The sequence below is a fragment of the Lotus japonicus genome, chromosome 2 (assembly GCF_012489685.1).
Source record: "Lotus japonicus ecotype B-129 chromosome 2, LjGifu_v1.2".
NCBI classification, from domain to species: Eukaryota; Viridiplantae; Streptophyta; class Magnoliopsida; order Fabales; family Fabaceae; genus Lotus; species Lotus japonicus.
The window spans coordinates 93,045,022-93,182,444 of NC_080042.1; the positions used below are offsets into that span (position 1 = coordinate 93,045,022).

At 35.3% G+C, this 137,423-nt stretch overlaps 13 protein-coding genes and 1 non-coding gene across 24 annotated transcripts; 5 read left to right on the forward strand and 9 right to left on the reverse strand.

Annotated features, from left to right (window-relative positions):
- Positions 1 to 1,313: 1,313 nt before the first annotated feature.
- LOC130741173 (lysine-specific demethylase JMJ17) lies at positions 1,314 to 16,502 on the reverse strand. Its single transcript, XM_057593987.1, has 33 exons — positions 14,918 to 16,502; positions 14,113 to 14,170; positions 13,086 to 13,208; positions 12,464 to 12,521; positions 12,231 to 12,367; positions 11,080 to 11,241; positions 10,910 to 10,996; positions 10,281 to 10,454; positions 9,672 to 9,824; positions 9,374 to 9,577; positions 9,225 to 9,290; positions 8,760 to 8,855; positions 8,573 to 8,659; positions 8,306 to 8,422; positions 8,016 to 8,223; positions 7,833 to 7,897; positions 7,592 to 7,650; positions 7,370 to 7,501; positions 7,129 to 7,276; positions 6,704 to 7,039; positions 6,126 to 6,299; positions 5,746 to 5,807; positions 5,342 to 5,420; positions 4,805 to 4,954; positions 4,591 to 4,724; positions 3,994 to 4,111; positions 3,831 to 3,904; positions 3,239 to 3,383; positions 2,880 to 3,029; positions 2,620 to 2,715; positions 2,439 to 2,534; positions 1,870 to 2,057; positions 1,314 to 1,656 (listed from the first exon to the last, which is right to left on the reverse strand). Exons 1-33 carry the CDS (start codon positions 16,252 to 16,254, stop codon positions 1,407 to 1,409), a joined length of 5,523 nt encoding a protein of 1,840 aa, XP_057449970.1. The 5' UTR covers positions 16,255 to 16,502; the 3' UTR covers positions 1,314 to 1,406.
- Positions 16,503 to 18,001: 1,499 nt separating this feature from the next.
- Positions 18,002 to 21,262, reverse strand: LOC130741176 (signal recognition particle 14 kDa protein-like). Its single transcript, XM_057593991.1, has 5 exons — positions 21,086 to 21,262; positions 20,058 to 20,134; positions 19,625 to 19,718; positions 19,413 to 19,522; positions 18,002 to 18,455 (listed from the first exon to the last, which is right to left on the reverse strand). Exons 2-5 carry the CDS (start codon positions 20,058 to 20,060, stop codon positions 18,291 to 18,293), a joined length of 372 nt encoding a protein of 123 aa, XP_057449974.1. The 5' UTR covers positions 20,061 to 20,134; positions 21,086 to 21,262; the 3' UTR covers positions 18,002 to 18,290.
- Positions 21,263 to 23,042: 1,780 nt separating this feature from the next.
- Positions 23,043 to 26,471, reverse strand: LOC130735881 (glutamate--cysteine ligase, chloroplastic-like). The gene is made up of 15 exons (XM_057587754.1): positions 26,126 to 26,471; positions 25,778 to 25,928; positions 25,539 to 25,646; positions 25,365 to 25,457; positions 25,182 to 25,268; positions 25,004 to 25,072; positions 24,857 to 24,927; positions 24,683 to 24,751; positions 24,500 to 24,593; positions 24,291 to 24,380; positions 24,112 to 24,192; positions 23,763 to 23,855; positions 23,581 to 23,661; positions 23,418 to 23,487; positions 23,043 to 23,284 (listed from the first exon to the last, which is right to left on the reverse strand). Exons 1-15 carry the CDS (start codon positions 26,419 to 26,421, stop codon positions 23,196 to 23,198), a joined length of 1,542 nt encoding a protein of 513 aa, XP_057443737.1. The 5' UTR covers positions 26,422 to 26,471; the 3' UTR covers positions 23,043 to 23,195.
- A 4,692-nt stretch (positions 26,472 to 31,163) lies between these two features.
- Positions 31,164 to 33,508, reverse strand: LOC130741178 (5-amino-6-(5-phospho-D-ribitylamino)uracil phosphatase, chloroplastic-like). 3 transcript variants are annotated; one of them, XM_057593994.1, is made up of 3 exons: positions 33,168 to 33,508; positions 31,619 to 32,801; positions 31,164 to 31,403 (listed from the first exon to the last, which is right to left on the reverse strand). In XM_057593994.1, exon 2 carries the CDS (start codon positions 32,792 to 32,794, stop codon positions 31,661 to 31,663), a length of 1,134 nt encoding a protein of 377 aa, XP_057449977.1. In that variant the 5' UTR covers positions 32,795 to 32,801; positions 33,168 to 33,508; the 3' UTR covers positions 31,164 to 31,403; positions 31,619 to 31,660. The 3 variants fall into 3 exon arrangements, with proteins under 3 accessions (XP_057449977.1, XP_057449975.1, XP_057449976.1); XM_057593992.1 differs by having other exon boundaries at positions 31,165 to 31,403; positions 31,619 to 32,825; positions 33,168 to 33,507; XM_057593993.1 differs by lacking the exon at positions 31,164 to 31,403 and having other exon boundaries at positions 31,566 to 32,825; positions 33,168 to 33,507.
- Positions 33,509 to 33,743: 235 nt separating this feature from the next.
- Positions 33,744 to 35,615, forward strand: LOC130741179 (uncharacterized). 2 transcript variants are annotated; one of them, XM_057593996.1, is made up of 3 exons: positions 33,744 to 33,875; positions 33,964 to 34,281; positions 34,884 to 35,615. In XM_057593996.1, exons 1-3 carry the CDS (start codon positions 33,775 to 33,777, stop codon positions 35,467 to 35,469), a joined length of 1,005 nt encoding a protein of 334 aa, XP_057449979.1. In that variant the 5' UTR covers positions 33,744 to 33,774; the 3' UTR covers positions 35,470 to 35,615. The 2 variants fall into 2 exon arrangements, with proteins under 2 accessions (XP_057449979.1, XP_057449980.1); XM_057593997.1 differs by having other exon boundaries at positions 33,767 to 33,880.
- Positions 35,616 to 37,008: 1,393 nt separating this feature from the next.
- LOC130741180 (uncharacterized) lies at positions 37,009 to 41,069 on the forward strand. The gene is made up of 8 exons (XM_057593998.1): positions 37,009 to 37,478; positions 37,556 to 37,618; positions 38,126 to 38,884; positions 39,005 to 39,139; positions 39,657 to 39,740; positions 40,207 to 40,266; positions 40,355 to 40,441; positions 40,551 to 41,069. Exons 1-8 carry the CDS (start codon positions 37,134 to 37,136, stop codon positions 40,833 to 40,835), a joined length of 1,818 nt encoding a protein of 605 aa, XP_057449981.1. The 5' UTR covers positions 37,009 to 37,133; the 3' UTR covers positions 40,836 to 41,069.
- A 2,378-nt stretch (positions 41,070 to 43,447) lies between these two features.
- LOC130741181 (probable aquaporin PIP1-2) lies at positions 43,448 to 45,302 on the forward strand. Its single transcript, XM_057593999.1, has 4 exons — positions 43,448 to 43,910; positions 44,340 to 44,638; positions 44,803 to 44,943; positions 45,058 to 45,302. The coding sequence occupies exons 1-4, from the start codon at positions 43,589 to 43,591 to the stop codon at positions 45,151 to 45,153; spliced, it is 858 nt and encodes a 285-aa protein (XP_057449982.1). The 5' UTR covers positions 43,448 to 43,588; the 3' UTR covers positions 45,154 to 45,302.
- A 5,735-nt stretch (positions 45,303 to 51,037) lies between these two features.
- LOC130741182 (uncharacterized) lies at positions 51,038 to 55,591 on the forward strand. Of its 2 annotated transcripts, none has more exons than XM_057594000.1 (3): positions 51,038 to 51,227; positions 51,513 to 51,585; positions 52,288 to 55,591. In XM_057594000.1, the coding sequence occupies exon 3, from the start codon at positions 52,370 to 52,372 to the stop codon at positions 55,310 to 55,312; it is 2,943 nt and encodes a 980-aa protein (XP_057449983.1). In that variant the 5' UTR covers positions 51,038 to 51,227; positions 51,513 to 51,585; positions 52,288 to 52,369; the 3' UTR covers positions 55,313 to 55,591. The 2 variants fall into 2 exon arrangements, with proteins under 2 accessions (XP_057449983.1, XP_057449984.1); XM_057594001.1 differs by lacking the exon at positions 51,038 to 51,227 and adding an exon at positions 51,263 to 51,418.
- Positions 55,592 to 56,694: 1,103 nt separating this feature from the next.
- Positions 56,695 to 56,766, reverse strand: TRNAT-UGU (transfer RNA threonine (anticodon UGU)). Its single transcript has one exon. It is a non-coding gene; the product is annotated as a tRNA-Thr (tRNA).
- Positions 56,767 to 59,002: 2,236 nt separating this feature from the next.
- On the reverse strand, positions 59,003 to 61,393 carry LOC130741183 (probable E3 ubiquitin-protein ligase RHB1A). The gene is made up of 5 exons (XM_057594002.1): positions 61,225 to 61,393; positions 60,872 to 60,965; positions 59,808 to 60,231; positions 59,583 to 59,692; positions 59,003 to 59,501 (listed from the first exon to the last, which is right to left on the reverse strand). Exons 2-5 carry the CDS (start codon positions 60,935 to 60,937, stop codon positions 59,472 to 59,474), a joined length of 630 nt encoding a protein of 209 aa, XP_057449985.1. The 5' UTR covers positions 60,938 to 60,965; positions 61,225 to 61,393; the 3' UTR covers positions 59,003 to 59,471.
- Positions 61,394 to 70,994: 9,601 nt separating this feature from the next.
- On the reverse strand, positions 70,995 to 73,112 carry LOC130741185 (zinc finger protein CONSTANS-LIKE 3-like). Its single transcript, XM_057594003.1, has 4 exons — positions 72,512 to 73,112; positions 72,264 to 72,416; positions 71,953 to 72,084; positions 70,995 to 71,837 (listed from the first exon to the last, which is right to left on the reverse strand). The coding sequence occupies exons 1-4, from the start codon at positions 73,022 to 73,024 to the stop codon at positions 71,784 to 71,786; spliced, it is 852 nt and encodes a 283-aa protein (XP_057449986.1). The 5' UTR covers positions 73,025 to 73,112; the 3' UTR covers positions 70,995 to 71,783.
- A 5,303-nt stretch (positions 73,113 to 78,415) lies between these two features.
- Positions 78,416 to 87,087, forward strand: LOC130741186 (peroxidase A2-like). Its single transcript, XM_057594004.1, has 4 exons — positions 78,416 to 78,728; positions 78,909 to 79,100; positions 86,163 to 86,331; positions 86,452 to 87,087. Exons 1-4 carry the CDS (start codon positions 78,426 to 78,428, stop codon positions 86,928 to 86,930), a joined length of 1,143 nt encoding a protein of 380 aa, XP_057449987.1. The 5' UTR covers positions 78,416 to 78,425; the 3' UTR covers positions 86,931 to 87,087.
- LOC130741187 (uncharacterized) lies at positions 80,571 to 85,503 on the reverse strand. 7 transcript variants are annotated; one of them, XR_009020336.1, is made up of 5 exons: positions 84,994 to 85,416; positions 84,503 to 84,639; positions 84,212 to 84,317; positions 82,278 to 82,473; positions 80,571 to 80,968 (listed from the first exon to the last, which is right to left on the reverse strand). XR_009020336.1 is itself a non-coding variant. In XM_057594007.1 (4 exons), the coding sequence occupies exons 1-4, from the start codon at positions 85,429 to 85,431 to the stop codon at positions 82,471 to 82,473; spliced, it is 255 nt and encodes an 84-aa protein (XP_057449990.1). In that variant the 5' UTR covers positions 85,432 to 85,503; the 3' UTR covers positions 80,571 to 82,470. The 7 variants fall into 7 exon arrangements, 2 of the variants coding, with proteins under 2 accessions (XP_057449990.1, XP_057449988.1); XR_009020334.1 differs by having other exon boundaries at positions 80,571 to 80,974; XR_009020335.1 differs by having other exon boundaries at positions 80,571 to 80,997.
- Positions 87,088 to 88,143: 1,056 nt separating the features above from the next.
- On the reverse strand, positions 88,144 to 89,117 carry LOC130735882 (brassinosteroid-responsive RING protein 1-like). The gene has a single exon (XM_057587755.1). The coding sequence runs from the start codon at positions 88,917 to 88,919 to the stop codon at positions 88,437 to 88,439; it is 483 nt and encodes a 160-aa protein (XP_057443738.1). The 5' UTR covers positions 88,920 to 89,117; the 3' UTR covers positions 88,144 to 88,436.
- Positions 89,118 to 137,423: the final 48,306 nt, after the last annotated feature.

Below are 137,423 nucleotides of genomic sequence, written 5' to 3' on the forward strand. Positions count from 1 at the left end.
TATAAAAATAAATGTGGAGTGATGAATGGAGAGACAGGGGAAGTGGAAGTATATGAACAAAAATGGCTGAAAATGGAAATGAAATAGAAATATGACAACAGGAGATAGGTGATTATTAATGAGAATTGAGAACGGAGATTGGGGGAGAATTCAGAACAGTGTGCCAAACCAAATGTTGATGTCAGATAGGGGAGTGTCCCCTTTGGCTTTACAGCATTGTTAATTGTCTATAAAATGTTTGCCTATTGTAAAACTTAAATGTAATTATAACATGATATTAAATGAATTCTAGGAAAAGGTTGCTAGGAAAAACAAGCAGCTCAAAGGGTATGGTGAAATCAAGAGAAGGATGTCATGTGTGAACCACTCTGACATTTTGAGATCTGCTAGGAATGCCTTGAATCATTTTCACCAAGTACCTCTGCCTCATCTCTTCCCATATCACACCACCACCACCGTATCTCCCATCCTCCCGGATCACGCCGCGCGACCACCACCTCTCCCTGACCTAATCGCGCCGCCACCTTCATCACCACGACCTTAATCGTGCTCAGCCACCTTTCTTCCCAAATCAATCCCCTTCATCACTGATTTGAAGCTTTTCTCACCAAACACTAAAACCCCAACAGATTGGGTGCGATGCTTTGGTTTTAACACATCTATTTCCTCTTCTGCTGATTAGGTGAGAGTGAGCTTCATAAAAGCATTGGTATGAGAATTTGGGATTTTCCCCCAATTTTTAGGGTTATTCATCATATACACGAATCAAGGACTAAATTGAAGTGTTTCAAACTTTTGTAACATTCAAATGCCACATAAGCTCAGCCTTTACAAAAAAAAAAAAAGACCATGTCACACTTCCGTTAACGTCCGTCTATTTTTTTAACCCAAGGATTGCTGATGAGGGAGATTTGCCACTTCCAGGGACCACGGGTGACATTTTTAAAGTTTAGGGACGAAGTTGAAGGCGGTGGGCACATTCAGGGACGTACTTGACTATTTACCCATTTATTAACCTAACAATTTTGATTTTCCGGTAATTTCCATCCAGTTTTTGATTAAAAAATCAATTATCCCAAAAAAATTACACGAAAGGACGGAATTAGGTGTGCATGCTTTATAACTAACATGGATGAACAATTCTTAGTTTTTTACCACTATTTTATCTAATATGTACCCATAAAATCAACTAATTTCCATCAAGTCCTACCTACTTTAAGCTGTATAGAACTAATCTTTTCTACATTAATTCACAACATATTTATCCCAAAAAAAATCAAATGGGATGAACGCATATAAATAACAATGACACGGAATGGAAATAAAATTTTACATTAAGATGGATTAAAAACGACAGAGCTGACACCATAAGAATCAATTTAATCAATTTAATGACCAATTATCATCTACTGTGCACAGTTATTGTTGTGCGCATAGAAAGGGGGAAGAGAAAGACTTTGAAGCTCAACACGTTTCCTTACTGCTCTTCTGAAAGGCTTTCGATTGTGCCACCTTAGACATTCTAACCCACTAGTATACCTAAAGCTCCTACTATCTTCATTCCTGGTCGCATGCACATCTCTTTTTTGTTTCTTTCTTGGGTTTGTATGCCTGGGAGATGGAGTTTTAGGCTCCTCAAATTTACCACTGGTTAATCTGCAAAGAAAGAAAGATAATCACTTAAAAATACCAAAAAATAAACAAATGAACACATAGATGGTAGAAATACAAGATATAACTCAACTAATATTCAAAACATGCTTGCTAAAAGGTAATATATGTTGTAAATCTAAAGCAAAATGCATTCCAAAAACCAAAACATTTAATAGCTAGTCTAAAACTAAATAGAGATGCATATAATAAACTGACCTGTCATGGTTAGTTGGCAATCCTGTACACGACGGGTTACATGCAGGACAAATGTAGACCTCGCTTGTGCACGGTAATTTCATGCAGTCAAAGTGATACCACTCATTACATTGATAACAAGCAATCATCCTTCCGGGATCAAAGGGCTTTCGACAAATGCAATAAAGCATGCATCGAACTCTTAGCATCTGTTGTGAACAAAGACCAATACTTAATTAGCATCATGCCAACATGATGAACGTGGCAATCTCTAAATTTCAATGCTACATAAATGAGTTCTAGGAGTGTAATTGGATCGGGTTGAGTTGGAGAGAAAAGTGAATTCAAACTCACTAAGAAACTTCAGTTCAAGTTGGGTATTTTCACATTTTAAAGGAAATTCCACTTTTAAAACTACTAAAAATAAAAGGCATTCATACATACACCGGTACCCAACCTAGTTTAGATTCATTCTCTTCTCACTTGTACTGAATAAACCGAACCAAACCCTTTTTTGACTTTGGCTCTAATCAGATTGGTCAGAATAATGTCAGACCCACTTAACACTGCCAGAGAAGATAACCTCTTACCTTGAGTTCCTCATTTACATCAACCGGCAACTTTTCACCTTCCCCTACAATCTCAAAAACTTTATCTAGGCTGAGTGCCCCACAATCAACCGCTACCTGTCCACAATGTATAAATATTAAAAACCAGAAAACAAGATCAAGAGAAAGAAAAGACATCGACGTATCAAAGAACTCTCAGAACCTTTTTGGCAAGTTCTACCCACTGCAAACCCAAGCAATTCACATTTGTAAGTTTCAGCATATAGTAATCTTCAGGTGATATTTTCATAGCCAGTCCCTGTCAAGTACTTAAACATTTCAGCAAGTTCAAAGTTGCATTTATCGGCCATAAATATTATAAAAGGAGAAACTTAAGTACTTGAAATAAATAAGGGGAGAGGCTATCCTGTTCTTGCAATGCAATGCCGGCGGGAAAACATGAACCTAGTCAACAGTAAATACCTTTTTCAGATGTTTCTGAATCCCTTGGAGAGTTGGCTTCTGTACTCCATTTAACAGCCTATTGACTTGAATTTTCCACAAGTTTTTTGCTAAGGCTAGCTCCAGGGCACAATTATCATGCTGATCATAGACACAAGCCACTTCACTAGCCTGTAAAAAAAATTCAATAAGAAAAACCAACCGAATTTTAACATCAACGTGCTCCAGTGAAATGAGAACATAATCATTTTCAATAGTAACAAGAAACAATAGAGGATACAGGTACAGACAATGCATATCCGAGAATATACATATTTTCTGCATTGATGATTGAAATTATATAGAAAAACAGACTATTAAGATAAAGTATAATAACATGCCTTTAAAGCAGTGGTCAACTTTTCAGAGATGACGCTAATATCTTCATCAACATTAGCTGATGCAAGGTTCACTATTTCTCTCAAGCAAGATTTACATGCAAGGGCTTTCTCAACAAGCTGGTTTAAAACATCTCTTTCACCAATCCTGCAAATACAATATGCAAAAAAAAAAATTACAATTTTACAAACAATCACAAATCTACAGTGAAAACGAAGCCCACAACTCTTTGAGAACACAAGCCCAATCCCACCCTCTCATATGCAGTATTTCCATTTTTTTACCAAATGCTCTATTAATTTTTTTGGTTGAAAAATGCTCTATTAATTTTTTTGGTTGAAAAATGCTCTATTAATTTTTTTGGTTGAAAAATGCTCTATTAATTTAATATGTAATTTACACCTCATATTTTAATAAAATAAATATTTTAAACATTCTCCACTGCAGCATTTTCACAGAACCTCTAACACCTCAGCTATTGAAAATCCTCAGTATTTTGGAGTGAGGTCTCAGTCTCATTTGATGACAAAATAAATCTTTCAGGAAAAAATTAAGGTCAATCACAAAATAAAGATTTGATGAGAATCTTATTACCACAGACAAAAATGTTCAGCATCAGATAGAAGTTCAACAAGAGCATTCAATTCAATACGCTTCTTCCCAAACCTCTGCACAAAGCAAAAGAAGTAGAGCAAATATAAAAATTTGAGGAAAAACAAAACTAGTCCAGTACTGTTTAAATGACACAATAACCTACCAGGAGGGAGCCTTCATTCGAAAATTGGGATTCACTCTTCAATTTTTTACAATAAGGGCACTTAAAGTTTCCAAGGCCTGCGTCTTTCGCTGTTAGTTCAATGCACCGCAAGTGATAGCTGTCCATATGAAAGATATACAGCACAGACCAAGGTCAGCTCTTAATTACCAAACAAATGTACAGAAACAACAATAAAAAATTTCAGATAACCTGTATGGTTATCATTTTCATTGTTTCGTTCCCTGTTTCCATTTTCAATTAAAAAATGCTATCTTGTTTTCAATGTGTTTTCATGCTTTCAAAGTTTCTTATGAAACAGAAAGATTAACTTTTTTATATTTTTCCTTTTTTTATAAAGTGAAAACAAAAAACGCAAACAGAAACCAAAAAGGATTGAAAATTATTTACTTAATCAGAAACAAAAATAGCAAAGCGTAGGATTCAATTTTTTTATTATTCTTTACAGCAAAACAACCAATGACCAAAATTAACTCCAATAAAACCATCCATTCAAGTGAAGATCAAATGTAATTGTCTGATTTACTTTTCAGAGCTAGGCAACTGCCATTATTAGAAACAAGATGACAAGTACTTTACCGGTCCATACAAGTGGAACAATTAAGAAAATCCTGATCTTCAGAATCATTGAAGCAGTAGAAGCATAGATTTCGTTCCTTCCAGTCTTGTGAGTTGTCATATATGAACAACGATCTATCTAGAGTCTGTTTTATCTGAAAAATATCACCCAAGGTCCTAAGTATATGTAAAATGCAAAGGGGTCATAGAAAGGAAAATATTTTAAAATCAAAACCTTCTCTAGCGCATGAAGAAGGGATTTCTCATTTTGGACTACAGATCCTATGTTATCCATGCATCTTTTCTTCCAATTTTCCACCATCTCAACTTCAGATAATATCAAATCTAGTTCAGAGCAACTAAAGGCAACCGTATCTCCAAGTTCCTGAATAAGCAAATAATGTCAGTGCTATGCTAATGCAAGTGAGCCAGTGATATATCATATGGTGTGTCAACTAAAATAAAAAAACATGCAGGTACAGGCTTCATGGCAACAGAGATCTTTCACCTTTTAAATCTGATCCTAACAACATATATTTAAATAAAAACAAGTTAATGAAATTTTTAAACAAAAAAAATGTTGTAAAATGAAAAGGACAAGTTGTAAACCAGAAAATGCTATCACATAGTGGGATAGTTGCTATGCTGATTTTTTTTTACAGTTTCCATAATTTAACTATATACACATATAATGCTAAAAAATGATAAACGTACTTAATTCACGGCACTCATATTTAACAATAAAAACTCATAGGTGTCTTAAACAATATACCTTGAGCTGCAATATCGATGACCAAGCTCGTTCTCTAGAACTTAAACCAAAAAAATTATGCACTTGCTCTTGCCACAACCTAAAGCAGAATTAAAATACATTACATAGGCATGTTAAATATTTCAAATACAAATAATTAGAAAAGCATAAGACCAAATCCATTAAATCAAAACTGCAGCACATGAGCAATATATTCTAGACAAAGACAACTAGGACAGGAAACTAAATGTAGCTCAGAAAGCAGTTTTAGAAGATACAGAATCAACTTGAGAATGGCCTCAATAATATATTTTAAGAAATAAAGAAGTGCAAAACCTAGTTATTCAAGAGTTCAGTTGAAAACATCAACGAAGAGTGAAGACCTTACAAGGATAGAAGATGTAAAACTAAAAAGAAAAACTTACTTATGTTTTCCAATGGCTTCTTCAAGCTGATAGTTCACTTCTGCAAAAGTCATCTTAATAGTCTGCAGATATAAGTTGTAGATGTAAGCAGTAGGTACCAAAACATTCTTATCAAGTACTATGTGTTCCCTAATTGTCCTCAATTATTCAACATGTTCATACTTCATACACTAAAACTAATTAAGATAGGATAACAACCACTTAATCTTCTCCAGATGAAGACATTTAATTACAATATGGAAAGTATAACTTGGCAGAGGACAAAACAAAACACGTGAAATAAGAAGTCAAAAACATGCTGGTGAGGTAAAAAAGGATGAAAGGAGAAGAGCCTGATAATTTTAGATCTAATATATGTGGAAAATTGCAGAATCTAGTACCTGATAATCTGTAAGAACAGCCTGAACATCAGTCAATTTGCATCTTCTTGAATTGCGAGGTCGAGATATCCCCTCTGTCGCTCTCCTAAGCCATTCAACCCCATTAACCAGTACTTTTAACAAAGCACCAGAAACAGAGGAATCAGATAGAGCTTCTGCAACCTCCAAAACATCCTACATAATTGGCAAGCACCTCTCACATTTAAGTATTAAGAAGGACCTTTTCAATTTTCTTCACGAGAAATTCAATAAGATGACAAGAAAAAAATACGAAGAGGATAAGGAGTCTTTCTACATAAAAATAAGAAAGCACTCAAGAAAAAAACGAGAAATTAAATGGAAAAAGCAGCCCAATCAATTCCTCAACATGTCTATTAAGGAAACCCATAAACAAAATATGTGCTTTGCACCAAATAGAGGCCAGTTGCATAATCTTATCACAATAAAATATTATGCGCTATATATTTTATAAGGGAGAAGGAAAGAAGTAATTGAAAAAAAAAAGACAGATATGATATGAGTGTAGAGCAAATGCAATACTTAGAAAGCATAAGTTGTGACTAAAGAGAAGTGGCAACCTCTAAAGAAGGAGAATAATTGCAGAAAGATAGGGCTCTTTTGCACCATCGCAGTGTAGAACAAGATGCTTCAAGTTTTGAAATATCACTGAAGTCAAAACCAAGTGATACACCGGATGCTATGGCAGATTGGATTCTTGTAATCAAATCTTCCACTCTAGACATTAAGTCACTGCTTATTTCATGTACAGTGTTGTCCAACTCAAAGAGGTGCCGAGCATCATCTAGAAGAGAACATGCTTCATACTCCCATATTTTGCAGTTATTCAGAACTAATTCAAGTGTCCTTCTTTCTTCCATAGATATTTTAAGACGCTTTGATTGAGAAACCAACATCTAAAAGAAGATAATCAAACTATCATATTAACAGTGTAAAGATTTTCAGCAAAGGTAAAAACATTAAATTGACAGGACAAAAAATGAACCTTCAATTCCTCAACAGTTCGCAAAGAACTTGACGCACAAGTAGAAACTAAATATGGCTTTGAACTTCTTAACCAGATATTAGCTTCTGATAATGCTTCTTTAACATAATTAAGTGAAGGAAGCATAGCAAATATGTTTTCTGAAGCTCTGTAAAACATCAAGAACCACATAAATTATCATCAGCCAAAATAAGCTTGTTAAAGTTGGTAAACACAACAAATATCTCAAGCATTATGGAACCTGATCATGTCCTCAAAGTCAGAAATAGAAGCCTCATGTGAAAGAATCTCTCTGGCCCTTTCCTCCCAAGGCAAGGCAACACCAAGCACAGAAGACAAATTGACAAACTCTTTCTCTCCCTTGATTTCTAGCCTGAAAAATCAATAACAAAATCTAGGATTTGAAATAAATATAAATTTAATGACATATTAGTTTTGCTGAGGAACATGCGTTAAAAATTACATTGTGGCCTCATCCAACAGTTCCTGAATGAATTCCAGAGACATCTTGGAATCAAGTGCCTGTAACAATTTAAAAAAATTAATCAATTCTCAATGTTGCATGAACTGTTTGACAATATAATATAACAAAGTTGATTATCCCTGTATACCAACCAAGAAACCTTTATCTTCGAACAATAAAAGATAAATAAAATAGACCGGGAGACATTAAAAACACAGCGTTAGAAAGAATAATAACTTACCTTAAAAGCTTTTTCTCGGCAATAAGCCTTCTTCAGCTCAATCTCAACCAATGGCAACTCATCAACTGCAAAATATAAATCAAACTTGGGGCACTGTAAATTAACAAGAAAATAAACAATTGCATGGACCTTCAAAATATCTCAAGTTCTTAACTATAATGAAGCTGCAAGAATCCACAGTACCTTGAATTTTCAAAGATAAACCTTCGTCAAAAATTCTCTTCAATTCATCAACCGCATTACATTGGTCTTCCTGCTCGTGAGCCCTCCCCAAAACATCATTAAAGCAGGAAACCCACGAAATAGCATCCGAGTAGTAATGCCTTAGAAGCTTCAACTCTGGTACATCAACTGTAAAGTTGTCCCAATCCTTAAGCAGCAAACCGACACTCTGCAGATTCCTTAGTCAATAAAGTTATGCCTTTTAACCATCACAAAAATGAAAAAAAGGTTAAGATGATACAAATGCAAACCTTGAGATTCATGGGGCTTTCTAACATATCACGACACTGAGCACTACAAGATTCAGCTTGACATAAGAGATTCTGCAGCTCATCTGTCTCTGGGAGTAGAACTTGAAGATCCGTAATCTGTTAAAACCATTGAATTTTATATTATAATTTCTATGTAAGTCACTGAATGCACAATATGCTGCGTATGAAGAATATTTATTGCATGTGATTTTAACAAGCCTTGCAAAATTAACAAAGCCAAGGTACTGTTTCTGGAGTTCTTATTACCTCTGATTTTAACTTGTAAAGAAAATCAACCTCCAATGCAGCAGGATCTTTGGCTGAGATGCACTTTCTAAATATATCCAGCCATGCCTGATCGGTCTCAAAGAAAGAAAAGACATTAGCAACACAGAGAATAAAAAAGTGCATAAATATAAATAGGCATCACACTATCATGTGTGGTAGCATCTACCTTAGTTGAAGAAATTTTTTCTTCTAATTTCTTACTCTCTTTCATGTAGATGGGTAAGCCACATGCTCGGGAGTATAAAAGTTCCAACTCAGACATCTGGAATAAATAACATTAATCAAATTGAATGGACTAGAAAGAAGAATCAAAATTTCATCAGATATAGATAAGTTCACAAGTCACAACCAATATAAAGGCCCTTTTCTTTGTTCTTTTTAAAAAGAAAAAGCTTTTTTAATTAAAAGTATGTTATAGAAAATGTACAATAACATTGTAAGTTTTCAGGGAGAGGGGGGGGGGGGGGGGCATCAACCTCAAAACAACTGTTTTAATACTTTTTCTCATACGCTAAGCCTGAAGAAAAAATTCTCTAAAACAGTAATCATTAAAACAATATCTGTAAAAGCTTTAACAAACAAGTCCTAAAGTTATGAGAGAAAGATATATGAAAAGTATACGAGAAAATACTTTGGAACACATTGACAAAGCAGTATCAATCTCCTGAATTAGCAGCCTTGCTTCTTCTGTGTATTCCTGTATCAACATAATTTGATTAAAAAATCTATTCATGTACAATTGCAACCACCAAAGGCACGAACAATCTGTTAAAAAAGCACCTTCAATTTATGATAATGAGGCTCATTGCATGGTACAGGATTAAATCTAAGCAACTCATCAACAAATTCAAATTGAATTGGGTTTTGAATTTGGTTTAAGCTAGAGTTCTGATAAGACAACCATAACTCAATTTTTGTCATACAATCTCGTATCCCTTCTGCCCATTTCTTTGCTTCAGTCAACTTCTTCACCATATCCCTAACCTATATCCAAGACAAAGCAGAACTTAGTTGAGACTTGAGAACAGTGCAGAATGTTTTTGCAGGAGTATATTCAAAAGCAACAACTGGAACTCACAGAATCCATCTCAGAACCAGCCCAAACAAATTGTTCAGCTTTCTTTAGTGCAATAACAAATGCATCAGTCAAAAATACATTCTGAAGAATAGTACTAGATTGCTGAAGCCATTTTGTAGCACGTTGACCATATGTAATGGAGCCGCCTTTAACCTAGCAAAACCAAGAGAGCACCACAAACATTATGTTAGATGATTTTGTACAATAAAAAAATAGCAAACACTATGGAGAGCAGCACAGTAAAATATAGAGGCAGGACAGCATTTAATCTTATGATTGCACAAAAAGATAAGCAAGTGTGTGCTTGAGTGAGCATTAGACAAATGTGGTTTTGAATGAACTTGATTTTGTAAAATAGGTTTTAAGCGAAGTGATTTACTTTTAATTTTCATCCAGTTGAACGTAAAAATTACATAGAGTAGCTTGCTTTAATCAAAATCACTTTTCAACCCCTAAGCCAAACAGAAAAATAAAGCAAAATATTTCAAAACAAACTTCAAAAATCAACAAACCATATTTTGCGCCTTCAAAACATGCCCGAATAAAATTTAAAATAATTTGGTAAATTTGAGGGATCAAATAAAATTTGTACATGAATATGTGTCTGACCTTTTTTGTCAAAGCGCTCAAACAAGAAGACTGCCTTCGAACACTTGTACACTCCACTTTGTCCTCAGAAGTAGATTTGTCCATAGAAAAGGCCAAGTCATACAATTCTGCAAGTGAGTGACGGTAGAGAAGACGAAGTTTTACAGTTTTGCACTCACAAAGGTGTTCCCAGTGCTGCACGAGAGATTTAAATTCAGTCAAAAAATAATAATAACTTGTGAGGGGACAACTGGCCAAGAATATTCGAATCCAAGATATCTGAATCTTCCAAAAGACTTCCAACCATTATAATAGCCAAAATTAAAACTTCTTTTGTCAGCATCCCACTGTAAAGTATATTTCCTCTTATAGATGGGATTGAACCCTATAATTACAAGATTAGATTAACAGGAAAAAGAGCCACTGGAGAAAACAAAACCAATTACGCCGGGTTCTCAATTCGATGGTGTATTGAGTTTGAATTGACCGCTAACACTGCAATTTCTAAAGCAAGAAGCGATAAATGGACATAAATACATTCTCAATGCTCATTAACTTTTCTCTATAACCCTAACGTTGATATAATGGTGGAAGATGAATGCCTGATGCCAATCAAATACATCATTTATACTTCAATCACTTTCATTTACCTCTAGACACACAAAAGATGATGGCCTGCAACTACACACAACAGCAGATAGATACAGATATTGCTGGCAAATAATGCACGCTGGATCCTATAAAAGACCAGAAAATATGATTAGAAAAGAATAACGAATTAACTTTTTATATATCATATAGTTTAGAAAACAAACCGTACCTCTTCAGTTCCCACATATTTGGGACATTTACGAGGAGCTAAGCGAGAAGATTTAATGATACCATTTTTCCAAAGTTTCGCTCTCCAAGATTTTTCTTTATCAGATATTCTCAACAATTCCTTTTTCAAATAAGGAGACACTTTGCTATCAACATCACCATACTGAAACCATTGAAAATCAACATGTAAGAGAAATCAAGACTAGTCAACAACTAAACTTTAATAATATTGTTTGTATTAGCGCACTCTTTTGAACTATAAGGAGGAGGATAATAAATCTTTGAAATAATGAAGTCAAGAAACAGGATTAACAAGTAAATCTACTAACAACTAAGAATGTTTTCCAGCAAACAGAAGTCCAGATTTTGCTGCTTCCTTATGGCTTGAGCAATGTTGTTAATCGCGGAAAGCCAAAAATCCGCTATATCAAGCCCTCGAAGCAGAAAATAGCAGATAGAGGTGAGTCCTCAGAGCACTATGCTATAGCGCTGCTATTTGACAATGCTGGGCTTGAGCAAAGTATGTGACCTTCTTGAATTGGGAGCCCATTACAGCTTACGAATACATAAGCCCCCCCCCCCCAAAAAAAAAACAGCAAAAAGCTCACGCACAAAGCATGTATAATACTATTCGCAGAATTTATGACTGTTATTCTTCTGTTAGAAAATATGACACAAAATCATTATGTTCCATCACTTAACAACTTACCTTTTGGGATAGTTGATTCATGACATTGTATTAAAGTCTCTATGACCAAGTGGTCTACAGTTCGATCCTTGTCACTTACATTCACATACAAGGTAGGACATGTGCGTTTCTCACTTAAAATCTAAAAAGCTATTGTGTGAGGAATATGTTACAGTTCAAGACAAAAAAGACTTTGGCCAACAGAAAACACTAAGGTCAACAGTAGTTTAGTTAGCTAGACTTGACTCACAAATTGCATACCTCAAATATTAGGGCTAGGGGATCGTTGGTATGTTTAGTTATTTTCAGTTCCAGTCGATATTTATTCATCACAATTATAATACAAAAAATGATACCACGTTCTCAAAATTGTGAAGGAAATGGAGAAACCAAAAAATTCCTTCACAAAAAATTGGAAATAGAAATAAAATAAACGATGGATTTTAGTAAGAACATCTGCAAACCTGGGCTACTACACAAAGAAGCTCCTCATGAGACAAGACAGCAGTTTTGTGATACCTCTGATAGAGATCAGCTCCAAATGCACCATGCGGTATCCAGTCAGCTGGAGCAAAATTGACAGCCTCGGCACAATTTAAACCTGCGAATACGAACAAATTATCATACAAAGATTGGCATACTTCAGATTGTATTTAAGCTGGCAATTTTGAATAAAGAAAAAATATAACTGGCATACCAAGATTGAAACCACCATGATAAGATCTAGGGAAGGTAATAACAAAATTTCCAGGCTCCTGGGGAACATCAACAATGAAAAGAAAAAGGCCAGATATTAAATACAAATAGAAGACAATGATAAGCAAAAGCAGCAACGCCGTATAGATTTCGTAGAAAACATGCAAATAAGATGTACAGTAAAAAGGAGCTACCAAAATTTCAGAGCACAAATGAACTTCAATATTAAACAAATGGCACCTATTTTAGACTCTTAATTGTAATTAATTGTAATTTCTATTATAATTAGGGCCCCCAAAACTAACTCAAGAAGCGAGGATTGCCTAAGCATTATAGGAAGCACTCTCACTCTAACCTTCTGGCCATATACCTAGTCAATGTGGGATCCTAACAATTTCAATATAAAATAACTTCCATAACAACCTATAATATTCCAGCAAACATATTATAAACATCAACAAACTGGGGAGTGCTTGTTTATATTCCATATAATACATTAATACTATTTACAACAATCTAACAGCATATATCTTCTAATTGCAAGTTTTTAAATGAAATACTAAATTTACAATAGCAAATTAAAAATTTCACCAATAATAAGGCTAGGTAATGGTATATGAAACCTGAAGTATGCTATAGACAGGAACTCCATTTTCTTGCAACACAGATGGGTTTAACATAGTAACAAGCTGAAAAAGAAGATCAGGTTGTGCATCGAAAAGGTCAGGAAGACTGCTTCTCATCACCTGCACGGAAATTGAATTGTCACGTTATCACCAAATTTTTGTCAACACAGGTAAGAACTTCAATTATCAACAAACCTTAAAACTGACAATTTAGAAAACCATCACATATGAGAGCTATACAAATAAATAGAGTTTCAAAGATAAATAATTTTTTTCATATTCTGGATCTTAAAATGGGAGATATAATGCATAATAACATGTAATAAAAAAATAAATTCACATAAAAAGAAATGTAGGTAGTACAACCAAAAACTTCAATCGAAACAAAATTATGATGACCTCATAATTTCCAGAAACAATAAAAGATTCATCTAATGAAAAAAATCATTTTCTCAAAACATATAAAGGTGATTAGGTGAAATAGCTTTACATTTTGCATAACTACATGGCACATTAGATAGAAATTGTTTTTGGTAATATAGCTCACCAAATTTAACAATCACAATTGATGTGTGGTTTGTTGTTTAATTGCAATTTCAATATCATTGTCAAAAATATGTTAGATGAAATTATTAAAACAAATCTCTCTACACTGAAAACGATACAATATGTTAGATTTCCATTCCTTCATTATTTTCCTCTTTTAAATTAAAAATAAAATGATCTTGATGAAGCAGTAGAATCCATTTCATAACAATGCCTTTCTATCTTAATTATTTTACTTTTTTATTTATGCACAGACACAGGTGTATCCTCCTCAACTACTGTGTGCCTAGCAAAGATGCATGGGTAAATAAACAGGGTTCTATAATAAAATAAATTTGGATGATTCCGATGGAAACCTTTAACACCAAAAGGGTAGGATTGGAAGAAGCAAAAGAATAAAAGTCAATCACATACATTTCAGAAAAGGAATTTACTTAGAAGTAAGGGTGTATAGATATAACAAGAACCCAAGACCTACCTTCTCAAACGCACTGGCTTGACTACCAGGAACACTGTACCAGCACTTTGGCTCTCCCCTAGAACAAAATAGAAAGAAAAACCAAAGTTACAACTAGAAAAAAAAAATGAAGTGAGCGCTCTAGATTCCAAAAAAAATTCAAAAAATTCAAGATCATAAAACACATTGCAAATTATCGCAGTTGAGGTTCCACACATGGCGCAATGATAAGCAAGGTAGTCAACATCGGCAGTATGCCTTATTGCCTTTTAATCAGGACAGCCGGTGTAAATCATGAATCACATAATTGTAAGATTTAGCAAAATTCCTGTATATGTACATATACATAATTACATATAGATTCAAATATATGCAAATAAATAACATTTCAGAGGAGCCAAATCCCAACTAACCAATGTTGTTAATGGCGAATGGAGGAGAGCCAAAAACCCCGCATATTTGACAAACAAGGATGGCGGATTATGGCTGAAAGCCAAAAAACCCCATGACGGATATTTGACAACACTACAACTAACACATTTAATACAGTTAAATGTTGCTGATACAACCAAATATTACTCTTACGACGATCATGTTACTATTAATTGAACACATTCACTTCATATATTGCTGGGATTCCAATGCTGCATCTGCTTAAATCATCCTACTTACATTCAATAACAAATAGGCACAAAATTTCTGGGTGAAAAGGTTTTAATTTTTAAAAAGGACAAACATGGATGCATTGATGATGTTGGTAAATAGTACATATTACATTATATATATATATATATGGACAACAGAAATAAATAAAATTAGAGCATACCAGTGTAGATAATTCATCGAATAAAAGCAGTGATCCTCAAAATGCCAGCAAAAGGATGAGAATAGCATCCCAATATAGAGCCAGGGTACCATAACACCAGTAATATTGTGATGAACAGCTTGAAGCATTGAACCTTTCAACTTAGGCAAGTTATTCAGGTTCCATGGGTTAGTAGAGTAGTCTAGCCATAACTTCTCATCAATAGACTGTGGTTTCTGATCAGCTACTCGCGGGAAACCGCTCCCATAGACAGATGTATCCAAGTCATTCCCATACATAACCTCAACCTCACCAACCGATCCTTCTACAATCTCCCAGAACTTTTTCTCTATTTGCACCCTTGAAACAGGTCCCTGTCCAAACCATCTCCTCGTTGACCGCTCAGCAATGCGTCTAAAAGCTTCCAGTGAATAATGCTTCCCAGGTACAAAACCAAAGCTGTCACTATCAGAATTCAAGCAATTGAAACAATACCAGTTTCCAGGAGGGATTTGCTTCAATGGCGGGGAAAGACAATAAATATGCCATCCTTTATCACACCTATCGCACAAGAGCATAACCTCCCCATGCAAACCACTCTTGCACTGCTCACAAATCTGATCATGCTCTTCTTCTTTCACTTTACAATTCTTAACTTCTGAGCCACCTATACTCTTGTGATGATGCCTCTTAGACAACGCTGAAGTCTGTACCCCATGATCACTCTTGCAGTCCTCCTTCACTTCTTTCTTACCACTCCGAGCCGTCCCTCGATTCATCAGTTTACAGAAATTCTCATAATCATACAAATGCTCTCTATACAACTGACACAGCACATGTTTAGCACAGTCCGAAACCTTCGCGCCAGACCTGACAAACCTAGCAACATCCCCCCATTTCTTCCCATCGACAACCTTATCATACCCGCCGAACCTTTTGACCGCATTAAAAAGCTTACACAAGTCCAAATCCTCCCCCTCGAAAACAACCCTTTTCCTCGACTTCCTACCGCCGCCGCCGCCATGATCCTTCAAAAACCTAGAGTAGTCCAAATCAAAAGTCTTGGAATCCGAGGCGGCAGGCCGCGACTGCAGCTTGTGGATGGCCTGTGTTTTGGTAGGGAAAGTGAAAGAGTCCAGATCCAATGCAAAAGGGGGTTTCCAACCCTTAGGAGGCACAATTCTACAAATCCCATAAGGCTCAGCCTCAGGCCTAATCTTGTAAATAAAGTCTAATGGATCCTTGAATTCATCATGAGTAGGGTAATACACAGGAGCCGCTGGTATAGCGGAGGATGCAACACTGGGAGTTGGCCCTACCACACCTTTCTCCACAGACCTAGGTTTACCCTTCCCCATCGCTAATCAACTAACAAGCCCAATTCATGATGATTGTTGCAAATTACAATGCAATATGATGATAAATGACTAACAGAGAAGAGAGGTTGCAGTATTTGAGTTACCTTTGGAGAATTAAAAATGACAAGTCAAGTCAAGTCGTGTGTGTGTGTGTGTGTGTGTGAGTCTTGGTGGTTTCATTTAGAAGGTTGGTTCGTTCTTGTTCCGTATCGCACTGAAAAAGTTTCGTGAGAAAGATAACAAAAAGCTGGGTGGTTTGGTTAGGTTTTATATTAGTAACTCTGAGTGAGTGAGTGAATGAAGCCCAGGTTCTGAAAATCACCCCATTTACGGTAATCTATTCTATACCTTCCTTCCTTCTTGTTGGGCCGAATCTAATGGACTCCTAGTTGTGCTTGTACTTGTACAGTTGTACGGCGAAACTAAATACTCCAACCCCACACCGAAATATATGGCTCACCTGGTGGAATAATAATTTGCTTTTATCTTTCACAATTTAGAGTGAGCTTGTAAGTCAATCTTTCCTAAAATATTTCAGTTAAGTTAAAGTTATTTGACTTATTTAAAAACTATTTTAAAGTGTTTAATAAAAGCACTTTTTTTTGAAAAATAATAAAAGCACTTATTAGAGCTTTTTTTAATGTTTTTTTGGTAGATAAGCTCTAATAAGCTAAGTAGTTAAAAGCTTATTGAAAATAATCTTTATCATTCTATCTCATTTTAATATATATATATATATATAAGTACTTTCAAAAATATATATATATATATATAATATATAAAAGTATGTCATTTTACAGTTTCAATTTGATCAACAACTAGTTTACCAAATATTTTTTTTACCATCACCTAGGCGTTGCCTAATAAAAATAAAATTTATTGGTCTAAAATAAATTATTATTTAGAAGTTCTTATAAAATTCATTAGTTGATTTGTGTTCGTCTAAAATGTGATTTCGACATTAATTGTCATATTATGTTCTTTAAAGGATATTTTTATTTTATAACTCCTCATTGTGTTTCAATTTTCGTTTTCTCTAGTCTATCACAATAACTTTTTTTTTCTATAAGCTAATCAGAGTAACTTTTCAAAATAATGACTTTTTCATTGATTTCATATTCTTTCAAAATAATGATTAAAAAAATCTTAAACAAACATCTTTAAAGTTGAAAAAAATTAAGTTTCTAAGTAGAAAAGGTGATTTAAAAAAAGATTAAAACAAACGAAGGACTCGAACTTCTTTAACACTAGTTAACTACCAATGCAGGAAACTCCAATCAAATCCATTTAGCCATTGCTAAACACTAAGCAAGCCAAATCCCAAATAACCAAAAAGCAAAGTTGCATAATTAATAGCGCTCCTCTATAACTGAAGAGCAAGATATTCAAATTCATAGAATGAAAATCTCACTCTCAAGATTTGAAGATTGAAGATCAGATTGTATGAGCTGTAATCCATTTATAGGTCAAACAAAATGAAAGTTCAAAATGCAAAGTGATCAAGGCTCTTAGCAGAAGGAAATTCATTCATAAAAACAAACATCACCTAGGGCACATAGAAGGCTTCTAATACTTACTTTGGTACTTAATGTTTCTTTTGCTAAACATATCAAATACTCACCATGGAACAAAATATAGGCACATTTAAATCAACTTTGCCCTATAACTCAGTATAGCTAACTTGCTTATATACCACATTTAACTCATGAATCAGTAGGATTTCTGGGGGCAGAAGAATAACTCAGAATGAATTTAATCATGCAACATATAAATTGGGAAAAGAAATCTATCCTAAAAGATTCACTTTATAACCTCCAAGTGAACTGAAGGAAAATTTTCACAGATTGCCAACTCTATGAAGTATGAACAGTAGTCTAAAGCATATATCTATTACATGCCCTTAATCTTGCTTTAAAATGCGAAAATTATCTCAAAATCCTTATCTTCTTTTTTATCCCCTTTCACTTCAGTTCTAAATTTGAATTTGAAAATGCAACCGACAAAAAAGCAGTGTGGAGCATCCTCCTGATGAAAAATCATACTTTTAAGGCTTTCTTTGGCCTCTTTGAACTCCCTTCTCTTTTATCAGCCTCTGCAGATTTCTTCTTGTCCTTCCTTTCTCTCTTTTTTAGAGCAGTCATGTGGGCCTTTAATATAGTTGCATAAGAAGCCTGAAAGCGCTGATGATCCTTTGGTCCAACCTTTCCAATGAAAAACCATAAACAATGTTTAGAAGTAGAAAAATATTATATGAACATGAACATAAGTGGAAAGCAGAAATAGACAAAAAGATATGGGGAAAATCGGGTGTCAAGTAACGCCCACTTTAAAGAATTTCTACAAAATTTAGGCTACAGACATGAATTCATCACTTTAGACATAATTCTCAACTTTTAACCTGTGCAAGCTAAGATAATTGGAAGATATTAGTACGACAAAGACAAACAACATGAAAGAGTTGATTCATAGACCATCCTTTCATTTTCATGCATTGATGATCTACAATAAGTATTGAAATGCTATAAAATAGTATTCACGATACTGAATGCAAAATAATACTCAACTAATATACTTGTTCTTCTTAATTAGTAACTTTGAAAACTTGCATCAATGAACTCTACTGATCCATGCTAAATACTTTTCTAGGCCTCAACCACATGCAAAATCAACTGGGGCAGACAGGGAACATTCAAGTGAAGTGCTGGTAATAGAGTGACCACTAGAGCATAAGCACAAACCAAAAGATCTAATAGTAAAATGTTTAGTAGCAAACTTCAATGCATGTTTTTAAATGTACAAGATAGGAATACAGCAGTGATATATTTTCAACTGTTACTTTTATTCATCATAGGCCACTTGATTACACGAGTATCCTGCTTCTTGATAGTAACATAGTGTTGCACAAAGAACCTAAGGAGTGACAGAATGAACAGATGATTAAACCCAAGAAACGAGTTTTCATTTCTTTCACTTTCACTAGTTCCCCTCAGGTTAAATCAGTCTACTCAAATCAGTGGCTCTTAAACATCACAGCTAAGATAGAGAACTAAGATTCGATGTGCCATATACTTAGAATCTTATAAATGTGCACTAGTCAAAATTTGCACGGGTTCATTTAACAGTTGAAAGAAGAAAGTGAAAATAATAAAGATACGTACTGAAGTAGAAATGGTCTTTTTCCCATCAGTGGCACGGATAAGGCATCTATACTCAATTGCTTCACCAGCAGTGGCCAATTTATTCCTCTGCACTTTGGATTTCAGGGATGCTAACAACAAGAGGCACACAAACAAACAAAAAAATCAGTTTCTAGGAAGCCAGAAGTTAAAGCCCAAAACCCTGAGAAAGAAGCCAACATTAACATACACACATCGTTTAAGGGTAACCCAAACAGAGCCCTTCTCAGTGCTGCGCTCAAACAAGCTGGTGAGCTCATTGAGAAATGGATCTAGCTGTAGAAGAACCTATCACAACCAGGAAATAGAAATTCATTGGGGTCAGACATTATAACTTTTAGCAGTACTCGCTCACTACCCATTATGCATACCATTGATGTAATGATAAATTATTATAGATCAAGATAATGTGATTTTGGAGATGAATCATTTCAACATTTGAAAAATGGAAATAACAGTGTGGTTCTCCTAATCAAAGAAGACGTTCAATTCTATTCTGGAAGCGAATGATTAAAGGTTCGGTTTGATTATTCCCTGCCATGTTCTGAATCTAAATTTGAAACACATAATAAGAGAATAAGAATGAAAGATGTAATTGAGATAAGAGTAAAGGAAAGTGAAGTTTACCATGGCTTGGCTGAGTGTGAGTCTGTGAGAGGGGTTTTAAACACAAGCGCTTGGCAGACTCTCTCTCTTCTGCTGAGCTGAAATGAAGTAAAGGGAGAACAGATGAAAAGAAAAATAAAAGTGATGGATAACAATTGAGAGCCCAAAACCTGCTTAAATTGGGCTCACCAACTAACTTTATGTCATCAATCACTTACTAATTGGTGAAGTTATAATTGTCCAAAAAAAATTGGCACCGTAATTTGATAATTTCAGGCGACTGCTTTTAACACGCCATTTGTATTCCAATTTACATGTCCTAACTTCACCCTGAAATTTTTAATTTTAAATAGATTGCGGTGTGTAAATAATAAAAACAGCTTGTAAAAAGAAATTCTCATTATTTAGTTTAAGACTAAGAAATCCATAACCTCCATTTCACAACCCAGCTCATCCCTAAGTCATAGTGTGTGGTTAAAAATTAGTGTTATTTGCTCAGGAAACAAAGGAAAAAATGCAAAACCTACCACAATTCTGAAGAAAAAGGAAGCAAAACTGATAAGTGAAACTTATAAAACTAATAATTAAAAAGGAAATTGGAAACAAGCTCATATTGATCACAATTCACATATATCACATTATTCTGGTTTTCAAAGAGTGTGGGAAAGAGTTTTCCAGTTGAAGATTTAGGAAATACAGGGACTGTTGACTATTATTCACAGCACATTCAACCATACAATTATTCACAGGGGAGTCACTCAATTCACATAGGATCTATTGGATGTAGAAAATATCAGAGAATTACTCCTATATTATCTTGTTAATCAGCCATCAAAAGATTCAAACAAAAAGCACACATATTCTGTGATACAGTACCATAACCAATTACCAATATCCTAAGCAATTTTTCGAATCATCGATCGAACAACAGGAAGAAGCCATTACATCTCATGAGATAATAACCAAAATTCTAAATGTGATGAATCGTGACCTAAGGTGTGTGGAAATCGAGAAGAAAAGGCGAATGAAAGAAGAGTAAATCGCATTACCTGAGCAAGAAGAGATGACGGTTGAATCGTTTGAAGCGGATAACCAGACGCTGAATCGCACGGAAGTGGAGAGATAGAATGTAACCGCGGAGGTGGAGAGGCGAATCACGACGGCGGAGAGGTGAATCACAACGGCGGAGAGGGTTTACGAGATTGTGAGTAGCTCAGTGTGATGTGCATTTCTGTGAGAGACTATAACTTCACCTTTATATGTGAAAGGGCAGTTTCGTAATCTCCATATCGGGCGGTTCGGGCTCAATATCAGAGATACCCACCCCAATATTAGTCATCCCTAACCAGGCCCAAACCCTAACCCAATCAAAGGTGAGTATTTGCACTTTGCAGATTCAATATATTGTTTGATTTGACCAAAAAAACAAATTGTTTGATTATAATATATTATCAAACAAAATCAAATATAATCAAAATGTTGTTTATTTTGATCAAAATATTTATTTTTTGATTGTTTCTTAATGTCTAGAGGTATTTTTTAAATTTCTAAAACGTTATAATTTCATTCAAAAGTTTCCAACAATATCCTCGAATGATAGCTCAAGTGGTAAGAGCTAGATGACATATGAGTCTAGAAGTAGAAGGTCCAAAGAATCAATTCCTAGGGCGTGTAATTTATGTTTCCAATGTACAAAAAAAGGTTTTCGATTGTGCGTTCGAAAGAAACGGGAAACAGAAGAGTGACCAACATATATCATTTAGAGGAAAACTTAGAAAAAATAAATTAATTGCCCTATTAGCATCTCTATTAATATAATTCAGCAAACTTTTAGCAAAAATTTGACCTTGTTTAATTACTGATTTAATAATCTGGCATGAATCTGATGTACGTTGAGACATAAACTCTAAAATTTACTACGATAGTCAGGAAAGCTCTGGTGGCTCTACAAAGGTATAAGGCAAGCGATGGAGAGTACGGAAGTTGGGTGAATAAGTCAGTGAGGTTGGGTGAATGATTGAGGTGAGAATAAAGAAATCGGGGTGAAAAGGCCTATTGTTTTTATAATTTAAAAGTGAATAAAATAAGTAATTGATATTTTTATATAAGGGTATTTGAAAAATTAAAAAAATTGAGATTCCTATAGGTGTATTTAAAAGTAATTCTATGGTACTAAAAAGAAAATACCCAAATATGAAAATGATATTTTTATAGGTTATCTTATGAAATTGATATTTTTATATGAAAATGTAGATAAATGTCCTTTTGATGAAATCATATATGGGCAAAAAAAAATTGAAACTATCAAAATATATATATATAGGCAAAAATTAAAAGATGTCACATTCATATTAGTTTTTCTTTATAACCTAATTAGGAATTGATTCATAACCTAATTAGGAATTGATTCATGAACCTCCCTCATCATATTAATTTTTTTTTACATCGAAAAAATAAATTGCACCCTCTATATATATCCTAGCTAGGGGATTGATCCCTGAACCTTTCTCACCAATCCACACGTTCCCTAGCTTAGGGACCATTCAGGACTCACATTCACATTAAACATCTTAAACATCTTGTTTGCGTTAGAAAAATGATATTTGTACATGAATTGTAATGTTATTAGCTAAGCTTTAAATGATTGCTACGCAGTTTCTAAAAATAAATTGGTAACAAAAAAATTTTCTAGGCGAAATAATGCTCCCTACTTTATAAAAAACTAATATTAATTTTAGGCTTGAGTTTATGGGAGGCTCAAATTTTAAAATTGTTGTAAACCTTAGACGACATGTGCCCTTAAGAGAAAATGTTATATAAGTTAACATATCAATTAACCAAAAGTGTCATCCTCAATGTCGGGCCACATATTGAGGACGGATTGAAGAAAATTTACACAAAAGGAAGAGGTTATTATATTTACTTGAATACACACATGGAGAAAAGTTTCAAACTCTTCCATTAATGTTCTTGACATTGACTCTTCTTAGTTTACTACTTCATGAATAGTATGAATAGTTGCACACCAAATGAGAGAGGAATACTATGCGCTAGTATATAAAATGGTTGACGTTATCACAAGAGATATATTACAAACACTCTGGTAGAAGATTGTTATGTAAATATTTACAACACTTTGCAATAAGCATCAAATTCAGCTTAGTAGCAGTTCTCTCTGAACAGAGAATCTATGTTGCTGCTCCACTTGTTATTATACATCTCCAAAAGCTTGTCAGCTGGTGTCAGACCTGCTCATAATAAATAATAATTATAATATATATGATATATAGGTAAGAGAGGTGCATAAGTCCTTTCTATTTTGCAGCATTTTGATATTTAATGCAAGATGAACAATTAAAATTAACTCCCCAACTTAGATACCTGTCCTAACCACTTCCATCAATGGATCAAGAAAATTGGATTCATTTAAGCGTCTTCTGTCCAAGCCATCCTGCAAAATAGTGTATATGCTTGAATCTTGATCTAGTTCCAAACTTCCAGATAAAAAAATGAGCAAAACAATTAGCATCAACATCAAAGACACCTTTGCCCACTTCAACACATCTTCAGCAACATCCTGCAGCAATCTACCTTGAAATGGAGTCCTCAAACCAGTCATAGGAACCTGAACAAATGGATCACTTAGTTAAGGGGCAAATAGTACAATTTCCTTCTTTTGATTTTTCCACAACATGATAAATGTTTGGCTGTGATATTTTTCATTACCTTATTCCTCAAATATTGTCTGTCTTCAGTGGTCCAATCAGCAATCATATCTAGAACATTATGAAGTGAAACTTCATCATATAGTAGGCCTACCTGACATAGGAAAACATAACCACAATAAAACAACGTTAGACTGAGATAATAGTTGGGGACTAGGGGTTGATTGCAACTTGCAAGTCAACATTGCTCAAGTTGATTAAGCATGAGAGAATCCAAGGCTATAGACTCAAATCATTGGACAATATATAGACATGATAAATGCATGTTTGATTCTTCTGCAAACTATACAAGTCAGTTAAATGCAATTCTTTTGTAAATCAAGTAAATGCTTCTTTTGTAAATGAATTACCCAAAAAGCTGGCAGAGCACATAACATGTTCAAAGGGCCACCATCAGCACCCCTCATTTCCATGTATTTCTTGAGCCTGACCTGCACAAAGTTTAATACTTGGCCAACATATATAGTGTACAGAATTCAGAGATATTAAAAATCCTTATTTGTTGTTAGTGATGATGCTAAGTCTCCACCTCAGGAAATATGGTTGTCAGATGATTTTCCCAGTCACTCAGTGTTGGCATTTGACCTGGCATGGCAGGGAGTTTACCAGCCATGAAGTCCTGCATATACAATAATGTATTAACTAAGCATTAACAAACATGCTGCACAAATCATCAAAATGTTGAGGTGATTTACAGTGTAACTAAACATGCATTGAGAAATAAGAATAGAAGATAACCCGGAATGACATGCCACCACAATCGATATACTTATTTTTTCGATAAACAAAGATCATTGGCACATCAAGAGCATAATCAACAAACTGCTCAAACCTGTAAGAAAAACACTTAATATCTTCACATTAATGTTTTACATTAAAAAGAACAATAAAATTAAAGTGAATTAGAAAAAGAAAACATACCCAAAAGTGTCATAAAAAACAAAGGGTAGCATGCCAGTGCGACGTTTGTCAACCTGATCCACTGTATGGCTGTTTCAAACATGCAAAAAAATTGAATCCAGAGAAGCAAAGAAGCAAGCAGTTAAGGTGCAGCATAATATAATAAAATTTCAGACAGATAATTTAACAGGATACCTTCTTATGGTGAGGTAACCATTTGGAACTCCTTCCATGAAAGGTGAGTTTGCCAATAATGCTGCTGCTAACTGCAATAATTGTAAGACAAGTTAGATACGACAACCAAGAAATTTTAAGCAACTTTGGATGAACAGAATTTCTCACAGGCTGCAAAGCAATACTGGCACGCATTTTGTTGACCATGTCTGATTCAGAACTGAAGTCCAGGTTCACCTAAACCCATAGTTAATTTTTATCTGTTATTTTTCATGGAATACAGATATTTCAAATGGGAAAATTCATTTGTTAAAGAACCTTGAATTGTAAGATTTAATTATCTCACCTGAACAGAACATGTTCTTAACAAGGAGTCATCAACTCTAGGTAAGCCAAATTTATGGAAGTAGTTTTGCAGAACTTTATACCGTACCTAGAAACAATTTAGAACAAATCAACAAGCTCTTAAGTGAAATTTTGCATAATTTCATAATGTTCAAAAGTTTGATACAGATGAATCTTACTCTACCTTTGGCACTCGAGGTATGTCTTCCTGTCTCCATTTAGGCTCAAAACCTAATCCCAAAAATCCAATTCCCATTTCCTCTGCTACAGTTTTAACCTACCAAACAACAACAAAATGAAACATTATAAAATATTTTGGGATTCATTACATAGATATCACAGAAAATTGCACACTGACCTGAAGGAGGTGTGAATTAATCTCATCATAAGTTTGATGCAATGTTTTGAGTGGCATACCACTAAGTTCAATTTGACCACCAGGCTCTAATGATATACTTTGCTTGCCCTGTAGTACAATTCTCAGATAATGTAAAATGTAACACATAACTCCAAATTCAAAACCCAGTGCGCAAGGCACAAAATTTGATATAGAAAACAAAAATTGAATACCAAAAGTATTATGATAGAAGGACCTACATTTTTTAGCCCTATGATGTTGTAACCTTCCATTATTTTATCCCAATCAAACCTTGCTGCAATGCCATTGAGCAAAGCTGATATTTGTTTGTATTTGATTGGACGCAGAGTTTCAAACTCAAAGCCAAATTTCTCATGCTCAGTGCCTATTCTGCAAAGATCATACACTTAAGCTAGGTAAACCATGTAGATAACATTTATGTCATGTTATATGAATGCCGATGAAAATCTTCTGTCTTCAAATGATGTCTCATTATGACTTCAAATGATGTCTCATTATGAGACACTGTTTGAGGACAGATGATCTATGATCTCGGTTGGTTTTGAGGAGGGTAGAATGTAGGTCACCTCCACTTTTCCTTGGGTTTGCAACCAGATACAAAGTAGTTAACAAGATCATCTTTTGTCAATGGTTCAGTGGCGATATATTGAGGAGCCTCTATGGCAGGCCCTGTTGCAACTATAAATCTTTTCCCTCTTCTGCATCTTACTCCTCCTGCTCTATCTTCATGCAAAAATTGATGATGAGCAGAGCTAGTGCACAGGGAAGACAAGTTAAAACCTGTACCACCATCCCTTCGGATTAAGTCTTTCTTCCCCAAAACCATGGATCCTGAAGTCCATTTCAGGTAATGAAGTTCCATAACGCCGCCACTGAAACAAAATTATTTACATATTCATATGATATATGCATAGTCAAATTCCTGAGCCATATGAAAAAGCAACTAGCAAGTTCAATCCAAGAGTGATTATATGTGTACTTAAAATTTCTAGTGGTCATTCAATCAACATATTGTTTAACAGAAAATTTTAACTGCCACAAAACATTAGCAGCGTTCAAAAACCCCACTAAAAAATATGACAATTGAATTGTACAAGTAATTGTCATGACTTATGAGAGAGCTACTACACATGTAAATTTGGTTGCTTACGAGCCCATGACATCTAATGTTGTATTATGCAAGTGGCAAGTTTTTGTCATTCAATCTTTTCACTAACTTGTTTTGGAAAAATGAATATATAGATTCAAATTCAATGCATTACTATAAGAATACAAAAAAAGAAAATTCAGCAGATTGCAACTAATCATCAATTACCACAAACGAAATGCAGTGGCTATTGGGTAGCCAAGAAAGTAGAGAAAATGATTAGTATGGATATGTTTGAAATATGGTGCTCTTTTTGTGACCAATATATACACATGTAAATTGTACGGTTGGTGTAGCCTCGGTTTGTGACACGTGTCATTCTAGTGACACGTCAGTTTGCTGATTCGGTTTATGTAACTATGGTGCCATCTTAACTTGACAAGTGGATATGTTCCTCATAAATTTTGGTGAAACCTTGCGGGTCGGCAATCGGTGACCAAAAGATAAGTTTAAAATGTGTACATACATATATAACTTCACATTTCGATGAAGTTCTAATTCTAGCACTATTAAGGGTTGTGTAAATGAGTCATGATAAAAGGTTAAATAATTTATCATCCAATTATATTGGAGATAGGTGAGTTGGAATTTTCATATTTTATTTATTAATTTATTTTTAACTCATTTATCTCTAATGTGATTGGATGATGAGTTATTTAACCCAAACTTTATCATGAGTCATTTAGACACCCCTCACTATTAAATATGCATCAATCTTTCGAAAAATAATTATTTATTGTTTTTATTAGATGTGGATCCCTTGTGATATACTTTCAACCCGAATCAACACATTTTTCATTGAAAATACACATTTTTTCAAATCAACAAAAGAGAATGTTAACGCACACAAGGTTCCAATCAAATATTCTCCGTAACCTAAGAACTACGAGCCTCAAAAGATTCCAATCAAGCACATAATTGAGCAAAGGCCCCTAACGGCTAACACACTAAAATTTGAATCAAATATTAATTTTAACTTTAACATAAATATTAAATAATTAAATAAATATAACAAATTTCTGGTTAAGAATAACCACTTGTTTTATGTAGAAGAAAGAAAATAAAAGAGTAAAATACACTTACCTCCTCAAGGTTTGTCAATATGACACTACACTTCATTTTTATCTTAAATTTAGACTCCACCCCACTTTTCTCTAATAAGTTAACATCATCTAAAAGATGCTAACGGAATATTCATTTTAACTTAATTAATTATTTTAAATTATTTAATAATAATTCAAGTGATCAAATATATTTATTTTAGACGTTTAATAACATAATCCACGTATTTTTTCATGAAATATAATAAACACACTTAAAACATTAATTAACACCATCATAGGAATATAACTAATTGTAACGATAAAAATCAACTACTAGTCCTTTATCGACTGTCAAAAAAAAAAAACTACTAGTCCTTTGTCGCCACAAGAGATGAAAAATATTAGCCCTAATTTACTTGATCTTTTTCTTTGGTCTCAATTGATTATCCTGAGCACATTTATTTTTCCGGCAGTTTACAGCCCTTAAATGCAAACGAGTATAGCATCTGCGGCAAATTATGTAGAATGAAAAATTCCCTCGAAGTGTCTAATCAAGTCCCTAAACCCACTAGAATGAAAAGTACGTAAATTTTGATTTATCGCCATTAGTAACAATTGTTGAAGCTCTCTCATTAACAAAAGAACCTAATAAAAATAATTGGAATTAAAGATTAATTAAAATTGAATAATAGTTAACAATATTTAGTTACAAAAGCTATAAAGTTTAGGATAGTTTCGTACATTTAGTCCTTAATTTAGGTAACAATAATTTTTTTTTTGCTTTTCTAATAAATGAAGTTTAATATATTTTAGAAATAAATTTACCATAAGTTAATTTTTTTTAAACAACCATATGTTAATTTGAATTTTTTTATATTTTTTTGTTCAAAATATATTTTGTAATTTTAATTATTATTCAATATTTAAAATAATTAATTGAGTTAAAAACAATATTCAACAACTTTTTAGATGGTATTAACTTGTTAGAGATAAGTAAGGTGAAGTGTAGATTTAAGATTTTTTTTTGAACTTGTAGAATTAAGATTAGAATGAGGTGGAGTGTCATTTTGACAAACTTTGAGGAGGTGAGTGTATTTATTAATAACCACCTTGAAATATTCTAATCAGGTTAGTTAACACGTATACAATATAATGCGCAGGGAGGGACGGGGCCGTTTGACTTGACTGGTTGTTGCTATTTCAAGTGGTGATGCTTTTGTTTCTGCTGTATTTGCGTGAGACTCTCTATATAATTGGTACCTGACCTACTTTCAATATTGGCTTACTAACAAACAAAGCTTCATCTATCTCTCTCGTCCAGTACAAATCAAGTACTTTTGATTTTCATTGATAAGTATGGCACCATTCATACAATCTGAATTGTGAAATATTACAATTTTCGTGTTTGGAAAATGTTACATTTTGTCATATGCATCATCATTATTGTTATGCATGTGTTCTTGACGTTGATTTTGATTTGGATATAATCTGTGTGTTAAATATTTATTTGAATAAGGATCGGAGGAAACAAATTTTCATGAACTTTTCAAGAACATGATTACCTGAATCCAATGTTGACATGTTTGGTAACTTTACCAACACCCCTTTACCTCTCTCATTTTTGTAAACATTTTGTCATGTTATTAATACTCATTCATATATTGTTTGAATCCAAGTGTTTATGATCATTAGAATATAAAGGAAACAATATTGTTATGCACGTGTGCTAGAGGTTGATTTTGAAGGACATAATGTAAGTGTTGAACATTTATCAATTTATCATGTTTAGTTTCACAATTTGCAAGAATTCAAGTTAGGAATATTCATTTTTTAAAAAAAAAGTTTGAAATATTCAAAAATTAAAACTTGTAGCATCTAAAATATAATTTTTTGTACCGTGAACCATAATGATATCATCTGAATAAAGAGGAAGAAACTTTTCATCATTGTTGTTGTTATTGTTAATGTGATGTATCCCGCCCTGAGGCGGGGCCCTGGCCTTCAGATGGGCCTTGACCTCGGAGGCCCAATTGGCCCAATAGGTAGTACCCATAGGAGGTAGTTATCAAGTGTAGGGGACTTTTGGGCTCATTTGATGAAATAACACTCGAAATTCAGCACTCTCTCTCACTCTCATTCTCTCTTGGCTCAATCCCTTTACCTCTAGGGATTACACCCTTTCTCAATGTTCTTACCCGGAACATTTGGCGCCGTCTGTGGGGACTGTAAACTTTCTACTCCCATTCACGTGGATTGATTGTGCATGAAGTTACCTCTGATTAGGATTAGGCAATTCTCTGGTTTTCTGATTTTGATTCTGTGACTAGTGATTGGTTTTCCGACATCGTTTCTGGTTTGGATGGAGACTCGGCGCAGGAGGCAACATCATTCACCAATGCGACAGCGGATTTCGCCGCCTCGGCGGCCTCATCGTGTGGTCCTGGATTCTCCGGTACGAACGACAGGAGTACAATCGCCTTCTCCTCCTCCATCACCTCCTGTACCACCACCTCCTCCATCGCCTTCACAGGTGGGATCTCTGGAGCGCTCACCAGAGAATTCACCTGCTCCGGAACAAACTTTCTTACATTCATTTAAAAGCTGAGGTTGGTACCTTCTAAGGAGGCTGATACCTTCTAAACATAACTCATTTCAAAGCTCTAAATGTTTGTGTGATGTTACAAATAACATGAGAGACTATAAAGATGAGGTCAGGCGCACGGTTCCTATAGCGGATGACCGTGCACTTCCATCCCTCACATTCAGGGTATTGCTTATAGGATTGATTTCATGTGTTGCCCTTTCATTTATAAACCAATTTTTTTACTACAATCACAACCATCAACGTGCTTCCGTCGTCGCTATCTTAGCCAATTGGAGTGTTTTTGGTTGAAAAACATCTCAATCGGGCAAGAGATAATCTGAGCTAAGAAGAGGAAGCACGTAGATGGCTGAATTTGTAGTCACAAAATTGGTTTAGAAATGAAAGGGTGACACATAAAATCAACCCTATAAGCAATACCCTGAATGTGAGGGATGGAAGTGTACGGTCATCCGTTGTAGGAACCGTGCGCCTGACCTCGTCTTTATAGTCTTCCATGTTATCTGTAACATCACACGGACATTTAGAGCTTTAAAATTAGTTATGTTTAGAAGGTGCCGACCTCATTAGAAGTGCCTCATCTTCTAAGTGAATGTAAGAAAGTTGTTTTATATTCACATTAACAATAACAACAAAAATGATAAAAGTTTCTTCATCTTTATTCAGATGATATCATTTTGGTTCACGGTACAAAAAAGATCATATTTAGAACCTATAAAGAACCTATAAGTCTTAATTTTTGAATATTCCTAACTTGAATCTTGTGACATTATTAGGCGAATTGAGAAAATTAATTTTTAAAATTGAAGGCGAATTGAATGTTACTTTATTTTTTAAATTAATTTTATATTGTTAAATTTGTCATTGACAAAATTCTTGAATGACACAGGGAATTCCATCAAAAAGAGAAGAGGGCTAAAGGAGGAAACACGCTATTCCATTTTTTTAAACAATATTTGTTGCTAGTTTCGTGTATCATATATGATCATCCCGGATTATTACTTCCTCGCAGTAACAACTCTCTCCTTTGTTTGCTGGTTCTGGAAGGACTCCTGTCACAATAAAATCTATAATTAACTATGGATGAAAGCATAAACTAATCAAATTTGAAAATTCTGTGATGCATGATGTACATAATACGTTGAAAGTGTTAAATGCAGACCCCTATCTTCTTTTTTTGCCCATTAATTTTGTATTTCATTCACACGAGTGACTGATGATGATATATAACTATTATTGACAAGAATGAGATCAAGTGGAACTGTACATTTATAGGTTTTATCAGAAACTATCCTCCACACATGAAGTGTTAAGAGAATTCTTCCTTCTCCATCTCCACCTCATGCTCCCCAAATTCAGCTGATTCAATGTCTGCTAGATTCTTCAAATCAACCACTGAAAGCTCATCCAGGCGCCTTACAACCAAGTCTGCAGCCCCCAGCTCATAAACAAGATGCTTGCTAGCAACAGCCACACACTTCATCCGCGCATCATGTGCAGCCTCCACGGTTAGATTCGAGTTTCCAAACACAATGCACCTCTCAGGAATATAGTTCAGAAGCTGGGCCGCGTACATGAACATTTCTGGATCAGGCTTCCCCCTGTAAACATCCTCCGCTGCTACAATCACACTGAAATTGTTTTCAATACCAACTGCCCCCATGGCATACTCAACAGATTTTCTCGGGCGCGAGGAAACCAATGCCATGGGTATCCCATAGTGCATCAAAACACTAGTAAACTCTTCGGAGCCAGGCCTAAGCCTATACATCCCACCCTGCAAAGCTTGGTGGATTTGTTCCTTTCTGTAAGCCAATCTTCTTACCTGTGCAGGGTCCCTGGACCAGCACAACACCTCGGAAACAGCGTGCTCGCTCTTCATGCCCTCGATTCTCTTAAGAATGAAAGCAGGGGGCGGGGATTTTCCTTCCTGTTGAGATAGAACCAGCCAAGCTTGGTTCTCAAGATCAAGGTTATCTTCAATGAGAACCCCTTCAAGTTCAAATATAGCAGCCAACGAGCCACATCCCATCCTTTGTTGTCTAAGCAAAGGGTTATGAAGTGATGGGTTATCTGCTTTATTTACTGGAGGCCACAACCAAGGCCTAGGATCAAACACCTCATGTGCATCTCCTTTATCAATATTGCTATTATTATTGTTATCCTTCTTTTTATGCAATTTATCTTCCCTGTATGAATACACCTCTCTTGTGAGTTCCACTGCTGAGGCCTTAATTGATGAGAGCAACAAGAAGCTATTATGAGCTTTGGGTTTTTTGCAAGGTAGAGAAAAAACGCTGATCCTTCTTCCACCTAGAAACTCTATCGCCGGGAACCGAATTTTAGTCGAAGATTTGCTTTTAATTGATAAACCCCTCATCAAATATCCTTCACAGACAGGACGGTGACTGAGAATGGAAGCTGCAGCAACAGATTCAACCATTTTGATCCTAGCCAAACCCAATCAAACCAACCTGATTAAGAATTAGAATTCAATCAATGCTGAAAGAACAATGAGAAACTCAAATCCCTAATTTGTAATCAAGAACCACCATTCAAATTTCTTCACCAAACACCAATCATAAGGTAACTCAATTACTCAAATAGCAAAATTAGCAAGGAAATCACTACGTGAACTGGAAGACAAAAATTAAGGAGTGAAAACAAAGTAAAAAAATACAACAGATTGGAGACACAAGCGGTTACATCTAGGATCAAAACTAATGCATAAATAAATAAGTATAAACAAAGAAAAAATAAAATATACAGAAATTGGCATGCATAGAAAAATAGAAAGAATGGATAAAGAAAAAAACCTGGAGAAGAATAGAAGATTTTTCTAATGTTCAATTGTGTGTGTTCTGGGGAAGATTGGATAGAGAAAGACAAGGTGCTATTCGTTGCTTGGTTTGAGTGTTTGTGGTGGGTGGGTGAGAGCTAGATTTGCCACCCCAACCATTAGATTTCACACCCCTAATTTTTGGATTTTCAAATTCCGAATTATTTCGGAATCTTAGATTCCGAAATTAATTCGTGATTTTTAGTTCAAAATACATCTAACACCACACTTTTGAGTAAAAAACCACACTTTTGAGTAAAAAAGTGCTTCGGAAACCTTATTTCCGAAATATTTCGAAAACTGAGTTTCCGTAAGTGGGGTGACATAATGGTTGGAGTGCCAAATCTAATGATGATCTGGGTGGGTGGCATGAGGAGGAAGAAGAACGAACGTTCAAGACGAAAAAGGGTCCACGCCGGCACTATTACACTAGCACACGTGTTCCTCAATGCTCCGTGATTTTTATTTTTTATTTTTTTCCGTTTAATTGGGCCTTGAGAGATGCAATTGGGCTCAGTGGCCCAAATTTCTATTAATCTTTCTTTTATCTCCCAAACCTAATTAACCAATTTGGCTCAGTGCCAATGACGTCTGAGAATCTTTCTTCCTTCTTCTTCCTCAATTTCTGTACAGAAACGAGAGCTTTCCCCATCCTCCAGCACTCCGTTTCCCCATTCCCGATCTGGTTTTGTATTCATCGATGCTTTCTTTTATTTATGTTTTTTATTTATCAGTACTATAATATAATATGTGAGTGTGTACGCGCATACCAGGTGTTCGACGAAATTCCCCATAAACAGAACAGCGTTCAATATGGGCAAGAGAGGAGGGGCGAAGAATTCCTCCCATTTGGGGTCTAGGTCTCAGAATAATCCGATATCATTGAGGGAAGAAGCCACCGGAAAAATACAAACAAAGCCAGCTTCAAACATCAAGTCGAACTTGAGAGTTGACCACTTGAAGAAGCTTGCAGTGTGGGCCACTAATGACACTCCCATACTGTCTCTCGGTGCCTTCTATGGCCAGCATTTGGCCACGGTAGCGGAGGCCGCGGGAGTACCGCCTGATTCTTCTTTAACTACTTGCCAAAGGTTTGCTCCAGTTTTTGTATTCTCTATGCTTTGCTAATTGCTATCCCTTGTTGGTGGTATTATTAGAAACTAACACTCAAGGAAATGTAGAATATGATAGGGTATGTCTACTTTATAATTTATCAGAAAATTAGACTAGAGCTTTAATATGATTGTTAATAATTGCTAGGGATTTAAAGCTTTAACAATTTCAGCTTGTTCAATAGCTAGTTTTGCCAAACAATTGTTTCTCAATCAATTAGCTAGTTACCTTTACATTGTTTAGCTATAAAGCAATCTTATATTCTGTGATACTAACAAATTACATTACTAATGATTGTTGAGTAATGTGCTGATATTAGTGGTTATTGTTATTAATGTTATTAACGTTTATTGGAGAGTAATGTATGTTTGGTTGTTGCTTGATTTCTTATGTTTCTTGGATTACCAATAGCGTGGAAATCTTGCAAGTTACTTTTAAAAGGCTAATAACATTAATCGCTTTTGTTGGATTTGTTTGAATATAAATCATCAGAGGCTCAATTCACTTCATCTTTAAGCAGATAGATTCGGTTCTTAAATTTATTTATCAGCCTTGATCATAATTTTTTACTGCTCTGCAGATGTGAAACCGTCCTTCATCCTGGATTTAATTCAACTGTACGAATTGAGAAGAGCAGATCAAAGGTCAGGCATAGGCACAAGTCTGGTAACATCAGTCAAAACAACATAGTGTACACGTGTAATTTCTGTTTACATAAGAATCTCAAGAAAGGGACCCCAAAGGGACATCTAAAAGGAATATGTCCATCAAAAGAAAAACCATCCTTAGAATTAACACCAAGGAGACCCATCACACACGAGTCTTCCAAATTTGAGAAAGGCATTGTAAGCAAGGATGAAGCTAATGAAATAGATGTGTTTGCTTCACGAGTTGCCGCGAAGGATGTTGCCCTTGTAGACGGTCTGCCAACTCCGTCGTGTTCAAGCACACCAACCTTGTCAGAAGGAAAGAAGAGGATGAGAAATAGTTCCACATCCAAGAAAGCAATTGAAACTGCAAGCTTGTCTGCAAAAGTAGAAGGAAAACCTCTGAGCACAGCAAGCAAAAGGCGAAGAAAATCTTGGATTAGTTTAAAAGATATTGCTAAGGGCAAGGAGCATGACAACAATCAAGTTGCTAATTTGACAATCCCATTCTTTTTATAGTTAGGGAGGTTTTTACATAGGTCATTTGTTTGTAGATTATGCTTGAAGAATGAAGACTTCGTGTGTCTCTACTGAACACACTTTCAATCAATTTGAATGTTTAAATTATTGCTTTTGAATCATTTTGAAAAAAATTGCTTGTAATATTCTCACGGCTTTTCACTTTTTAGTTTGTTCAAAATAGAAGCATTATGTGGTCCCTTTTTAGAGATAATAGTCCATGTTCCCTGGAGTTATTCAGTGTTGTTTTAGGATTCGAAGTCACAGTTATGATTACATGTAAGTTTTTTTTTTTTGGAATGGGTCTCTAGAATGTTTAGATTAGCTTCTCTTCCCTCTCTTTCAAATTGCCAATGAGATCAATGAGATCAAGGTGCGCAAAGCTTCTCAGTGCCGTTGAGGGTGAGGTCTGGGATGTTGGCGAGTTATGGGCTGTAAAAGTTTTTCCAAGTCCTCTGAGAGTTTTGGGTATTGCAAAGGGCTTTTGGTATTTGAGGTTGTTGCATTTGCGGCTTCTTGTTTTTGAGGCTATTGTTCTTATTTGCCGCTGTTTTGGGATTGTTTTTTGATCTTTTTGGGGTGGTCAGCCTTGACCATGTGGGTTTTTGATATCGTGTTGAGGTTGTTTGGGTGTATATCTTATCAGTTTCCTCATTATTATTATATATATATTCTCCTTTCAAAAAAAAAAATTAACTTTTCTTGGAATCAAATTTTCATTCCTGAAATTACTCAACTCCTCTAAACAATATCAGTCTTAGAATATTTGTTTAAGAACTTTCAAACATGCAATTAACAAATGGCTCACCCAGAGCCTCAGAAAGAGAGTGAGGTTAATATAGTTCATAATCAATAATTGTTACATAACTTTGTGACCAATGACATCCATAGGTATCCATTGTCTCCAATATTAGAGCTTGGTTGAATAAAGTCTCTAGAGTTCATGGTCAACATATCTTAAGAGCTTGGTAATCATAGGGTTGTTCGATTGCAAATGAAGATCTACCCAAGGTGGCGTACACGGAGGTTGTTTGTTGGGCAGTAGAGCATGTTTGTGTGCTTGTGGGGTTCTTTCTAAACGCTGTAGTGGTTGGATTTTTGCCAGTTTTTTTTGTTGAGAGGAGGAGATGTTTCTCAACTTCATATTAATATGTACACCCTCCGGTTACTATTATAAAAAAAAAACAAGTTTTTTAAATTCATTCAATAAATGATGTATGTAGTCTATAATAATGACTAGATACATCATTTATTCAATGAAATGTTTTTTTTTTTTCCTTATAATAGTGACGGATGGTGTGTATATATATATTTTTTTAAAAAAACTTAGGGTTTTCTCACGACTTACCCTATGGTTTACATGATTTTAAAGTACCTCGTGTAATAAGTTAATTAGAGCTGAGAGGAAATGAAATCTTAATGAATCCTAGTAGTACATTATGAATCCCACCCACCTAACGGCAGGTACAGTTACTAATTTACCCTTTGGGTACTGTCTGTGAGATATGCGTGACTCCAGCGGTATATAAATTGCGGGAGACAACGAGAAGAAGATGCTACTCATCGGCAATCTGTGTGAGAGAGAGAGAGAGCAATTCTGATTGAATAATTCAAAGCGCTGTCGTTTCGCTTCCGTCGTTGCGCGTTGATCGGGGAAGGAGAAAATGGTGAATCGACGGTTCACTCAGGTCGCCACCAGCGACGATGAAGAGGAAGAAACGCCACCTCAGCAATTGAAGCCGCGCAAAAGGAAGAGGATGAAGCTTCTGGAGGAAGACAACGAAGACAAAGATGGAGAGGATTACGAGGAGGAAGAGGAGAAGAAGAAGAAGAAAAAGTCCAGGAAGAAGAAGGAAGAGGAAGAAGAAGAAGAACAAGAGGAACCGGAATCGCCGCAGCCTCCGGAGGACGCTAAGCCCATTGGTGATCCGGTTAGGTTTTCAGGGAAAGGAAGGGGCAGGAAGAAGCATTTCAATTCCTTCGAGTTCGATGGAAGTCAATACACTCTTGTAATAAATCCCCATTTTCTTTCCAATTTCTTCCGAATTTCATTTCAATTTTATGATTCAATTCGAATTTTCTGCAGGAGGATCCTGTTCTTCTTGTGCCTGAGGATAAAGAACAGAAACCCTACGTCGCTATTATTAAGGTAAATTCTCAATTTGATTTCACTTCGCTATAGTTTTGGATTGTTATCTGATCTGTGAGAAAAAGTAAATACCTGATTGATTGTGATTATAAATTTGATCAGTGTTTGGTGGAGGTAGCTTATAGTATACAATCATAATCATGTTATTGTTATGTTTGTGATTGTGCTACTGCATTCATGTAATTTCATAACACTGAATTTATGAAGGGTCTTTTGCCCCCTTTTACTTTTTTATCCTCTTCATTGTCATGCTAGCCTAGGCCTAGGTTCATGGTTTAGTTTGGTTATGTAGTGCATGTTTAGTTTGACGTTAGCCAACGTGATTTCACATATCTCAATGCACCAACGGAGAAGCAGTATTTTGACATGTTGGATTCAACTAGGTTCCACGTCGAGTTCAACTGAAATACACACGCACACTTACTCATTTTCTTTATTGTTTACTACATAATTACCTCCTTTCAAGTTTCAGTATCCATACTCTGATGTTGTTGTTCGGCGTTTCAGGATATAACTCAGCCTTATAATGGCAACATCATGGTGACGGGGCAGTGGTTTTATCGTCCTGAAGAAGCTGAGAAAAAGGGTGGTGGAAGCTGGATATCACGTGATACGAGGGAGTTGTTTTATAGCTTCCACACGGATGACATCCCTGCAGAGTCTGTTATGCATAAGTGTGTGGTACATTTTATTCCCTTACACAAACAGCTTCCAAAAAGGAAGGAACATCCCGGATTTGTTGTACAGAAGGTGTACGACACTGTGGAAAGAAAACTCTGGATGCTGACTGATAAGGACTATGAGGATATTAAACAGCAAGAGATTGATGAGCTTGTTAAGAAAACTGTGGAACGTATCGGTGAACCACTCGACGTTGAGCCTGAAGATGCCCCTGATGATCAAGAAGACCTGGTGAAAAATAAAAGAAGTTTAAGGAGAAAGAGTGTTTCACCACCTGATGTTTCAAAGGAGGAGGAAGGAGTTCCTAAGAGTGACCAGCATCCAAAGCCTGAAACACCAGGGAGTTGTATAAATAATGCCTCAGAGCATTATCGCATATTAGTGAGTTTCAATGCTCTAACTGGAGATGTTCAGCGTGACAAATGGTTGGAGAGATCTCTTCAACACCTTCAGTACATGTGTAGTTCTGATGATAGTACAGAAAGGGACAACAAAGGATCAAATGTCAATTGTGATGAAATCAAGCATCAAAACAGTAATACAAGTTCAGAAATAGCAAATGACTGTCAAGACAAGGGTCAAAAGGTATGAAAATTCTGCATTAATAGGCGTTATCAACCATTTTTTTCTCATCTTGTTCTTTCTGTTTCCTATTTCCTTAAAGGGTATATAAATTCTGTCTTTATGTTATTTTTTTCTCTGCAGAGTTCCAAGCCTTTTAAATGGCCAGATGCTGCTGTTTCAGCCATAGTTGCTCTTGAAAAAGCTTCACATGATGCTTTCTCATCAGATTTTCAGAAGTATAACCAAAAGTTACGGCAATTAACTTTTAATCTCAAGGTAAGATGCTGGCCTTCTACATTGTACCTAATTATTGTATTTCGTAAAAAAAATACTGCATATTGCTTCTACGTCTAGAAGCCGGACTTTTGAACTTGTGATTTTTGTTCATATTTTCTAATTAAAGCTATGTCTAGAAGGTTAAAAGTCTGAAACAAAAGTATTGTCTCTATTCATAATGGATAGAAGATAAATCAGAATGTTGGAAGACCATGCTGTTGCATACTACGTAATTTATATGTGCACAAAACACACAACATGTATGTTCAGTTTAAGTGTAATGCCTATCATGGAATGAGAGGGAAAAACTGTCTTGCTGTAAATTTCCTCAATCTTTTATCTATATCTTCACTTCAGCACAACCAATCCTCTTGGGTGATTTTGGCGCGAGAAATCAATATAGCAGCATCATGGTGATAACTATATTGTTCTTAGCTTGAAAATTTAGATATGATTTTCTGCTGTGACAATGATGAATTGATTATATTATTCTATCTTTTTATTGTGTTCTTGGCAGAACAATGCATTCCTAGCTCGTCGTCTATTAAATGGAGAGCTGGAACCTTCCAAAATACTAAATATGACATACAGTGAATTAAAGGTATGCTTTCTATCTGGATTTCTTTTTTTAACCAAAAACTCAATGGAACTTTTGAGCTGTCAGCTTATGATGAAATGGTTGAACTTGTTTCGTAGATTTTCTACTGCTATTTTCTGGTTTAAGCTAGTGGCAATGTGGCCTCATTCTTTTCATTCATGTATTATTATTCAGCCTTCTACTTTAGTCTCTAGCATATTCTGCCCCTTTGACTTATCACTTTACCCTAATAAAAGATCTGGATACACTTCTCACTTGGATTTTATTGAGGTTATGTGGTAGTCTTTGTTTCTCAAAACTTACAAGCTGAAAGATTTAATTGTCGAAGGCTCTCTTTTTATTTGAGAATTAATTAGGTTAAAAGTTGGAGCATTTCTATCATCAGTTTTATAAGCTGTTTCTGAAATATTTAAACTGCTTGTTGGTTGTGTGGTTTCTTCTGGACATCTGCTAAATAAATGAACTTCAGGAGGGTTTGACTGCGGAGGAAAAAACCAAGAAGGAGCCGGATGAGTCAGAGCACATGCAAGTAAGTTTTCCCCTCTCAAATTCCATTATCTCTTATGTTGTGTGAAGAATGATATCTACTGACTTCAGCTTTCCCACCCATGAAACAGATGACAGATGCCCGCTGCTCAAGATGTATGGAGTTTAAGGTGGGATTGAGGGACATTATCCATGCTGGACATAATGACCGTTATCAGGTTTGCATTTTTCTATTTTACCCAAGTTCAGAATTCCAAAAGTACCTTAAATGTGTACTCTACTTTTATGACTTGGTTTGATTGTTTGGTGCTCTGCTTTTTTTTTCAGCTGGAATGTGTTTCCTGTGGTAATTCCTGGTATGCCTCCCGGGATGAGGTATCTTCGCTAACCATAGATGGATCAGATTCAAAGAAAAGCATAGGCACAGCGCCATGGGCCACTGCAAAATTTGAAGTTATTCAGAAGAAGCTGCTGAGCCCCCGCGAATCTGAAAACTCAGCCAATGATATATCTGGGAAAACAAATGAATTGGGTATCGCCGTTAATGACACCCAGAAACCAATTGGCATGCCCAAGAAAGATGAGAATGTTGAGGCTACACATGCAGACTAGTTCTGTCCAGTGTTTTAAAATGAGATTTTTGTTCCAGAAGATTGTTATGTATAGTTCTCTTCCTGCTTGATTAGAGTGCACATAACAAGCGGTTTGGTTTTGATGTTACCTCAAAACATCATAAGGGTAGTTTTAGTTACATCGCTGCAGTAAATTTATTAGCTTACTTTGACTCTAGATATAAACTTTTTATATCGTTATTATACAAATAAAAAATTCCAATTAGTAGTAAAACTTCGTTCCTTTTGTTTTGTATCTTTTTAGCTTCAAGTCATTTATCGCTGTGGAGTTGTCAAAATAGACAACTTTTGTGTTCATTCACTTCGAGTTGACCTTAAAATGCCAAGAAGGTAACATTAAGCTAATTGAAGAAACTGATGGTGCTACTCAAAGAATTTTGATGCATCTACAATTCAACGATGGGAATGAGGGTTATAGCAAGTTAGCAACTATCACGTTTGCACTGGGAGTAGTGTTTGACTGACATGATGATGCCTAGAAAATTATGAGGAGGAGAAAAAAAAAACTTCATGTCTTCTACTCCTTGTTTAATTTCTCCACGTATTCAGTTCTAGCTATTTACCAACGATTCTTTGGTTCAACTAGTACATGTTTAATTTTACTTTTACGTGGTCACTAGTTGAATATTGTGCATGAAAAATTTATCATGACAGAGCTAGTCTCATAAAATATGAATGTTCACTATTCGTTCGAACAAAATTACCTCAATGGTAAATGGTTGTGTCGGTCAAACCAAAAAATATATGCACCTATATCCATCATATAATGGTAGAAACTTTAATACTCCAATTTTAGCAAATACATGTATCTGAATCCAATATTCATGGATCATATCTTAGAACAGTGCATTTTGAAAGCAATTTAAATGAGAGCAAGATAAACAAATTTTCAATTCAACTTAGGAATACTAACCATAATACTTCATTATTTTTTTTAGTTATTATTATTATTATATAATAAAAGATGAGGGGTATTTTTGGTAAATTGTTCAAACTACTACCCCATTTGCATTTTCTATCCCGTTACAGGGGAGAATTTTTTCAGGTCCATCTTGATCTTGAAAGAGACTTTTCCCTACATCAATTCTATTTTCAAATCCTTCCCCTCTCTTTTCTTTCAACTATTTTCAACCTAAACAAATAGAGTGGTAAAGCAAACAAAGCAAAATAGTTTGTGATCAATGAGAGAAAACAGTTGAAATTTGATTTCCCATTTTTAACTACTAAGTGTATAAGTGTATGTTTGGGTTAGAGTTGAATATGTTTTCTTCTTCTAGTTGCATAAATTCCAAATCATTAAAAGTCAAAGCAATAATTTGTTAGATTGAAGTCGAGTGGAATTCTTAGCACTTTTTTTTCCCCAGCTGCTTTCAATATTTGGTTAGGCGTTAAATTCACAAATGTGATTTCACATATCTCAATGCATTAATGAAGAAATTGAAATTTGTCACATTAAGTTTGTTAGTTTAATGTGGATTGGAAAAGCAGGACTAGCCAACATCTCAAAATTATGTTTTTACCATTCAGGTTAAACTCAAAATGAAAAATTCTAACTTCTCCGTTGGTGCATTGTACTACGTGAAATCATGTTAGCATCGACTCTAATATCAAACCAAACATGCATGTGTTTTATTTTGAATTTTCTTTAAATTCAATGTTGATCTACATTAAAGTTAATGTATCAAAATCTTGCTCCTCCAAGCTATATAATGCATTACCATAGTGGCCAAAAAGCCAGTTACCTACACGCCCAGCTTGGTAGAGGCTGTGTGTCACTTTTCCAACGGTCACTAAATGGCCAATTCCTCTTGGCCATACGATTTCTTTCACCTAAACTTGCGGCTCTGCCTTTCGTACCGTTAAAATTCAACCCTCTCTCTATTTTATTGCTTTTCCCTCACTTTACTCTTGTGAGCAAACCGTTTTTAAATACAAGTAATTGAAATATTAATAAAATATCTCAAAATTTATGTTAAAATCATACTACTACTATTATAAATAAACTTTTCCGAAGACAGAATGATTGAGTAACTCTTTTTTTAAGAAAAGGAATCACAGGGTTTGGGCTCCTAATGGCTATGGCTAAAGTCCAAAACAAAATCATATTAACACTCTGTCTTTGGCGGATAAGGTAGAATCAACAGATAGGATACCAACCAGAACCTGTCATCATCCCTTCGACCTTTCCAGAATTTTAACAAGTTATCTATAAATATAATATTGTTTAACAATTTTAATCCTCCAATGTCTTGATTTTCACATTTAAGGGGCCCTGCCTAAAGTGAAAAAGTTGTAGCACTACAACAAAATTAAACTAAGAAAAAAAGAGAAGAAGAGGGAGCAAAATAAAAAAAAAATGAAAAGGTGAGAAATAAAATAAATAAAATTGTAATAAGAAAGAAATGAAAAAATGTAAAGAAATAAATTGTTTAACATGTTTCAAGTATTAAACAAGACAAATATATTATGAATTTTATTTTGTTTACTAGTAAAATGTTTATGAAAATTATTAGTTAATCCTTCAATAGCTTCTAAAAAAGTTGGGAAAGAAAAAAGAAAAGCTAATACTATTATTAGCCAGCAAAGCAATGAATAATGGACGTTAGCCTTTTACCAAATTTCCACTATATAATGGCTAACCTTGGAGGAAGAGACTCAAGACCAGTTTAGAAGCAGCTGGAAACCTAAAGAAAAAGGAGGAAACTGAGTGAGTGAGTAAGTGAGTAAGAAACAATGGCTTCTGAAGATGTGAAAGTTGGAGCAAACAAATTCTCAGAGAGGCATGCATTGGGCACAGAAGCTCAGGGTGACAAGGACTACAAGGAGCCACCTCCAGCACCCTTGTTTGAGCCAGGGGAGCTGAAGTCATGGTCATTTTACAGAGCTGGAATTGCTGAGTTTGTAGCCACCTTCTTGTTCCTCTACATCACTGTCTTAACTGTCATGGGTGTCAATAGGTCACCCAACAAGTGTTCCTCTGTTGGCATCCAAGGTATTGCTTGGGCTTTTGGTGGCATGATCTTTGCCCTTGTCTACTGCACAGCTGGAATATCAGGTATTTTACTGTTTCTCTCTTCAATTTTTATCTGTTTGTTTTTCTTATATTTTAAGTTGAAATTTCAAGTCCCAAATTGACTAGAAATATCATATTATCATGTAGCAAATAAGTTAGGGTTGAACTATTGTTTTAAGTTACTCTTTTATTTCTTTGAATTAACTCAGATCTTGTTGGTTGGTGACAGAAATATCAATATATCATATAGCAAACTAGTTAGGGTTGTGCAATTCCCAGTTAGGAACTATTTTTTTAAGTTACCCTTTTATTTCTTTGAATTAACTCAGATCTTGTTGGTTGGTGACAGAAATATCATAGAACAAACTAGTTACTTAGTTAGGGTGCAATTCCCAGTTAGGAACTTTTTTTTAAGTTACTCTTTTATTTCTTTGAATTAATCCTGATGTTGTTGTTGGTTGGTGACAACAGGTGGGCACATTAATCCGGCTGTGACGTTCGGTCTGTTTTTGGCGAGGAAGCTGTCGCTCACCCGAGCGCTGTTCTACATTGTGATGCAGTGCCTTGGAGCTATCTGCGGTGCTGGTGTGGTGAAGGGTTTTGAGGGCAATGCTCGCTTTGAGATGTTCAAAGGTGGAGCAAATGTTGTGAATCCTGGATATACCAAGGGTGATGGCCTTGGAGCTGAGATTGTCGGTACCTTTGTTCTTGTCTACACTGTCTTCTCTGCCACTGATGCCAAGAGAAATGCCAGAGACTCTCATGTTCCGGTTCGTATTCTTTGTTTCAAATTTGTGCTTTCTGAGTGTTCAATTTTGATGAAAATGGACTAGTTAGGTTTTTGGTACAATGAACAGAACTTGAAAATTTTCTTTAGCACATATGCTTTTAATGGAGTATGCAATAATGTGGTGTTTGTATGATAAAATTGCAGCTTTTGGCCCCCCTTCCCATTGGATTTGCTGTGTTCTTGGTCCACTTGGCTACCATTCCCATCACAGGAACTGGCATTAACCCAGCTAGGAGTCTTGGTGCTGCCATTATATACAACAGAGACCATGCTTGGGATGACCATGTATGATGATGTCCTTTCACTTTTTTTTTTTTTCTTTTTCTGATTATGTGGCTTGAAATTGGAAATTCTTTACTGTCCAGTTTGAAATTAATAGTTTAATTTTATGGCTTGCAGTGGATTTTCTGGGTTGGACCTTTCATTGGAGCTGCTCTTGCTGCTGTGTATCACCAGATAGTAATCCGAGCAATTCCTTTCAAGACAAGGGGTTAAATGAAGTATCCATATGTATTTGTTTTGAATCATTCTGTTTGTGTTGAACATCTATTTGTTTTTAATCCATCATTTGTGTGTAAATTATGACCTATAGTTATTTGCTTGTTGGTTGTGACCTAAACTGAAAACTGAAGATTATTCTTTCATGCTGTTTTTTGCCTTGTAGTATATCTTGCACTTCTTGTTATCCTCTTAACACATCAAAATTGGTGCGTGAAGGAACTAAGTGAGTGAGAGTTCCTCGGCATTGATCTAAGAAAATTTTATGGTGGTACCAAATTGTGTGCACTCACCAACTTAAAAAATCTCACAAGAGAGTAGCCTCAAACTAATTTTAATTAAGCAAATTAATTTTAAGTAATTCGTGTATTGGCAATGGTTTGAAAATACAGCTTGCCATCATGAGTCCCATGGTGCATTTGGACCCCGAATGTCGCAATGAATTAGATCAAAAGGAACATAAAATCAAAAGGTGGCACACATCACATGAACAAAGGGGTACACATCACATGAAGAAGGGTAACAAGAAGGAAAACTAAAGGGTAAGAACAGAATCACAAAGGTGGCCAACATTTTATGCCACAAATGTACACTTGAATATTGGAAATGAGAAAAAAAAAAAAAAAGAAGTTAGAACTATTATATCAATAATGAAGTAAAATGGCAATGCTATAAAGATAGTAAATTGAAATTAAACTCAGGAACTTGCACATCACCGTTGCAAAGAACTATTGATTTCAACACTGGGATTTTCCTCAGAGCTGGATTTAACATAGTGTTTGCATGTTTGGTTGGAAAGAGAACGGAGGGAAGGGTTTTTTTTCCTTAAAATTTATCTTCTTTTTTGTGAATGGAATATTGTTCGTTCATAAGCGGGCCAAAGACCAAAGCCCAAGAAAGGTTGATACATCAAACAAACCATTTCAAGGCCCAAAGCCTTACAAACAAACACTTTTGCCTTTTGGGCTTCGACCTTTTGAATGTATTCATCTTTAGCATAACAAAATTGAGTTTTAAAGTTCGACAAAAAAATATAAAAAATTGAGTTTTAAAAGAAATGTTATTTTTATTAGACCCAAAAAAAAAAAGTTTTTCAATTTTTTTATAAGTAAATGTTAGTTGTTAGTAATATTAGGAAATTAGTTCATGCTCAGAGTTCGAACCCTCGAGGACTTTTTGTAGCTATATATAGTTATATATTTTAAGCTCATCCAGGCCACACAACCCAAAATCAATTTAATGCTCTATTTGGTTTATAAGATGAATAGAGAAATATAGTAGAATTTAAATTAAAGTTTTTTTTATTTATTTAGTAAAAATGTATTTTTCATAAATAATCATTCTTTTCATTTTATATTATTTACATCACTCTTTGTCTTCTTTATCTCTTCTCTTTCTATTATACAAAAAATCTATAAATCTACTTTATTTCTAACATATTAATCTCTACTCATCTTCTCTCTTCTCTAATTTTATTATTTACCAGATAAAATGTTCTCTCTAGTGTAATTCAATCTATTCACAAAGTTACCTCAACATGCCTAGTGTAACTAAACACTTTCCAAGTGGGTTCCTACCCACGTACGGCTTTTGTTATGCCACCCACCCAACATGAACCTACAACAAACAACAAAACAAGTAGTAATCGTGGGACCTTATATTAATTAACAACTTAAGTCATATAGTTTTGAGTTGATTGATTCAACTTATGATGGTGACCACCTTATCCGAGAGGTCCCGCTTTTAAATAAAAAGCTGGTTAGATAATTTCTACTTGAATATCCATTTAAATAAGTATTTGATGCTCATAATTATAATTGTTCGAACATAAATTTGAAAAAGTTGATATATATTCATATTGAATACAGGGTGAATATTTCACTGAGAAACCTTTCTAGCTAATTTATATTTTCTCTTAACTCCGTTTTTTACTCTTTAATTAATTTCTCCCTCCTTTAATTTTTTTCCTGGTAGAACGCAAGAGACATGATTTTCAGTTGTTTGATTCAGTTCAAATCCAAAATAAGTTATTTTGTTGTTTTATACCTTATCAATTATCATAGTAGCAGGATGTGTCTTAATCAAAGTCTCTGGATTGGTGGTCTCACATGGGAGCATGTGCTCCCAGCCACTCAAACGATCCCTTCACACTAATGTCACTATATCAACCACTTGATTTAAGTCAGATTTAAGTCAACCAAAGTCTCAGTGTTATGTCCAAGATTATGTATGGTATTTATTTATTTCATAAGAAACAGACAATATACTTGAAAAGTTGAAACAAATCGAGTGTGTAGAATTCATATTTTTTCCTTTTTATAAATAATCCATACAAAATCAATTAAGAATACAGGTTTATAAAGCAAGGTTTTATTTCAAATAAATGAAAATTAATTTATAATATTCAGATTAAGGTAAGAGTTTTACTATCAGCAACTATATATCCTTTTAAACCCTAAACAAATATTTTTTTCTTCAAATTAGGGGGATCTAGATAATAATTTATTATATTGATAAAGTCGCTCATAAATTTGTTTACTATTGAAAAGAATTGATGAACAGTGCAGTAAAAGGATTTGAAGAAGAGCAATGCTATATAGTACGAGAGGGCACGTACGAAGAATGTACGAGAGTAATTTTGTGGCGGTTTTAAACCGCCACAAAATTACAACTGCAAAAAAAAAAAGCAAACCTACTATTTCTGGCGGTTCAAAACCGCCACAAAATTACAACTGTCAAAATAAAAAGAAAAGCTACTGTTTCTGGCGGTTTCTAACCGCCAGAAAATGCTTCGTGCGTGGTGCACGAGCCCCAAGGTCGTGCCCCACAGCATTTTCCTTTGAAGAATAATTATATCTTCACACCTCATCTTTGAGGTGTGGGGAGGTAGAAGATGAGAGAAATAGGAAGAAAGGAGAGAGAAAATATAGATGTGATAATTGATTTGATTGATAAATGAGAAAGAAATAGATAGAAATTATGGTGGAAAAGTGGTGGAGAGTAGGGGTGTTCGCGGATTGGATTGGATCGGTTTTGAGGAGAAAAATCATCCGATCCGATCTCATCGATTTTATGATTTTGTCATCCAATGGATTTTTTACTAAATTCAAATCCGAACCAATCCGATACAATCTATAGCGGTTTGGATTGGATTGGATTGTTCGGTTTTTATTTCACTTTTTTATACTTTGAAATTGTGTTGTATAAATTTTAAAAATATATAATATATGATAAATACAATGATACATAATTTATAACATTAATATAACATTCATAAATTATAACATAGTCAACATATTTTAAAATTATGATTATAATTGTTTACTTTGATGCATGTATATAGTAAACTTTGATGCATGTGTGATATAATCAATATATATACAAGGCTTAAAAGCACTTTTGGTCCTTCACGAATACACTTTGTGCAAGAATGATCCCCAAACTTTAAAAATAGTACTTTGGGCCCCCCACGTTACTCTCCGTCAACAAAATTGATCCTTCTGTCTAAAAACTAACGGTTCTAAGGACAAATATTTAATTTAACAAAAAAATAATTGAAAAATGAAAAAAAAATGAAGAAACCCAGGAAATTCCTCATCTTCATCTTCTTCTTTCACCATATTCATCATTTTCTCTATAAATCAAACCCCAAAAACCCAGAAAACTCCCAAATCACATAGTTAATCTCTCTCTCTGAGCTAACTGCTGCTTCTTCCCAGAGCAACAAAAAGGAAACATTAAACCCAGCAACGGAAAGGAAACATTAAACCCAACAGCAACGTATGTAAAGATGATGATGAACCCCAACCCCAAAATTGAACAAATACCCATAAATCACCCAGAAATTTGATCGAACTTGGAGAAGAAATCACCCATAAATTTGGGTAAATCATCGAACCCTAACCCCTAATGCCGATTTGAATTTAGGTGGCTATGGTGTTTATGAGTTTGGGGTTAGGGATGTTGCTAATTCAAATAATGTTAGCAACCTAGTTTCCAGACACGATGATAATGTTTCTTTAATGCAAATGATACTAAGTCCAATCATATCAATGGAGCTAGAGGACAAGTTTGCAAACGGTTTCTTCATACGCCAATTGACAGAGGTGACTATGGAGTTCATGGGTTTGGGGATTTTGGGTTGGAGAATATGATTTGAATTTAGATGCTTACCAGATCGGTGGGATTTCAAGATCTAATGAAGATGAAGAAGAAAGATGGAGATGATGATGAAGAACAATGAAGATGATGATGGAGAAGGAGGATGATGATGCACATGAAGAAGATGAAACTTTTTGGTACAGAAGAAGATGAAACTGATGAAAATTAAATTCATTTTTTTTAAAATATGCCACACAGGATAATCTCTCTCCTAATAAGCACACACGTCAATTAAAATGTGCCACATATGATAAAAACGTTAGAAATTTGACGGAAGGACTAATTTTGTTGACGGAGGGTAACGTGGGGGACCCAAAATGCTATTTTTAAAGTTTGGGGACCAGTCTTGCACAAAGTGTACTCGTGGGGGACCAAAAGTGCTTTTAAGCCTATATACAATAAATATGTACTATGCAAGTGTAAATGAAATGATATATGTATAACTAAAAGTATACATATTTGTGAATGTTCGGTTTGGATTGGATTGGTTCGGTTTTGGAAATCAAATCCGAAATCCGATCCAATCCAATAAATAATTTCGGTTTTTTCAATTTTCAGTCCGTTCGGTTTTCGGTTTGATTGGATTTCGGTTTTTTTGGATCGGTTTATCGGTTTTGTTTGGATTGGTTCGGTTATGAACACCCCTAGTGGAGAGGTGTGTATATATCATAACTCAGATTTGAATTGGCATGTTTGGATAAGCGCTAAAAAATATTATTATTGCCAAAATAACTTTTTAGGTATTCACAATTTATAATAACTTTAAGATAAATTATGGGATAAAACAATAAATCTGAAATTTTTTATATGGCCATAATCAATTATAAAATTTTAAAATTAGATGTCAACACATTACCATATAAAAATAATTTTTCTTATAAATGCATTTAAACATAAATTGATATATTTTTAACTTTTTTTATAATTTTAGCAAAGTCAATTCTATATATAATTACAAAACAACTCAAAATTCATACGTAAGCTGCTGTTAAATAGTGAGTACAGACCGAAATCATTTGCCATTATTTAGTCTTATTTTTTGTTTCATCAATTAAAGTGTGTGAGAATATTATTTGAAAATTACATATATCTAATCTAAGCTTATAATTCTCATATTGATTGATACCGACCTGACAAGATTTGATCGGTAATTTAAGAAATATGAGACCAAATAAAAACAGAGGATCTTCATCCGTTAATTACACATCCCACAAAGTACAAAACATCAAATTCTGGCTGGGACTGTCTATCTTAATCAAAGCAAATCATCCTTTTAACTTTAAGCACTCACGGATAAAAAAGGCAACAACGTGAATACAAAAGAAATGATAGTGGAAATCTGCAAATTTAACAGTGGTATAAATGCCTCTGGACCCTACTTCCTTTCCATTCCTTTCCAACCATACCCTAGTCAGATCCTTTCTTTTTGGTCCCATTCATTTCAATTTCCTTGCCTTCACACCAATTTTATCACTCTTGCATACACACAAAATATTAGTTTCTTTAAAGATACATTCCATCACACTTATCGTGATCGATTTATTTTTTAATCTCCAAATTCTTATAAAATGAGTTGACTTTTCTTAAAATTGAAATAATCATGATGAATGTGTAGAAGTGTGTTTTAAACGGAGCGTATTGCTAGTGTTTCTCGAAAATTAAAAAAAAAAGTGATTGAAATATCAGACAGAAGATTGATTGGTAGAGAGAGTGTGAAAGGGTTAAGTTTAAGGAGTGGAAAAGAGTGCCAGTGGGACATGTTTTTGTTATATACTCTTCTCTTCTCTCTCACTGACTGCTGCTACTGCTACTTGTTACAAAAGAGCGGGCTTCTCAAAAAACAGCTATTGTTTCTGAACCCTCAAGACTTTGTTTGTTCTTTCCCTATCTCTCTGAAACTCAAAAAACAGGTACAACCTTGTGCCTCCATTTTCAACAACTTTTATCCTTTTCTCTTTTTCTCTGTAATTGGTGTGTCTCTTCGCTGGAAATGTCTCACTAGTTTGCACTTTTGAATGATCATTCACTTGATATCAGTTGTATTGGATTTAATTTAATGTGCTTTATTCTTGTAATGATGTGATTCTCATGAAATTCGCAGGTTGGTTGTCTGAGCAATGAGTTTGTTAATTTTAGTGTTGCAGTGCATGTGAATTTTTGAGTTTGTTAATTTTAGTGTTCCTCATTCGTTTCAGAGAAGCAAGATTGATTGGTTGATTGGAGGCAAAACACACAATCTATGAAACTGTGTATTAGTTTGGCATCCTTGTAAGTATTCAGATCTGAATCTTAATGTAGTTTTTATGATTATATAATTGGCTTTCTCATTTTTTTTAATCCGAGATTGTGTTGCTGGTTTGTTCTCTATAATAATGCCTTCTTCTTTGATTTTGAATTTGGTTCATGAATTAAATGGCCAGGAATTCTGTGTGATCAAGTGAACTGGTTTTTTTGGGTCTATATGATATGTCATTGCCCATCAATTGTTTGAGTCAAACAGACACTACCTTTTCTCATGCATTTCCTGTTCAGGATCAAAATCTTTCTGTAAAGTTTTATGCTTTTGACCAATAAAAGATACTTTCTGGAATGTAATGAGTATTACATTTAAGTTGATTCTACTGCTGCCTGTTAATGATTTTTCCTGTTTGTGAGTTGATGAATATAATTTTTCTGTTCATTTCTTTTTGTTGGGTGTGTGTGAATTTTGAGATCTATAACTTACCGTGTGTTTGAATTTCTGTTACACTCACCTGAAAGCACTGTTTTCATCCACCCATTGTGAGACATGAGTTTCTGTCGAAATAACGAAAATATAAACACACTATTAGACGTTGATGCTACTATCTATTAGTATTTTTCATTTTTATTTCAACTACCATCAACATACCAATGTAGATCATTCATTTTTTACCATGTTGGTTTTTGGAATACATCTTGTGACTGACAAGGACATTATCCCAATTTCAGAGGGTCTGTTACTGTAAAATGTAAATGATGAGCGTGCTTGGGAATTGATATCTTCATTAATTGGAATCATATCACTATAGGCATGGATATTCAAGAAGATAGCTCCATGTTTGGGTCTTCGACAGCCATGACCAAAAGGAATGCGTCTTCATCATCTTCAACTTTTTTTTCAGCAAATCAGTCACCATTCTTTTCTCCAAGATCACCAGCACTTCATTTACTAGAGTCAACCAGACCTGATGCTTCAAGTAATAGAATCCAATCAAATTTGGCTCTCCCAAGCACCAGTTCAGGGATTCCAGTACCGCAGTCTCTAGTAAACATTAGAAGTAGCTTCGCAAATGCATCTGCATCTTCCTCAATTGACATCTCTAGCAGCAGCATATCCGGTCACCGCCACCGACATTATGATGATTATTCTGGACAAAAAGAGAAGCAAATGAAAACAGAAAGAAATCAAAGAACATCATCAACCACAGGTTCCACATCACTTTCTTCTTATAGACTGAGGAATTGTGATGTTTTCATAGGATTCCATGGTGGGAAGACTCCTTTACTTCGATTTGTTAACTGGCTCCGCGCTGAGTTAGAAATTCAAGGAATCAGTTGCTTTGTATCGGACAGGGCTCGATGTAGGAAGTCTCGCAAACTTGGCATGGTGGAGAGAGCCATGGATGCTGCTTCTTTTGGGATAGTAATCATTACAAGGAAGTCTTTCAAGAACCCGTACACCATTGAGGAGCTGCAGTTTTTTTCTAGCAAGAAGAATTTGGTCCCTATATACTTTGATTTGAGTCCAGCTGATTGTCTTGTGAGGGATATAATTGAAAAGAGGGGCGAGGTGTGGGAAAAACATGGAGGGGAACTTTGGCTCTCATATGAAGGGATAGAACAGGAGTGGAAAGATGCAGTGCATGGACTCTCTCGGATTGATGAATGGAAGTTGGAAGCAAAGGATGGAAACTGGAGAGATTGCATACTGAGGGCTGTCACATTATTAGCAACGAGGTCAGGTAAAAGAAGCGTTGCGGAGCGTTTAACAAAATGGAGAGAGAAGGTAGAAAAAGAGGAGTTTCCTTTCACCAGAAATGAGAATTTTATTGGCAGAAAGAAAGAGCTTTCGCAGTTGGAATTTATGTTGTTTGGTGATGTCACAAGAGATGCAGAGCAAGACTATATTGAACTTAAGGCCAGGCCCAAACAAAAGGATTTAATAATTGGTTCGGGCAAGGGTATTCTGATAGATGAAAGATGGAGAGGAAGACATATGGGAAATGGCAGCAAGAAGGAAAAAGAATCAGTTGTGTGGAAGGAGTTGGAGAAAGAGATTGAAATGCAAGGCATTGAGTTTTCTCATAGGCACTACCACAAAAGGCTAAAACGTGGAAAGTATACCAAGAAGAAAAGAGGAATGAAGATTTTGTATGGGAAAGGGATTGCTTGTGTTTCAGGGGATTCAGGAATTGGAAAAACTGAACTTATTCTTGAATTTGCTTATAGATTTCATCAGAGATATAAGATGGTTTTGTGGATAGGAGGGGAGAGAAGATACATAAGGCAAAACTATCTTAATATCAGGTCCTTTTTAGAAGTTGACGTGGGAGTTGAGAATACTTTGGAGAAAACTAAGATACGAAGCTTTGAAGAGCAGGAAGCTGCGGCTATTTCCAGAGTTCGAAAAGAACTAATGAGGAACGTTCCATATCTTGTGGTCATTGATAACTTGGAAAGTGAAAATGATTGGTGGGATCGCAAATTTGTGATGGATCTTCTCCCTCGGTTTGGTGGAGAGACCCATGTAATTATATCAACACGCCTTCCTTCCGTCATGAATTTGGAACCTTTGAAACTTTCATACTTATCTGGAGTGGAAGCAATGTCTTTGATGGTAGGAAGTGGCAAGGACTATCCTGTTGCAGAGATTGATGCTTTGAGAACTATTGAGGAGAAAGTTGGAAGATTAACTTTGGGCCTTGCAATTGTCAATTCAATTTTGTCTGAATTACCCATAACCCCAACCAGGCTCCTAGATACCATAAATAGAATGCCTTTGAAGGACATATCATGGAGTGGTAAAGAAGCTCACATGTTAAGGAAGAACACTTTCCTTCTGCAACTTTTTGATGTTTGTTTCTCCATATTTGATCATGCAGATGGCCCGAGGAGCTTGGCCACCAGAATGGTGCTGGCAAGTGGATGGTTTGCACCTGGTGCAATTCCTGTTTCCTTGTTATCACTTGCTGCTCATAAGATACCAGAAAAATGTCACAAAACCTATTTCTGGAGAAGAACAGTGCAATTATTAGCATGCGGGTTCACGTCTTCATACATCCAAAAATCAGAATTGGAAGCGTCTTCTTTGCTGCTAAGGTTTAATATGGCAAGAAGCAGCATGAAGGAAGGCTATATCCATTTCAATGAGCTCATCAAACTATATGCTCAGAAAAGAGAAGGTTCTGTAGCTGCACAAGCAATGACTCAAGCTATAATCAGTCACGGGTCAATATCTGAAAATATGGAGCATTTCTGGGCTGCATGTTTTCTGTTATGTGGATTTGGCCATGACCCTGTTGTTGTTGAGCTCAAGGTGTCTGAGCTTTTATACCTTGTCAAGAAAGTTGTTCTGCCCCTTGCAATTCACACATTCATTACTTTTTCTCGATGCACGGCTGCGCTTGAGCTTCTACGCTTGTGCACCAATGCCTTGGAAGCTGCGGATCAAGCATTCGTTACCCCGGTTGATAAGTGGTTCGACAAAACACTTTGCTGGAGGTCCATCAAGACTAATGCCGAGTTGAATCCTTGCCTTTGGCAAGAGTTAGCTCTGTGTAGAGCCACTGTTCTTGAGACTAGGGCCAAGCTAATGCTAAGAGGTGCTCAATTTGACATAGGGGATGATCTGATCAGGAAGGCTCTTTTCATCAGGACTTCAATTTGTGGTGAAGATCATCCAGATACCATATCTGCTCGCGAAACATTAAGCAAAATCACCAGGCTTAATGGAAATGTCCAAAGTCATACTTAGATTTTGAATCTTGTTAGGAAAGTAGAATTATACAAATAGATTTCTAATAAAACTTTTGCAGTCTGTTTCACAGGTCTTTTTACAGTATTTTTTAAAGTCTAATACAAGATGGCTTCTATTCTTATAAATTTCCGTCTCGGGTAATCTATTACATTTATGCCACCATGGTATTGGGATTTTAGTCATTTTATATTAGCATGAGCGCACAAATGTTCTAGTTCTTTACCCTGTAGACAAATAATGATGGTGGATTATGGCGGGATATCGGACATGGCGGAGAGCCAAAAACTTACCATGAGATTCCACTGATAACTCTAGTTGACAGTATGGATGCTATCTTTTACATCCCTACAGGCAGTTGATCCCATTCATTTGACTTAAAATCTTATTTCATTAACTGCTAAATTGCTATTAATTCAAACACTTCTGTATAACAATGCTTTACTGGCTTCAACAGAAAATTTCAATCTTTTTATAAATACGGTTTAGGCTTTGTTGGTCTGTAACCTTGTTGGTTCCGAGTAAATGTGAATAATTGGCATACAGTTGCACTTGGTTTGCTCTAAATTGGGTGTTAGAACCAGTGATGGAATTATCTTGTTTGATAACACATGTCAATTTGAAGTTGTACTAAATATTAGATGAACAGAACTACAAAAGTAAATAGAGTGCAGAAGCAGTGACAGGATACAAATGATTGAGCACAATCAGCAGTAAATTGTAGTGCACAATCAGATTCAGTAGTAAGTGGTGAGTAAATTGTTGCAGAACCAATGGCTTACAATATTGACTTCTTCTTTTTCCTTTAAGGCATTGTTGAAACAAAATGGCTCACAAATTGATAATATCAATTGTTTGTCATATTCAACACATTAAAGCCATAACACGAATAAAAAACAGAAAATGAAAGTTGGAACTTATAGTATATTAAATAAGGTACTCCCTCCGGTCCTATTTATAAGCATGAAAGAGAAGAAAAATCTTGGTCATTTTTATAAGAACCAAATGAAAGTTTGAGCTATATTAATTAATTTTTTCCAATGATACCCTTATTAATTCTAACTTGTAAAATGTGTCTCATTAATTATTCTCTCTCTTTTCCACTTTCCAACACTAATAACAAAGGGTAATTTTGGAAGTTCATTTTAATTTAAGACAAATTTAATGCATTTTATCTAGTTTAACTACATTTCTTAAACTATGTGAATTTTTTTTTTGTTGCTTATAAATAGGACCGGAGGGAGTACTTTCCTTTTCGTGTAAAGGTTTTTGCAAGGTTGAGAGAGTTGTTTTATAAAATTGCTGATCCCGGCGGTTCGTACGCGCTACGTAGCCGTTAAATTCTAACCTCCGCTAAATGCTTATAGCGTTTCAAAAATATTTGCCCTCACGCAGGATCGAACTACGGACCTTCAGTTTACAAGACTGACGCTCTACCACTGAGCTATAAGGGCTTCACGTCAAATCGTTAAAACAAAAAATTATTATTATTATCATATAATTGGTGATTCACCATGCAAAAATATTAAAATCCTACTATAACGATTCTGGTGTGTATGATTTACTCCCTACAAATTCTACATTATTAATTTGTTTTTGGCCAACATTATCCTTTTTCTATAAATGAGAGATGTGACATTATATATATATTTTTCTTTGAAATATATATTGTATTATTAAACTGCCCTGTAGCCTCTTTGTTTAGTTTTCCCATCCACCAAAAAAAAAAACTACAAATTAAAGACATTACTTTCATACTTTTTCTTTATGAAAAATATTGTTTCCATAAAATACTTTTAATAATGTTGTTTATACATTTGATAAAAATTTGTCTGCACGTACAAAGTACTATTTTCATCATCATATTTTAATGGTTTTAATAATTCCGCAAAATGTTTATGATTGATTCACACTTATATTATCATTATGTTTGTTTCAAAGGGGGAAAGTGAAAGTAATATGCCATGATTAATTTTAAAAGGAAAATGCAAACTTCCATCATCTGGATGAGCATGGAAAAACACCATGAAAGTGAAAATAAGTGCAGAACCCATGTCCAAAAGTTTATCACCATACATAAGAAGGTGACAACTATTAGTTTATATATATCTTCTCCAATAAACACATCAAGGTTCCCAAGATGTTCCACTTCCGCCTTCAACATAAACATTTTGTTCAGATTCTTCCCTCCTCCCTGTTATTTTGTTTTACTTCAACATTCTTTTCCGAGTTTTCTGCTTCACCGTCGTTTATAGTCTTTGTTGTATTTGTACTTTAAAAGTGCAGTCAGAATTCATAACTTTTTTTTTGGTCAATGTAAGAATTCATAACTGCATGATGTTTGTAGATGATATGATTTTAATTGAAGAAATAAGGGAAAAAACAATTATAAGATTTAGAGAAAGGAGTTGGAATCTAAGGGTGTTCAATTAAGCACGAATATGAGAGAATACATGCATTACAATTTTAGCAAGACTGATGTTCGAAGCAATTTAGAAGTGAAAATTGAAAATGACATCATACCACATGTTTCACAGTTTAAATACCTTAGTTCTATTATCCCAAATAATGGAGCAATTGACAAAGATGTTACTGACAAAATTCAAGTTGAGTGGTTAAAGTGGAAAAAAGCATGATGATTTATCAATGATCGCAAACTACCTAGCAAGCTCAAAGAAAAGTTTTACCGAATTGTTATAAGACATATTTGCCTTTACAGTATTGGATGTTTGGCTTTACGGGTCATGCGAAAAAAAATTAGAGAACATAAATGTGAATGGTGAGATGGATAAGTGAACACTAACAAGGATAAGATGCACAAAAAGGTCAACTTAAAGACAAAAATTTGTCATCTCATAATGCACAAAAGGGATAAGATGACAACATTTTGAAAAAAACATGATCATATATCCCACTTTCACGTTTAATAATGCAATCAAGTTACAAAAAAAATGAGCACTAAAGACTATAAAAAGGCTAATATATGAAGAAGAAAAAAATATAACTTTTAGAAAGATGCTAATATACGGAAAAGGCACTCGCCTATAACCTCTAAAATGTATCTTAATCCTTATCTTATTTCAAATAATCTAAACAATGACATAATTTGAAGGCTTGCAATAGCATGTGTGGACTGTGGATGCACGGTGTAAAAGCACAATAAAGTTAAAATCGCGGCGGATAGCCACAAAAGCTAATAAAAGTTGCTACTATCTACCGTGATTTAGATTCACGATTTTTCAAAACGTGCACCCAAACATGTACCACACTTTCCTTCTCTAGAATTGAGTTTGCTTTAGCAACGTCATGGTTTGAAACAAAAGCAATTGAGGCTTAAGTACCTGACACATAGGGGATTCCACAACATATGCACCTGACTTGCATTAGATCTATTACTCTCAATACGTTGAAAATATTTGAGAACTCAACTCATATAAGAACACACCATGGAATCACATAATTAAGCTTCCTAAAATCCAAGTTTGTCATCTAAAAATTAGGAACATGGTCAAAATGGGGAGTAATCATAATAGGTAAACCCATAAATGAAAACATAAAGAGAAGAATTTGACTATTATTGGTCTTTTTCTGCCAATTCACAGACAGGAGTATCATCTCATTTGATCTTATTACGTCCAAAACTCGACTGTAAAATCACATATTTCAAATATAAACATCAAAGCAAAATAATGAACGAAAGATAGTCCATTCTTCTAACAAAAGTCGAATGCTGACAGTGACAGACAGAAGAACCAAAAAGAACAAATTGACCGCTCTATTCTATAACTAACATGTCTCTAAGAATAATCTGTGCAAGACTGCAAATCATCACAAGTTCTATTTACACCAGTTCATATCGTATCCTGATTGCACTTCAACTTTCTAATTAAAAAACTATGTAATGGAATGAAACTTACTTTGGAACCCAGTCTATCGGCTATTGCCCTGGTATATTAAACTTTTCTTCAATTCCCCGGCATCAACACAAGGGACGAGGGGGGAAAACGGGTGAAAACCTCAGAATACTCAGAAAGCTAAAGAAATAAAATACAACCATATACTCAGGTTGCTAGAACAGAAAACTGTTGATTTTGTAACCTTGCCTGCCAAACAGTATATAACAGCGTATTTGAATTTTGAACTAAGCTGTTGGTATCTATTAATCAATGGGAGGGTCGAATATCATATCCTGCATCATACCATAAACAGACATATTCGTAAGGTTATATTCTAAAAAATCTCAAGATAGATGGTAATCATTGAGACAAACCTTATCACACACGGGACAGCTTTCACTTCTTTCCATCCATTCCAGAATGCATGCAAGGTGAAAATGATGATCACATTTTGTAGAGAGTTGTGGATTCTCTTCATCATATTCTGCTAGGTAAAATGATTAAAAAACATCAACTGTCAATTCTAATCAAAACAGGATAAAGCTCAGTTAATGCTGAAAGGTAAAGAGGTTGAAAGAAAGAAGCTGTGAAAACATCACCTTCTAAACAAATTGGGCATGTATCCTCCTCTTCTTCGACTAAAATGATAGGCTCAGCCAACTTTGGAAGTTCAACTTCAGAATCCTTTGCCGAGTCAAGTTCTAAATCAGTTTGAACTTTGCATTCTGATCCCTTCAAGTCTTCTGACTTAGCTGAGACCCCATGAATGTCCCCGGCAACTGTTTCTTGGATCGAATTAGAATTTGTAGTACGTGGGGATGCATTAGGTTTGTCAGCACGAATTTCTTGAGTCACAGGTGGAGTTTGAGTAGTAACATCAAAAGGTATAGGAGCAGGAGGAGGTCTATAAGTATCAGGACTTGAAGTGTCTAGATTGGTATCAACTAAGAGCCCACCAGAAAAAGCAGGAGCAGCACCCTGGTGAGCTGACAGTGGAACATGCTCCTCCGATACTCTCGGGTACTGCAGATAGAACACATCAAAATAAGCAATGCTATAATAAATTGATTACACAATTATCAAAGAATGTGAATCTGACGGTAATTACAAACTCATAGCTACAAGAAGTAGTCTTCAAAGAGCTAATTAACCAAAATAAGAAAGCTCAATTATATAAATCCATTCTAGTTTATTAGGTCCCATGTACTTTGATTCCATAAGAGAAAGAATATGATCAAGCTTTTTCTAATTGCTACAACTCTCCAGCACAACAGCCATCCACCAGTGAAAGAGAGCTACCAGAGCTTCCAAACTCAATTCAAAGGTGAAGCTGATCAATCAACAATACCCAGACATAACACGAGTCAATTTGGATACCAACCAAATACCACTTATGGAAGCTTCTCTACTAAAAAATGCACTAGATAAGCTCCAACAAGTGCTCTTTGGTTCGTATCCAAACGGACTCTAAGCCCAAGAAGAGGGCAAAAGAAAGCCTATATCCATAAACTTATAGTATGTTGGAAAATTATTGGAACCAATATAGAAGCAAAAACATTGAAACTGGAATAGCAAGGTTGGTAGAAGTTGTAATTCAAATCAATCATAACACATTGAGTTGAATAAAATCTTAAGTAGAGGAGAAATTGAGAGAGATACTGACGTAGTAGTACGCAGGAGGAGCAGACAATTCAGTTTGTTTGGTAGAACAACAACAGCAACCACCCATCTTCCTCTATCTCATAGCCACTTTCAACCTATCATCACCATCATACAAATCAAAATTGCAATAAAATTACAGTTCAGCAATAATCAATCAGATTCAGAAAATAAGAAAATCAGTGATCATTCATTCACACTGCAACCTAATTGATCAAGACCTAGTGAGAAGGATAGGAACGATACGAATGAATTACAACAGAGAAATTGGATTGGATTGGATTGGATTGAGATGAATGAGTGAATTGAGAAACGAAAATAGAAAGAGAATTGAATTAACCGAGTAGAAAAGAAAACCTTGTTGACGAAACGATGGAATTGGAAATTGAGCAGCAAAGGGTTTAGTTGACGAAAGTGTGTGTGTGTGTTTGGTTGACAAGTTAGCTAGCGGGGAAGGGTTCTTATTGTTTCGCCTTTCCTTCCATGGAATGGAATGAACTCCTGATATGATGATGTGTGTATCATGTTGGTCAGGTTAGGGTCAAATGACCTTCAGATAGGTTACGTGTATTATCAAAATTCAAGAGTGGCCTTGGCCTGGCCCAAAACTAATTTTTTGGTCAAGCCCAACACCAAAAAAAAGATACAACCAATTGGAAATTAAATATCTTTTCCAAAATTGTAACAAGTGAAATATAATATACTGATTTAAGTTTGTAATTGCTTAAGTTTTATGGATTCGTACATACCGTCGTGTATTTTTCAGGACTTGAGTATTAGACTGTTATTTCAGGCACGCCCTATATAGTTCAAATACGATGGAGCCACCCAAAGATCTTATTTTTGCTTGTCACTCTCTTCGCAAAGCACTCTCATGAGTGATTGACTCATAGTAAAACAAAACAAAACAAATTCAAAACAATTGCACACTCATGGAAATTGTACAAGAAATTCTTTTCTATAGATATATTTTTATTTGTAATTTTGAATTATGTGAGAGTTTGTTGGAAAAAATAGACTATTTCAAAGTTCACATACCCCTAATTTTTACACATGTAATGCCATGGTCTACTCTCTACATTTAACATATATGATTACTATCTATAATAAATGTTCACTGTCTAACCTCTCGATCCAGTATATTATATTTTCTCCTTTTCACATACCCCTAATTTTTACACATGTAATGCCATGGTCTACTCTCTACATTTAACATATATGATTACTATCTATAATAAATGTTCACTGTCTAACCTCTCGATCCAGTATATTATATTTTCTCCTTTTCACATACTCCTAATTTTTACACATGTAATGCCATGGTCTACTCTCTACATTTAACATATATGATTACTATCTATAATAAATGTTCACTGTCTAACCTCTCGATCCAGTATATTATATTTTCTCCTTTTCACATACCCCTAATTTTTACACATGTAATGCCATGGTCTACTCTCTACATTTAACATATATGTTTACTATCTATTGTTCACATATCTGCACTAATTGTGTGATAGTTTTTACTTTTTTATACTTACACCTGAATAGAGTTGTGGGATAACGATTTGCTATTTTTGGCGAGCTAGTACCTTCTTTAAATACAATAAGCCAGTTTTATGTGCAATTGTATACTGCTGGTCAAGTATATCGGTTTGCACCATATGTGCAGTTTTATGTGCAATAGGATACTGGTCAAACATATGTGCTATTTACTAGGTTGGAAAGGGTTTACCTAAGGACCGGAAGGCTCGTAAACTTGCTCTGCAGCACTGGCTCAGGGCAGTTAAGTCTCAAATCTAAAGTAACAAAGGTCAAACAGAATTGCTAGTTTCTCTAATTAGTTGTCAAATGGCTCAATGGCTCCATTGTGATATCAGTCAACCTTTCATTTACTAGTAAGAATGTAAGATTAAAAGCAGAATAATGAATGCAGTTTCTTTTCAACAAGTAACTTTCAATCAAACTAATCAATGTTTATCGATCTGCAAGTGCAGGCTTGATAATGGGGAAGGAAAGGAAGTGTCTTGTGAGAGATGTCCCAGATCAAAGCTTCAGCAGCAATGCCATTAAGTATCTTGGTCCAGTAAGCTTTCTTGTTCCCTTTAATATCACTTTGTTTTTCATCCAGATGGATCAAGCTCATGTAGCTAACTCCCTTTAACAGTCACTAATTGATGCCTATCAGTCAAACTTTAAATTATGAGCAGGCCAAAATTTAAAGAAAATTAGAACTATTAGATAACTTGACTGTCAAGTATCATGTAAAAGTAATCTTATTTTTATTTTTTTGCAGGTGGAAAGAAAGGTTTATGAAGTAATTATTGAGAATGGGAGGCTCTTCTACAAGGAGAGTGGGAAAACTGTTGAAACAACAGGGACAGAAGATGCTAAGTGGTAAACAGAGCAGCAGCTACATGATACTGGTAATTTTTATGTGCAACTGTATAATGTCCGTGGTCAACTGTGATGTTTTTTTCGTCTTTTTGAATTTTTATGCCACTGATCAATTTTTCATTTCATCAAATATTATGTCACTGCAGTAATAGAATAAGAGAAAAAAGAAAAGAAAAAAGGCCTAATACGGTGGTTCCGTGTAGAATTGTTGTATTAGGTGAGTTCAAATATTGCTGTTCCCTTCGCAACCTCAATAATAGAGTAACAACAGGAAAAAATGAGGACTTAATACTCCAGTTCTGTGTGCAACTGGAGTAATAGGTCTACTACTTTGCCTCAATACAGCGATTCAACTACTGTTACTGCTCACACGGAACCGCTGTAATGTGTTTATGTAGTAGTGAAGTGCATCCTTATTAATATCAGAAGGAGCGCTGTTTAATCCTAGAGAGTGAATTTAAACTGAATAAAGACAACATGTGGGGCATGAATTTTCATCAATTTATTCAATAGGAGGAGTTATTTTATTTTGAATTTGTGTCCATGTTTTACTGTGGGTCATAATTTTTCCCATCATTTTACTGAATTACTGCACCAATTTGCCAAGTTGAAACCACTAGTCACTTCTGTTTGTGTCCATTTGCATTTTGCAATGATGTTACTTGCAACTGTTTGATGACTATCTTGCTGGATTCTCCGCCCATTGTTAGGCTTAGGAAAGATTAAAAGGGTAAGACTGAAGTTTTCACTTTTTTTCCAGTCTTCAACAGACAAAAGCTCCATGGTCAATATATAATACATGACCTCCTTTTTTTGTCTGCCGATGACACATTATTTTATAGCTCTAGGCCGGTCTACTAAGGGCTCAGATCACACCATTCGTGCACTGTGCACAAAAAAAATACATTTTTCTCTCAGTTTTATTATTGAAATCAAATTGCTAAAAACAAATTTTTTTCAAAGAATCAGTACGAATCAAAAGGTTTTTTGTTGGACTAAACAGCAGGAAAGACCCAGTGGACAACTTTCCTAAGCACTCACTTTCTCCTTTGATGTATGGGATAAATTCTCTCTCGTAGGTCTCTGGTGTAGGGCAAATGGGCAATTAAGGCTAAAGGGAACACAGACTATTTTTTATTATCCATTGTAGTGCAATGATAGGGTGTTGAACTAGTTTTATATATATAATCTTTGCTAGGTTAGGTTGTGCTGGTCAAAAGTTGGAGTTTGGAATCATGTTGGGCTCTTATGAGTTATGATGATAAATTATCCTAGCATTTTTTCGTTTACTGCTGTGCGCATTAACTCCCTTTAATTTCCACCACATCACATTCTTCTAATAATAGGAAGCTACTTAGTTTCAGATTACTTAATTGTTAGATTCTGGGAAAATATAATAGGAAGATGTGTTCTTCACTTCTTATTTCTTTAGTCACACTAGATGAACATGGTTCTTTTTCTATGTTTCAATTATTGTTTTTTACTGATTGAATTTATAATCAATTACTATCCACCTCTTATGAGTTTGAGCATGGAAATGGAAACATCAAGTTTTATTTTAGGGGTCCTAAACTATTTAATTGCAAAATATCTGTCTCTTTTATTCTAAAGTAGGCAGTGTCATACTTGCCATGAGAATCATACAGGAAAATGGATATTATAAAAGACAAATTCGTGTAAGCTTTACAATCAGAAGCATCTCTTTGTACTGCCACCTTATTATTTAACAAGGGAATCTGTGAAAGCAGTCCTGTCCTGGTATCTAGCTAGTCTTGTGAAGTTGTATCTTACAGATTTTTGTTTTCCTTTTTCATTTTCCAATACAAAGTGACAGCATCTTGCAAATATTTATAGAGGGAGCTTCTTTCCATTATTCACATGAATATAGTGTCTTTGTGATTTTGAGCATTGCTGCTTAAATGGCAGCTCAAAGCATAGTACTTAACTTTATGCCATCTTTGTAATAGTATATAGCTTAATAAAGATCACAGCATGATAATCTGAGATTTTTTTTAGTTAATAGCAAGCTGTGACTTTATGGCTTAAAGAGCAAAAGTATACAAATTTTGATGCTTTTGAAATTCAAAATTTAGGGGGAGTAAAATGGGACAAATCAAAACGTTTTTCATCTCCGTTTAATTTAGTTAAATTTAAGCTGCGATGACAGAGCTTTAAAGCAGAAAAAATATCTTTTTATTTTATTCTCACCCTGTAATTTGTCCTTTCAATACTTGAGATCAGATACACTTGTGTGTTTAAAGATATTTTTTTTTTTATTAATAGGCAGAGTTGAATGTCAACAATCCTCACACAAGTAGGAATGGTAGGAAATTAGGAACACAGAATAGAGAATACAACAGACACATAAAGATCGAGAAAGACTTGTATGATTAAAGTTTCCTTCCAAGCAGAATACTAGTATTTAACAATATATAAAAGAACATATAAAATTCAACATAGATCATCTGCAACCATATGGTTAAAATTGATTAATAAAAAAATAAATTAGTCAAAACTTTCAAAAACTTAATTATTTTGCTGTTCCATAGCCGCAAAGGAACTAGCAACAAAGTTAATTTATATCCTCTGCACTTAATTATTTTAGTGACCCTCATAGGTCACTATTAAAGTGTTAGGAAACCCAATTTCACAAACACACAGTAAGCAAAACAGAGTAATTCAAAGAAAGGGAACGATTGTTTATTGATGAACTGTGGGAAAATACAGAAAGGGAATGGCACCCAGTTTCTGACCAGAGCAAGCTCCTATAGGAAGCTCAAGGCTTCCTACTCATATCTCTCAATAGCTAACAACCAAAGATGACCCCTCTACCTCTCTCTTCCCTCCTTATACTAATGGTTCTTACAATCCTCCTCTCCTCTCCCTCTCTCTATTCTGTTAGAAGATTACTTAGTAGGAATTCCATTCTTGCCCCTTCTAGAATAGACTCTCCAAACCTTAGGCCCACTAGAAGTGTGATGAATCAGAATATCCTTTGGGCTTGCATTCCCGCTCCTATCAATACCGGCTGCTGCAACTGCAACCTTGTCCTCAAGGTTGAAAGCTGGGAATTGACTGTTGATGGTAAGAGCGTCTTCCCATGTAGCTTCATCAGTCGATTTTCCTTGCCATTGGATCAATAACTGGGGAACTAGCTCACCCTGTCGGGTGATGGTGCGCGAAGCAAGCACTGAGGTAGGCTGTAGCAAAGGGAGGTCCTCGCCATCCAACTGTTCTGGAAGCTCAGTTTCCACAGAGTAATTCCCAATTGCTTTTTTAAGCAACGAGATGTGGAAAACAGGGTGTACGCGTGAGCCCGCTGGTAGTTGCAAGCGATAGGCCACGGCCCCAACACGAGCCACAATCGGGTATGGGCCATAGTATTTAGCAGCTAGTTTGGCGTGGACGCGAGCAACTACTGAGTTCTGGCGATGAGCTCGAAGCTTGACAAAAACCCACTCGCCCACCGTGAATGACTTGTCTACCCGCTTAGCATTAGCCTGGGCTCGCATACGTTCCTGGGCTTGAACCAAGTGTGTTTTGAGCTGTCGGAGCGCCTCGTCCCTTTCTACCAAATCACGCTGTACAGCGTCCACACGCGTCTCCCCTAGGCTCCAGCGAGTAAGGGAAGGAGGCTTGCGGCCATACACAATCTCAAAGGGGGTCTGATGCGTGGCAGAGTGATAGGTGGTGTTGAACCAATATTCCGCCCAATGCAACCACATTGCCCACGACTTGGGTTGGTCCGCTGAGAAACAGCGTAGATAAGTTTCAAGGCAACGGTTCACCACTTCCGTTTGCCCATCAGATTCCGGGTGATAGGCAGAACTCATCTTCAATTGAGTTCCCTGCAAGCGAAACAGCTCTCTCCAAAAGTGGCTCATGAATACCGGATCGCGATCGCTCACAATGGAGGAAGGCACCCCATGTAAACGAATGACTTCGCGAGTGAATAAATCCGCGACACTCCGAGCCGTGTAAGGGTGGCGTAAAGGAATAAAATGAGAGTACTTGGAGAGCCGATCCACGACCACGAATATCGCCTCATATCCCTTGGATTTAGGCAAACCAGTGATGAAGTCAAGCGACAAATCTTCCCACACTTGTTCAGGAATTGGGAGCGGCTGTAAGAGCCCGGCAGGAGAAGAAGCCATGTATTTGTGGCGTTGGCATAAATCACAGCGTCGAACAAATTCTTGGATGGAATTCTTCATTCCTATCCAATAAAGATTTGCAGCAAGGCGGCGATAGGTGCGTAGGAATCCCGAGTGGCCTCCTTGAGGAGAGGCATGAAACTCCTCTAGCATCTTGGGAATTAGAACAGAAGAACTGGACAGGACCAAACGGTTGTGGTAGAGAAGGGTCCCTCGAGTGATATGAAACCCAGGGTGTGTGTTGGGGTCGCGCTGCAAGTCTGCAACTAATTTGGAGAGTTTGACATCCGCTTGGATTTCCTCAGCCACCAATTGTTGCTCTTCCCACACAGGATGTGACACCAAAGCGTGCATTTCCCCTGTTTCTTCTACTCGGGACAGAGCATCTGCACCTCGGTTTAACTTGCCAGGCTTGTAAACAATGTCGAAATTGTATCCCAAAAGCTTGGCGGCCCAATTCTGTTGGTTGCCAGTGACAATTTTCTGGTGCAGTAATTCTTTCAAGCTTTTCTGATCCGTGGACACCAAGAATTTGCGGCCCAGCAGGTATGGCCGCCAGTGTTGGATAGCTAATGCTACGGCCATCAGCTCCTTTTCATACGCGGATTTAGCCAAGTTCCGAGTCCCCAAAGCCTTGCTGAAATATGCAATGGGATGTTTGTCCTGCAATAAGATGGCTCCAATCCCACTTCCCGACGCATCACATTCCAACATAAATTCCTTGTCAAAATCCGGAAGAGCCAACACAGGAGCTTCCGTGAGCTTCCCTTTGAGTAATTCAAAAGCGCGCTGAGCCTCAATTCCCCACTGAAATGCATCCTTTTTTGTTAATTCTGTGAGGGGCTTGGCTATCTTGCCATAGTCCCTGATAAACTTGCGGTAGTAGCCGGTGAGGCCAAGGAAACCGCGCACTCCTTTGACGTTTTTTGGTACTGGCCAATTGACTACGCTTGTAATCTTTGCGGGATCGACTGCTACACCTTGCTCAGAAATCTGATGGCCTAAATATTCCACCGTGAGCTGAGCAAACTGACATTTCTTCATATTAGCCGTCAAGCTATGATGCTGCAGGAGCTGTAACACTTCCTCTAATTGTGCCAGATGAGATTCCCAGTCAGGGGTATACACAAGTATATCGTCAAAAAATACTAACACACCTTTGCGCAACATAGGCCTGAAAACGTCATTCATCAAGCTTTGGAAGGTAGAGGGGGCATTCATGAGGCCGAAGGGCATTACCAAGAATTCGTAGTGGCCTTCATGCGTCCTGAACGCTGTTTTGTGCACATCCTCAGCTCGCACACGTACTTGGTGGTAGCCGGATTTCAAGTCAAGCTTTGAGAAGTAACGCGAGCCATGTAACTCATCCAACAGTTCTTCAATCACAGGTATGGGAAATTTATCAGGGACGGTTACCTTGTTAAGGGCACGGTAATCTACACACATTCGCCAGGAGTTATCCTTTTTCTTGACCAAGATGACTGGACTTGAGTAAGCACTTGTGCTGTGCCGAATGATGCCGGTGGTCAGCATGTCCTTCACTTGTCGCTCTATCTCATTCTTGTGGAGATGGGGGTAACGATACGGTCGAACATTAACGGGTCCCTGACCTTCAACTATAGATATTCCATGCTCCTTCCCCCTACTTGGGGGCAATCCCTGTTTCTCTTGGAAAACACTGTCATATTGCTGCAGCAACCTAGTCAAAGCCACTTGTTGGTCTTGGGTGATGCTTGGTGGACTTCCCCCGTTGGTTTTAAGACTTTCAAAAGCCCAGAATACTCCCATATTCCCTTCTCGGGACGGATGCAGTATACTTTGTAACGCCACCAAGGAATCTTTGCTTGCTCTCAACCCCTGTAACTTGATCCACTTCTGGTTGCTCCAGAAACTCATATGTTGAGTGTGCCAGTTCACAATGGTATCGCCCAAGGTTTTGAGCCACTCGATACCCAAAACGACATCTGGACCTCCCAAATCAAACAGATGAGGTGAGCAATTGAGTTGGTATTCCCCAATGTCCAACGCGATGTGTTTGCAGCGACCCTGAGCTTGCGTTCGGAAGCCATCTCCAAGCTTGACACTCATCCTGGGAGTGTCCTCTACTACCCAACCCATGCGTCGTACCAGGTGTTGATCAATAAAATTGTGGGTGGCACCACTGTCCACCAAAATCAGAACTGGAACTCCAACGATGGTTCCCCGTAGTCGCATGGTTTGGGGCTGTTCCTGAGCTTCGCAATTGATGTTGTTCAAACTCATAAAGCTCAATTCACCTTCGGTGTCGTCATCCTGCTCGTTCACCTCCATTGCCAAGACATTCCCGTCCTCTCCTTTCTCGTCGTCTTCCTCAACGAGTAATACCCTCAGTTGGCGATCGGGGCACTGGTGCATAGGATGGAACGGCCCACCGCACTTAAAACATAAGCCTTTTTGTTTTCGCTCCATGAGTTGGGGATAAGTCAGATGATTGAAACCCCTTTCACGTGGCCCATTCCTTCTAATTTCTGGATGAATTTTTGGCTGCTCCCCCTTTTGGTTATTAAAAACAGTGGATTTGTTTGTTGGCCCAACATCTTTATTGCCCTTGACCCAAACCCAATCAGCACCTCCGGTCCGTCCCGACCCGCTCAATCCTGGTTTAAAACCCGGTCCACTGAACCGGTTCCCACGAGGGAAACCCGACCCACTCGCGTTCTTCACCTCCTTCTCCACTGCGCGAGCCACTACCAGCAACTTGGAGCGATTAACACCGCCCAACGCCGTCAAGCTTCTCACCTTCCCTCGAATCTCCTCTTTCAGCCCATGGAGAAAGTACCCCTGAAACTGCTTGTCTGGCAATTTGGGGATCTGAGCGATAAGGTACTCGAAATCAGTGATGTATTCCTCTACCGTTCCTCGTTGACATAGCTCCGTCAACTGTTCGTAGACGTCGCCGTCGCCGTGTCCACCATAACGTTCCAAAAGCGCATCACGTAGCTTCTCCCACGTCAGATCTTCCTCAGATTCCCGCAGTGCATTGTAAAAATGGATGGTGGAACCTTCCATACTCAGTTGAGCCAGGCTCACCTTCACCTCCGGTGAGGTCTCTTGCACACGAAAGTAGACCTCGGCCCGCGAGATCCATCCTGCTGGGTCCTTTCCATCGAAGATTGGGAGTTCAACCTTCTTCACCGATTGGCGAAACTCAGTTAGAGCATCACCGTGCAATTGGTTAGATCGCTGCAAACCTACCTTCTCTTGGTTCGGAGCTGGAGTTTTCACACCCGATTGTGCTCCTGGATGGTGGGTTACACTCGCGTCTTCTTGCTGGACCGATTTACCCAACGATCGCTCCATCATCGCTGCGAAAGACGATGGAAGATCCTTCACCGCCGACGTGACCGCTGCCAATGACGTGCGCATCTCGGCGAGCTCGGTCTCCAACGCGTCGATCTTCGCCTCCATGTGAGTCACCGTATGCTTGGATTTTTTGGTTGGCATTCACCGGTTCCGATGAGGGAATAATCCGGTAGGTCGGACCAATTTTGTTAGGAAACCCAATTTCACAAACACACAGTAAGCAAAACAGAGTAATTCAAAGAAAGGGAACGATTGTTTATTGATGAACTGTGGGAAAATACAGAAAGGGAATGGCACCCAGTTTCTGACCAGAGCAAGCTCCTATAGGAAGCTCAAGGCTTCCTACTCATATCTCTCAATAGCTAACAACCAAAGATGACCCCTCTACCTCTCTCTTCCCTCCTTATACTAATGGTTCTTACAATCCTCCTCTCCTCTCCCTCTCTCTATTCTGTTAGAAGATTACTTAGTAGGAATTCCATTCTTGCCCCTTCTAGAATAGACTCTCCAAACCTTAGGCCCACTAGAAGTGTGATGAATCAGAATATCCTTTGGGCTTGCATTCCCGCTCCTATCACAAAGTAGCAAGACTAGCAACACAAACTTGAGTTCCACTGCCTAATCCGGCAAATGTGACAATAAAGTTAAAAATAACCATAATTGCTGTGCATATTTTCTGAGAACAGCACTAGATTATTGAATAAGATTCATGGTTATATACACTGAACAGATCAAAACCAACAAACAAAAAGAGAAATTGAAATTGAAATCGAATTCAACTAAGGAAAACCTGGCTGGAGGCAGCCTCCAACTACCAACTTATATGTTTGAACTTTGTTGCATTTTTCAGTCCAAATACAATGTCTTTACTGGTATATTAAAAAAAGGTTAAATTTTATAAGTTCGGTACTATTTCTCTTGGTTTACAAAAGGCTGCTTCCTTGTAAAGTCCCTATCAACCAAAACTTCATGAAAAGGTCTTGGAGAAATGATGCTTCAGTCATACATAACTCCAAAGGCGCACTACTCCTGAAACTGAGGAACTCCATAAAAGTTCAAACTTTCAACGAACTCAACCTACATAAAAGTTTCAAAGTTGTCAACACCGCATTCAACTGATTAACAAATTGTGTTCTTAAAAATCATAGCTATGAAATTTAAGAAGCGAAAGACAAATCATATATACACCTACCCAGAAGTTGTCTTCGTGTTCTTCTGCTGTGGTTGAACATGTAGCTCTTGGAACCTCGCTGGTTTCGTCGTTACGTGCGAATCTGCCACGTATGCGTGTTCGATTGTCAGCTAATGTCTTTCGGCATGCGTACTGCAGGTAGCACACAAAAAACAAGCAAACCAGCGATTTCAGACCTTTAAATTCTTCCTTGATCTTCTTACTTTTAATCATGCATTTGTATATATCAGGTGGTGGTCTCTTTAATAAATTATAAATTATAAGTACTAAAGAAATAGTTGGTGCTTGCTATTCTTTCTTTCTTTCTTTACCTTAATAGTCTTGTTGAACTTCCTCTGGCTTCTCTTGGCTCTGTATTTAGAGATTTTTTCTCTTCTTTCTTCAGCACTGTAACGCCCTACTTTGAAGTTTGATTCCTCTAATAAGGGGCTATCCGTTTGAGGAGTATGTGTTGCTTTCACATTCTGATCATGTAGCAAAACAAAATTGAGTTAAAGTTAATAGAATTAATAAGGGGAGAAATTAAGATTTTATTGACAAAATTGGTGTCATTTATAACCTGCAAATCTCCTGCACTACACGCCCTCCTAATTTGTCCAGTGAAGAAACTGTTTTCAGGGGAGCTCAAGGCATGCCGTCCAAAATTTGGAGAGTCTATGAAAGCGTCACCGTGAAGCTTCCAATCAAAAGAGTTACAGCTGTAGCTCCTCTGCATGAACTTTGATGCACTTTCATCAGCACCACTGAAACTGTGTGGAAGAAAGTGAGAATTGTAAGGAAAATCCACACCCATTTGGCATTCTTCACTTTTCACTCTGGACCCTTCTAAAACAGAGTAATTTCCAAAGTTGTTATTTATATTGGGGCCATCTTGCACAGGGTTAGGCTGATAGAGACTCTGATTTTCCAAGTGGGTACTTGGAGGAGGAGGAGGAGAAAAGAAAGAAGAGGAAAAAGGGAAAGGCTGGTAAGAATCAGAGAAAAGAAGGTCTGTGATTCCATCAGAGGAGACCATGTCAAGGCTTGAATGTGTACGGAAAGGAACATCAAAAGTATAGAGATCAGAAGACATTGAAACAGAGTTCAAGATATAATTGAAGGAAACTAGTTGTTGCTTGTTTCAATGAAACTATATATAAGTGTGGATGGTGAGTGCGTGTTTTCGTCCATCCTTAGCTTCGCTATATAAACAAGTCAATTTTCCAAATTTTGCCCTTATATTCTTCAAAATTCAAACCCTCAACTTGCCTCCTCCCCTCTTTTTCAATTATGCCTCAACTCACTACTTGACATTTTCTTGTTAAATAAGTATATACTCATATGCTCGCTAGACATGTCGAAACTAGACATATATAAGTTTGTTGTTAAAAATCTCATGGAATGGATACACATCAATTCACTAAAAAAACTGGAATTAAAAGAACACAACACTATTAAAAATTAGGTAAATTATGTGGTATCTATAAAATAATTTGGGTATGGTACCCACATTGAGTAATTTAATAGATGATTATTATATTTTTTTAGGTAAAATTTACATTTTCGCATATCACTTTCCTATTCAATTAATTTCATCTCATGAAATTTTTTTTTTAATGAAAAATGGTTTAGTTGTAGAGACGAACGATGATGGTTGAGATGCGCCCAAAATGATCATGATTGACGGATGAACAATGCCTAGAAAAACACAACCTACAAATCTTATGTCTCTAAGAATGAAGCGTTGCATCACTACGATAAAATAACATCAAAATTATAACTTGTACATGCTTCTTTATTATTGAATTATCTCATTTTGGGTATCATACCTTGATTTGGGTTAAGGTATCATAGCAAACACCTAAAAATTAATTTATGAACAAATAATTGTTCTAATTTCTCACCATATAAGTATTAGTTCTCACTTATATATATATATATATATATATATATATATATAATTTTCTTTTTCAAAACGCACGTAAATTTTCAACTAACCAACTCGAAAATGACATTCAATATTGTCTCTTGTATTTTTAATTAACCCATTGTACAGTAAAAAAATCTAGAAAAGAAGAAAAAAAAACCACAAACACAATAAGGGAGAAAGCTAGAGAATGAAGAAGTACTTTGAGAAGAAAAATTTATATCACAAAGAAACGTTATTTTCTTCTATTAATTGTTGTTCAACAATACAGTAGAAACTCTTTAAATTAATATTCTTAGGATCGGAGAAATTTATTAATTTAGAGAGTTATTAATTTATCGAAGAGTTTTTAAGTAATTATACTGTACCTAACAAAAATGCAACTTTATGATACAATACAAAAAATACAACACCTAAACTATTGGATGCAATAAAAAAAGTTAGAGATAAGCTCCAAATAGACTTGAACTTTAAAGGAAAACAAACAACGATTGAATCATATTTCAATAGAGTGTAATATATGTTTTTCAGTTTCTATGAATTATTAATTTATGATTTTCTTGGGACCGAAAATTATAAAGGGATCTCCCGAAAAATTATTATCTTATTATTTTATCGAGTTTTTCAATTTTTTACATTGGCCCAAGTCGGGACCGGACAAATTTATTATTTTAGAGAGTTTATTAATTTACCGAGTACTAATTTAAAGAGTTTCAACTGTATATAACAATATGTTATGAAAAACAATATACAAACATATTGATTAAATCAGTGAGGATGAAGCACATGAACTATAAAATGAAAAATGAGTACTCCCCCTCACACACTTGATTTGGATGGTGGGTCTAGCTTGACTCAGAATGTCACACCACAAATACTACTAATCTAATTTGATCGAGACAACAAACCCAATTTCCATATCATACTCCCTCCGGTCCTATTTATAAGCAACAAAAAAAAAATTCACATAGTTTAAGAAATGTAGTTAAACTAGATAAAATGCATTAAATTTGTCTTAAATCAAAATAAACTTCCAAAATTACCCTTTATTATTAGTGTTGGAAAGTGGGAAAGAGAGAATAATTAATGAGACACATTTTACAAGTTAGAATTAATAAGGGCATCATTGGAAAAAATTAATTAATATAGCTCAAACTTTCATTTGGTTCTTATAAAAAGGACCAAGATTTTTCTTCTCTTTCATGTTTATAAATAGGACCGGAGGGAGTATGTGCGCCGAAACATCTTTTGAACTAAAAAATATCAGTTTTTCTTTGTCGAGCTTATTCAAACATCAGCACAAAATCCTTTTTTTTTTGTAAAAATAAAATTTAAGGCTTGGACCATATCTTCGGCTCAAACATGGCCAGTTACTTAATTTAGAAACAAAATGTGCCACTTGGACAAACATATGTTCCCTTTGTTCCGCGATGGTGGAAGAGAAGAGGTGCGGTCTATGGTCCAACTGTTGATTTATGACTTAGGTCCAACTGCTTTTCCTGTGGCGTTTTTTGCATTATTTTGTGTTTTTTATTTTTGATAAATACATTATTTAGTGTTTTTAAATCACCACAAAATGTGTTATTCAAAGACTTAGATCAATAGTTTAGGGAGACTAAAATTTTATGAAAAAATAAAATGAAGATCAAAATAAATAATTCACTATTTTATGAGAATATAAAACATATTTAACACTAATTAAAAAAATGCGCCACTTAAAAAAAGTGTCCTCATCCTTAACTAGTTGTTCATGATTCGGTTTAGGCAAAACACCGAATTGAATTGAACAATAAAACGGGTCCGGTTTGACTGAATTAGTTTTTGCATCATAAAAATTGAAATGAATCGATTTTTCAATTTGGTGAACTAGTTTGATAGTTCGATGAACCATTTCTAGTTTGTAATTCGATTTGTGTCTCAGAACCGATTAGAAACCAGTTCAACAGCCGATTTTTAGACTTAGTTCAAAATCTGATTCTAGCCTTTTCAAGAATTGGTTTGATATTAATTTAAAATAATTATCCCTTTAAATATTTTAATTTTTTTTATAATTATTTAACATAAAAAAATACAGTTTTTTTTTTTTACATTTCTTATATTTTTATCACATTAATAAAATAATATAAAATGACAACTTCATAGGAGACAAGTCCAATAGGAAAATATCATAATTATTGTTTAGTAATTTTTTAAATATGAAATGACAATAATAGAATCTTATTAAAATGATAAGGGTAAAAGTGGAAATAATTTCAATAAGCCTTTAGTTATAAGTTAAGTAAGCATGCATATTAAAAAACAATTATAAGCTACTGAAGTAAACTCATTTACTATAATCTTATTAAAATGATAAGGGTAAAAGTGGGAATAATTTCAATAAGCCTTTAGTTATAAGTTAAGTAAGCATATTAAAAAACAATTATAAGCTACTGAAGTAAACTCATTTACCAGGACACCTAAGTTAGTGAAATAATCTTTAAACACTAAATGCCTTGCCAGTTACATAGCCTGATGGGAATGAGTAGCTCACATAGTTGAGTTAAGGTTAATTGTAGGTGAAGAGTCAGAGCTCAAACTCTGAGAAAAAATAATTTATACTAATTTACTACTAATTAACAACCAACATTTACCTATAAAAAAATAGCCTAATTAAGATTAGTGCATGAAAAAGTAAATTTTTTTGGTAGATATGAAAAAGTAATTAATTAAATATGACGAGTTGTTTTATAAGCTAATAAATAAACATAGGGCTGCAGGATGATCCAAAACCATGAACTGTTAAAGTATATGCAAAGCTGAAATAAATAGTGAGAGTAGGCAATAATGACCAAACAAAACAATTAAACAAAGTCTTTCTTGTAACCAGAAAAGAACAAAGTCTTTCCTCAAATAGAGTCGTCAGTAAAATACAATAAAAAAACAATATTCGGTGTCTCTTGATTTTTTTATTTTTATGTTTATTATTATTAATATTATTATTGCCACTACCATTATCGCCATTACCATCATCCTTCACCATCACCGCCGCCACTATTGCCATCACTACCACCATTGTTGCCGCCACCACACCACCATGCTCCACTACTGCCACCATCGTTGATACCTTCATACCACCACTGCCGCCCCCCCACCCTCCACCACCACCACCACCACCCCCACCAACACTACCGTCCACCACCACTGTCACTGTCACTACTGCTGCAGCCACCACCATCCACCACCACTGTCACCATCATTATTTTCTAATACCATCACTACCACACCACCAGTGTTGCCACCAAATTATACAGTTTATAACCAAATGCTATATATATATAGTATTAAAATTTTATCAGACATTATTCTATCAGACCTAATATAATCAGGCCTTATACTAACATCGTACCAAACATGCCCTAACTTTAGATTCTGAGATGCAAGAGAGGTGTAGACCTCCTCTAAATCCTCCGAGAGGTCAAGCACCTTAATTTCCTTTTATTTTTATGTTAAGTTTCTGACCGAGTAATGTTCTTTTTTTTTTTAATGCAAATGGAAAATTATTACCGATTTAAAGAGAAATTTTCCATGTTATTACGTATGCACTATTTTATGTATTCGGAGGTGTTCAAGTTTTTTTGATCAAGTGAAAAATATATATGAACTGCTTTTTTTTTTGTCTCTTTATTGAAACAATTAGCACCTGTATTATGAGTGGTTAATTTTCTTTAAAGTTCGTAATTATAAAATAAAAAATAACATTTGTAGAGGAAAAATGAGTACCTATTTGCTCTTGCTCAAGATGCACTTCTTGATGATATAATAAAAGCTTGCTGTGCGTAGGGATAGCTTTATACATACTTGAATGCAACCTCATCTAATTAATTTAATTTGTTTGAGTATTATTCATGATGATAGTGGTTATATCTACTTCAATGCAAGTATGCAACCTCATCTAAGTTCTTTAGAAAACACCTAATCTAAGTTGAGTTTCAATCTTTTCTTATAAATTTGAAAAACTGAAACATGAATATTTTAGATTATAGAGTTGTCTAAATTACTTATGAAGGTGATTGACTTCAATATCCTAAAAAAAAATTATGAAATTTCTTACCTACTTATTTTAATTTTTTTTAAGAAGAAGATAATATATTAATGAGAAAAACTTGGGAACAAGGCTCTCCCAAGTGAGCCACACAAAGATACAAAAGAATAAATCAAGAGAAGTTAAATAAAAGCAAGAAACAGAAACAAATACATTGAGCAACCCACTTATTTTAAATTTTACTGGTTCACCAAAAATGATGAAGTTAAATCACATAGAAATATAGTTAGAAAAAGACTTTCAAAGTTAGGCAACCCTATAATGTGACCAGTACTAATTCTTTTATGAGCAAGGCATGTGTCAAGTGGCACATACAATATAATTAGAAAAGACTTCAAAGTTTGTGTCACAACTCATACGTACACAGTGCAATTTTATTATGTTAAACTTTTAATTAGTTGTGTCATACGTATACATTGAAATTTTATTTTCTCAAACATTAATCATATTAGAACCACGAAATGCAGGTTGTGGCTCTATAAAAAGATGCTTCGGATCTCAGTCTCACAACTCACAAGACAGTTTCAGAAAATAAAAAAACATCAGATTAAAAAAATGAGCATCGTTCGTGTTGAACAGCTGACTGCAGCTGCTTTGTGCTTTGCAGTGGTTATTGTGCTAATTGGAGCACCAACCTTCTCCGATGCTCAGCTAGATCCCTTGTTTTACAATAAAACTTGTCCAAATCTTCGTCCAATTGTGCGTGGAGTGATCTTAAATGCTTCAAATTCAGATCGGCGTATTTTCGCAAGTCTCATCAGACTCCACTTTCATGATTGCTTCGTTCAAGTGAGTATTCTTCTTCTTCCTTATTTGTGTATTTTGATTTTCATTTCCAGCTGTTATTTTACAATATGTCTCGTTCTGAGTTAAAATTAATTTACAGATAATTTTTTTAAATTTGTGAACTATATTTTTCTTAATCAACAGAAACAAAACTAACTTTATATATCTATAACAATGTGACAGGGTTGTGATGCATCAATTTTGCTGATCGATACCTCTACCATTGTGAGCGAACAAGGAGCTTTTCCAAACAACAACTCCATTAGAGGTTTGGATGTTGTGAACAATATCAAGGCAGCGGTGGAGAAGGCTTGTCCTAACACTGTTTCTTGTGCTGATATTCTTGCTCTTGCAGCTGGAATATCTTCTGTTTGGGTATGTCAACCGTCAACCTAATACTTACTGAAATCAAGATAAAATTTAGAAAAGTATACTTATACAGTAATTTTGTGTGTGTTTATATACAACACTCCAAAAAGTAAAATTTCTCTTTTTTGTTTTTTCTTTTTAAATTCATTCTTGGAAATTCTTTATGTTTATGTATTTCTGAAATATATATGAGTACGTGTGTGACTTGTTATAATTAGCCATATTGATAGTACGGAAGATAAAAAGGATTTGTCATCTTGATAGATAGTTTTAGCTACACCACTTGAATATGTGGTGTACCGTAAAAAACTTTTACGATAACTAGGATTAAGACCCGTGCGATGCACGGACCCTTAATACGTAATTTTATCTGGTTTTATAACTACTTGAATTTTATTAGAGCTATGACAACATAGGAATTATGTAAAAAATAATATAAAATAAGAAAAAAATGGAATTAGATGGCAAAACATACTCGGTGTGATAGTTAAGGATAACCTGTTCAAATTGATACAAATCACAAAACAAACCACATGGATACATAAACTTGTTCATAGAATGTATTGGGTGACAGGTAACCACAACCCATATAAGAAACACCCAAATTATACTTCAACACAACAATTAAACCAACAATTTTAGTTTCAAATAGCTACAAATTTGAATGTATCGGCTTAAGAACGTTTAAATGAATAGTTATCAGTTACAAAGAAAAACTTACGCTGATTTTTGTTTGCTTGTAGTAATTAAAATCACATATTATTTTTCTTTCATCTATTATAATAGATTTTTCCGATAAACTAATCAAAGTATCTTTTCCAAATAATATGATTTCAATTTTTTTTAATATAATGATTTTTTTCAAAGCTCAAACAAACACCTAAAAGTTTTCAAAGAGGATTTTTTAGTCAAAAACGTGAATTTTCAAGAAAAAGCGGAAACAAAGAACTCTAAATGTCAACCATTGATTTCTTAATAAACATTTATGATAGTTAGCTGGAAAAGTGGGTCTCTCATTTAAGGTGAGCCAAATCATTTATGCTATCTTATAATAAAATTGTGAATGAAAAACGGTATCTAACCCTTTGTAGCGTTTAAAAATTAAGCCCAAAAACACAAATCCATTGAGAATAAGGAAGTCTCGATTGTCTCAAAAATTGGGTTCAGGACAACATAAATTCTTAGGCATGCCAATATCACAATAAAAAAATATCAATGTCTTGGTAAAACGTATGTAGCTTTTGGTAACAATTGTAAAGATTTTTTTAAACGTATGTAACTCAAACTCCTAGTATAGTGAACCTCTAGAATTTTGTTTTTTTTTTGCCATATCATGGTTTAGTTCATATGAAAATCTCATAAAAAGGAAGTACAACAATCAGTGCAGAGCTCACAACTGAGTCCCCTTAGAAGAAAACAAACACTGCTCCACAATAGCAAAGTGCATCAAAAGCCATTCCCACTAAGGCTCAGAGATAATCGTAACAAACTCTATTGAAGTTAGTAAACAGTCAATAGACACCATAATGCACAAAAATTGCGAATTGTACAAAAGACAATATAAATTCGAGTCCCATGAGCTCTTCAGTTTAAAGCCAATCAGTTCTAATTTGCAAGTTTGAATGACCAAGCAAGCCTGAAAAAATTAGCAAAATGAAAGCCAACATTTAAGTTGATACTTAGCAGTATTGCTAGCTTTCTCCTCATTCTCCACTGCGAGATGTTTCCATTTCCTGACATTGTCATCTAGTCCTACTGGTATCTCACGCCGTCGATTCAACGCTCAGTCCACTTATCATCAGCTTTTGTACCACTTCTGAGTGAACTCCTCCATTAGAATCAAGAATTGTCCCTAACACTGCATTTGGCTCCAACTGTTCCTATAGTGTGAAAAATCAACAATCTAAAAAGCGTACTGTTAACTACCAACATATATACAGTGGGTGTTTTGTAAGTTTTATGATGAATCTCTTGCTCTACCTCATTCCATTTATGAAGTAAGGTATAACCATGTTACAATGTTAGTCATCTTGTTTTAATTGTCTACAATATTCCTATCAATTTAACATGCTCATCTGATTTCTATCTGCTTAATAGAAGCTAAATTCATTGGTGTCACAATATCTAAACAATTAGAAATAAACCTTTGGTACACATCCTTTAAGTCATTATTCCTTTACAAAATCAAAACTAAGTCAACTAACCATTAATCCTTTAAATGCATTATTAGCTCTTGGTAGTTTTTGAACTTGACTCCAACGACTCACCAAATACTAAGAACTGTCTACTCATCCACTCCAAGTGAAGAAATGTCAATGCAGAAAATTAAACACATCACTTCCTACCCAAAGGTTTTGTGATGAAACAACAACTTCAAATTACTGCATAAATGACATACCAATAAGGCTTCTTGATTAAATTCCCTCCACAAATAAAACATGAATCTTTCCCATAACTGCATGAATTAAGCTATTGGCTACCATTTCAAATGAACAAAAGGAAATGACATTACAGAATTTGTGCATTTTTTTGTATATTACTGGTAATGGCACATTCAAAGCACTTATCAAACCCTTATACCGTAAAAATAAAATTCTCATTCCCAGAAAAAAGAAAAAACACAGTGAACATATAAATTCTATGAACTGAAGTTTTCTAATAAACTTATCTGAGAGACACCCTTGTACTATGTAATACTCACACATATGCATAAATCAGCTCAAAGATAAACACGATGGTCTTCTGTGGCTTCAAGAGTTCAAGTTTTAGGCCCCTTCAAGTTATGTACAGAGCTAATATATACTATTACTATCTATCAAGCAATTTTGTTCTCACTTCTCAACTTCACATGAATCATGATGATACATACTGCCTCAGATGTGATTTATATGAAGCATAAACAAATTGAGATTTTAGTCAAGTTTACTCTTAAATTGAACAAAGAAAAGAGTTGTAAATATAACTTGTAATTGGACAGATATAGATAAAGCAAAAAGCATTTGTCAAACAATTATATATATAGGCATCAATTTTACCAAAAAATAAATTTATGTGTTACACTAAAACTGGAATTAGTCTAATAAAATTAACGTAAAAATATTTTCAGTCAAAAGAACCATAAACGCCTACATCCATATTTTTTTTTTCACAGAAACACATATCAACTATGAATTCTTTAATGACCTGAATTTAAGGTACTCCGTATGCTAGTTCAGCCATGCGCTTCATCAGGGCCATGTGTTCATCAATGGAAATTTCTGGTGCTTTCATTATGTTGCCATCATAATACACAGAGCTACCATACGCCAACTTCAGTAAAATGCAGTATTTAGGCCACTTTAATCCTTTTCTGCTAGGTGAAACCAACCTACTTCAGCTACTGCATCCACATGTTAATTCATATTGGTGAATTGGAGAAGAAAAAAATCATTAATCTGTAGCCTATCATAGTCTGCATAAAGAAGTTATTGATGTTCTTCATAGTTAACAAATAGATTCTAGTGCAGTTAAATAAGCCACCACCTTTTATGTTAAGTCCTTAAATTGAAGTCTAGAACTACTTGGTTTTAAGATGCATGATTTTGACCTCCTGGTGAAGTAATGTTAGGCTCCATTTGAAAGAGTTATTTGAGTTTATCCTATGGCATAAACACTGGTGTAAGTGTTTGAGAAAACTTATGGAAATAGATTATGACATACCTATGCTGTTTTGAGCTTATTTCATAAGTTGTTAATTTTAGCTTATGAATAAGGATTTATGCTTAATCTATTTTAAGCTTATTGCATTAAGTCTATCAAATTAACTTATGAATAAGCCTTTATGTGATAAGGGCTTATTGCCATAAGGACTTATTTAAATTGTTTACCCAAACACACTCATAATCTGTAATACAGTGTACTTTCTCTTTTACTAAGTAACATGATCAGTATTCAACATGTGATCTCAGGTGTACTAACCGCCTTGAACACATAATATGATAATTGCATGCAATGCTTCAATCAAACCCCAATAATACTTTCAATTCCATTCACGTGATTGAAGATTGCGGTCCCAAATTAGTTGTCAGTCTTCTTTGTTTCCATGAATAATGTGTACATTATAAGTGTATGCACATGAGTACAAAACAAAAAAGTGACCTGGTGGAGGATGGAACCTCTGACATCAAATCAAAACAACAATTTATACCTTACAGTTAGGCCTGTAGCAACTGAGATAAGAACTCACTGACTCTAGTTTTTCTTTTAAGTTAGTAATTTGAGAATATTTTCACTTCTATCTAAAAATGCAAGTAAAATTTTCAGAAGTAAGAACAATGATCATTCTTGAAATACCTTTAGAAAAGAAATGTTATACTCTATGGAAACCCTAAACCCTAAATGTTATACTCTATGGAATAGAATAGATCACCACACAACAACTACATTCAATGGTTTAGTGTGTTATTCACATGTTGGAATGTACCCTAAAACTACTACTGTATAACTTGTTTGTTTAACACTCCATTAAAATGGGTCTACTGATGATCATGTGACCACATGGTGACATTAAAAAGAGGGCTAAAGCAACATTCTAGGGAAAAACAATTATAATTCAAGATCCCAGCATAAAAGTCTTATGAGATGCATATCAAAGCAAAAGTACAGCCTAAGATAACCTCTAAATAAACCATGCACATCCAAGGTTTGTTCAAGTTTCTTCACAACTACAAAATGTAACTTGATATGTAATAATGATTAAATTTGCAGAATTAGCGAGATCATTACTTTACTTTAGATAATTTAATATGAACTACAGCCAACTATGAGATCAATCGAAAAATTGTCATCCTAAACACCATATCAGTCAAGCAGAAATTCAGGGTTCTTGAGTACACTAAATTATAGCCCCTAATATGTAATAGTGATAAAAATAATGGATTTAGGAGAACATTAATGGACTGTTACAAATTGACAGGTTTGGCAGCGAAATTGACATTCAAAGAGATTGAAATTTCTAAATATAGTCAACCTTAATCAATTAGGCTACTTTGTAATAGGAGTGCATAAACAACTGATTTAGTGTATGTTGCATATGAACTACTGCTAGATAAAAACCCAATAGAGAGCATTGGACAAACCTCAGCATCAATTAGCACCAGATGCACTGCAAATGGCTTGCCTGGCTCAGATATTGGGCACATCTCCCACATCCTCAACACCCATGTGTCTTTCCCATTGCAGAGGCTGGAAACAGGGTTAATTGCACAGTCCATTCAGCAAATGTGTCTCACAGAAATGAAAGTTGCAAAAAATTCAAACAATATGGATTGAAAAATTGATGCAGGGAGTGAGATCAACCAAACTCGTTTATCAGATAAATAACTGAGGAGAGAGATAAGATCTCCATGAAGGAGAAACAGATCACATACCTGACAGTCTCCCATTCGCATGTTGCTCCTTGTACAGAAATTAGTATCAATGCAATATTGTACACCTTGCCTTCACAAAGCACCAACCTGAGTTTGGAGATCATGGCCTTCCGAGCACTTGCCTCGATTTTTTGACCCTAAAATTAACAACAAACATACTCAATACAGTACTAACGCTAAGAATAAGTCAATTGAAGAATTAATGTAGCGTGGATCAGTCCATTTGCAAGTAATTTTTTTCCTGGGCAGAGACTCTTGAAGGGATTCACATGGCCACCCATGTCGAAATGAGAGAAAATGGAAGCAGGGGTACTGGGCTAAAAACACAATATGAACATCAACACGGTTCAATTTATAGCAACGAATTTAGAATTCTCCAGATCAAATCAGAGAAGCTGTAAAGGAATTAGGTGAGGAGATAGGGTATAGGATCACAACCTGTAAAGCAGAAAACACAGTTGTTTTGAAAAGTAAATAGATGTCAAAAGTACCATGGTTTGTAGATAGAGGGAAGCGAAGATAGATAATAGAGCTCCATAGCATAGTAGCATACATACAACGATTACAGCCAATCCAGCGGAAGGAAGTACAAGATGAAGTGGAACAGCTGTTGATGAAGTGACAGATGCATACTCGGTAAATAGATTAGGGATAATAGGTGCAGAACGATGGGCAGTTACGCGAAGTGGTGGGACGATGGTGGCCGGATTTCACGGAAGAAAGGTGATAGGGTTCATGTCTGGTAACCCTAGTTGAACAGAAAACTGACAGAAAGGAGAGGAAAGCGCATAGCTCAGGGGCTGCAGAACACCGTCGAAACCGGAAAAGCAGCAGAGGTGACGAGCAGAGCCTATGGTAGAAGCAGAAGAGGGTGGAACAGAGCGTACACGAGAGAAAGGGAGAGATTGAGTGCTACTAACCCCTATCATTCAACCAAAGATGCCCAAATAAGAAATAGGCCCCAAAAAAAAAATGGTGCACTATGAACAGTGAAATTGCATCTTGCATTTTAAGTTAGTAGATAAGAAAGAGAAATAAAAAATGTTAATATTAATTGAGACAAAAGAATATTTAAGTGAGTGTATATGTTTGTTCGCCTGAAGTGAGATAAAAGTAGAAGAGAACCTTAGGATATATGGTGTGTTTAGTGATAAGAAATTAAACGATAAAAAAAGATAAAATTGGGATTCAAGAGAAAGTTGGTTTAGATATAAGATGATATATAATAAGATTGCGTCTGAATATGAGTGAAGTTATAAATTAACATCTAACACACTTTTTCTATCTTTTTTTTGAAACTCACTTTTTCTATCTCAAAAACACGTATGAAGTTACTTTTTTAAACTTAAGTATTTTTAGATTAACTAAAAACACAAATTACGATAATCCACTTTTTTTAACTGAAAAAAAATGTTTATGTAAATTACATGTAACCCCGACAAAAAAAATTTCTAAAGTCCAGGGTTCAAATCCTACCGGTAACAAAATGCATGAAAAGTAAAAATAACTACATCCCAAGTGGACCAATATCGAATTTAAGATAAGTATAATTAAGGAAAATAATAACATTTAATATATTTTTTGAAAATGATTCTATTGGTCCACGATTAAATATTTGGAGTGCTTATTATTATTCTAATATTTACAACGATTTTCACAGTCTAATGGTACTACTCCTTGGGTAGTTCCAATGGGAAGAAGGGACAGTTTAAATGCAAACAGAACCCTTGCTAACCAAAATCTTCCAGCTCCCTCTTTCAATCTAAGTCAGCTGACTGCCTCATTTGCTGCTCAAGGCCTCGGCATTAATAATCTAGTTGCACTCTCAGGTATCAAAATTTTAACATCTTCAAAAAAATTGACATCTATAACAAAATGTTATGTACATATTTAATTTAGTGTGTGTTAAATTTTATGTATGATTGTTGTATACATGGTTCATTTTTCAGGTGCTCATTCAATTGGCAGAGGACGATGCCAATTTATTGTTGACCGATTATACAATTTTAGCAATACCGGAAAGCCTGATCCAACTCTCAACACGAACTATTTACAAACATTGAGATCAATATGTCCTAACGGTGGAGATGGTACCAAACTGGTCAACATGGAACCAACCACTCCTAATAGATTAGACAACCAATTCTACACCAATCTTCGGGCTGGCAAGGGCTTTTTCCAGAGTGACCAAGAGTTGTTTAACACAAGTGGAGCAGCTACCAAAGACATTGTTAATAGATTCACCAGTAACCAAACTCTTTTCTTAGAAAGCTTTAAGGCTTCAATGATAAAAATGAGCAAGATTGGAGTGTTAACAGGATCTCAAGGAGAAATTAGAAAACAATGTAACTTTGTTAATGGAAATTCTGGACTAGCTACTGTGGGCACCCAAGAATCAGCAGAAGATGGCATGGATAGCTCAATCTAATAAGGAACTAGATGGAAAATGCAGAGATTAAGAGGTACCAAATAAAGAGTTCAGTAGCGAGGCACATACCTGCCATGTATGTTCCTGTTGATATGTTTGTACTCTGTACACTATGTTCACATATCACTCTGTTTAATTTGTAAGATTTGTTTTCCTATGTTTTGAGAATATGTCATATGATATCATGTTAATCATTATGGTAAATAATACCGGTGCTTGCGTGGGTGTTTGATATGGATATACATGAATCTAGCTATAACTACTAATTCCTTAATCTTCTAATAATGATATGTTGACATCAAACACAATATATATTTTCTTATAAGCCAAAATTGGATTTAACATAAGCACTACATGGTGTGTTTTAACGCATTTACAAGAAACAAAATCAATATAGTGTTCACATGCAATAAACTCAACATCAATCAATGACTCAATGTTAAAAACCAGAAGCCAACTTACCAAACAATATAAAACTTAGCTACACGTCACAACCCAACATAGTGATAGTATCCCGTAAATGCCCCAATCTCCCCACATTGGTAACAATAGTCTTGCAACTTCTCACAATGTAAAATTAAATGTCTCCAAGAATTAGCTAGTTTACCATTCTGTCAATTCCCATCACTCTATCGGTAAATTTTGTGGTACCCATAAAATATTTTGAGTATGATACCCGCGTTGAGTAATTTAATAGATGATTATTATAGTTTTTTAGGTAAATTTTACATTTTCGCATTTCATTTTACTATTTAATTTAATTTCATCTTATGAAATTTGTTTTTTAATGAAAAATGATTTAGTTGTAGAGATAAACGATAATGGTTGAGATGCGCGCAAAATGACCATGATTGAAAGATGAACAAAGCCTAAAAAAATACAACCTACAAATCCCATGTCTCTAAGAATGAAACATTGCATCATTACGATAAAATAACATCAAAATTATAACTTGTACATGCTTCTTTATTATTGAATTATCTCATTTTGGGTACCATACCTTAATTTGGGTTAAGGTACCATAGCAAACACCTTACTTATCTCCTCTGTTTACATTCCACAATGTCAGTTTACTTTAGCCAATTTATGCTTCTCTCCAATTTAATTATAGCTTTCCGATCTACTAGTTGCATTTTATTGCAAATCTGCTTTTGGAATTGGTTAATGCTTTTTTATCAAAAAAAAAAAAGGAGATAGAATGATGAGATCCCAATTCTGGAAACAAAATTTAGATGCAGCTAGCTTGAGCTACCATCACAAAATTCATCTGAATACATAATCACAATTCCGAGCTTAATTTCCTTTTTCTATATATAATTCTACTATACACAAGACAACAACCACCACTTGCAATTCAATTCGTGTTCATTTAGATTGAACTCAAAGCGGACGTTGAAGCTAACTTATCAAAATCATACTTCTCTAATCCACGTGCCGCTTGCATTTGGCTGTAACGCCAAAACAAACATGAACTAACTAATGAATGGTGAGATAGGATTGTCTAGTCTAGTAACTGTAAGAGTCAGGGATCCCAGAAGCTGCCCAGACTGTGTCATTGAATCCATAATCTTGCTGAATATGATGGGGTATGAAGGGTGTCCGGCACAGAGGACATGTTCTGTGATCATACCCCATGATCCAACGGTCAAGGCAGCTCCGGTGGAAGATGTGGCGGCAATTCATGAGGCTTCTGATCTCGTCCTCTCCTTCAAAGTCGTAGAGGCAGACCGCGCAGCTCTCCGGAGGAGGGCTGCTGCTGTCCACCTTCTGCTGCAGCTCCGAGAACTTTGTCACCGGCAGGATTTCTTCGACGAGCAGGGCGGACACCGATTGGAACTCCGGCATCCTCTCCGGCCACGCAATGTCAGGGTCGAGACCCAGGTAGCAGAAGAGGATTGTCACGAGTTTCCTTATGAAACCCAACATGGAAATGAGCTGCACAACCAGCTTTGGCAGAACAAGCTCTGTGTAACTAACTGGAAATCCCATGATGAATTTGTTGATGATGCCTTTCAAGTCTCTATGCTTCTATGGGGTTGAATTGAGCTAGTTTATTTGTGTGTGTTCTTATGACCAATACTCATCAAGAGACAAGAGTGTGAAGGGGAGGGTAGGAGTGCCTCATTGTGTACAAGGGTGTGTTAAATAGATTGGGAGGTAGGGAGTTTGATGTGGAAAACCCAAGAATGGGCTTTGGTTTTATAAAGAATGACAATGACAGACACGAGATCGAGGTCAGATGGAGATACTGAGATAGGAATCATGCCAGGAAATGGGACAATACTATCATTATAAATAAAAGAGTAACAGGTACACTTAAACCGTCTAGATACATGTATCTCATTTTTTCCTTTATGTCTTCATTCTCATCATATAATCATACATCATAGTTATTACCTTCGTGTTCTCTTCTTTTTTACTTCGGATGTCTGCACTATATAAATGTCGTACAATCACATTTTCCTAAGTATTTAGTTACGAGAAATGCATATTACTCATTAAATAACATAGTGATATGACTCGAAGTTATGCTCGGGACGGCTAGATTTGCTTGAATTATATTCTCACTCAACCGACCATGTGAAGAATTTGAAGACCAATCTTTATACATAGACCATTGTTGTGTATGCAACACCCTGTTACCTCTGGATTCAGCTTTGAATTTTCATAAAAATTTGTAAAAAATCATTTTTGCAGGGTTGTACAAAAAGTCGCAAAAAAAGTTATGGAAAAATCTTTAAAAAACTAACTTTGTGACGGTTTTTAATAGTCACAAAGAAACCTCCGTAATTTTTTTGTCTAGATGGCTAAAGGTGTTGCTACGGTTGGTGATCTATAAAACATTTTCATGAAAATATGTAGAAATTTGTTTATAAAATCATTTTCGTTGGAAAATATTGTAGAAAAAGTTACTGTAAAACTCACAAGAAACTAATTTTATGACATTTTTAAATCGTCCAAAGTAACCTCCACAATTTTTTCCTTGTGATCTATGAAACATTTTGTTTAAAGATTACATAAACACGTATTTAATTTTTCAATTTTATACATTAATATGATTTTGATTTTTGTGTGCATACCTGTAAGTACTAAACATGCTATTGTACATTGAAGTGTACAAAAGTTTCACGTGAAGTGGTAGTTGGTAACTAAAAATTAGCTAGGAGTGGACTGAGAATAGCAGCTTTCAATAAGGCCAAGAAATACACTAAACCTGGCTCATGATGAATTGACAGGAAGATCTTCTTCAAAAACCTTGGATGCATTAATTCTGTCTCTACTAGTCTTTGGGTGATACCGTACCGTATGCACGAAAAGCACACCAAATTAAATTAATATAATCAGGCATTGCCATTGGTAAAACAAACCAAAGGGAACATGCTAACGTGCATACATTATTAATCATAAGTCTGTCGTTTGAACATTTGTATTGGGTTTAGTAGCTCTTTCAATGAAGTGATAAAGTTTTAGTTAAATAACCCATCATCCAATCACATTGGAGATAAGTGAGTTATAATTTATATATTTTATTTATTAATTTATTTCTATCTCCAATGCGATTAGATAATGAGTTATTTAACTCAAACTTTATCATATGTTATTTAGACAACCCCATTTTTTCCTTCTAAACGACAAAAGAGCAAAATAAATTACCCTACCACCCTTTTCCTTTTCTTGCAATAGCAATTGTAGCATCTTAAATGTCTGATATCAGGGATTTTGGGTCTTTCTGGAGCAATAAATGCTATCTTTCCTTCTAAGCACTAGCGTTCAAAGCATGTTTCAGAATTGCTATTTTGAGGCACAAAAAGATTAATGGTGAGCATTGAGAAGTCCATTTACATGGGAAAACCCGTGAAGGCATATTAATATCGCCCCTTGGCCATTTGCGGCAGGGTGTCCCCTTCATGTGAATAAGATCAATGATCAATGTACTAAGTTAAATAATCTCCATGATTGCATCTTCAGCTTTCATTATTTACACAATTGAAACTTTCATTGTCTTTAGTCTTTACCTGAAAAAAAAAATATATATATATGGATCATACACCACTACACTCCACTTGGAATTTTTTTACTTGAAATTGAAAATGTGGTTACGCTATCACTACACACATTGCATTCACATCAACCAATATATACCTATCTAATATTATCACACATCTTACATCAATTTCCACAAATATCCGTGTCACATGGACAATTACATAACTTTGTGTAATTGTGATTGCATTTAAAATTGATTCATCATGGTAAATTGTTATTTGCTATAGCTTACAAAAAAAAATTTACAACTTTAAAACAGTCATAAAAACAAATTGAGATCAGGATGAAGTGTTTTTTGTGTATGAATTTCTAGTTTCTTTTACTTTCTTTTCATTTCAGAAACAAATTCCGGTTGCTTCCTGCACTGTGAAGGGGCGAGAAAATTAAACTGAAAAAGAAAAGGGTTATGAGACGATTGAGTGATCCTTTTATTTTATTTTTCTTGTGCCCAAGATATGATTGAGTAATTAATATGGTATGGGCAATGATATGTGTTCCGGTATGGAACCGCAGACTAAGGCTAACCAATATCGAGAGTAAGCGAGATAAACAAAGCGAATAAAATGTGTGAAAAATGATCGGTCCCTGCCGCTTGGGCGGTCCTTCTTTATTTATAGTTGGGTTTTGATCCGGCTGGATCATGGGTTACCCGGCCCATTTAATACATGATTCGGTCAGCCTAAGTAATATACATATTGATCAGCCCATACCAGACCACAAGCCCTCAAGACACTAAGGCTTAGGGCCCGTTTGGTGTGACGTATAGTATAAGGCCTGATAGTATAAGGCCTGATAGTATTAGGCCTGATAGTATAAGCCCTGATAATTTTCTTATACTATACAGCGTTTGGACATACACTGTATAATTTACCATATCGTTTAAATTAATGCAATTTTATGTTTAATGAAGTATTGAATAATGATATAAAATAAAAATCAAATATGGAGGTGATTATAACGGTGGTGGCGGTGGTGATGGAAGTAGTGGTAGGTTGGTGGTGGTGGTGGCAATGGTGGTAGGTTGGTGTTGGTGGCGGTGGTGGTGACAGTGGAGATAGGTTGGTGGTGGTGGTGGCAGCGATGGTGGTTGTGGTGGTGGTGATGATAGGGTGGTGGTGGTGGTGGTAAGGCGGTGGCGGCTACAGTGGAGGGTGGAGGCAATGGTGGTGGTGGTGGCGGCGATAGGGTGGTGGTTGTGGTGTCGGTGGTGGCAATAGAGTGGTGGCGACAATTATGGTGGTGGTGGCGATAGGGTGGTGGTTGTGGTGGCGGTAGGGCGGTGGCGGTGGCGGCAACATCGGTGGTGGCGGTGGTGGCAGCGATGGTGGTTGTGGTGTTGGCGACGATAGAGTGTGGTGGTGGTAGTAAGGCGGTGGCGGCTTAGTAGGGTGGTGGTGACGGTGGAGGGTGGAGGCAATGGTGGTGGTGGTGGTGGTGGCGATAGGGTGGTGGTTGTGGTGTCGGTGGTGGCGGCGATTATGGTGGTGGTGGCGATAGGGTTGTGGTGGCGGCGATTATGGTGGTGGTGGCGGTAGGGCGGCGGTGGTGGTGGTGGTGGCAACACCAGTGGTGACGGTAGGGCGGTGGTGGCGGCGGCGGCGGTGATCGGATGGTGGTGGTGGTGGTGGTGGTGCCAATGGTGGTGTAAGTTGGCAGCAATAGAGGGTGGTGGTGATGGTGACTTATACGTCGCAACCTTATCATGTCTTATCCATCACTCACATGATGGATTAAATAATACGTCATTTTAACGTATAAGGGGACTTTGATGGATAAGCTTATACAATACAATGTCATCACCAAACAATGGATAAACTCATAATGTATTGTATAAGCTTATACTATCATGCCTAATACGGCGTGCCAAACGAGCCCTTAGTATAAGGCGAAAGTGTCTTTGATAAGCCCTCAGCAATTTACACCACATAAAATGTCAATAAAGGCGTGTAAATTCAAATATTTATAAATCTTAACTAACACATAATGAATATCATCTTTGCACGCTGAACCAATCTTGTCACATCCACTCAGCTGTCACTTCACATGCCCTTACCGTGGCAGATTTCGAAATCATTATTACTTTACCTGCTTTAAGTTCATCAAGTAGATCTTCTGCATATTTTTGGGAACTTGATACTACAATACTATCATATATATTGAAATTCTACTCACACAATCATCAAAGCTGCAATAAATGTAATAAAGTGTTATAAATTTGAACGAAAAATTATACCTCCTCCTGAAACGCACCTAGTCTCGAAACGTCACGTCCTTAGACTATAATACCCCTCACCACTTCTCCCTTAACAAATCACATCCCTTCAAATTCAAAAAATTTCAGACCAACGTATCCCTTTGGTCCAAACGTCAGAACTTTTGCCTCGAACACAGCCCACACGCGAAGACACGCGTCCCTTTACTCACCATTCAATTCACCTCTTCATCTCCCCTCTCCCTTTCTATATAAGATCCGGAATTCTTACCCTTCTCTCACACTCTCATTTTCACTTTTCTTACCCTTATCATCCTCTCCGATCATCCACAACGGTAAGAATTTTTCTATTTTCTCCACCAAGTTTGCTTAACGTTCGACGATCCCACTGGATTCATCACCAAAATCCCAGAAATCACTCAAACTTCTCTCTTTCGCAGGTAAACCTCATCCTCTTCTCCTTTCTAATTTCTACATTTCTTTTTTGTTTTTTAAAACTTTAGCCTCACATGAACAACTTACTCTACTAAACCCAGAAACTCAACACAATGTTCTACCTTTCTACCCAGAAAATCAAAGTTTGACATTTCCACCCAGAAATTCAAACTACTTTTTCTCTTCTTCTCACACTTTGAAACTCTTCCTTTCAGGAATCCTTTGAAAATGACTACCAAACGTACTCGTAAGGAAGCTTCTGCCTCCACCATTCCATCTCCTGCTGATTCTCTATGGGTTTCGAGTAAAATTAAAAAACAATTTTCAAAGATTTGCAACCCAAAAGCTGTCATCGACTTAGTCACTAAATATAATTTTAGGAAAGATGGCCTAGATGCCCACCTAGACATAATTCCCTGCGCCCCTGATGAACCATGTTGTTTCGGGAAAACAGATGGTCAAGGGCGAAACTTTACCTACTTATTCGAAAGCCTGTTCTCCGATCTAAAGTATGATTTGCCATTCTCTGACTTTACTTGCTCGGTTCTAACCCTTTTGAACGTTGCCCCCACTCAACTCCATGGTAATGCCTGGGCTTATTTAAAAGCTTTTGAAGTCCTGTGCCAAACCTTACACATCATACCTACCAGCAACAAATTTTTTTACTTCTTTGAAACATGCAGACGAAATGTAAAGGGCGAATATGTCTCACTCGCCACCGCTAGGGGTCTAGGATTGTTCACCCTGTACAAAAGCCATTACAAACACTTCAAAGGAAAATTTTTCAAACTTCGCGAATCTGATGCTTGCAAAGACATATTTTACTTTGCCGATGGAAGCCCAAAATTTACTTTCTATTGGACGAACCAATACGAGAGCATCATCAAAATTCCCGATGATGCTCTTACCCCCGAGGAACTAGTAGACTGCAAATTTCTATCTGGCCTAGGCTTAAACCTTACAGATTTTATGGTTGCTCTCTCTAAAAATGCAGTTGAAAAATATGTTGGTAAGGCATTCTAACCTGTTTCGCCCCTTCCTTAAATTACATAAGAAGACTTTACCAAGTTCTAACTCTTGCTCACTCTTTTGCAGGAACAATGGCTCGCCTAACTGAAGAAGACATCCTTCGATTTCGCCGCGAACAACAGGCTGCTCGCGAAAAAAGGAACCCCGCGAAGTCGGTGGACGAACACGCCACCAGCCACTCAGGTACTGAATCAGGCCGCCCCTTAAAAAAGAAAAAGAAGAATGAAGATCCTACTTCTATCAAAAGCAAAGCCTCGAACCAAACCTCACTGGAGAAGTTCATGGGCAAAGGCGAATCTGCGTTAGCGAACAAAGGCTGTGCATCAAGCACCCCACCCGTTTGCTGGAAAAACTTGCTGAAAGAGTTTGAGGAATTATCCTCGGATGATGTAACTTCAATTTGGGACTCCAAAATTGATTTCAACTCCCTGGTGGAAACAAATCTGGTGTTCGAGGCGGACCGTGATAAGATGAGGAAACTAGGTTTGAAGGAAGCTTGTCAAGCCATGATGACAAAGGGCTTGGAGATTGCTGCTATCTCCAAGATGATCGACCTTGAATCAGCCGGATTCGATGGTCTTGCTTCAGCCAAACTTGTTGAAGAGAAGGAAAAAGAAATTGGAAAAATGAAAGCTACACTCAAGTTGCTGGACAAGTCGAACAAGGCGAATGAAAAGAAAGCCGCGGATTTGGCTTTAGAGTTGGAAAAAATGAAGAAAACCTCTGATGAAAACAATGCTACCCTCCAAACCTTGAATGAGGAAAATGAAAAAATCAAGGCTGACTGCGCTCAATTGACTACTGTGCATAATCAAATGCTCGAAGAAAATTCCCAGATGAAAACCGAAATCACTGACTTGAAAATTTCCGTTCTGGATCAGTTTGAAGCTGGATTTTCTAAAGCACTTACTCAAGTCACTTTCCTTAATCCTGACCTGGCGATCAACTTGACGGGAACAGACCCTTACGCCCGCATTGTTAATGGCAAATTGATCGGCCCGGATAACGCGGATGAGGAAAGAGTTGATGAAGAAGAAGAAAAAGAGGAAGAAGAAGCAGATAAAAATGAAGAGGATGGGAACGCCAACAACAACGAAGGCGAAGGAGAAAATCACTAGTTCCACCCCTGTCCAAGCATATGTTCTGCATGAATTATCCCTTAGTCTTTTTTTTTTTTCTAAGTTAGTTAAATCTGCCTATGTTTTATCTTTATGTCTGTAAGTGTTGAGCCATTAGCTCCACAGTTTATCCTAAGTATTTATGTAATGTTTATCAAGCACTATGAATATGATGTGTTTTCTATATATCAACTCTCAAATTGTATAATTCTAATGGTTCTGCCTCCTGTCTAAATTATTTCTACACTTAATATATTTCTGTTCCTATTCTTATTCTATGAGGACATCACATCTTAACTTAACATAGAAACCATTAAGTAATTCCTTCAATCTCAATAACAAGATTCATCCAATAACAACTAGATCAATCAGACAAATCAATATAATTAATAATACTGCGCTTTACCAACCTTTCAATCAGTAAGTTCAAAGTATAACTTAACATGAATAACTTTTACTAACCTTTCACCAAATTTGATCCGCCTTCGTCGTTTAGTTGAGTACATTATTCCCACATTTTGCAGTACATAATGAAATATGCTTAAATGAATCTCGTCAAATGTTGTGAAGTTTAAACTTAATCAACTACTTTGGAATCATAAGGCCTTTGTGTACATAACTTAGTCAAATTTTTCATTTTTGACATAGTTACTCATGGAAATCAAAGTCAACATGTTTGATTTCATTAGTATGCTCGCGTGGAGACTTGTGCTTAGTTTGGACAAGCTTAAATCCAATTTAAGACTGTGCTTATGAATTCGTGGCCGAATGCTCTTGTTTTAAGAGACTTACTTTTTTCTCAATTGTCTGACGTCGCCCAATTGATAGACCTTAGTTGATAAGTTTCCGCTATGGGTAAAAGAAATAAGTAAAATGATAATCCCTTGATCATTTTAAAAAGGTTATGCCTCGTTAAAAACTCTCCCGCCTGGGGTAGAGAAAAGAGTGCATACCTGTTATTCATTAATAATTGATGCCTCGTTAAAAACTCTCCCGCCTGGGGTAGAGAAAAGAGTGCATCGAATTTAGTCTTACACAACAAACATAGTCTTAAACAATACAACCAGCAAACATAGACTTCAACACACACAAATTGAAACAACGAAACATAGTCTTGGACGAACATACACTGAAACAAACTGTACAACACAAAACAGACTGAACGAACCACCCTGCACTTCAACTGTAATAGTAACGGAGATGCTGTGCGTTCCAAGCCCTTGGGACCCTTCGCCCAGATAACTCCTCCAAATGATACGCCCCTTGACCAAGCTCTCGCAGAATCCTGTAAGGTCCTTCCCAATTAGGTGATAACTTCGAATCATCAGGCCCCTTCGCCTTCCTGCGCAGAACCAAATCACCAACTTTCATTTGCCTCGGAACCACTCTAGAATTGTATCGCCTTTCCGACCTCTGTTTTACCATTGCCTGCCTCAAACGAACTTCTGCTTGCGTTTCCTCTGCTAAATTGAGATCAACCAATCTATTCATGTCGTTCTGCTCTTCACTATAAGTTGCCACCCTGAAAGTTACATCCTGCAATTCTGCTGGTATCATTGCATCTACCCCGTAAGTCAACTTAAAAGGTGATTCGCCAGTAGTCGATTGAGGAGTTGTATTGTACGCCCAAATGACTGTGATCAACTCTTCAGCCCATAATCCTTTAGCTTCGCCTAGACGCTTTCTAATTCCATTGAGAATGACCTTATTCGCTGACTCCACTTGTCCATTTGTCTGAGGGTGCTCAACTGAGGCGAAACGCATCTCAATTCCCATTCCTGCACAAAAATCCTTCACACTCCTGCTTGTAAACTGTGTCCCATTGTCTGAGACGATAGTTGCTGGAACGCCAAATCTGCAAACCAACTTTCTCCAATAAAACTTTTTGACTTTTTCTGCCGTTATTTTCGCCATTGATTCCGCCTCAATCCACTTAGTAAAATAGTCTACCGCAACCAAAATAAACCTGATCTGAGAACCTGCCGGAGTGAACGGTCCCAGAATATCTACTCCCCACATTGCAAATGGCCACGATGAACTTATTGAGCTAAGAGTCTCAGGCGGCGCCTTATGTAAATCTGCATAAATTTGACACTTACCACACTTCTTCACATACTCCATACAATCCCCTCGTAAAGTTGGCCAATAGAACCCTGCTCTGAGCACTTTCGCCGCCAAAGATCTTCCCCCAACATGACTTGCGCACACACCTTCGTGAACCTCAAACATGATTCTTTCCGCCTCATCCTTGGAAACACATCTCAATAAAGGTATTCCAATCCCTCTTCTGTATAATTGACCGCCTAACAATGTGTAATGACTTGCCTCGCGAATTTGATCCTTAGAAAATGTCAGCACATCAGAACCTTCTGCCTCCAAACACTTCTTGATACGCCCTATCCAATCTGAATCCGCTAAAGTTAACACCATCATTGTCTCATCTTCTTCGATACTTGGGCTGCTTAAAACTTCCTGGATGACTGATTTATTGTTTCCCGGCTTCTTGGTGCTTGCTAACTTTGACAGAATATCTGCCCTTGTATTCTCCTCGCGCGGAACATAATTGACCTGCACTATGCCTATCTGCTTTATCAATCCTTGAGCTTTTAATAAATACTTAGCCAGCTGTGCGTCCCTCGCCTGATATTCACCCTGAATTTGTCTGGAAACTATCTGAGAATCTGTTTTAATTATTATGCTCTTGACTCCCATCTCGATCGCCAACTTCAGTCCTGCAATTATAGCTTCATACTCTGCCTGATTATTGCTTGCTTTAAAGTCAAACTTGAGTGACTGCTCAACTGTCACGCCACCTGGCCCTTCTAAAATGATTCCAGCTCCACTGCCCTTGACGTTAGACGAACCATCTACAGACAAACTCCATTCACCAACTTCCATATTTTTCTCACAGGAAGACATTTTGTTGACAAAATCCACCAATACCTGTGCTTTAACCAGACCTTTCCTGTCAAAAGTGATTTCAAATTCTGACAATTCAACAGCCCAGGAAACCATTCGTCCAGCCAGATCAGGCTTTTGCAAAACTTGGCGAAGTGGCAAATCTGATTTTACCACAATTGGAAAGCCTTGGAAATAAGGTCTTAATTTCCTGGCGGATATGATTAGAGCTAATGCAGCCTTTTCAATTTTTTGGTATCTAATTTCAGCTCCTTGAAGAGCATGACTCACAAAATATATGATCCTCACATCATCTTTACTTTCTTGCAACAAAACTGAACTAACTGCATTATCAGAAATGGAAATAAACATTGATAATGGAATACCTGGAACTGGTTTGGCTAAAATTGGTGGCCTAGATAAATGATCCTTCAAACTTTGGAACGCCTTCTCACATTCTTCAGTCCAATGAAAAGTTTTGTTCTTCCTTAAGCATTGAAAAAATGGTGCTGATTTTTCCCCAGAACACGGAAGAAACCTGGACAAAGCCGCTATTCTTCCTGTTAATTTCTGCACATCTTTAACTGAAGCTGGACTCTGCATATCAAGTATCGCCTTGCACTTATCAGGATTCGCCTCAATTCCTCTCCTAGTGATCATGAAACCCAAAAACTTTCCACTTTGAATTCCAAACGAACACTTTTCTGGATTAAGTCTCATGTTATGCTTTCTTAATTCGCCAAAAGCTTCTTCTAGATCAGAACAATGTGCCATCATTTCCTCTGACTTAACCACCATGTCGTCTACATAAATCTCCATGTTCCGCCCCACCTGCTTGTCAAACACCTTATCCATCAACCTTTGATATGTTGCTCCCGCATTCTTCAACCCAAACGGCATAGTCTGATAACAATAGTTCGCCTGATTTGTCATAAAAACTGTCTTCTCCTCATCGGGCTGGTACATTCTTATCTGGTGATACCCTGAATATGCATCCATGAGGCTAAGCATTCCGTACCCTGATGCCCTATCAACAAGCTTATCAATATTTGGTAAAGGATAAGAATCCTTAGGACAGTGTTTGTTCAAATCTGTATAATCCGTGCACATTCGCCACTTTCCATTAGCCTTCTTCACCATAACAACATTCGCCAACCAAGTTGGATACTTTACCTCCCTAATAAATCCAGCTTCTAGTAACTTATTTGTTTCCACCTTCACAGCCTCTGCCTTTTCTTCGCCCATCTTTCTTTTAAACTGAACAATAGGTTTCGCCCCGGGATTTAAAGCCAATTTGTGACATATAAATTCCGGATCGATTCCTGGTAAATCCCTTGCACTCCATGCGAACAAATCCATATTCTCAAACAATAACTTTACTAACCTGTTTTCCTGACTTGTAGTCAAATTGACACCAACTTTCAAGTTTCGCTCCCCAATCTGGATCGCCTTAGTTTCCTCTTCTGATTTCATCTTGTGCTCACTAAATCCCTCTCGAGGATCCAAAATAATTTCTGACTGTTCTAAATCCACCTCATAGACCCGATGCCCCTCTTTCACTGCCTTCTTACCCATGTGCCCATACTGCTTGAAGCTTTCTGAATAACACTTTCGAGCAACCATTTGATCAGCCTTTAAAATTCCAACTCCTCCTTTGCTCAATGGATACTTCGCCGTTAAATGTCTTGTAGAAATGATCGCCCCCAGTCTGTTTAGTGATGGCCTCCCAATAAGTACATTGTACGGTGAAGTACACTTTACTACCAAAAACTTAATAGCAAATGCCTCCGCACTCTTCCCTTCTCCAAAAACAGTCTTCAATTCCACATATCCTCGAACAAATACTTTTTCTCCAGAAAAACCCACTAAAGAACCATCATAAGGCAATAAATCAGCTTCACTGAGCCCCAACTTTTCAAAAGCGTCACCATAAATCAAATCCGCTGAGCTTACTTGATCCAAAAGTACCCTCTCAATTTCATAATCCGCAATCCTCAGCATTACAACAATTGGATCATCTTCGTGAGGTTGTACTCCCTCAAAATCTCGCACAGTAAACGTAATATCGGGTTGATTGGTCGCCCAACTTCCCCAATCATTAGAGTAAACAGCATTAATAGAATGAACGTACCTCTTACGAGCTGAGTTAGTCGTTCCTCCGCCACGAAATCCACCAAAAATAGAATGAATTCGCCCCTTTGCTTTTCCATCCGACTGCCTATCTTGACCATCTTCCTCAATCTCTTTTCCATCTTCGGTTCGTCTTATTGAAGTTCCTGCTTCATCTGAATTGCTTCGCCCTTCAAGTTGCTTCATATACCCAGCCTTTATCAATTTATCAATCTCCTTCTTCAAAGTAAAACAGTCATCAGTATTGTGTCCTGAAATCCTGTGATACTCACACCACTTCTTCTTATCCACATAACCCGTTGACGGCTTTGGCTGTCGCGGAAAACGAATAACGTTCGCCTCCAGACACGTGTGCAAAGCTTCAGTCAAATTAACCGCCAATGGAACTGCACGGTCATTTTGGTTCCGAGTCCACGTCATCAAATGTCCTGGCCCACGCACTCCATACGGTTGAACACGATTTTTAAAATTAGAACGATTCTCAAATCGTCCGTCATAACGGTTACGATTGTTATACCCTGCGTTGCCACGTTCGGTCCATCCCTTCGAATATTGATCCGCAACCGCTCCCTTCTTCGTCTTAAACTGCTGTTTCTGCCCTGGAACTGCTGCATTCGGGCGGTTGTTCTTGATCCGATCACTCTGCTCCTCCCTGATGTATCCTTGTACCCTTTCGCGCAAATGCCCCATTGTCTCCACAGGTTTTCTACTCAAATTACTGTTCAATCCACCCGGCTTCAAGCCCAATTCAAAAGCTGCAATGCAAATTTCTGGCATTTTATCCTCCAAATGAACAGATAATTGATTGAAACGCCCCATGTAAGACTGCAAAGTCTTGTTTGGTCCTTGACGAACATTAAATAATGTCGCCGGAGTTACTTTTTGTGCACGACTGGTAGAAAACTGAGACAAGAACTTTGTAGATAATTCAGTGAAATTGACAATTGACCTTGACGGTAGAGTTGTAAACCAAACCATCGCCGATTTCTTAAAAGTTGATGGCAACATTTTGCACTTCAATGCGTCTGATGCGCCTACAATGACCATTTTTGTGTTGAAATACACTAAATGATCCTTTGGATCTGAATCGCCATAGTAAGAGTCAAGTTTCAATGTCTTTAAATTGTCTGGGACGGCAGTGTTCGCTATTTCCTCTGTAAAAGGTTGAAAGTCCACCACCGTCTCAGCCATTCTTCGATCGCCCTCTCGTAAACCCTGAGTCTGATTGATATCAGTAAGTTGATTCTGTAACTGTTGATTATGTTGACGAAGTTCATTGAGATCGTCCATGATCCGCTGAAGAACATCGTGAGGAACATCATTTTGTTGAACATGATTCCTCTCTCCGTTCGCCCCGGATCGAGTCACCATTGCGGTGAAAATTGAAGCCTAGGAAAGTATCCTTCGGCCCCACGGTGGGCGCCAATGTTCCGGTATGGAACCGCAGACTAAGGCTAACCAATATCGAGAGTAAGCGAGATAAACAAAGCGAATAAAATGTGTGAAAAATGATCGGTCCCTGCCGCTTGGGCGGTCCTTCTTTATTTATAGTTGGGTTTTGATCCGGCTGGATCATGGGTTACCCGGCCCATTTAATACATGATTCGGTCAGCCTAAGTAATATACATATTGATCAGCCCATACCAGACCAATATGAAGGACATAATATGGGCTGGAAATTTTGGAAGATGACAAAGAAGGGAAAGGGCGTGGCTATGTTTTAGGTCAAACTGGACACGAGGCACATAGGCGAGAAATACTATTCTGACATATTGTCTAATGCAGCCAAGACACTAATGTTAATGGTCCACATCCAATGTTCCTTAAAAATTTAAATAAAATTAATCAAAGTCTCTTTTGGTTTGGCATTTCACCAATGCCCCACTCATCACCATTCAACACCCATCCATCTTTGCTTTTGTTTTGTCTCATTCTTTGTCCACACTCCATCACTCAGAGTCCCCTATCCGAATCATGACAGGATCAGTCACGTTGTTCATTCCTGCACTTTAGCTATTGTGAATTGTATGGCTAATATCCTGGGTTTCTCATAAATTGGCCCACTAACTTGTTTCACTCTTTTCTCCTCTTCAAGTGATATTCTAATGACATAATTGAAGCAAGTATATTTGGATACATCACCTGAACGGATTAACATCTCAATTCATAAAAGAGTTCCGTTCATTTTTTTTGCCATGAAGTAAGTAATATTGGTATCCAAGCCTTAATAATCCACTGAATCTGTGTGCTAAACATGTTATTGAACCTTTTGTGTATTTTTGTTGGTGGAGAAAGGCAAATGTGTGTATATATATCTACATATGTCTCATGTAGCATGCATGTTCAGTGAATTGCATGTGAGGCTAAATTTTGATGTATGTAAAGTACTAGGATTTTAGCCCATATCCGTGCAATGCACGGACGAGCAGTTCTTCAATTTATCATATTTATTCAATCAATTTATTTAACTTCATCTATTTAAATCATATACCAATTGTTATAACATTTACTAATCACAACACAAAATATGACTTAACCGAAATATAGACATCAACGACTAATTATAAACATTAATATGTATAATAAAAGTTGTATTTTCATTTATCTTTGTCAAAATAACTTGAACACAATTACAATGTTAAAGTTTCTGTTACAAATATACGAAGTCTCGAAGTGAAAATGATGAAAATCTCTTCACAACAGGGTATGGTCAACAATATACATATATTCAGAAAGAAATTCTAGTGTCAAATACACATCAAAAAATACATAAAGTACTAATTTCCTTATTGTACAAACTGACTCAAGCAATTGACCTGCTTACACAAGAAAATTGCCCCACACTAGTCATGTAAACAAAAATTGATCAAGTAAAAAAATTATTTTAATCTACTTCCAAGTATGATTACCTCTGAAAGCAGTTGGGGGTGGGTACATGAAAATCATGATTACTGTTACTTTTGTACTGATAAGTCAAATAAGTAAATATCTTACCTGCATCCGCACACAGAAGAAGATATTAGAAAATAAAATCTGTCAAATACTTACTTGTCACATGATAGAAGATCTACAAAGAGATAGAGTTGAACCTCTTCTCCATGTTTGGCAATTAGCAGCAACAACGACACTGACGCGAAGGCTAACTACTGCACAAAGTGGAACGAAAACAGTTTGTCAATTGTTGAACAGGAAACGAAACAAAGCTCAGATCACAAACAATGGAGAGCTGAAAAGGGAAGGAGAGAAAGTGAATCCAAACTAAAAGGGAGAGAATAAGAAAATTAATTTTATTATAATAAATTCACGTATCTGGGAAAAGAAAAACAAAGATCATAGTCATGTCCTAACATTTAACAAAAAATAAAAATTCCTCACTCAACAAAAAATACTGGCCCCCTAAAGTTTCATAAAATTATTGGCCCATAGAGCTAATTTCTAGTTAACAAAAAAAAAAGAAAAATAACATAAGTTTCATAAAAAAACTCTACACAATTAGGACAAATGAAAAAAATCATGTCCAACTCAATCCACATAAAGTAAGTGGACCATCACAACATTCAAGTAAAACAATTATCTTACCTTTTTTTTTAGAAATATCCAAGTTTTCAAATAATGTTAATACATAATTCATCCACAAGCTTCGAACCTTGTACCATTCACACTTAACCCATCTGATCCCCTACGTCAAATTAGTCTTATCACTTCGGCTAAAATTCGAACAAAAACCTAATTTCACTTCATATTGAATTCCAAAGCTAAATAATATCAACTCTAAAATACTGTGACATATAATAAGAAATATATTCCAATCTTCAAAGTAAATCAAAAGTATACCCTTAATAGATCTATTTGTAACAGTGTTTCATCCACAAGCTTCGAACCCTGTATCATTCACACTTAACTCTTTCGATCCCCTACGTCAAATTAGTCCTACCACTTCGGCTAACATTCAAAGGAAAACCTAACTTTTACTTCATATTGAATTTCAAAGCTAAATAATATCAACTCTAAAATATTATGACATATAATAAGAAATATATTCCAATCTTCAAAGTGAATAAAAAATATACTCTTAATAGATCTATTCGTAACAATGTTTCATCCACAAGCTTCGAACCATGTACCATTCACACTTAATCCTTTCGATCCCCTACGACAAATTAGTCCTACCACTTCGGCTAACATTCAAAGAAAAACCTAACTTTCACTTCATATTAATTTCAAAGCTAAATAATATCAACCCTAAAATATCGTGACATATAAAAAGAAATATATTCCAATCTTCAAAGTGAATCAAAAATATACTCTTAATAGATCTATTCGTAACAATGTTTCATCCACAAGTTTCGAACCCCGTACCATTCACACTTAACCCTTTCGATCCCCTTACGTCAAATTAGTCCTACCACTAAGGATAACATTGAAAGAAAAACCTAACTTTCACTTCATTTTGAATTTCAAAGCTAAATAATATCAACTCTAAAATACTATGACATATAATAAGAAATATATTACAATATTCAAAGTGAATAAAAAATATACTCTTAATAAATCTATTTGTAACAGTGTGTTCATCCACAAACTTCAAACCTTGTACCATCACACTTAACCCTTTTGATCCCCTACGTCAAATTAGTCATACAACTCCGGCTAACATTCAAAGAAAAACCTAACTTTCACTTCATATTAAATTTCAAAGCTAAATAATATCAACTCTTAAATACTATGACATATAATAAGAAATATATTATAATCTTTAAAATGAATAAAAAATATACTCTTAATAGATCTATTTGTAACAGTGTTTCATCCACAAACTTCGAACCCTGTACCATTCACACTTAAACCTTTCGATCCTCTACGTCAAATTAGTCCTACCACTCCGGCTAACATTCAAAGAAAAATCTAACTTTCACTTCATATTGAACTAGTATTTTTTACTCGTGCGTTGCACGGGGGGATTCTTTTTAATTTTGTATTGTGTTTTTTATGATTTTTTTTAAAAATTATTTATTCGTATGAAAAATGAGTATAAACAAATTTTTTTTTGATAATTAGATTTTTTATCGAAGTGTTAATTTATGTTTTTGATTGTATATTTTTTGCCGTAGGTTTTTTATAAGTGTAATTTCTTGTGCCGTTTGTCCTTGTTTATATAATTGATGTTTTTGATTTTTTCTTTTGATATAAAAATTTATTGTACTTTATAGATAGAAGTGATCTTTTTTTTTAAAGATCTTATTTAATATGAAGTTTGTATTTTTAAGTTTCATTACTCATATGAAATGAATAATATTAAATTTATTTAAAATAATGTTGTATTTTTTATATATTAATGTTGTAGTTAATAGTATAAGTTCATATAGTGACATTGATGAAGGAAGATCAAGAGGAAGGGTTAGAGAGTTTTTTTTGTTGAATGATCACTACTATAGAAAAGGCTTTTCGCCACGGTTCCGCACGCCCTTTTGCCACGGTTCAACCGTGGCGATAGCCTGCGTGGCAATTGCTCAATTGCCACGGTTCAAGGGCAAACCGTGGCAATTGCTTCGCCTGTTGCCACGGTGAAAAAAGGCAACCGTGGCAATATGTGGCCTCTATTGCCACGGTCAAGCATGGACCCGTGACAATATGTTGCATCTATTGCCACGGTCAAGTGGGGAACCGTGGCAATAAGTATCCTGTCAACCACATCTATTGCCACGGTCAAGTGGGGAACCGTGGCAATAAGTATCTTGTAATGTCAGTCGTGGCATATTTTAGAGCAGAATTTCTCAGTTTCAACTGCTTGCATATCAACAATAATTAATTGACGGGAGAGACAAAGGGTATTCCAACCATTAGAAAGGGAAATTTAAAATATATATAAAATATCATATTATCCTCATAGTCAGCACATACATACAAAATATTAAACTACAATATTTAGTACCGGCCTAATCAACACTGGCACCAAATCCTAAACCAGAAAATTGAACAATGCATAGATGACAAGCAACAAGGAGGGCGATCCAACAAGAGCAAGAAGACGTGGCCCTGCAACAACTTGCAAAAAATCTTCCTATTGTGCATCACTTCATGGAGATAGCTCCCCTTGTCATCTTTGTTCCCTGCAATTCAGAATGCAAATAACAGTCCCAAGAAGCAGTTTAAATAGCTCAATTTCAGCAGCAATTTCAACAGCTTTGTCATCACACATAATTAAATCACACACAATTTCAATTCAGAATAATTCTTTCTCTTTTAACAGTTAGATAACAATGCAAGTCTTTGTATGTAAAGAAAAGATGAAAGAATAGTTTTGTATTTAAAAAGCAAGTTTCATGATCTTTTGGCATCAAAGAATATGTATATGGAAAACAGATAGAACATCCAAATTCCAGATTACTGTTTTAAATTAAAAGAGTAATAAAATGAAAGTTAAATTAGAAAATAAAACATACACAATATATTATATATATATATAACATCCCCAACAGCTACCTGCACATTGTACATAAATCCTAACGCCCTGCCCCAACTAACTTCAAGAGAGGATAGGTGCATACCAGAAATTAAATACTAGCCATCTACAAGCCTAGTTTCTTTCCACCCAAAGTAAAGCTAATTAAAAGTCCATTTACCTATAGGAAGCAACTTTTCACTCCAAAACTCTATCTTCAATTCAGCAACTCTTTTCCCAGAACATCAGCTGCAACCTTCTCCCTTCTCATGGGAGCGTCCTGAAAATATTTCATTTATCGCTCTTGGTATTTTTATTAATATTAATTATTAGTTTATTAATATTTCAGCAAATCTAAATTTAAATTAATAAAATGTGTCTTATGAAATTCATAACTAATATCTTATTTAATATTAATTTTGACCTATGACATTCCATAACTCATATAAATTAAATAATAAATAAATTCTTTTAAAATAATTTTGAGCTTAATAGTAGAAAGTTTTATACTAACATTGATGGAAGAAGTTCAAGGGGAATATCGAACGACTGAGATTAAAATTCTGCTAATTATCGAATTGTTCTGAAAAATCACATATCAAATAATATGTATAATTACTTTAAAGTCCATAGGTAACAAAAATATATATGAAACATTGTTTATTGATAGATTATTTTACCATCGAGGTTGCTAAACTTTATATTTTATACAGATATAGATATAGATAGACAGATAAATATTGATATACATATAGATATTAGGTAGATAGATAGATGTGGATTTATATTTTAAATAGGTTAATTAATATTTATCTTTAAGACTTATTTTCATAATATTTTAATCAATTTTCCTTTTTTAATTTTAAAATTACATTTTTATTTTTTAATTTACAAAGAAAGTGAAGTACCAAGTTAAAAATGCATATTTTGTATCCTCTTAAGCTTTGTTCTCAAAGCTGTGATTAATACATTTTTTTTCTTTCTAAAAAATAAAAGGATAGTAATTTTATTTTATAACTTCTATACAATAGTAACCACATCTACATCTAATTGAGATTGTAGAAATAAAAAGACTTTTGTCCCATAGTTATAAACTTTGAAGTGTGATTTAAATTAAATCTTTAACGTTTTTAATTTTCTAAGTTTTGTATAACTAAAACGATTTAATGTATAATATATAAAAAATAATTTGATGTTTATATTTTTATTTTTAAATATGTTAATTAATATATATATATATATATATATATATATATATATATAACCGATATGAAGTTTTAAAACATATTTTATTTTATTTTATTTATATTTATATTTTAAAAGTATATTCTTTATTTTTGAGTTAAATATGATTTTTGTCTCCTAATATAGTCAATTATTGAATTTGGTCCCCATTTAATTTTTCATTGATTTTAGTCCATCTAAAATAGAGAATTATTAATTTTTGTCCTTTCATCTATTTTTTATACAAAAATGCCTTCATGATATATATAGGTCTAAAATCAACATTCATTTAGAAGAAATAAGTTGAGAAACAATCATTCTCAATTGGACAAAGAATGTGAAAAATTGACATAACACATATGGATGACACCCAAGGAAACAAAAAATCTTCACAATTGACCAAAGAAAGCAAAAAAAATGGATGCCACCTTACAAAAAATACCTGTTAGAAATTATCCAATGACAATTCAGATGTTAAATCTTGATATGAATGAATAATTGGGCCGCTAGAAACCAATTTATCTGGTGTGGCCAGCCCCTTGAGGATGTTTACAAAAGCTTCTCTTAGCCATATACTGAATTCTTCAAGAAAAATTAAGAGAAAATGAAATATCTGCACTAATGCATTATAGAGTGGATCTGCAACAACAACTGACCTCAGATAAAAAGATACAATTTAAAGAAAAGAAAGACTCAAAATTTGATCACTCAATACATACCTCTTGAATTGGTTTTGAACCAAGAAGAACAAATATAAAAATGTAAATCATATAAAAGTGAAATTGATAAACATGAGTTTCCCTTATTTTATAGGCTCGGAACATTAAAAATATCAAGGTTTCTACCAAATTCAAGTCGTTGTTCATGAAATCCTGACATCGTACATCCTTACAAAAAATCTAAAGAAAAAGATAAAGAGAAAAATAGAACATGAACATTAAGTGGAAACCCCTTTGATGTTTTGTACAGGGATTTACAAAACTTGAAATATAAAACATAAGCTAGTTGAGTTCTGATATGCAGTCATTGCTGGAAGTCATGTATACTTTAAACAACTCTAAAGCTTAAAATGTGGATGAGTTGAAAAGATGCAGACAAATCAAACAGATGAAGTGTATTTATACATGGAAAATAAACCATGAAGAATGTGAAAAGTTTCAACAATTCTCTTCCTCAAATTGAAATTATGAAGAGGAGTTTTGGAAAATGAAAAGTCATAAAATTATTAAATTAGAAAAGTTGTAACAATTAGAATAGTGAAAGATCAATACATTGTTAAGTCATAAAGTGTTCTCAAGGCATAGAAGAAACAGACGGAAGATGAGAGGTTGCAATGGAATGGACGGCTGTGATTGCATCTTTAGAAAATAATGTGTATTTTTACTCAAATACCCATGTAAACAATAAGATTATAGTGTAATAATTATTGAATGACAAAGTTGCCCTCAAGATTGCAAAAACTCTCCCTTTATATATAGTATAGATAGATAGATAGATAGATAGATAGATAGATAGATAGATTCCAAAGCTAAATTATATCAAGTCTAAAATACTATAACATAAAATAAGAAATATATTATAATATTTAAAGTTAATAAAAAATACACTCTTAATAGATCTATTGTGTTCATCCACAAACTTTGAACCCTGTACCATTCACACATAACCCTTTCGATCCCCTACGTCAAATTAGTCATACCACTCCGGCTAACATTCAAAGAAAAATCTAACTTTCACTTCATATTGAATTTCAAAGCTAAATAATATCAACTCTAAAATACTATGACATATAATAAGAAATATATTCCAATCTACAAAGTGAATAAAAAATATACTCTTAATAGATATATTTGTAACATTGTTTCATCCACAAGTTGCGAACCATGTGTCATTCACACTTAACCCTTTCGATCCCCTACGTCAAATTAGTCTTACCACTTCGGCTAACGTTCGAAGAAAAACCTAACTTTCACTTCATATTGAATTCCAAAGCTAAATTATATCAACTCTAAAATACTATGACATATTATAAGAAATATATTTCAATCTTCAAAGTGAATCAAAAATATACTCTTAATAGATCTATTTGTAACAATGTTTCATCCACAAGCTTCGAACATTGTACCCATCACACTTAAGCCTTTCGATCCCCAACGTCAAATTAGTCCAACCATTTCGGCTAACATTCAAAGAAAAACCTAACTTTAACTTCATATTGAATTCCAAAGCTAAATAATATCAACTCTAAAATATTATGACATATAATAAGAAATATATTTCAATCTTCAAAGTGAATCAAAAATATACTCTTAATAGATCTATTCGTAACAATGTTTCATCCACAAGCTTCGAACCCCGTACCATTCACACTTAACCCTTTCGATCCCCTTACGTCAAATTAGTCCTACCACTAAGGCTAACATTGAAAGAAAAACCTAACTTTCACTTCATTTTGAATTTCAAAGCTAAATAATATCAACTCTAAAATACTATGACATATAATAAGAAATATATTACAATATTCAAAGTGAATAAAAAATATACTCTTAATAAATCTATTTGTAACAGTGTGTTCATCCACAAACTTCGAACCCTGTACCATCACACTTAACCCTTTTGATCCCCTACGTCAAATTAGTCCTACAACTCCGGCTAACATTCAAAGAAAAACCTAACTTTCACTTCATATTGAATTTCAAAGCTAAATAATATCAACTCTAAAATACTATGACATATAATAAGAAATATATTACAATCTTTAAAATGAATCAAAAATATACTCTTAATATATCTATTTGTAACAATGTTTCATCCACAAACTTCGAACCCTGTACCATTCACACTTAAACCTTTCGATCCTCTACGTCAAATTAGTCCTACCACTCCGGCTAACATTCAAAGAAAAATCTAACTTTCACTTCATATTGAATTCCAAAGCTAAATTATATCAACTCTAAAATACTATAACATAGAAAAAGAAATATATTATAATATTCAAAGTTAATCAAAAATACACTCTTAATAGATCTATTGTGTTCATCCACAAACTTCGAACCCTGTACCATTCACACATAACCCTTTCGATCCCCTACGTCAAATTAGTCCTACCACTCCGGCTAACATTCAAAGAAAAACCTAACTTCACTTCATATTGAATTTCAAAGCTAAATAATATCAACTCTAAAATACTATGACATATAATAAGAAATATATTCCAATCTACAAAGTGAATAAAAAATATACTCTTAATAGATCTATTTGTAACATTGTTTCATCCACAAGTTGCGAACCATGTGTCATTCACACTTAACCCTTTCGATCCCCTACGTCAAATTAGTCTTACCACTTCGGCTAACGTTCGAAGAAAAACTTAACTTTCACTTCATATTGAAGTTGATAAGTGTCAAATCTACTTAATTTTCATATCATTCTTGGGCACTTATTTAGGTTAGAAATGTGAAATAGATATCAAATTTACCCTCAATTGTGAAGATATGGTTTACTAGAATTCCATGTAGAATTTAAGTGTTAATTATCAAATTTTTATGTAGGAATGAATTGGGAATGAAGATTTGCTTCAAAAAGGCTTGAATCATAAGAAGGTTTTGAGTGCTTAGCTCGGAAGTCTGCTCAAGCCATCTTGCAACAGAAGGTTTTAAGTGTTTGGCTCTGAAGTTGGCTCAAGCGAACATTTGGTCGTTTGAGCGGTTGAAATCTGTTATAAAAAGAACACACCATCGTATTTTACAGGGACAGCGGAAAAAATTAGGGAAAAAGACTACAGAACTCGTAGAACAAAGGTGAAGAAGATAGTTTGGACCTCTTTGATCATCCATCAGCGTGGGAACGCTCGGCGGACATCACGGATCGTCATCATCTTCTTGTTTCTCTTTGTAAGCCTTAAAGCATCCATGGAAATGGATTGCTAAACCCTTTGTGTTGGGATTGGATGTAGTCTTTTAACTTGAATGTATTCACTTTGATTTCCATGTATAAATTCATGTTTCTATGTGATGATTTTAATGATCTATCTTGATCTTAATGCTAGTTTTAGAGTGATCAACTAGAACTCGATGTTAGATTTGATAAATTGGTGGAAACTAATTCATTGAATCTGAGATAGATGAGATCATCTATTGAATCTAAGGCCTAGGAATAGGGTTAGTTCAATAGTCATATAACCCCTAAGTTTAATGCTACTTGCTTGCTTAATTATTCAAGGAATTGATGATTAGTTAGTAAATCTCTTTCATGAGGGAACTATGAAAAAGATAAGATGTGGTGTGATGGAATCGAACATAGGACATGGTTTGTTTATGGAATCATAAGAATACTGAAGAGTTAATTGATGAACTCCAATTCCAACCGTTTTCTCCGCTTGTTTACAAATCATTTACTATTGCTTTCTTTTAATGTTGCAACGTAGCACAAAACAATCAACTAAACGTTTCTAGACTCTTTGCTTAAGTGATTTAGCTAGAGAACGACATTGTATTCCAATTCCCTGAGGACGATAAAAACCCTTTACTGTACTACAATTGAATCTCGAAAGGGATTCAAGAGTAGAGTGGTAAAAACCTTTCAACAAAATGGCGCCGTTGCCGGGGAATTGCGTCAATACAAAAGCATTGCTTTAGTTTTGTTACTTTGAGCAATTGTGAATATAGTTTTGATTGTTGTTACTAATCTCTTGTGTTAGCTTGTGTTTTCTTGTTCATTCAATTGACTAGCTAAAGAGAAAATAGCAACAAGAAGCTTCTGAATCACCCACTTCCAAAGATGCAACAACCATCCTTAAGAGATCAGGTAATGTGGTGTGATATTTGTTTTGATACTCACTATGTGGGTTATTGTCATTTCCAGGAAGAACAAGTTCCACCACCACCATACCTACCATATTACTCTCCAGAAGATGATAAGATTGCTAGGCTTGAGGATACCTTGGTCCAATTCATGCAGATTTCAATAGTTAACCAAAAGAATACCGAGGCTTCCATCAAGAACCTAGAAAATCAAGTGGGACAGCTAGCACATCAAATAGCTGAATATGATAAGGTTGCTGTGGAAGCAAAAGAAAATGAGGAAGAAAATGAGGAAGAAGGTGAGGAGGAAGAAGAAGTAAAAGAAAAAAATGAAGAAAATGATCCACCAATTCACAACTCACCTCCAAATTCTCCAAAGGTAAAACATGAAGAGGTTGAGGTAAGCTTTGAAGTTTTTGATGATTTTCAGCATCACCAATGCAATGGTATGATTTATATCGTTGAACATATAGATTCTGTATTTGGTGATAGGTTTGATAAAAATATTTCATTGAATACTTCAAAGAATGTATATAGCTTAAATTGTGAATTAGGATGGATTCAAAAAATAAAGAAAAGGAATGATTTTTGGATGGCTTGGAAAGGTTTTGATAGAACACTTGATGAAAACCAAGTCAAAAAGCCAAAGAAGCGGAAGGGGTTATACTATAACCCTTGTTTGTGGTCACCATGATAGTGTTTGCGTCAAGCTAATGACGTTAAACAAGCGCTTCCTGGGAGGCAACCCAGTGTTTATTTAGATTTTTAGCTATTTTAGTAAGTGATACAGTGATTTTGTGAAGTTTCATTTAAATATGTGCTTTCATGTGCTTCACAGTTTTTGATTATCATATTGAGTGTGTTTAAAGGTCTAGGAGTCAATAACTTGAAGTTTTTGCAAATATACAGTTGTAACTTATGTTTTGCTTGAGAGCTTGGATGAAATTTGGACACAGTCAAAAATTTGTCAAAATCTGCATTTAAGAATTGTAACATGTCCAAATAGTGATTTGACAGATATATGAATGATTGGTTTGTATGATTTGAGCATTTTGCAAAATTTGGGGTATGAGGTTGTGAGCATCAGGAGAAAAATTAGTCCCTTTGAGCCATATTCTGCATAAACAGTAGATATTTTCATTTCAACCCATTGATCAAGCTCAATTGTGCACCTAAATGATTATATGTTAGGCATTAGGACAGTTTTAAAGTGAACTTGATGATTTTGAGATGCAATGGATGGGTAATTTTTCAAAGTGAACAAGTTTTCAAATCCTAAGAAAAGTGAGAATGATTTTTACTCATCTGTGTATTTCAAAGGTTTCCAAAAGTTTTAAATGGTTGATAAGTGCCAATTTTACGTGTTTTTAAATATCATTTTAAGCACTTATTTGACCTCTATGCTTGGATTGTTGATTATTTTATCCCCATAAGTAGTTAATTTAGTAAATAGTTAAGTTTAGTATAGAAATATAGTAATTATTATATTTTTCACATTTAATCTTTTGTTTTCAATGATAGGAGAAAGTCTATGAAGATCTGTGCCACAAGATGTCAAAAGGCCAAGAAATGAAGAATTTCGCTTAAGCCAAATGTTTACTCGCTTAAGCGTAATTATATGGCAGAGGGTATCAATTCTGGAAGCCAATCTCGCTTAAGCCGAATTCTTTCTCGCTTAAGCGAGCCATTCAGTGGCATAGAAGGAAAGTGAACCCTCGCTTAAGCGAGACTTATGCTCACTTAAGCGAGCAGAGTACTTCAGTGTTAAGAAAAGGCTCTCGCTTAAGCGAATCTCAAGCTCGCTTAAGCGAACCAAACCGCCTTGAACCTTTATAAAAGGCCAGAACACAATATTTCTCAGGATCTCTTCCATTCTTCACCATTTTTCCTCCCTAAAACATTCAGAGGAGGCTGGGCTTCATGGAGGAAGGGTCCCTGAGCTAGGAATTGATAGAGTGGAGCTTTGGAGCATGGTGACAACCTCTTGGTGGCTATGGAAAGCTTGAGAAAGTTTCCATCGCCGTGGATTCGTCTCCGTTCTTCGGGTTTCATCTCTTCCTTTCTTATCTCTTGTATATGTTCTTTTCTATTTTTGTATCTAGAATGTTATAGCTTAGTTCTTTGGTTGTTGTAAACTCAATTATTGATGTAAATGGAAATCTTTCATGTATGGTGTTTCTCTTTGTACTTCATGCTTCTAACCAATCAATTGATAATCAAAAGAGCTTCACTAATTTATAAATAGATCGAGAGGTTGATATGAGTTGGTGTATGCTTAGATCAATGAAAGTAGAATGCCTATGTCTTAGGTCACGCCGTGTGTTAAAGTTTTGCTTTCTACACTTCAAGTATCATTGATTTATGTTAGATTTTTATGGACTAGCATGAGATTGGGAGATAATTGCGGGTCCGGTTCAAGAGAGAAACCACTCAATGAACTAGTTGTCTTATGGTGAGATTATCTTAGGTAGGAACAATAGTGGGCTTCCACGTGACAGGTGGGGTTTTGAGTTCTAACAGGAGTTTCCGGGGTGACAACGGAGATTTGCAAGCCTAGGGTACCTTGTCTTAGGATAAATTTGTTATTGTGAATGTCTTTGAGAGAGAATTTGAGTTTTAATGTTCCTTTTGGTTTTCTAGATGGTAAGGGATTACGTCTAGGAATTCCAACTGATAGATTCACATAGGCTAGGGATAGTTAGGTGGATAGCTCTCGACATCGTAAGTGAAACGAACCTTTACATAAGTCTTTGTGTTCAAAGCAATCAAAGGATTATGTGAATGCATTTCTGAATACGTGTTCTTCTTTGTTATCTCTGTAAACCTTCTTTTACCGCTTTCCTTATATTGAAAATCACAAAAACAATTTATCAAACATCTTTTTATCCGCTCAGATCAATGTTTAATTGGTGGAACTGATGTTCACACAATCCCTGAGGACGATAAACCCGTATCTGCTTTGCTATGATTGAATCATAAAGGTTTAGCCAAAAGCAGTACAAAAAAATGAGGAAAAAACCTTTATCAAATTTGGCGCCGTTGCCGGGGATTGTGTTTGGGAATGTTGGTGAAACTAGTGGAATGTTGATTTGAGTTGTAAATAGTGTACATAGCTGTTCTTGTGTATCAATATCTCTGGTTTATTCTTGTTCTTAATGCTTGTTGTAGCCTGATCAACTATAACATGATTTGTGGTTTGGAATTCTGTGAACCTGTCTTGGAATGAATCAGCTAGTGAATTTAATGTAATTTAGGTTCATTAGTCATGAATTGATGAATAGGATAATGTATATAGGTGTTGTCTTGTGCATAGTTGTTTGTGTTTTCTTTCTCTTGTTCTCTTGTTTTTTTTTTAAATTTCCTAAGGATTCCTCAATTTGGGTTCTTGAATGATCTTTGTATGCTTTCATGTTTAAAATCCTCTTTTGAGTTATTTGAATCAAGATAGAACCAAGAGTTTTGGAAACCATGTGTTTTGGTGTGCTTGTTTTCTCTTTTTAAATTATGTAGTATATGTGATTTAGTGAAGTTGTGCCAAAAGTTTAGTTTTTATGAGCTTCACAAGTGTTATTTAGCATATTGAGATTGTTCAATGAGTTTGGAAGAAAGAAATATGATAAAATCAAAATTTGGGGGTGTGACTTGTTGAATTTGCATGTAGAATGGAATGTGAATTGGATTATGTGCTTTTGATGCTAACAATCTGCAATTGAGACTTGAGACAAGTCCAAAAGAGTGTTTTTCATGCATATGGAATGATGAAAAGAATGGATGCTAAGTTTAGCTCATTTTGAGGTATGAGGTTGGATGAATTTTGTGAAGAAGTAAGTCCCTTTTGTAAACTTCTGCATAATTATGCAGGTTGCTTCCCATAACTCTTGAATTTTAACATGTTTATTTAATATAAGTGTTGGTTTGATGTAATTGTGTCTTTGAATTATGTATGTGTAGTTTGGTATGCTAGTGTTTAGGTTTGTTGTGTTTCAAGTTCATGTCATTAAAGTTTTAGTACTTAGGAAGTGATATTTTGATATTGTAGATTGAGCGCTTGAATTTGTGATTTTAAGTTCTCCACATGTTTCCCTTGATGTATATAGAAGGTTTGCTCACCTATAAGGCCTAGAAAGTGAAAGGATTAAAATTTGGGTATGGCACTTGTGAAAATTGCATGCAAATTAACTTGAATTGAATCTTATGTTCTTAATGACAGCATGTTTAATTTGAAGCTTCTCTCAAGTTTAGATTGATGTTTCACATGCAATTGAATGAATTTGAAGGTTGAATTATGATGGAAATGGAAATTGGGGGATGAGGTTGTAAAAAGATGGCAATTTCCCCTGTTATGAACTGTCAAAATTATGCAGAAGTTTAGTGAGTCTCGCTTAAGCGAAGACTTATCTGGCTTAAGCGAGACCTGTGTAAGAAAGATCAGTGATTCTGTCAAAGAATTTCGCTTAAGCGAGATTCTGTTCGCTTAAGCGAAATTGACTATGTTTGGCTCTGTGAAGATTTTGGCTTAAGCAAAAATGACCATGGCTTAAGCGAGAACTACCCCAGAAATTTTTTCACCTCTTTGTGACTAATTTGATTTTAAGTGACTGTTAGCAGGAATCTTTTGTTGCTGGTATTGTTTGACCTGAGGACAGTCCAATTTTCTTGGAGGGTGTGAGAAGTTTGATGAGCAATCCTGAACTGAAAGCAAAGTATCACGAGGGAGTACTTTTTGTCCTTCTTTCATTTGTTTTTAATTTCTTTTTAGTACATTAGTATGTGAATAATTAACACTTTGTGATAGATTTCATTGATATCTGACTGATTTCATATGGCATGGTTGATGAAATATCAATTGAATTGCATGAATGTGTTAAAATGCGATTTGAACTGTTGATTCCAGGGTTTATCAGATGTTTTCACTCAAAGATAGCATAATTTGATATGATTGTATAATTCACATGTAATTCATAGGCATAACATGAAATTTTTGAAAATCAGGGATTGCTTTGAACCTAAGCCATGTGAGGGAGTGAAGCCTATACACTTGTGAGCTGAGAGAATCCTCACTGTGTTACATGATTGGTTTTGTTTGAGTCTCCAAATTATCATTGTTGTATGGAATTTCTTGGAAATGATCAAGGCATTTTTTTTGTTCTGCATATATATATCTACTTAGCCAAATAGCCTACATTTTTCATTTAAATTCCATTGTTACCCCTTTGAGCCTAAAAATGTGATTTCTTCTTGTTTATAACCTTGAGCTTAAAAAGAAAGACAATGATCCCACCTAAGCTGAATAGGTTAAGAGAGCATTTGTTCATGATATGGTTGTATTCAAGTTGGGGGGAGAAGGATAATAGTGCTATTTTTGTGTGGTTTGTGTATCAATCTATTTGTACATACTTGAAAGTGAAAAGAAAAAAAAGATGAAAAAGAAGCAAAGAAAAAAAAGAGAAAGAAAAAAAAAAGAAAAGAAAATAAGAGAGATTGACAAAGAAAGAAAAGAAAGGGTGAGCATAATTGAAAAAGGTGAATGAGAGAGTTGGTAAGAGCATGAGAGTGATTTATTATTTGTGAATGGTTTGAACTGTGATTGCTCTCTTAGCTTGTTGAGTATCTTGCATATCCAGAAAAACCAAATTTCTTTGAATCCTAACCACATTACAACCCTCAAAGACCGTAGAGATCCTTGATTGAACATGCAACCTTGATAACTGCGGAGACGGGTAACAAAATTCATTTATGTGATTCAGTTAGTGAAATGAGTGAAACACTCGCCTTACTTTGAACATAACGAAATGCTGAGTGAATGAGTATCCCTGGTTGGAAAGGAATGGATTGTATGCCTATTGATTTTCAGAGTGGATGTGCATTTGTATCACTGTTATGTTTTCTTTTGTGGGCATCACATCTCTAACTTGGATCACTTATTTGAAAAATAGAGAAATCATGCAGTTTAAGCTTTATTGATTCAGATACCATGTCTGCTTGAATGAAAGTCATTACCTTTTGTTTGAGGACAAACAAAGTGTTAAGTTGGGGGGAGTTGATAAGTGCCAATTTTACGTGTTTTTAAATATCATTTTAAGCACTTATTTGACCTCTATGCTTGGATTGTTGATTATTTTATCCCCATAAGTAGTTAATTTAGTAAATAGTTAAGTTTAGTATAGAAATATAGTAATTATTATATTTTTCACATTTAATCTTTTGTTTTCAATGATAGGAGAAAGTCTATGAAGATCTGTGCCACAAGATGTCAAAAGGCCAAGAAATGAAGAATTTCGCTTAAGCCAAATGTTTACTCGCTTAAGCGTAATTATATGGCAGAGGGTATCAATTCTGGAAGCCAATCTCGCTTAAGCCGAATTCTTTCTCGCTTAAGCGAGCCATTCAGTGGCATAGAAGGAAAGTGAACCCTCGCTTAAGCGAGACTTATGCTCGCTTAAGCGAGCAGAGTACTTCAGTGTTAAGAAAAGGCTCTCGCTTAAGCGAATCTCAAGCTCGCTTAAGCGAACCAAACCGCCTTGAACCTTTATAAAAGGCCAGAACACAATATTTCTCAGGATCTCTTCCATTCTTCACCATTTTTCCTCCCTAAAACATTCAGAGGAGGCTGGGCTTCATGGAGGAAGGGTCCCTGAGCTAGGAATTGATAGAGTGGAGCTTTGGAGCATGGTGACAACCTCTTGGTGGCTATGGAAAGCTTGAGAAAGTTTCCATCGCCGTGGATTCGTCTCCGTTCTTCGGGTTTCATCTCTTCCTTTCTTATCTCTTGTATATGTTCTTTTCTATTTTTGTATCTAGAATGTTATAGCTTAGTTCTTTGGTTGTTGTAAACTCAATTATTGATGTAAATGGAAATCTTTCATGTATGGTGTTTCTCTTTGTACTTCATGCTTCTAACCAATCAATTGATAATCAAAAGAGCTTCACTAATTTATAAATAGATCGAGAGGTTGATATGAGTTGGTGTATGCTTAGATCAATGAAAGTAGAATGCCTATGTCTTAGGTCACGCCGTGTGTTAAAGTTTTGCTTTCTACACTTCAAGTATCATTGATTTGTGTTAGATTTTTATGGACTAGCATGAGATTGGGAGATAATTGCGGGTCCGGTTCAAGAGAGAAACCACTCAATGAACTAGTTGTCTTATGGTGAGATTATCTTAGGTAGGAACAATAGTGGGCTTCCACGTGACAGGTGGGGTTTTGAGTTCTAACAGGAGTTTCCGGGGTGACAACGGAGATTTGCAAGCCTAGGGTACCTTGTCTTAGGATAAATTTGTTATTGTGAATGTCTTTGAGAGAGAATTTGAGTTTTAATGTTCCTTTTGGTTTTCTAGATGGTAAGGGATTAGGTCTAGGAATTCCAACTGATAGATTCACCTAGGCTAGGGATAGTTAGGTGGATAGCTCTCGACATCGTAAGTGAAACGAACCTTTACATAAGTCTTTGTGTTCAAAGCAATCAAAGGATTATGTGAAAGCATTTCTGAATACGTGTTCTTCTTTGTTATCTCTGTAAACCTTCTTTTACCGCTTTCCTTATATTGAAAATCACAAAAACAATTTATCAAACATCTTTTTATCCGCTCAGATCAATGTTTAACTGGTGGAACTGATGTTCACACAATCCCTGAGGACGATAAACCCGTATCTGCTTTGCTATGATTGAATCATAAAGGTTTAGCCAAAAGCAGTACAAAAAAATGAGGAAAAAACCTTTATCAATGGTCTAACTAGAGGGTAGGAGTGTTTAGAAAGCAGAAAAAGTGAGAGATACAAAATCTAAGGTGTTGTGTTGTGGAAAAAGCTGTTAAAAGAACATGTAAAGTGAGTTTTGCAGAAACTGTGATCTTTTGCATGATTGTTGGATCTATACAAGTTTCTTACAAGTATATAAAGTGGTTTGATCATGAGAAAGATATTCAACATCATTGAAACTGAATTGGAGACATGCACTTGTTGAAAATTCACAGTTGCTTATGAATTAAGCTTTTTCCTTGTGAATCTCATGATTTTGGTTAGTAACTAATTGAAAGTGAGTGTGTAACAGGTCTGAATTGAAGGGTGCAACATTGAGTGATTCATGGAAAATAGTCAAGGTAAGTATTATGAATTTTAGTTGTGAAAGTTTTGAAAAAAATTTGGCAAAATTCTGAGTTCTAGTGAAAATCTGTTTTAAAACTGTTAAGTGTTTGCTTGGGCGAAGCTTTGAGCGAACTCTACCAAAGAAATTGCATTTTCTACTGGAAAAGGATTGCTTAAGCCAAGGTCTGGGCCAAGCAAAGTTCGCTTGAGCGAACTAACGACGGCTTAAGCAAACATAACACCTATAAAAAGAAAAAAGAAAAAAAAAGAGACACAATACAGCAGCACCGATTACGTTTCATCTCTCAACCCTCGTTCTCACTTTCTCACTCTCTTACCCTCTCTGAACCCTCATGCTTCATCTCTCACCCACGTCCCACCCTCACCAAGAACAACAAGATGGCACCCCGAACAAGAAATTTGAATGTCAACTTAAATAACAAGAAGAGAAAGCAAGCTCAACCACCACCTGAACCATCATCTGAATCTGAAACTGAGTATGAAGCTGAATCAGTTGCGTAGTGCTATGCAGGATCAGTTATATGTCAGATGGCCTAAGGACAGTCCACGTCCAGAGGAGGGAGAGAGGCATGGTGCTGATAGAGCTGGTGCTGGTTTAGCTGATGGAGATGGAGCTGATGCAGCTCATGGATGATTGATAGAGCTGATGCACGCCATACAGTGTTCATTTTATAATTCTGTCATTTTATTTCAGCTTTAGTACTTTATTTTAGTTTGATGTTGGTTTTAGTAGTTGTTTTAGACTATGTTACTTTTTGGTTTGATGTTACTTGGTTTAGTTCTTTTGGTATGTTGATACTTGGTTTTTGAGGATTGTCTTTTCTTCTGTTTGTCCAGTGATGAAATTGCTAGTACTGGTTTGGTTTATAAATGAGCATGGGACCTGAAAAATATTTCAAGTTGAACATGATTTTGTGTTTTAAATCCATGATCATTGTGTTTTGCACTCCCTTGATGCCATGACATGATATTAATACATCATTCACATGAGGTCATAGGCTCAATTTGTTTGAAAATGCTTGAAATCAAGGATACATACCTAAGCCATGTGAGGGAGTGTGACTAAACACTAGTGAAATGAGATGAAGAGAGAATCATCATTGTTTTACAAAGTTGAACTTGCTTGAGTCTCTAATTACTGAGACAGGTAGCAAGTTTGATTTATGTGATTCATTGATTGATTTGAGTGAAACACTTGCCCTTGATCTCTTGAGTTGTTCAGCTGATGAAAAGTTGAGTAAATCCTTGATTGAAAAGTAGGAAATTCAAATTGTTCTTAGAATCTCATGTTGAATATGCTCTTGTATCATGATCTGGGTAAATTGTTGTGGGCATCACATGATATTTTCTTGGAGAAAATTGTTTTCATAAATTGGGAAATCATGCAGTGTGTAGAGTTTCGAAACCATGATTGTTGAATGAACCTTGTCTATATTTTTTTGATAATTGGTACCATTTGTTTGAGGACAAACAAAGTTTCAAGTTGGGGGGAGTTGATAAGTGTCAAATCTACTTAATTTTCATATCATTCTTGGGCACTTATTTAGGTTAGAAATGTGAAATAGATATCAAATTTACCCTCAATTGTGAAGATATGGTTTACTAGAATTCCATGTAGAATTTAAGTGTTAATTATCAAATTTTGTTGTAGGAATGAATTGGGAATGAAGATTTGCTTCAAAGAGGCTTGAATCATAAGAAGGTTTTGAGTGCTTAGCTCGGAAGTCTGCTCAAGCCATCTTGCAACAGAAGGTTTTAACTGTTTGGCTCTGAAGTTGGCTCAAGCGAACATTTGGTCGCTTGAGCGGTTGAAAGGCGGTTCCCGGTTCTTTCTTCACGTTAAAGAAAGAGTTCGCTTGAGCGAACTTTGGACCGCTTGAGCGAACAAATATGTTATAAAAAGAACACACCATCGTATTTTACAGGGACAGCGGAAAAAATTAGGGAAAAAGACTACAGAACTCGTAGAACAAAGGTGAAGAAGATAGTTTGGACCTCTTTGATCATCCATCGGCGTGGGAACGCTCGGCGGACATCACGGATCGTCATCATCTTCTTGTTTCTCTTTGTAAGCCTTAAAGCATCCATGGAAATGGATTGCTAAACCCTTTGTGTTGGGATTGAATGTAGTCTTTTAACTTGAATGTATTCACTTTGATTTCCATGTATAAATTCATGTTTCTATGTGATGATTTTAATGATCTATCTTGATCTTAATGCTAGTTTTAGAGTGATCAACTAGAACTCGATGTTAGATTTGATAAATTGGTGGAAACTAATTCATTGAATCTGAGATAGATGAGATCATCTATTGAATCTAAGGCCTAGGAATAGGGTTAGTTCAATAGTCATATAACACCTAAGTTTAATGCTACTTGCTTGCTTAATTATTCAAGGAATTGATGATTAGTTAGTAAGTTGTTGATCTCTTTCATGAGGGAACTATGAAAAAGATAAGATGTGGTGTGATGGAATCGAACATAGGACATGGTTTGTTTATGGAATCATAAGAATACTGAAGAGTTAATTGATGAACTCCAATTCCAACCGTTTTCTCCGCTTGTTTACAAATCATTTACTATTGCTTTCTTTTAATGTTGCAACGTAGCACAAAACAATCAACTAAACGTTTCTTGACTCTTTGCTTAAGTGATTTAGCTAGAGAACGACATTGTATTCCAATTCCCTGAGGACGATAAAAACCCTTTACTGTACTACAATTGAATCTTGAAAGGGATTCAAGAGTAGAGTGGTAAAAACCTTTCAACAGAATTCCAAAGCTAAATTATATCAACTCTAAAATACTATGACATATTATAAGAAATATATTTCAATCTTCAAAGTGAATCAAAAATATACTCTTAATAGATCTATTTGTAACAATGTTTCATCCACAAGCTTCGAACATTGTACCATTCACACTTAAGCATTTCGATCCCCAACGTCAAATTAGTCCAACCATTTCGGCTAACATTCAAAGAAAAACCTAACTTTAACTTCATATTGAATTCCAAAGCTAAATAATATCAACTCTAAAATATTATGACATATAATAAGAAATATATTTCAATGTTCAAAGTGAATCAAAAATTTACTCTTAATAGATCTATTTGTAACAGTGTTTCATCCACAAGTTTCGAACCCTGTGCCATTCACACTTAACCCTTTCGATCCCCTACGTTAAATTAGTCTTACCACTTCGGCTAACGTTCGAAGAAAAACCTAATTTTCACTTCATATTGAATTCCAAAGTTAAATAATATCAACTCTAAAATACTATGACATGGCATATTATAATCTTCAAAGTGAATAAAAAATATACTCTTAATAGATCTATTTGTAACAGTGTTTCATCAACAAACTTCGAACAATGTACCATTCACCCTTAACCCTCTCGATCCCCTGCGTCAAATTAGTCCTACCACTTCGGCTAACGTTCGAAGAAAAACCTAATTTTCACTTCATATTGAATTCCAAAGTTAAATAATATCAACTTTAAAATACTATGACATGACATATTATAATCTTCGAAGTGAATAAAAAATATACTCTTAATAGATCTATTTGTCACAGTGTTTCATCAACAAACTTCGAACCATGTACCATTCACACTTAACCCTCTCGATCCCTACGTCAAATTATTCCTACCACTTCGGCTAACGTTCGAAGAAAAACCTAACTTTCACTTCATATTGAATTTCAAAGCTAAATAATATCATCTCTAAAATATTATGACATATAATAAGAAATATGTTTCAATCTTCAAAGTGAATAAAAATATACTCTTAATAGATCTATTTGCAACAATGTTTCATCCACAAGCTTCAAACCCTATACCATTCACAGTTAACCCTTTCGATCCCCTACGTCAAATTTGTCATACCACTTCGGCTAACATTCGAAGAAAAAACCAACTTTCACTTCATATTCAATTCCAAAGTTAAATAATATCAACTCTAAAATACCATGACAAATAATAAGAAGTATAAACCAATCTTCAAAGTGAATTAAAAGTATACTATTAATAAATATACTTGTAACAGTGTAATAATCTAACTTTTCTAAAATATATCAATTTAACGTTTTGCTAACATTACTATATCTTTCAACAATTTCACATATTTATATCAAATTTTATAAATATGAATAAGTTACAGGAAACCTTATTGTAACACCCCAATTTCTCAACTGAGGAGTCACATTAGTAACCTAACAAAGTCTAAGGACCAATCTGCAATCCCTAAAAACCAAGGGAATTTTTTTTCTGTAAAACAACTAAACACTTCGGCTAAAAGGTTGGAAACATACCATAACTTTATTTAGATAACTTGTTTCCCGATATACAGTAATAATAGTTTACAATACCATAAGTAAGGTTCAGAATAAACATGCGCACTTTAACAGTGGCGGAAGCAAGACTTTAATAACAGAGTTCTCATAAAGTAAAAGAGACTCCAACATAATCCACAAGAAGAGAAGCAAAGCTGCTTCTCATACCTCTACTCCACCGCTTACAACTCGATCTCCAACTCGAGTAGCTATGCCTCGGCGGAAGGATCTCCATCGCCTAATAGCGTTAAGCGCCCAAACAACAAGTAGCAAATAGAAAGGGTTAACTCCATGCAATTACCATGTATAAAAGAGAAAAATCATGCTGTTCGAATTTAATTACCTGGCATGGTAAATAACTAGCAACATAACTCAACTCATATATCAACAACTTAAACATAAATCGGACTCAGATAATAATAACCTCAACAATGTAACATCAAATCAGATATCAATAAACCAATACGAAAATCCAACAACATAGGGTCAGGTGTTAGTTCCCTATAATGCAACTATATGCTGCTAACAAAATGGATCGATCAATATCGTCTCTCAAGACGGGACAATGATAGGACACACCTCCTCATCGCCACTTATAACGTCATACATGACGGGACAATCATAGGACACACCTCCTAATCGCCACTTAACGTCACACAAGACGGGACAATCATAGGACACACCTCCTGATCGCCACTTAGCACCTCGCAAGATGGGACAATGATAGGACACACCTCCTCATCGCCACTTGACTCAAGCCCTATATGCCAAGTCAGACAATAACAAAGCCCACCCAAGGACCAATCCAAAGTAACCACATGTTCCATCCACTAGGAAGCAGTAACGACAGAAACCAGTAAACGGCCGAAGCCTCTCAGAAAACATTTTCCAAATTCAGCATAATAATCATAATCATCTGCCAATCAATATAAACATCTTCATCTCAAACACAGGCAGTGCGATAAAAGCATGCAAGACTCAAAGACGCTCTAAAACCGAGTTACCCTTACCTTCGTGAGTAGAAGTTGGGCATGGAAATTGCGAACCTAGAACAAAGAAAACACAATCATCAACACAAGCTTCACTAGGAGCAACACGATCTACTAATACTAATCGAAATCGTAAAGAAAGCCTCTAAAGCTTCAGAGTTCCTATTTAGGCACAAATTGACAACAGAGACTTCGTTCGCTAAAACGAGCATAACTCGAGCTACAGAACTCAGAATGACACGAAACCGGCGCCAAAATTTCGACAATTGAAAGAGCTACGCAATGGCTCAGGTCATAGAGAACCAAAAATTATTTTTGGACACGGTACCCAAGCAATTAGGTTTCGGCCACTATGGAAAATAGGGTTTTCGAACTTTTTCTTCGATCTAAATCAATTCACAAGGTAGTTTTAGGGTAAAACTAAGGCAAAGAAATTGTCGGAACAATTTTCGGACAATCGGGTCGAAATACGACTATCCAGGGGCATTTTGGTCCAAAATAAAGGCTCAAAACTTCAAAGTTATCAGTTCGGAAAACAAATTTGACAGCATTGATCCTCATGACATCCGTGACAACAAATCCTAAAGGCACGAAGTCAGATTACAGCTTTTCGACAATAAAGTTTCGAAATGTGCGACTAATGGGGTTTTGAATCAATTTTTCAGATCTTGGACAACTGAATCGCAATCGGCGATTACTGACAGAGGTTTTAGACTCATGGGAACATAAGGAACATAACCCAACCAAGAAATCAAGGAAATCGGACAATTTTAGAAAAAGCTCAAAACTGTGAGCACAGAAACGACTTCAGAAACGCAACAGAAACAGTAAACAGAGGTAGGATTCATGCTAGTTACCTCAATACCTAGAAGTAGGGACGAACTGCACGAAGATTGGTCAAGTTTTCGTGAAAATTTCTCCTCTCCTCCTCTCTCCTTGCTCGCGGCCTTGAATGGGTGAGAATGAAGAGATTTTGCTTTTTCGAGCTATTTATAGGCAGGTGAAATCGCGGGAAAATGAAAATTTCACGATTCCGATTTTTGCAGCACGTCCACCGAGGAATTCTAAGAGAGATTCTGGCGTCAGAATTCCAGAACTCAAAACAATTATCTATGATTTGGGAAAAACGATATCTAAAATCCCAAAGGCGGTGTAAGTTAATCTGTCCCGTTAAACTACTTTTTGCTGTGATGCTCAGACGACAAAACTTCCTTCTGAAGAAAGATTGGAAATGTCGAAACAAATCTGGCAACGCGGACGGAAACTTCGTTAGAAGTCCCGAATAGAAAAAGTCTTCATCCATCGCTCGAATCTAGGGTTTCGAAGCAAGGAAATTAGCGTCGTCGGACTTCCGAAAAGTGAATACTATCGTGCGTACAGTCCAGAGTTCCGAAATGAAACGCTGGTCGAAGGAAAAATAAAGAAAATCTTTAAATTTTCCAAGGATTCGAAATCTCACTTAAAACGTTGCTCTAAAGCGAAATTAGCCTATTCTGGACACGCTTGCCATAAGGCGGGTGTGCAGACGACTCGCTCTAATTCCTAAAATGACTACGCAACATTCCTCAAGCAATTCCTGAACTTTCTTCTTCATTAATCTTTCTCAAATATCAAACTCCTGTCACGCTTACACTGATTCTACGCGTGAGTCGGAAATTAGCTTGTTCTGAAAATCCAGGTCTTACACTTATCACATCAGATTATTTAAAAAATTGCTCCAACCAATCTCATTTTAAGAGGTTAAATTAAAACAACAGGATTAAATCGAAAATCTACTGAATAAGGTGAATTACGATAATGCTTTCAAAAATATAACTTCTTCTAACTTCTTCCAAAGGAAGAAGAGAAAAACTATAAATGATAACATATATTTATCTATAACAATCTGGTTAATAAAACTCCACCATAAATGGGTGGCTTAACATATGTGCAACCGTAATATGGTGACCTTAATGATATTTTAAAAAGCTTTTCTGTACGGGGTTTTTTAAAAAGCTGATATCATTTTATTTGGGAATTTAAAAAAAATATTATTGTTTTGAGATTTTTGATTTTGAAATGCATTTTATTTTATTCTAATACTAAGTTGAATATTTTTTTGTTTGTTTAATTTTATAGTTATATTTTAATAATTGCTTTCTAAAAAAATTGATTTTTTTAAAATGCTTTCTTAAAAAACAAAGTTTTATATTGATGAAATAGTAAAACAAAAAAAGTAATTTGAAAACAAATGCTGGGCCTCTCGGCCCAATTTTACACATCCAAAAGACCAAAACAAAAAGAAACCCAATTTAAAATAAAAACAATACCCAAACCATATTTCCTCACATTTTAATCTAGCCGCCCCTCTCTCTTTCTCTCTGATTCTTCATCTTCTTCTCTCTCCCTCCACATCGGTTTCTTCCTCTCCTCTTGTCCCGTCCACCATTTTCGCCCCCAACTGCCCCCAAAGCTTCAATCTGGACCCAACCCTACCCCAAGCAACGATTTTTTCTTCTTCCTCTTTTTTTCCTCTCTCTTCCACTCCCAACCCCATCCCAACCCAACCGCCACCAAAGCCACGATCTTTCCTTCAAATCCGAGTAAAGAAGCACCTTGATCGGATATTTTTACAACGATTTGATACATGCAAGTCTCTGAGCTATCCTAGCAAGGATTTTTTCACCAAAATCTGAGTCAAGACGCCGGACCGGACATTTTAGCCTCTGAAGATGGATTTTTTTTTATGTAAATATCAATATGCTGTGTAAAAGTTTCAATTTTTAGTGTAAAGTTTGATTTTTTGATGTAAAGTTTGAATTTTTATTAATAAAAATTTGTTTTTGTTTCTGTTATGATGGTGCTTCTTCCTCCTTTCACCTCTAATTTGCTGATGGGAGTGGAGTTTGTGGTTGTAGCGTATGGTATGAGAGGAAAAGTGAGTGTATGGTATGAGAGGAAAAGTGAGTGGTGGGACTGTGGTTGGTAGTGGCTGTGGTTAGGTGTGGGGCCAACAATCTGCTATAAACCAAAGGCAAAGATTGAATCAGAATAAACAAAACAATTTAAATCAATGGTCAGGATTGAAACCTTTCTTAGGAATAGTGATTCCAAGAGATTGTTTTAAGTAAGCATAGATATTGAAAAGAAATAAAAAAGTATAGCTGTATGTAATGCAGTCTATTAACATCAATGACTTCACATTCAGCATAATGAGCCGGGATCCTCTCATGTGTAAAAAAACTTGAGAGTGTCAAGTTTCATCATCTCACCATTAATTTTATTTTATTTTATTTTTCAATTATTATCTACACAAAAATTAATGGTGAAATGGTAAAACTTGACACTCTCAAGTTTTTTCACACTTGAGAGGATCCCGGCTCATTATGCTGAATGTGAAGTCATTGATGTTAAAACTCTGAAGAAATATTCGGTCATGTAAATTTCCACATTGCCCTGCACCAGTTTAATTTTTGAAGATGGAATTAGATTGATTTTGGAGACAGAGTAAATTCATCAAATTCAATCCCATTCTAATTTTATTACATTATCTAGTTGGTTTGATCGACAATTCAGTTTAATCTAACATTTCTTGGATGTTATTGGTTTTTCAGTTTTAGATCTTAAATAGTTTAGATATTTTCCCCACAGCAATTTCAGATTTCCCCTCTTCTCCTATCCTAGTTTTATATAGTAAAATGAGATGATATTTTTTTCCCAATAGAACCTATGTTCTGTTTTTCAACTAATTTTCACTCAAACTATTAACAAAGTTGACTAATCATAGGTCATTAGGCCAGCTAAGTCCACCTATGATGGCTTTGCTTTAGGACCAATAAAAATACCAACATTTTGTGTTTTTAATTCCTTAATTTGATTCTCTCGTGTGATTAATGCAAGTCAAGTTGGTAATTTTAAGTAAAAAAGGTGGATGTGTTCGCTCATGGTGCCAAAATCTTGAGTGTACTTATCAGAACCTGTCTGCCATTAGGTTAAAATTAAGAAAATTAATTGAGCATCAGAACCTGTGTTAGTGAGAAGTAAAAGATAAAATTTCATACAACTAAGCTTGTCAGATATTTCTGTGCCTTATTACAATCGACAAAGGCAAGAAAATGATGGCTTAATAATTAGCAACAACTTGCACAAATTTTGCAATGCATATGCAAATTGGTCTGGTTCCAATTGCTCTTAAAATGACATGTGGCTCAAAAAAGAAAAAGAAAAAAGAGAAAGCGAACGTACATGAAGGCAGAAAAAGACTACTTACCTTTTTTTTATACACGGTAAAAAATTATGGTGAGCTAAAATTACAGTGGATAAAAATAGCTCTTAACTTTTGAAGTTGACATTTGTGACTTTTTATTGTGCTTTTACACCGTGTATCCAAACGTATATTCATCTCATACTAGTTTTTTTTTATACTAATGCTATATATGCCGCAAGAAAGGTATTTTCAACCAATTAGATCTTGTTTATTGGAAATCATATTGGGTGGTTAATAAAAAGGTTTAAATTAAATAGACATCTAATCACTTCAAGCCACATTATCAAAAAAAAAAAAAAAACTTATATGCACGGAAGGGTAAAGAGTTTTTTTTTTTGGGCAAAGAAGGATGGTTTCTATTCATACAGGGCCAGGCCCAGAAAGAAACAAACAAGGGAACAAGTCCCTGAACATCAGCTAATATTCGCATAGCTACACACCAAAAACAATAAGCACAAGAGCTAGCATAGCTGCCTAGGGAAATAAATTCCACCTAGAAAATGCATAAACCATTGAATGGGAATACATACAAGTAGAGAAAAGAAAGACCAACAAGGAAAACTACATTTTCCTAACTTCAAGGCCTTGGAGAATCCGCCACCAAATTCACAAGAGTACATGGCAGCACATGGCAAAACTGGATCTAGCAAGAATTCCAAGCATCTCCTTCATAAACACGAAAAGGAGAGTGCCTCTCCTCCTGCTCACCCAAACCTTTCATCATGCTGCAGTATTAAACGCATGTGAAGGGTAAAGAGTTATACACATCCAAAGTATGGCAGCAACCATGTGAAGGAAGAAATGAACATTGAATGGTTGGGCCAACATAACTACTGATGTGGGCCTATAAACTAGTACAAGAAGTTTTTTCTTTGTCAATGGGCCTATAAACCACATTCTTCTTTCAGAGTTTTTTTTTTTTTTTTGAACTTTCATTCTTCTTTCAGAGTTAACTAGTGTTTTTTTACCCGCGCGTTGCACGGGGAATACGTCTATTATATTTGATACGTCAATTAATACCTTGATTATTAAAAATATACTAAACAATGGATGAAATAGAAGACTCAGAAATGCTAAGCAAAGTTGATATAAAGACTTCTGTTATAAGCCTGGTTGAGATCAACAGGAACTCGTTTTACATTCTTCGTGAATATGAAGACAATAACACAAATCATAGATATAAGAAATTAGCAACAAATTAATCTTAAAAAAAATAAATGTGATAGTAGCACAAATTAGGATTGTGTAAGATAAATCATAAAGTATGACATTATTGTGTTTATTCCAACTAAGTAGGGATGACAATGGGTAGGGTACTATAGAACCATCCTCATACCTGCGTTTTAAAAAATTACATGTTCCCGTCCCCATACTCGCGTGGGTAGCAACTCGATGCTCTCCACCTTTAGACAATTCAATGTCATTACATAAAGCTCTTCATCTTTGCCAAAATCTAAATGTAGGGATGGCAGTGGGTCTCGGACCCATAGGGTTTCGGGCCCATATGGTACCCGCAAAAAATACCAACTATGGGTAGGGTAAAAAACCGCTAAATGGGTATGAGGTTGGGTATAGGTAATTACCCGCAAAAAGTAGTGGGTATGAGTGCGGGTATGAGCATTATAGTACCCAACCGGCTCATACCCGCACACATATGTTATTATTATTATTATTTGGTAATATATTAACAAATTAACTTAAGCTATAGCTTTCAAACTCACTCTTTTAAAAAAAAGTTAGGGACATTAATTCTTAGTGACGTGTCATTCTTATGTTAATTCTCATAAAAAAATTCAACGTGTCATTCTCAGGTTAATTCTCATAAAAAAAATACATTTTTAAATTTTAGATTTGATTAGGATTTAGGTTGTTTTTTTCTTGATTTTATCTTAATTTATTTTTGATTTATTTTTAGAGTATTCATTAATTTTATGGTATTTTTATTGAATTTTTTTAAATAGAGATAATATCTATTTAAATAGATATAGGTTTAGATATATTTAGTTTCTTTTTATCTCTTTGTTAGATTAATAATAAACTAAATCTTAACAGATATTCAACAGAGTCCTTATATATCTTTGGCTTCTATGCATTTTCAGGGGTTAAATAACATGTGTGATTTTTTCTCCTTGATTTGTAGGTTGAAGAAAGTATTCGTAATGACAGTGTTAATCCCATGGCAGAGCGGTGTGATTACCTTTGAGACTCACGATATGACTCAGGTTGGTGCTACGATCTATGATGGAAAATTTGATGTATGTATTCTCATCATTTATTACTTTTCCCCTTTTTTTTAGCTGTTGAGCCTCCTCTGGCGGTAGTCATCTTCCCTGTCGATGATCCTATGCAACTTGCGAAAACCCAAATAAGCACTGTTCTATAGCCCTTTACTTCTTCATAGGTGGTAATGGACAGTTAAAATTACTTAAAACAAAAGATTTAGGAAGGAAATCTAACTTAATTCTTAAGGTTGCACCCCAACAAAATCCAGCAATGACCACACCAACTTAAATAGTAATTGGACTTTGAAGAGAAAAATATTTGTTCAGATAACTTTTGAGATCTAGGAAAATAAAGTTTTTAACTTTTGATTGTATTTCAAACTGATAATGCCCATCAAGCAATCAGGAGAAGCCTTTCAAGCAAACATCCTGTTATTAGAAAACCATGCTCCCTCATGTTTACAATGGTGTCATCATGTAGCAGGCTCACATAGATAAAACATAAGTATCTAGTGCAGTTATCTTGGTAATGAAGGAATATGTATAATTGGCTGACTGACCATTCCTGTTTCATGAGGATTATATTAGAGTGATAGATAATTCCTTCTTTTAGAATTAGGACTTGGGGTTGTGTCTTAACTTAGTAGACAGAATCATAGAATTTATTTCTCATTGTATTTTTCTTAAAAATATATTCTAATTTTTTTTATCGTAATTAAAGTCTAAGGATACTTGAAAACACCAACAAAAAATCAAGAAATAAATCACCTTAATCCTAATCAAATCTAAAATTAAAAAAGATACTAACTAAAGATAGATAAAAACTACCAAAATCTAGCAAATCACAATAAAAACTCATAAAATCATGAATTAAATAAAAATCTGAAAATTCAATAAAATACCATAAAAATTAATTAATACTCTAAAAATAAATTAAAAATAAAATAAAAGACCAACAGATAAAATCAAGAAATAAACAACTTAAATCAATAATAAGATAAATTAAGATAAAATAATGAAATAAACAACCTAAATCCTAATCAAATCTAAAATTTAAAAATGTACTAAATAAATATAGATAAAAACTATCAAAATCTTGCAAATCACAATAAAAACTCATAAAATCCTAAATTAATTAAAAATCCGAAAATTCAATAAAAATACCATAAAAATTAATGAATACTCTATAAATAAATAAAAAATAAATTAAGATAAAATCAAGGAATACACAACCTAAATCCTAATCAAATCTAAAATTTAAAAATATTTTTTTTTATGAGAAATAACCTGAGAATGACACGTGGAATTTTTTTTATGAGAATTAACGTGGGAATGACACGTCATTAAGAATTAACGTGAGAACGACACGTCACTAAATCAGCCTGATAGCAATAGGATTTGGCAATTCCAAATTAACACTAACCTATAGGTATTCAGTTGTAGAAGAATCCCACCCAAACTATGAAAAAATCTAAATTGCAAGGTGAAATGAATCACACTACTTTTTCACATACCTCGATTAATTAAAAAATATATATTTTCTATTGTTTTATATGCACATATGCACAATATTTTTTTTATTGATCTCAAGTTAATTATATTCTCATAAAAAATACCTTTTTAAATTTTAGATTTGATTAGGATTTAGATTGTTTATTTCTTGATTTTATCTTAATTTATTTTTGATTTATTTCTAGAGTATTAATTAAATTTTATGGTATTTTTAGTGAATTTTTCTGATTTTTATTTTATATGCACAATATTTTTTTTATTGATCTCACCTCGCTTATGTTAGTCACTAAGACTATCTTTGTATAAATGTTCACATACATTCAAATGCACCTATATCTCAATTTTTGTTAGTAGTACATGCCTCAAATTAAAGTACGTACTTATGGCCATTAACCTTAAGATTTGGATAGCACACTGCAGTAAGATCTGGTTAGCCTAATTCATAAGCTTACAACATCAAAGAAACTTTTAATCCCCCCTTAAAAAGTGAGAACAAATGGAAAACAATTCACCTTTCATGACCAGTGAGAACAGATAAATGTTGAAATAACATACATAACAATGAAAAAAAAAATGGGATGTTCATCTATCAATGTTAATTTTTTTTATCAACAAACACATTAATACATGAACATTACAAAACAATAATAATGAAACATAGAATGGGTTAAAACATGCTTTGGCGAACAAAAGACACTTCTAGAACTACATGAAAGAATCATTAAAATTGAAGAAGAATGACTACCAGAGATATAAGAAAAATGATATGCCTTTGACTTTTGAGTGATAACAATTCTTAGTCTACAAAGCCACAAAGCATTGTTTTTTACATACCTGGAACAAAGAGGCTAAAGCAAGAAGTGAGAAACTCGTTTTTGAGTTTGAAGAACATGCACTCTCAAAACTCAATTGTGATTTCCCTTGGTAACCATAAAAAAAAATTCTCAATTGTGATGGGGATAAATTTATAATGAAAAATTTAATTGAAGTGAGTGAAGGTCCATGTTGTTTTTGAAGCATATATGATTTGAGGTTTCCCATGGTTGAGATGAAGAAGGGAGAAATAGAGAAAATTGTGTGAGTATTTAGAGATAGAGAACGTATGAAGGTTTTTTTTCTCTACTAACCCTTTTTATTTTCTAATATAGATTGATATTGATACTCTATATAAAAAACAATATTTTTTAGGAAGATTTTTTTTAACAGAAACTATCTAACAAAGATACATAAAAACAAACAACCTAAATTCTAATCAAATCTAAAATTTAAAAAGGTACTAAATAAATATAGATAAAAACTATCAAAATTTAGCAAATCACAATAAAAACTCATAAAATTCTGAATTAATTAAAAATCCGAAAATTCAATAAAAATACCATAAAAATTAATTAATGCTCTAAAAATAAATTAAAAATAAATTAAGATTAAATCAAGAAATAAACAACCTAAATCCTAATCAAATCTAAAATTTAATGTGGCAAATAGGGCCAAGGTGGAAAAGTTGATGTGTAAATTATTAAATGAGAATTAATAGGTGGAAAAGCTGACGTGTAAATAATTAAGTGAGAATTAATTTGGGAGCGACACGTCACTAACTTGGCCTGTGAGAGCGACACGTCATGCTAGAAGTTATTCTTTTCTAATATAATATATATAGATAAGAACCTTAGTTGGTTTTGACATTTAATGTGATATTTACTGCAGACTGGTGCTTTTGGTAGTTAGGTTCCACCAGTTTGATGACCCACCTTTACCTATCTGTTAGGTTAATAGAGCAGTTTAGACCATCAACTAGCAAACTTGTTTTTATTTCCTATCTGTTTGGGTTTGCTTTTGTTGTGTACTGTTTGACTTTAGCCGTGTGCTAAGTACTCGTGTACAGTTTGGGAGACACAAAGCTCCCTTTTTTCCTCATGGTTTAATGAAATCATTAACCTTCGACCCAAAAAAAAAGTTCTAATTTGAATAAAAGAAAAATAAGCGACCAAAAAAATTTAATAAAAGAAAATGCTTTACATGAAAGAAAATGATCTCCAGTACTGTCATTCATGGTCGACAAAAAAATCCAGATATGACACGGATTCAAGGAAAAGGAGGTGGGAAAAGAGATCGGGAAAGAGATGTTGAAATAGGGACAATTTGCACTGGGAAATTTGGAAAGGAAATTGCTTAAAGTTACGCAAACTTTTCTCAAATGAAAGTTACTAACAATTAGGGGTGTACAAGACCCGGCCCTACCCGCCAACCCGTTCCGGCCCAAGCCTTTAGGGCCGGGTTGAACCCGGCCCGATCATTAAAAGAGACCGAGTTCGGGTTGATCTTCGAGTTACCCGACTTCGGGTAGGGTCGGGTTCGGGTTGACACTCAGGTCACCCGGCCCGTCCCACATATATATTTTATAAAATTTTAATTTGTTATAAAGATTAAAATGTGATACATGGTGCTCAAATTTATCTTACCAAGTAGATGAGATTAAAATGTTTAACATCTACCTTATGAATTAAATAAACGTTGGTCAAACAATGGACACTTTCATGCTCTAACAAGAGAAAATCATGTGTGTGTATTATGCATATGTGAGACAAGTGAAGAAATGATCAAACAAAATGTAAACATCTCAAGTGCAATAGATTATGAAAGAATTGGATCCTTTCAAGTTATTTTTTCTAAAAAATAGTTCCAACTTATAACTCTTTTAGTATGTTATTATCTTTAAATTTTACAATTAGTATCAAATAGTCTTAAACTTA

Bases quoted from the DNA above. Each gene is read 5' to 3' on its own strand.
- LOC130741173 (XM_057593987.1), bottom strand. From the start codon at position 16,254: ATGGGGAAGGGTAAACCTAGGTCTGTGGAGAAAGGTGTGGTAGGGCCA. The intron at 9,291-9,373 runs GTGCTTTTTTAA...ATGTTGATACAG, and splicing joins CTCATTATCATAAATTGAAG to GAATACACAGAAGAAGCAAG. The intron at 7,040-7,128 runs GTTCATTTTTTG...ATCTTCTTTTAG, and splicing joins GAACTGTTGAGGAATTGAAG to ATGTTGGTTTCTCAATCAAA.
- LOC130741176 (XM_057593991.1), bottom strand. The intron at 19,523-19,624 runs GTGTGTATGTTA...TCTTGTTGTTAG, and splicing joins TTGGGTTACCCTTAAACGAT to CATCCCTGAAATCCAAAGTG. The intron at 18,456-19,412 runs GTACGTATCTTT...TTCATTGGAAAG, and splicing joins AAAAGACCATTTCTACTTCA to GTTGGACCAAAGGATCATCA.
- LOC130735881 (XM_057587754.1), bottom strand. From the start codon at position 26,421: ATGGAACTTCATTACCTGAAATGGACTTCAGGATCCATGGTTTTGGGG. The intron at 25,929-26,125 runs GTGACCTACATT...TGATCTTTGCAG, and splicing joins AAACCCAAGGAAAAGTGGAG to AATAGGCACTGAGCATGAGA. The intron at 25,073-25,181 runs GTGAGATAATTA...CTATGGGTTTAG, and splicing joins TAAGAACATGTTCTGTTCAG to GTGAACCTGGACTTCAGTTC.
- LOC130741178 (XM_057593994.1), bottom strand. From the start codon at position 32,794: ATGGTTGAATCTGTTGCTGCAGCTTCCATTCTCAGTCACCGTCCTGTC.
- LOC130741179 (XM_057593996.1), top strand. From the start codon at position 33,775: ATGACGTCTGAGAATCTTTCTTCCTTCTTCTTCCTCAATTTCTGTACA. The intron at 33,876-33,963 runs GTTTTGTATTCA...CGCGCATACCAG, and splicing joins GTTTCCCCATTCCCGATCTG to GTGTTCGACGAAATTCCCCA. The intron at 34,282-34,883 runs GTTTGCTCCAGT...ACTGCTCTGCAG, and splicing joins TCTTTAACTACTTGCCAAAG to ATGTGAAACCGTCCTTCATC.
- LOC130741180 (XM_057593998.1), top strand. From the start codon at position 37,134: ATGGTGAATCGACGGTTCACTCAGGTCGCCACCAGCGACGATGAAGAG. The intron at 39,140-39,656 runs GTAAGATGCTGG...TGTTCTTGGCAG, and splicing joins AATTAACTTTTAATCTCAAG to AACAATGCATTCCTAGCTCG. The intron at 40,442-40,550 runs GTTTGCATTTTT...TTTTTTTTTCAG, and splicing joins GACATAATGACCGTTATCAG to CTGGAATGTGTTTCCTGTGG.
- LOC130741181 (XM_057593999.1), top strand. From the start codon at position 43,589: ATGGCTTCTGAAGATGTGAAAGTTGGAGCAAACAAATTCTCAGAGAGG. The intron at 43,911-44,339 runs GTATTTTACTGT...TGGTGACAACAG, and splicing joins CTGCACAGCTGGAATATCAG to GTGGGCACATTAATCCGGCT. The intron at 44,639-44,802 runs GTTCGTATTCTT...ATAAAATTGCAG, and splicing joins CCAGAGACTCTCATGTTCCG to CTTTTGGCCCCCCTTCCCAT.
- LOC130741182 (XM_057594000.1), top strand. From the start codon at position 52,370: ATGGATATTCAAGAAGATAGCTCCATGTTTGGGTCTTCGACAGCCATG.
- LOC130741183 (XM_057594002.1), bottom strand. From the start codon at position 60,937: ATGGGTGGTTGCTGTTGTTGTTCTACCAAACAAACTGAATTGTCTGCT. The intron at 60,232-60,871 runs GTCAGTATCTCT...TTCTATCTGCAG, and splicing joins CTCCTCCTGCGTACTACTAC to TACCCGAGAGTATCGGAGGA. The intron at 59,693-59,807 runs GTGATGTTTTCA...TTTACCTAGCAG, and splicing joins ATGCCCAATTTGTTTAGAAG to AATATGATGAAGAGAATCCA.
- LOC130741185 (XM_057594003.1), bottom strand. From the start codon at position 73,024: ATGTCTTCTGATCTCTATACTTTTGATGTTCCTTTCCGTACACATTCA. The intron at 72,085-72,263 runs GTAAAGAAAGAA...TGCTACCTGCAG, and splicing joins AGTTCAACAAGACTATTAAG to TACGCATGCCGAAAGACATT. The intron at 71,838-71,952 runs GTAGGTGTATAT...ACTTTTATGTAG, and splicing joins AACACGAAGACAACTTCTGG to GTTGAGTTCGTTGAAAGTTT.
- LOC130741186 (XM_057594004.1), top strand. From the start codon at position 78,426: ATGCTTCGGATCTCAGTCTCACAACTCACAAGACAGTTTCAGAAAATA. The intron at 78,729-78,908 runs GTGAGTATTCTT...ACAATGTGACAG, and splicing joins TTCATGATTGCTTCGTTCAA to GGTTGTGATGCATCAATTTT. The intron at 86,332-86,451 runs GTATCAAAATTT...TTCATTTTTCAG, and splicing joins TAATCTAGTTGCACTCTCAG to GTGCTCATTCAATTGGCAGA.
- LOC130741187 (XM_057594005.1), bottom strand. From the start codon at position 85,053: ATGCTACTATGCTATGGAGCTCTATTATCTATCTTCGCTTCCCTCTAT. The intron at 84,640-84,993 runs GTACTTTTGACA...TGTTAATTTTAG, and splicing joins CCCTCTATCTACAAACCATG to GGTCAAAAAATCGAGGCAAG. The intron at 84,318-84,502 runs GTATGTGATCTG...CCCTGTTTCCAG, and splicing joins TGCGAATGGGAGACTGTCAG to CCTCTGCAATGGGAAAGACA.
- LOC130735882 (XM_057587755.1), bottom strand. From the start codon at position 88,919: ATGGGATTTCCAGTTAGTTACACAGAGCTTGTTCTGCCAAAGCTGGTT.